This window comes from Pyrgilauda ruficollis, unplaced genomic scaffold, assembly GCF_017590135.1.
Source record: "Pyrgilauda ruficollis isolate IOZ18807 unplaced genomic scaffold, ASM1759013v1 scaffold32, whole genome shotgun sequence".
NCBI classification, from domain to species: domain Eukaryota; kingdom Metazoa; phylum Chordata; class Aves; order Passeriformes; family Passeridae; genus Pyrgilauda; species Pyrgilauda ruficollis.
The window spans coordinates 2,087,032-2,197,307 of record NW_024524600.1 but is presented as its reverse complement, the minus strand read 5'-3'; the positions used below and the strand labels follow the sequence as shown (position 1 = coordinate 2,197,307).

Below are 110,276 nucleotides of genomic sequence, written 5' to 3'. Positions count from 1 at the left end.
CAGCATTTGCAGCAGCTCAGAATTATAAACAGCAAATGTGCATCAGGAGAATATTAATAAAAATGCACTGTCATACTTGGCTTCAGGAGAATTTGAGAAGATCTTCAGAACTAATTTATTTCTTGGAATGGGCTATACTTTCTCTCATTTAATGTTTGGCTTGAGGATATTTATGAAATTAAGAAATGTATTTTAAACAAAACATGCCACCACTTTTTTTCCAAAATCAAATGTAACTATGAGATGCCTACCTAGCAATCAGCTTAAGCTGAATGTAGCTAAAATAAAAATAATTCCCACACTCCATCTCTGCTACTTCACATTTCATGGCAAAAAACTACCTTGGCCTTCTCTGCTCAATAAATTGGATGTTTTCTTTAGCTAAGGACTCTCTTTAGCTTTTTTATACATACATGTAAGCGTTCCACATTTTTAGAGTCTTTCTAAGATGCAGCTTCCATGCACATCACAAAAAATCTTGTGCATACTTTCACTTTTTCATGATTGGAAGGGATTTACAGGGCTTTTATGCAAGATATCTATACAGCTGCTCTAGACTAGCCTTAGGTGTAGCTTCTTCTTCAGAAGAACCCCTTCAGCTTCCTGAGATTTGAGACAAGATCTTTAAGTGAGACATGAACTTTCCTCCATAGTTTGTCTAGTGAGCTGAAAATAGTATAACCTCAGATGAAATATTTGCAGGTTCCTAGAAGCCTTTGCAAAATAATCTCATCATCAGCTGACATCTACTTGAGTAGAATTTACTTGTAAACTGGAATGAAGCATGTCTTATAAAAATTAAGAGAACAATATGAACTGTAGGCAAACTCTCTCCTTGAAGCAGTATTTCCATTTTTGAAAAGTCGCTCACGAGCTTTCATATTTCCAACTGCAACCTTTGGTACTTAAGTCCATAATGAAGGTCTCAGACCCCTTATAAACTCTATACAAGCAGCTATATAAAACCCAGAAGCCTTTGCAAAATAATCTCATCATCAGCTGACATCTACTTGAGTAGAATTTACTTGTAAACTGGAATGAAGCATGTCTTATAAAAATTAAGAGAACAATATGAACTGTAGGCAAACTCTCTCCTTGAAGCAGTATTTCCATTTTTGAAAAGTCGCTCACGAGCTTTCATATTTCCAACTGCAACCTTTGGTACTTAAGTCCATAATGAAGATCTCAGACCCCTTACAAACTCAAGCAGCTATATAAAACCTGTACTGTATCTCCCTCCCCAAAGACTGCTTAACCCACTCAATGCATAACGATACAACTTGAGTGGGTGAGTCAAACCTCACAGATTGTTCACACAAATATTACACACTCCTACACCTTCTTTGCAGTGGGGGGAAAAATAGCTGAACAAGATCACTTCTCCCAGATTTCTCCCATTTTCTGCAAGTCAACTGAGATTAGTTTATATGCCTGTTGAGGACTCTCCATGTGTGGAGACACAAGGCTTGACTCTATTTCAGAAGGTTGATTTATTATCTTATGATATATATTATATTAAAATACTACATTAAAACTATACTAAAAGAACAGAGAGGAAAAGATCATCAGAAGGCTTGAAAGAACAAGAATAGAATAGAATGCATAACAAAATCCTGTGACTGCTCACAGCCTCAACACAAGTGGCTGTGATTGGTCATCAAGTAAAAACAATCCACATAAACTAATGAAAGATGCACCTGTTGCACTCCACAGCAGCAGATAGTTATTGTTTACATTTCTTTCCTGAGGCCCTGAACTCCTCAGGAAGGGAAAATCCTAAAAAATGATTTTTCACAAAATATCCTAGGTACATATGCCTAAGAAAATTTTCCTGATGATAAAAGAAAACTTAGAAACCCTTTTTGTGAGCATTCACACTCAGATTTTAAAAGAAAAAAACCACTTTAATATACTGTAACCTTGAGAGTTCTCACATCATCTTTAGAGTTTGGCAGTGAAGCCTTTCATAGAATACAATGAAAACACAGAGACAACTGTCACCCCAAGCTTGAACACAGCTCTGTAAGAACCTGGCACTGGCGTAGTTCTCAGTCACTGCAGTTCTTTCTTGTGTTGATCACTCTTTTCCCTTCCTGGTACAACACTGACGAACTAAATCAGAAAGGAAGCCAAGAACCTTTTTCAAGTAAAAATTTAGCATTTTCTTTCTCTTAGCATTCACTTGCATTAGAACTGTTCCAGATCTGCTTTCATTATATATTAAAAGATCATCAGTTGCTTGTCACAAAAGACACGTATGCCTCAGCTATTGTTAATCTATGTCCCAGAGTTCAGAGACCGTGCCATTGTCTGACAAATTTTGTATACTGCTCAATGACAGGAAGAGCACCGAAATATTTTACAAATATGTGTCACTGTCTCAGTAAAGGAACTTGAACTGCTGCTTTATTTGAAAAGCTGTATGATGTCCTAAGTAAGCCATTCCCAGCACCTTTTCACACTTCCCTACCTTTGCAATCAGGCATGTAGCTTCCTAGTTCAGGACATGTTTCTTCACAGTACAGCAAAAAAATACAACTGCTGTCAAAAGAGGACAGTGTATCTCTCAGCTCCTTGATAACTTTCCTATGGGAAGGTAGTAACTAGCCCTTAGATAAGGGTGGGAATCCACAAATTTTGATTGAATGTAAATGCAGATTTAAGTAAGGCATCTGAGTCTAGAGACGCTTTCAGTAAGCTACAAGCAGCTTTACCAAAAACAGCCCAGAAGCAAGGAGGTGGGAAGGAAATGCTGACTATAATCTCTCATAGCTGCCCATAAAGGTCCAAGATTCCCATGTGTCTCATTAGCTATAGGTATAGACAAGTGCCACAGGGGGTGATAGCAAGAAGCTTGCAGGTCTGCTGCACTGCTCTGCTTCCTGTACAGTTAGTTATTTGGAAGGTACATTAATTCCAGCATGTGTTTTGCCTCTGTAAGCTCAGCACAAGTTCTTATTTTTCCCCCTGCCATCAGACAACTTCTTCATGTCTATAAAGTGCCAGTGCTCCTGGCATTCAGCAGCTTAGTTCACTTCTTCCAGCAGTATGATGGCTTTTCATGGAGCTTTATCAGGTAACTTAGAGCCATTACTTTGATTCCCCTATAGTATGTGAATAGCAAATGCTGTACTGTCATATAAGACGCTGTGTTTCCTTGACCTTGTTTTGCTTGACTAACTCACAAAGTGAATTTCTCCGTAAGAATCACTACACACCTGCTATTGCTTCTTTCTCTAGATTTTCTTCTATTTTTTGCATCCAACAATTCATTCCTACTCGAAATGGAATATCCTACCCAAAGTGGATTCCCACTGGCTATTAGGACCAGGCAGGCATACTGCAAGTACAGTAAATGCAGATCTCAGTTCTGAATATGTAGTACATAAGTGTGTTAAGCATTATTTTAAATTCTCGTGTCTTCATTAGCCTATCAGCCTGAAATACTAAGTGATGGCACAGAATCATTTCAGCTCAGACTATTTTTCTTGAAAGCATAAAAGAAGAGATGACATAAATGTAGCTCTTTCAAAACTCTGGGGACTGTCAAGTTACCCTGCAGAAGTATGGTAATAATTCTGAGGCATCCATGACTGTCTGTGAATATCAAACAGCAAAGTCTATAGGCACCATAATTCAGGTGTATATTTGCTACAAGCATCCTAGAGAGGGACCTGAACATGCATCTCAGAATTATCCATAGGAAACAAACTTTGATTGATGTACTAGATAGGGCTCAGCAGACGTTACCTCAGCCCCTGTACCAAGATATCACTGAACACTCTTCCTGCCCAGCTCTGCTATGATCATGCAGTGTTTCCCCCCTTTGTTTGCTCTTAGTAAGCACTGCTGTTCACACAAGTGGAACAGACACACAAGAAGTAAGCAGGCAGCTTGATGAGTTAACAGCAAGGTTTTCCTCCTGTACAGCTCAAGCATACTCTTGGCCCCATAGCCATGAGAACAGACACTTCCTATATGGGTTATTACTAAGTTAACTCTTTGTGGGTGCTTCTATTTCTGAGGCAGCTTCCTTCTATCTGACCTGGTGGTATTAAAGCACAGGTTGCTATACCCTCTCACTTTGGGTCAGGGGATTTACCTAAGTTCCATTTCTTGGGATCGTGTCCGTGCCAGTGTTCCATAATCTATCCTACTTTCTCCTTAATGTTATTATAGTTTGAATTACTATCAAAATGTTCACCTACCAATGATAAATAAATCATTAGGTTTCCAATCAACAGATCACATATTTTTAGGGAGTGGGGGCTCTAATGTAATATAATAAAAAAATTGCTACAAACTTTCCAAGCCTTACAGGTATGCTCTATCTTTGAGGAAATATCCTATCATGATTAAAACTTCAGGAGCTATCACTCTTACTGTTTTGTATACACCAAGCTTTTCTCTGTAAAGATCAGGTTATATGAGTTGAATGCTTCTGGAGAATCTACATTCCTTCTGAACTTAAAAAGTTCTAATCATTATCTATAAGCCTTTTTGACTTTTGGACCCAATTAAGTGTCCAACACACTAAATGTTAGATGGAGACTATCTGAAGTTTAAACTCCAGTCTTCCCCAGAATAGTATAATAGGAATCAATATTGTAAGCATCCAAAATTGAAATAACATACACACTGTAGTGTTTGTGGTAGTGTAGTTCCTTGCTATGGTCCACCCTGGATGCTGAGAGGGTCAGAACTGCCCCCCATAAATTAAACCTCCACCTAGCAGGGAATGCATACTTTGATCCTGTCGAACTCTGACCCAGGAATTTTAGACTAAACAATCTTCATCAGCTGGCTGACCAACTACGCCCTGGTTAACCTCCCAGTGGTTAAAGCTTTATCTTTACATAGTTCTGCAATCTTGCCCTCTGGGGAATGGCTATCCTCCCTTTCCCCTGTTGTTTTCTGTGACTCAGTTTGTTTCTATGGCTGAAAAGCTAATCCAGATTGCAAATGTTATATTCACTCCACCATCTGCTACCCAAATATTAGAGATATGTAAAGTTTTACTCAGCAGTCTCATTTCCAGTCTCTCAAGTTCCCCTTGAAGCTTCTAGGCACTACTGGTGTGAGAACAGCACTCTCTGCATTCCATGAATGTGAATATCAGCCCTTTGGGATGCAGCACCATCTAGTGAGGCAAACTAGCTCAGAACTTCATAGGGACTTGAAACGGATGCCACCAGCAATACTTACAGTGGCACAGGCCACTTTTCCCAAGAGGCCAGTGTTTTATTAGTCATCTGGAATCCATTACAGGGAGTTCTTTGGTTAGCATGGCAAAGCACAGGCAAAATCTGAATGTTGCAGTTGCTGCTCTCCAAGCCAAGTTCTCATATTTCATTTGTTCTGTAAAATTTGTCTCTGAACACAGTGATTTCTAAATCTCTGCTTTGCCATGTCTTTTCACTGCAGACCTCATTTTCTACCTCCTTCACAGACACCTGGGGAACCCACTCCCTCTTGTACTTTGTTTAACTTTGCTCCCACCTAAATGCATAGGCATTGTCACTAGATCTTTCCATAATCTCACAATACCTGTTGGATAATGGATCCACACAACTCCCAGCAGGTAACAATACTAAATCAATGTGTAAAATGAGTCAGACACGTTAGTCATAAATTAATCATATTTTTGCATCTTCCCAATTTTCCAAGGATGAATAGTATTTAAATGATTCCCATGTCATTTCTTTGACTTTGCTAATGCAGTATTTTCTGATTCCAGTGATTCAGCGTGCTGATGCTGTGTGTCTCCAGCTGCTGGAAGGATAGTTATTTTGCTGTCATCTGTGAATGCACTTTTCAAGTGTTTCTTCGCTTTACCCATCTCTATTGATCCTTTTCCTTGATTCACTGTCGAGAAACTGCCTCCAAAGGCCCTGGTTGCCAGGACACTCTGCTCACTTACCATATTTCTCTCACTTTCATGTTTTCAGTTCAGCTGTCCCTTATGCTCATCGTGATGGTGAACATGACAACAAAATCAGTTTCCTTCCCATCCCTCCCAAACCTCTTTACCACAGCGTCTGTAAAAACCACACATGTTGCTATAAGCACCTCCTATAACATAAATACGGGCTGGTAGTTTCCTAGTTTGCCACCTTTTCTGTTTGTTTGTTTGTTTTAAAAGACATAACCATTTAGAGGATAAGCACACTTTTATCTTTTATGCATAGCATAAAAGACTGTCGCTTGTGCAGTAGGCACAGCGACACAACCCGTAGGTGCCGAGTGCCACCCCGGCGAGGCAGGCTGTGGAAAAGCCGCCCCGTGCGGTACCTCCCGCCTTGTCCCGGCCGGCCCCGCGGGGCCGCGTTGCCCGGAGACAGCGACGCGTCCGCGCCCGGGCCGAGCCGGGCCGGGCCGAGCCGGGCATGGCGCAGCCCGCCGGGCCGCCGCCCCCCGCCGCCGGGCCGCAGGCTCCGCACGCCGCTTTCTTCGGACCCGTGGCGCGGGGCAACCCGGTGGTGGACAGCTTCGAGACCGAGCTGCGGCGCGTCCTGAGCTCCCTGCGGCGGCTGCGAGGCGCGGGGGAGGCCAAGCCGCCGCAGCACGACCTGCACCGCCACGGGTAGGGCTGCGCCGCCGCCCCTGAGTCCCGCATCGCCGCCCGCTCCGGGGGCCACTCGCCCTTCCCTCTGCCCCTGCCTCAGCTCCCTTTCTCGGCCGCACTCCTCCTCCTTCCCTCCGTTCCTTCCGCCGCCCCGCCGCTCCCGGGCTGCCTTTCCCGGCCCGCCGGGCGCCCCTGCTCGGCTCCCTCCTCACGGGAGTGCGGGCTGCGCTGGGAGTCAGCGTCCGCTGCACTGGGAGATAGCCAGGAGTTTGCTCGCCAGACAAACTTCCCCAGCAGTGTGCCAAAGCACCGGCAATCCGTTTCCTTTTATTTTTTTTTTCGTTGTAACGAAAACCCCTTGCAAATCTGAACACCGTGGTGTTTTTTTTTTTTTTTTTTTTTTTTTTTTTTTTTCCTCAGGGCTTCCTACAAGTCAGTGCTTTAGGGAAAAAGCACAAGGGGCTGTGGAAGTTGGCAGCACCATTGTTGGTTCTGTCAGAGCTGCCTGAGCTTCCTGGTGGGAAAATCCCTTGACAGAGCTGCAGGGACTGGCAGCCCACCAGCGAGTGCGGCTGCTTGCTTGTGAGGGTGAGCGCTTGTGGGCACGTACGTGCCTTCAAAAGTAGGGCTACACGAGGATAACAGCGCACAGCTCTTTTTGTGCATATGTCTCTGTCTACGTTGGTGTATTTTTATACACATAGATGCAGGCAGAGCATATGGCAAGTATAATAGTGCATATTTGTTTGCTCGCATACATGCATATCTGTGGGTATGCATAAGTCGAGATTTTGTAATGCAGTTAAGATAGAGCAACTGGAATCAGTGTATGATTCATAGTGCATGCATATGTCTTTTACAGACTGTGCATTTCTCATGTAGCTCTCCCTGCTGCATTTAGGCACATTGTGATACAAGAGCTCAACTACTTATTTTGAGGTAAATAGTTGATTTTCTGTTGTTGTTATCTGAATGCTACTCTGTTCTAAGTTTACAGGTCTTTAACATAAGCCCCACAAGTTTCCCAAGGTATCAAAAGTTCCTTCAAAAACAGCATAAGAGTTAGGTTGCAGGGTGGTTACCTTATCGCTTATGTGCAGCTTCTACCCTTGCATATTTCACTCAGCAGTTTCCTAGAAATAGTCCACAAATTACCCTACTCTGAAGTAGGTGTATACATTTTCAGAAGTTACTCAGATTCTGCAGCTTGGCCTTTGTCTGAGCTAGAGATCTTTCCTGTTCTAAGCTATCTGGCTTCCTGATTTTTTTATGGGGCATGCTCATCATCAGGTCTAGGTCTAGGTGGATCATATGGATATCAGTGTCCATGTTTTTGTCTCTAGTCTCTTTTTATATTGTCTCTTTTTATATTGTTTCAGCAGCTGATTTCAGTAGTTTGCTATTTTGGAGCCTTTTTGTAGTTTCAGACCTTTTTATTTCAGCTTTAGCTGATAGGTATTATTGTATTGAAAGCTATTCTCTCCAGGTCCACTTAGAAGAAGTAACACTACCAAAATTGCCAACAGTGGTTCTTCTATGTGTGCTTTGTATCTTCTGGTCAGGAGGTGGCCATGATGTATCTAAGCTGTTTGCAATATAGTGCTAAGTTACCAGTTTTTGTGAACAGTGTCTCCAAGCCTTTTTTGCTTTACCTCTCAAAACTAAGTAAGTTCTGTCTTATTCAAACTGGTATTTTGTAGATGTGACCCATGACCGTGCATACCTTGGTTGGCATGAGGGCATTTTCACATCTGAAGAAATCTGAAGTGTTCATCATGGAGATGAGAACTGACTCTGTACAGGCCTTGATCTCAGAAGACTCTGGTGGTAATGAGCCCTACCAAAATTCCAGGGCATTAGCAATATGGAGTAACATGAAGCTCCCAGTAGCTGTGCATCCTCAGGCATTCTTCATTTGTATAGGGACAGCACAGAGGTAGAAGACTGGAATTGTCATTATTAGCATATGTTCAGGCAGTCAAGGCTTTATTTATTTGTGATTGTGAAATTTCAGGGTTTTTTCTCACTACTGCTTCATTGTTTGATAACTCAAAATTGGAGCATGTGCTGCTTGCAGAACCAGCTGTAGTCTGGCTGGTCCTAAGAATTTATGAAGGTAATGGCTATTACAGATGCTTTCCTATATGCTCTAAAGACTTCTTGCTATGCCATTTTTCAGTCTATCTTTTGTGGCATGGATTGAGATCAAAGTGTTCTTGTTCTTCGAGCAGCAAGAAAACCAGCTTCCATGTGGCAAGTATTTTCAGTCTAGAAAAATAAAATTAACTGCTTCATTCCTCCAATTCTTTCAATCTTTGGTGTTTATAGGTCACGAGAAAGGCCATAATTTAGGCATTTAAATGTTCTAATGTAGGAAACAAAAATTACTGAGGACTTCCCTTTTATCACAAATATTTTCAGTGGGAAATAGCAATCAAAAGTAATTTTTCCTCAGCTAAACAAGAAGTTGTTTTGCTCCATTTCTCTTGGCAGCAGGGCCATCAAAGCTTTGCCTTGAACTATAGATTTTATCTCATGTTGTGCGGCTTAGCCACCCTTATTTAATAAGATGGCTTTTGATCACTATCAGAGAATTCTTTATACTTTTAGTAAAGATTCTAGCCACGTGGGTCTTATCCTGTGCACACTATTATGGGTTGACCTTAGGGAATTTTTTTCTATTATGGATGGCAATAAAGAAATTTCACCTCTGAGCTTCAACAGTCCACCACTTTTTTTTAAGAATTCACTTACTTAACTTGTTACTCTGGTGTCCTAAAGGCTGTTTAAAGGAAAGGCTGAGGAGCTCTTTGGGAAGTGTCTCACTCTCCTCTTTTGTCTGTGTCAAAGAAACATTCCTGTGTCATGAACTCACTTGTAGTTAGTCATGGCATTGTAGCAGATTCACTTTACCTTAACTTTTCCACTGAAGCTGAAGTCTGGTCAGGTTCATCAGTACTTTGCTAAACTAGTTTTTTACAGATTTATTACTTGTTTATTATATTATGTGGGAATCTCTTGTGTTAACATGAACGTTTGAGAGCTTCATCCAGAGTCATTCTTGATATCTCTTTTCCCTCTTTTTCCCCTCTTTCCCTTTTCCCGCTAATATCCATCAAATCTTTTGGTCTCTGAAATTTTCCTAAATTCTTCTTTTAATAGTCCAAGGGAACTTTGCTCAGCTGCCTAACAGATTCCTTTGCTTTGGAGTCTCTTTGCAGATACTAACTGGAATATTTTTCTCAGTATAAGAACTCAGTACCCACCCAGGCTGTTAGTTGTTATGGATGGACCAGGAGGGACTCATTCCCATCCATTTGGAAAGTACCCTTCATTTCACTGGGCTATGGTTTCCTTAAAAAAATTCTCCTTAAAATGCCTTAGAACATTTTATTCTGGTTGTTGCTTTTGGCCTAGTTTGTGCTGTTACTGCATTTTTCCTTTAGGATACAACTCTAGGATGCCCTACTTATTTCCTTGCTGCTTACTTTCAAGAACTGAGAATTGTGCTGAGATGATACTTTTAGAAAAAAAAAAAAAAAGGATTATGACTGTTGCATTTCTTAATTGTAAAGATAACTTTGGCAGATTTCTCATAAAGCCATCTGTTTCACCTAGAAATGTGAAAGTGGCTCACAGCTTTCTGTGTGGAAAAAATATTGTTTATTGTGCTTTTTTGTTTTAATGGAAGTGTTCTTATAAGCTGAAATGAAGAGTTATATAAGAGACTGTGAGAATGCATTCCAGGTGCTTGAATGTCAGAGAACAGTTTAAGAAAGTGTCTTGTGTTCTAATCTACCATCCCAGCCTTAAGAGAAGTTGAAAAGTTCCAGCCACCTCACAGCAGTAAGCATGTGGTTTATGCATGACAATTCAGCTAGAAGGATAGTTTTCAGATGTTAATTTCTTTATATGTTAATTTGTATTTTTTCAGTTGTTTTCTTTCCTCATAAATTGCTACCTATAAAAAATTTGGCTGTAGTAGTACCACAAGGCACTCTGCTGACATTTCTGTACAAGTGGTTTGTTAAGAGAATAAATTTGAGAGATGCCTGGTACTGTGAACACTGTCCATACTGGTAGTGATTTGCTAATGGGATACTTTTATGAAAAAGTCCCAGTGCTTATTGGCAGTCTGTCTGATCACTTATTGTTTTCCAGCTAGAATGTAGTTTTCTTAAAGAAGTGTAGTGTGGGGAAGTTGTACACATGAGGGCATGAGGCCATCAAACCATGGCTGGTAGGGACTGTAGTACTGGCATGATGTAGTCAGCGTCTGTAGCAGAGAGAAACTGCTTAGAATCATTACCATTTCTGGGAAGCTTGCTGGTTCAGCAAAATAGGCAATTTGTTACACAAATACATCTTGATGACAGCTGTGGCTAGAATAATAGACAGAGGCAACAGAAGAGGATCACAATTATTGCCATAAAATCCTCTCTGTTTTAATGAGTGTGTCATTTGGTTCTCTCTGAAACCTACCCCTTACAATTTAAAATTCCTGAACATTTCTTCTTTCATGACTCATGGTGTAGCTCTGTATACCATGAGCTTTCTATACCATAGCTCTATATACTCTGTAGCTTTATGGTTTATTCCATGGCTACCAGCTTGCAAGGTTGCAGCCACCTGACCATACATTGTTATTTTGGGATTTTTTTTCCTGCTCATACCACTTTCCAGTCCAATAATTGCTGTGAACTGTAATTCACTGAGTCTAAGATATCAAATTGTTTCTTCCAAGAGAACTTTTCAAATACTAGCTGAAGGGTGGGACAGATTTTCTGCTTGTGACTGTGCTTGAACAACACAAGGGGATTATTACTAGGACATTTTAATAAGAATTTACATGGGAGAAAAGTCATCCTATTTAAAATGCATGATAACAACTAGAGACAGAAATGAAACCCAGAAATGTCCTTGTCTGCCTGTTAAATCTGGTTTTAATGATCACTTCTTTTGAAATATACAGAAGTTCAAATAGATTTGGAAGAAAGGAGTTTTCAAAATTTGAAGCTTTCCTGATTTGTTTACTTGTTATGACAGGTTTACTGCCAGTTTAATCTGAAACCTTTTCTCCTATATCTATTTATTTTTTTTTAGAGCAAACACTTTGTTTGACATTTGGATCAAATATAAGCCACGACTACCGGAGTGGTATTACAATGAAAGACTTGTGGAAGTTGGTGATACCCTTGCTCAGATCAAAGTAAGTAATTTGAAATCAGAAAAGGTTCAGTCATAGCCTTTGTTTCATTATGTTTCTATGCTACTTTAATTTTTAATCATATTTTACTGAAAGCTATTTAGAAAGTAGCAAAAACTTTTACAAAATAATTCCAGCGACAGTTTGTTTGTATTTCTTGCTTTCTATTGTAAAATTGCCCTGATTTTTGATATATTTTCTATATCTGTATTTTCTATGTGTCCATTGGCTTTTAGACTCCCCAAAATCTTTCTTTTTTGTTTGATGTTTCAATATGATAGTGTACAATATATGACTGTGCCTTTAATGCTGTTAAAGTACAAATTGACAATGATAGAGCAGTTCCACTGACTCAATGTTCAGTTAACCAAACATGAATAAAAAGAATTGTCAGGAGACGAACAGAGAAGAAGAACCAGAGTGCAATTACATATTGTACGACTATATGTATCAGTGATGCTGCATCTTGAATTATGTGTGTATTTCTGGTCTCCCCAAAAAGGGTAGATCACAACTAACAGGGATTCAGGAGCTAGATTGTTTGAGACAGAGTATTTGAGAGGTTTCACTATATGATAACTCTGTTTTTATGCTTTTACTTAGTCATATGTTACTGACTACTGTTGGAGATGGGATGCCATGCTAGTAACTGTTATCTGACTCAATAAGGCAAATGTATTTCTATATACTATTTGTTCTTTGTGTTTGCTGTGGAAAAAATCCAAGGGTGAGTCATTTACAAGCTCAGTGATATTTGTGTCAGAAGGTCATGTCATAAAATCTGGGGCTTTCAAGGGTAGTTGCTAAACAACTCAGAAGCAGCTCAGAGATGTATAGTTAGAAATCCAGTTCTGTACCTTCTACTTATTTTTTAACATAATGGGAATAAAAGAAAATAAATAAAAAGAAGAAGGCATAACTGGAAATGTATCAAGGTGGTTTGAGGGGCCATCTTTTTGAGACACACATCCAGTGAAACTGTTCTTTCACTCTTATGTCCTTTGCTTACGGAATGCAGCAAGGAGAGATGTTCTTTGTGCTGTTAATGGAGAGTGTTTTTTTGTGGCTGCCTGGTGAGCTTTTCCACAGGCCATGGCAAAGGCAGGAGTATCATGCAGATGTTATGAAGTCTTCTATATCCTTCATTGCATGTGCTCTGAAGAATTCCACAAAAGTGGCCTGCTCCTGAGTAAGAAACAGCCAGCTGAAGCTGAGTTTCAGCAGCACTCAGCACTCACTGGGAGGCAGAAGAAGGAGTATAGAAGAGTCCATAACTGTGGAGCCATTACAATTGAAGGTGCAGGGTCATGGTGTAGGTTTAGACATAAAGAAATTCTTAAGGAAGCTTGAACAGCAGAAATTGTTAATAGCATTGCCTAGACAATTCTGTTCATGTTATCTTCATGTTTGTGTATTCCTGAGGTTCTCATAGCTTCCGGGCCCTAGGAATTGCTTGAAACATTACATGAAGCTTTTAGTGCTTGGGAACTGCTGCTCTCACAGAGTACTCAGTAAGGTTATTTCAAAAGTATCAAATACTGCTCTCTGTACTCTGAATTGTCTTCCCAAAGCAGCAGTCCAATATAGTTTGTTCCTTATGTTCAAGGTGCTTAATGACCTAACCGTAGATTGCCTGAAAATAATCCACGTTTCTGCGTAACGACTTCTGCTTGCAACTTCAATCTTCTGGTGTAATATATTTTTCTACAGTAAAGTTATCGGTGTTGTTGAAGAAGTTGTTTTGCTGGCCAGCCTAATACTTTCAATTTTTTTGGAACTCACACTTTTAAGTGCATTTCTTTAACTTAATTTTAGAATGAAAACCTAATTTTCATTCAATTTCTTTCCCCTGAAAATAAATAAATAGAAACGACAGGGGATGGATGTTGCAAATTTCAAATACATTACAGGAGGGATGAATGTGGTGTAAAACCAAGGTCTGTGATAGGTAGAGTAAAGCCTATTCCATAAGTACTCCTTTTGACTCCTAGTTGAAAACTGGTGTTGAATATTTTAAATTTTAATCTGCACATCACATAATACTTAATGACGTGTAGTCCTTAAAAAATAATTATTGCATGTTAATAGTCAGTGGGTAGGCACCTGCTTAGCTTTCTGTCCTCCTGCTATATTTTTCTAATGCCTTTAGATTCCTTCCTATAATACATCTGCTATGTGTTTTTTAGGACACACCTAAATTCATTAAGTCATATATTTGGAAATTATTCTATTAGTCATCATATGATCAGCACTGACTTGTTTTCTCCCTGCCTCCCATTCTGCCTGTATCTGCCTGTTGTCTTTGGTCACATACAAGTATTTAAAATGGTTTAGGAGAGAAGTTACCTTTTTGTTATGTGTCAATAACTATCTTAATGGTATTCTGATCCGTGGCTTTGGATTCTAAGTGTTATCACAGCCTCAGTGTATGTATGTAAGTGACTGACTGCCTGTAGCTGTCCCTGGAAAGTCAAAATTTCTATGAATGGCTGCTGCTTTCACACAGCAAATAGGACAATAGGGCCATGTGAGTTAGACTCCTCAGATGATAAAAAATTTAAGGTGTTACTGTGGTGGAAAGAATTTATATTGAAAAAAAGAAGGGTATACAAGGAAATAAGAATTTTGTGTGATTAAATATTAAAGGATCATTTTTACCAGTAGTTTGTTACTTTTTCCTCAATAATTTATTTAGTGTGAGTGCTGGACTTAGTGAAATTGGTAGAGAAACCTAAATGTAATCTTGCTGAAGGAAGTGGTGGTGATGATTCAGTGAATGTCACTTCCAGATCTGAGTCAGTGCTGAACCATAGAGTCAGCATGATTTTAGAGTGGTTCGACGTGCTGCTGGGGAGCTCTGTTTGGAACGACACATAAAGCTCAACATCCTCTTTGCTAACAGTTCTTAAAGACCCAGTGGCAGTTTCTGGTCTATTAATGCTGATTTCTTGGCCATATGTAAATTCTAGTTTTCATTTGTTCCAATCTTTTAAAATTCATCTTACTTTTTATTTAAAGAAAGAAAAAGCTTTGACAACATGGAAACAAGGAAGAGAGAAGTGATTATATCTATATATTGCTTATAAAGTTCTACATTATGAAGTACTTTTTTCCTGAATTGTAGTATCATTGTCATTACTGTTGTAAAACTGTAGAGTATTCCAGCAACTCTTTAAGTTTATTACATTAGCCCAGGACCCTGCTTTATAATTGTTCTCTGATATGTCGTATTTATGATTAGAATAAACAAAACTCACCAAAACTGACGAAGCACAAGCCATTCTTTTAAGTATTTCAGCCTTTCCTATGTTGAGTGTTCACACTACATGCTGGATATTTGTATGAAGCTGTAGTGCTTTACTTCCTGTTGCTCCTTCATGTTGATACATTTTTCATAAAGATAATAAAAAAACACATTTTATAGAAATAGAAATGAAATATACAAACTATAAAAAGAACATATGATTTTTTTTTTTCCAGGAATATAAGTTGGCAGTTCTACAGTGTTATGAAAGATACCTTCAGCAGTTCGTTTCTCTAAACCTTGATGATGTCATGGATGATGTGCAGCACTTTAAATCTGCCTTTTTTCCAAATGGCGTTAGAGACAAAAATGCAGCACTTACGGTAGGTTGTGGGTTTTTAAAATTTTTCTGGTCAAAGACATTCACAGATTCAAAGTAAGTAGCCCATTTCATCTTCCACAAATGTACTTCATATTAATTGTATATTAAAATTAACTAATCTTTAATAATTTGTTGATATAAATTGCATTGCGATTTAATGATCGTTTGTATGCTATAAACATCTAGAGTTGGTGTAGATTTTTAATAGGATATAAATGCCTAATGCTTTTGTGGCAGAAGCCAACCACCATCAACTTTGTGTTAAAACAGCAGTTTTCTCTGAATGTGGTGTTCTGTAACTACTTACAGCTGTTTTTGCTCTGAAATAGTTGCTGTTGTCCACTGTCAGAATCAGGATGTGGACAAAATTTGATAAATGTCCTGCAGTTTTGGAAATTTCTGTATTGTATGATCTAAGAACCAGGCAGAATGCAAGTCAATTAAAACATTCTCCTGTATTTTGTACCATACGTGTGCAAAATACTACTTGTAATAAAAGGTCATGACAGTTAGAAAAGCAGTGTTATGTTTTTTACAGCTTATTTGCTCACTATGAACAAAAAGGGCAGAATGCTGAATAATTTTCTAAGTGCTTTAAGCTCTAGGAAGCTGAGTGACCTTAAGAATGTGTTGGAATCCTTTTGTCTTAATTGCTTATCAAGGTAGGGACTTACAGTATACCTTTTGTTATTTGTGGAAGAAAGTGTTTCAGCTGATATAGGGGGAATGCTAAAAACATGTTATATTTTACTTTAAGCATTTCTTTGCTGAGAAGCTCTCCTTTTGTACACAGTGGGTATTTTGAATTAACTAATGCAAGTTACTCTGTGATCAAGAGCAGCAAACAGAAATGGTAGGCAGCACCTGTGTATTGAGCTAATCAAATTCACATCCTCGAGTCAGAGTTAGAGTGTAAATAGGTGTTTAGTGAAGAGAAGAAAGCAGACAGTTTGCTTAAAAGCTAGAAGCAGATATCATTATAGAAGAGATACTTTGTATTATTATTTTTCTTTTTAAAATGTGGTTCAACTTCCTAGAAAGAATATGATCAAAGACTATGTTAACACATTTTAAAAAATGTTTTGTAAATAGATTTGAAGTTCCAGAGATGCTCTCCTCTGCTTTCTGTATGTCTGCCTAGACTTTGAACCAGTCCTACTGGTAAATGTTATGGCAACTCTATACTAAAATGCCTGTTTTCTAAGTTAATGTTTACAGACCGAGATATCCTTAAATTTTCAGATACGAAATTTAGTTTGGCAGTTATCCCTACAATTGGAAATGGAAAATGATAATGTGTCAAATGATTACATCTTAAGGCTTTAAATGTAATTTTTTTGCCATGTTCCCACAGTTAGCGCTTTTTTTTTTTTTTTTAATATATAATATAACACTAAGAAATGGCATTTCAGGACTAGAAACTTCCAGCTTCAGTGAATCAACTGCACAAAATAATATAATTTCAAATGTTACCGTGTTAGGAGGCTTTTGAGATAATAATAGGTACTGTCTGGTCATGTCCCACTTAGCCCATTTTTTTCACATTGTTCAGCTGATGCTGTAGTCCAGGTTTTTTTTTTGAAAAGGGGATTGCAGATCTAAGAGTAGAAAATTATTGTCTGCCATTAGATCTTTGTGTTTTTGAAAGTACTTTGGAGGGAAGAGTTGATAATAGAACCATTCTAAAAATACTATATGGCACTTAAGGATTTTGATCTATGTATAAGATTTCAGGGTGCTGCTTGTAAATGCTTGTATTAGGGAAAAATTGAGAAAAGAGTAGAACTTGTGCAAACTAGATACACAGCAAATGATTTATCAAGATTTTAATTTCAGGAACAAAACCAGTCTATTTTTTGCTTTGAAAGGCAATGTTATTTAGTCAAAAATAAACAGACTAGTATGAATCTCACAGAATTGGAATATTGAATATTCTGAATCGGAAGGGCTGTATGAGGATCATCAAGTCCAACTGTTGAGTGAATGGTCCATAATTGAACTCACAGTCTTGGCATTGTTAACACCATGCCCTGACCAACTGAGCTACTATGGTCAATTGTTGCAATATAAATTGAGGAGATAAGAGGTTCTTAATTTCATTTTGAAAAATGTACTTTCTCTGAGCTATGATTGGTCAAAATTGTTATCCTTTTGTTTTCCTGGGACTGCTGTTGCCCTCAGTCCCTACTTTTGAGATGTGTTTTTTGATTGTATGTTTCTATGGGAGAAGAATTAAAATTAAAATACACTCACCTGCCATTCTTATATCCCACTGCCTGTGTGTGGTACAGGTCTCTGTACCAATCCTAGCCAATAATCTACTCTAATTAGAAGGAGGCAGTAATTCAGATTTTCCATAGTTCCTGAGCATTTTTCTGCAATTTCAGACAATAGATTTTGTGCCTCATTACACATTTGACTGGTAAAAGAAATCTTCCTAATACTTGCTCCATTTGAGCTTATTGGGATAATAGCACCCTTCAATGACAGTTGACATTGTGATGCCTCCTGCTGCCACAGGTGTCTCTTTCTGAACATTCATACAGACAGAAGAATAGGCTTTTTTTTTGTCTCCCAGAACCTCAGCGTCTTTTATACTTTTATACTGGTTTTTGAAAATTTTATGATGTTGCTTGAGTCAAGTACATTTTTGACAGGTTTTTATTTCTAAATCATTTTGATGCTCTTGGAAACTCTACTTGCTTTCAATTTGCATCATGTCACTTGTCATACTTAATGTAATATTGGTGGTGCCTGCCAGGACAGATGGACTAAAAGAGTCATGTAAGGTAAGGTCTGTGAGGAGAGGTAGTATTTTGTTTTAAAGAGCCTGGCATTTGGCGATGAAAGTAAGATTTATCTCTCTAGCAGCTACTGAGTAAAAAATGGATTCAGTAAATTCTTTAAATTTCGTTCTTATGAAATCTCATGATTATACTGCTTCACTCTGTAGGTATTTTTGAGACTAATATTGCAGAAGATTTGAATGGCTTCATCGTCTCTAAATTAGAAGTACAGAAAAATCATTAGTTTTTAATTCGTTTAATGAAAAGTCATTAAATTGTTCTTCTCTGGAAGTAACAACCCAAATAATAAGAAAAAGATTGAGTTGCTTAGCATAACAAATTTCATGTGGAATTATAGAACTTACCTGTTTGTTTATTTGAATTTATTTTTGCAGCTACTATCCATATTTACACCATATGCAGACATTTGATGGTGATGGGTCATTCTGCTAAGGTACGGCAAAATAAATAGGAAGGGTTGTAAAATTTCCAGAAGTTTAGAAAATGCACCTTTTGGGTTTGCATATCAATATACCCTGACTTTTCAATTTCACTGGCATTGCCAATAGTAGTACTTTTATCAAAAGGAAATAAGATGTCTGTGTTTCAAAGTGGTTGATTTCTAAGCTTTTATGCCTTCCTGAGTCTGCTCCTTCCTCAGCTGTGGAATGGGGCCCAGAGTAAGCGCCTGATAGACATTGAGATGCCATTTGTTACGCTGTTTCAGAGGATTCCAAGTACTTTGTTTTGGACATCTGTGTTCAAGAATTGGTCTTTTCCTTCTGAAAATGTGGAAATGTGCTGACACCTGGTGGCGAGGGTTTTAGTTGTGAATACTTGATAAAAATAACCTAGCCTTTCCCCCACACCTTTTCTTATTTCTGAATGTAGTTTTTGTTTGTCTTAGCTTTACTTTTTTCTCCTAAAACTTGAGCAGAATTTGAATCAGCATTAATACAATATATTTTCTTATGTGTTGTTTTATGAATCTTTCAATGAGCAGGAAAGATTTTTTGTCTTTGAATATCTATTAAAAACAGAAGTGATTTAGCACCTCCTTTAGCATACTCAGGTTTCCACTATACAGGAAACAGAGGGAATTGATTGTAGGTATTTCCAATTATTGAAATCCAGACTAAAAGAAAATTTGTATATTGGCTTAATTTAGGACAAAGATTGTGCACATTATGTACCTCAGGGAACAGCTGACCCAAAGAAAATAGTAAGAGGAAGATACAGATATTGTTCATTTAATCAAGAAGGACTAATTGTTAAAATTAGACTGCTGCAATGACTATGTTGCCCGGCAAGTTAGGAGCCAGGAGTTCCATGGGTATATATTAATCTAAGCACAGGTTTTCACTGCAAAAGACAGACTCCATTGCATCCCAGATAAGCTTGCTGATCCTGTTGAAAAATGATCACTATAGCTGCCAGAAAAGGGAGGGCTAACTCTCAAGATAAGAGTAGGTGATAGAGAAGGGTGGGATCTTTGTCTGGTGGCAGGATTGTAGTGAACTGGAGTGGTAAAGGTAGCTTGGAGGCTAAAATAGTGCTTGACCACAGTTTAAGATGAAAAAACCCAATAATATGCAGGGGAATGTTTTTAGTCAATAAAATATGTTAAAAATGAATACAATTTCTACAATTTGTAGTGTTTTTTTTTCCCCGTGTCTTTCATTTTGTCCTGCCAGGTGAGGATAAGTCTTTGTATCTGTCCTTTAGTAATAGGAAGTATATTTATGTAGGTTAAGATGCATTAATTTTGAAATTAGATCTCTTCAATACAGGTCCTGGAATACTTACTGTGGGCCAGTATATGTATGGAGTCATCCATTCCACTCTTATCTGTGCATTATTTGACGTGGAGAGCCACCTTATATACGGCAGTTTCTCAGTGTTATTTTGATTGTCAAGCCGGCATTCATGGAGAGGTATCCTGATTTACCTTACATAGCATTTCAGATGCAATCAAATAGGAAATATTTATTTAAATATTCCTACTTATTATCAGATCATATGTATTCAGAGTTCTGTCCATATTCCAAAATTTTACTGGAAAGTGGAGATGTGTTCCCACATGTAAATGCATAATCAACTCAAATGCAATAGCACTTTGTATGTACTCACAGTCACAAACTTCTGGCATTAAACACTGGCCAGGTCCCATGCATATGTACAAAAGGTATTTTGCAAAGGTTTTGTTTTCCTTTTAAATTGTTCAGGACCTGACTTTCATTGCAGCTCTTTGCAGTTGTATAAAGTCAGGAATGATTTCATTCTAAAATTAGGTATCAACATACAGAATATGAACACAGAGTATTTGTAAATATATTTTTTAATTCTTTGGACAGGTATTTGCTCGCCGTGGTTTGATTAAAATTGATGAACTGAAGCAATTAGAAGATATCAGTTCTTCTCTGGAACGTACAGAGACAGAAAAGATTTTTAGAGAGGCCACTGTAAAGGTATCATTCTGCAAGTCATTATGAAAAGGTAGTTACGATCTCTGTGAACAGAACATGTAACATAGATGACGACTTACTTTTTTCTTTGTGTCAGATGTCAGTAATGATTTTCAGGAGAGCAGTGTATGAATCCAGAAGAAAGTCAAACAATGTTCGACGTGAGTCAAAAGTTAACCCGAGAAAAGCAGTAAATGTAAGTCTGACATTTCATATAATCCTTCTCTTCCTTTCCTCTTGTCATGTGATGAAACCATGATATGAGTCTTCTAAATACACGTGGTACTATACACAAGCAGAAAGTTTTATCTTTGCAATTTAATAAGTAACAGAATTTATTAATAAAACTCAGAACAAGTTTGGAAGTAGGGAAGATGTAATAATTATTACTTTAGAAAATTATCAGGAGAGATCTGCATGGATCTAAACTACATGGCCTTAATACTCTCCCACATAATTTCTATTGTACTATTTTTGAAGTAAAATACCATGCAGCAGTGTGTCTAGTTGCTGTGAATTGATTAGTCTACCTAAGTGCTGTACCCGCTTAGCATGACGCTTTGCTATGCTTTTGGAGCATGACATTAATAACAGCAGTATTTTATTTTCTGTTTTGAACATGTTCTTGCTTTCTGATGGAGAAATGTTTTGAAAAAAATCTTGCTTTGTTGCAAGTAGGTTTAGATATCACAAAGCTTAGATTTACTTTTTCTTACTTAGCTGTCATGGCCTCGCACTGCTACTGAGCGGCTGCTGGTGGCGATGTTTGATGGTGCTGCAGCTCAGTTCCTCGCCATCCTGGAAGCACTGTCTGATCGTAGCAGGAATCTATTGCCCCCTCATCCTCCTGTTTCTGAAGAAATGCACATTCGTGATGTCACTTCTGAGCTTTTTTCTGCAGGCCTAGAAATCCTCTCAGGTAACAGCTTAAAGAAGCAAAAACAGTTGGTGAGGAGCCTGGACCTTCATTTTATTTTGGTGTTTTTCTATTTAAAAAAAAAAAGAACGTGCCTGAAAGTGTGTATTTGATTTATAGCAATAGCACCTGTAAGAGCAGGTAGTCTTTCTTATATTCACGTAATAGAAAATAAAAATCTGAGTTGATCTCCATGGTCTGTTATAATCAGTAAAAATCTACAGCAGTTTATGCATTTATTTTCTAAGTAAATTGCAGTCACTTTGTAGGGGCCTTTACAGGCTTCACTGTCCTATATATTTATGGCCAAAACAGTGTTGTTAACACAGTGTTTTCTCTACTGCTGAGCAGTTCCTGCACAGCCTGAGAGAAGCTAGATAGGGGTGGGCAGCCAGGCAGGGTCAAAATAACATGGTGTTTAACGTATTCTATTTTTTAAAAAAATTCCATTCAAAGTTAGGTGAAAACACTTGAGGAAAAACACTGGACTTGATGGTTCCTTGTGGTAATTTTGGGGTCCCCAGCATGAAGGAGGAATGACTGAATCTGACTCCATGTTCCTAGAAGGCAAATGATTGATATGATATGATATATTATTCTATATGATATGATGTATAATATTATTGATATGATATTACACCATATTACATTATATTGTATGATATATTATATGATATAGTATTGTATCATATTATAATTTAGGATAATTATGATATGATATAATATGGTATTACAATATCATATCATTATAGAGAAAGGATACAGACAGAGGCTACAAAGAATGATAATGAAAACCAGTGACTCCTTCCAGAGTCCTGACTCAGTCATTAAGTAAAAGCAATTCACATGAAGCCAATCAAAGAACCACCTGTTGGATAAACAATCTCCAGACCACATTCCAATGCAGCAAAACACAGGAGCAGCAAAATAAGATAATTATTGTTTTCATTTTTCTCTGAGGCTTCTCAGCTTCCCAGGAGAAGAAATCCTGGTGAAGGGATTTTTCATAAAATATGATAGTGACAGTTCCTTCCATACTTTTTTTTGCTGGGCTCTGGACTGAATATAGTCCTGGGTATAGAAGTATTTTGTCAGTAAAAGGATGTATAGAGACTAAGTACACTTCAGAATGATATTTTTCTTGGTATGCTTACTGGCTAATTAGAATGTAACAAGTCTAATAGATAATAAATTGACTTAATAAGTTGTCTATGTTGAAGGTGGAGAGAGCAATGGCACCAATCACTTTGGTATAATTAATCCATCATCTACTCTTCTGCAGTTGATGCTAACAGGTAAGCTAGCTTGGAATTTCAAAGGATTTTTTTACCCAGTGATATGAATACTCAGTGGGCAGAATTAATTTTCATGTTAGTAACATTTCTAGACATAAAGAGTCTGCAAAATTGTGTCCTCTTGGAGTGGTTCTGTGCAGGGCCAGGAGCTGGATTTTGGTGATCAAGCTTGTGGTTCCCTTCCGATTCACGACAGTGACTGTGGCATATTGTTAGGACTGCAGAAGACTGCTGAATATATTAGCTAAAACACTTGCTGAGAGTTCCAAAGACCAGGAAGTCTATTTTCTGCTTTACTGTGGTCTGGATAAACTTGAAAAGTGAGAAAATAAGCTCCCTCTGTGTATATGAACATTTCCTGACGCAGTAATGAGAAACTGTCTTGAAAGAAATAGTATGTGTTTCTATGCAATTTTTAAACCAAATTTTGGATAATAAGGGTCTTTACAGGGTGATAAGGCCTTCCTGCAACAGCAAGGACTAGATCCTTGGTGTTCTCTACACAGGTATTTAACATTAATAATTGTAGAGCCTCTTTTGAATGTAACAGGACACTGTGATAAAGTTAAGTGGCCATGGTGGTATTTGTTAAAAGTTTGGACTTGATGATCTTGGAGATTTTTTCAAACATTTATGATTCTGTGGTTGCAGATCCATCATTAAAGCAGCCTGTAAGCACAGACATTACTGTGAAAAAATAAAGCTATTGTTTCTTGTAAAGTTATTAAAACATCCTTCGAGATTATGCTGACTACTCAAAAATGTGTGGAGATTTATCTTCATATTTATCAATACCCAAATGATGAAAATAAATGAAATTAAACTTTCAATAAATTTCTGAATAGATATATATAAAACAGAGAAAATATTTTTTTCATCACTGCAGGAGAAAAAGGGGTGTCTGGAGAGGCTGCTGTGAAATTTGTAAAATTAGCTTTCAGCTATGAAGAGTGGAACGTGTTTTATTCTGCTTTTGAATTTGTTGATAATTTTCTTCAGGTAATCTGAATATGATTGAGTTGTTATTTATTTAATCTTTTCCTATGACAGTAAGGAATATTCAAAATACATATTTTAAAGACAAATTTCTATGGTTGTTTTAATCTCAATTAGGCTCAAGATGACCCAGCATGGAAGAAAGCTGAAATAGAACTCAAACTTCTTACGTTGATGCAACCTATAGTATTCCCAGGAAAATTTGAACGTAGTTTTTCTATTCGTGATGGTGGTAATAGCAAAGAAGGCAGCACACGTCAAGGTTCTGAAAAGACACAGACAATTAGAAGTGAGTGTTATTCAGTTGTAGCTGTGTTTGAATTTCAAATATTTTTGCAGCAAGAGGTTTTGTTAATTATTTAAAAACTATGTAATATGGTTCATGCAGTAGTCTATGACAAAAGGTAGTAATTGAGAAAATGCCACCTATTTTTTCCAGTTTTCTTTTGTCAAAATATGACTTTATACTATTTCCCTTAAGTGGGAAATGCATGATATATATTAAACATGCATCAAGTTATAAGCAAAGATGCAAAATGATTGAATGTTTTCAGACAGGTTTTCAGGGGAAAAGTGAAACAGATCTTCGAGAGTTTCATCTGTTCTTATACCTAATTTATGCAAAATTTCTTTACATAGACGTAAGAAAAACTTGTTAGAGCAACTGCAGTTTAATTCTATGACAATCAAAAGCCTCGATATGTATTGAAAACTTTCTCTTTCCTAGAAATGGAAATGCTCACTTTTCACAGAAGTGAATAAACTTGGAATTATCTGTCCCCTCTGAATTTAATGTTTCTTAGACCATGTTATCTGCTGGCTTATATTAGTAAATCAGTTGACTCAAATATTTTTCAAACTTAGGTTTTAAATGAGATATAATATCTTGCCTTTCCTTTCCCCCCCTTTTTTTATAAATGCTGAATGTAGAGGAATCCTTAAAGGCTGGAGATCCTTTTCATGATCTTATGATTTTGGCAACAACAGCATTTTCCTGTGTCTCCACATTTGAGCAGGTAATAGCAGAATTTGAGACATTTCTTCTCAATGTATCACTTAATCTGTGATGAATACCTATAATTGAAGACCAAAGGAATCAGTTGCATGACTAACAAACTTCAAGAATATAGAAAGTGAAAAAATGCACTTATGAATGTTATCAGCTTGTGATTTAAAAAATGATTTATTTTTAAAAAATGCTCTGTAATCAGTTACTTTAAAAATGCTTGTTAGACATTAAATCTATTTGGAAGACCATAGGGCTGATTGCATGTTTCAGCTCATGAAGCAGAGATGGAATTTCTCTGAATGTTAGATTTAGGTGGGCAAATATGCTCAGCTGTGGAAAACACTTCTGCAATATTTATAGAAACGGGGGAAGCTACCCTAAGGAATGATAACGCATTTTTAACAGCACCATGTCTGCAATTTAAGGTAAATTCTCACTGCAAAAACCTGAAACAAGCAGCAGCAACAACAAAACCAATGAGAGTGGGACTCTGTGCTAAAATCTCCACTGTAGAAATAATCTCATTGTATATCTGATGATTTATTCCCTGAGTAACCACTTTTACTTGCTCAAACTGAGATTTCTCCTTAATCTGCTACTGAGAGGGGAAGAAATTATAGTGCAACGTTGCCACTACTAGCACTTACATTAAAATAGTTTGTGATCCAAAAGACTAATTACAATTTTTCCTTAGAAAAAACCTGTTCTGATAACATGGCATGTATCTTAACTGCAAAATTTATTTTAGATATAATTTGAATATTGCCACAATTTGGATGTAACTGGAGCACACACATTTTTAGCTTTGGTATAGTATATTTAGCCAAAGAATCTTGCCTATGAGGTACCCCACAGATACCTTTAGATAGCATGATTTGTCAGTTTTTAATGTGACCTCTGTATGGAGGCAGTTACCTGGATTTAAACCCTACTGGTTCTTCTACACTTTCCTGCAAATCTTCTTGATCTTCTGTCCAGAGAAGAAAAACAAATTTGCCCCTGATTAACAGAGCATTCACTGATGGCGAAGTTACATGATATATAGCTGAGGCAATCTAGCAGCTTGCTGCCACCAAACCAGTGGCAAAAATTATTTAGATTTATGTTTTTTCCATTTTTTTCTCCCCCAAGTTTCATTATCAATATCCCATAAATCTTATGCTCAAACATATGTGGGAATATAAATAGTGTGGATAGATCAGGTTTCACTGCACCTGAGATACTAGTTCAACTCTGCTATAACTGGTGATAAAGAGTGTACTGATCCTTACTCACTGTTCAGAATGTGTTTAACACATAGATGGACTCTATTGCCTTTTCAAATATGTTAATTAGGAGGTTAACTGACTAGAGTTTTGAATGTGTTAATTATTCTCTTTGCAAGATGCAGATAGGGTTTCTTCTGCAAATATTTAAATATTTTAACAAAAATAAAGTTTCTCCCAAATCTGTTGATTTCATCCTTATAGTTAATTTGCTCTCTCATGTAATTTTCATCTCACTGATTTCCTTGTCTGTGTTACTTTTGAGAGCTTGTCAATTAAAAAAAAGAAATAAACTCCCCAAACCTCTAAACCCACTTATATTGTTGAGAGAAGAAAAGCTTGGTACCAGAAATTATTTTTAAAAAATTTCTAAAGCTTTCAAAATGTTGTCATCCCTTATTAGAAAGTGACATATTTTATTTACTTGTGTTGAAAATTATTGAGACTGTTTATGTACTGGGTTGTTTGTGTGTTTATATGCCTACCCATTTCCACAATTATATTGTTTTTTCTTTCCAGAATGTCCATCCTGACAAAGAAATACTTGTTGGTGTAGTAATGTGTTTGTGGCAGAAGTGTAAAAAGGAACTTCAGCAAATCCAAATGAGTGGAAGTCACTGCTTAGAATATATCCACAAACACCAAGCTTACCAAGTACTTCTTCATTATAATGTATTTCTCTTAATGTGGGTGCAGTCTGTTATAGTAAAGGCAGTGAAATACTGCTATCTAGTCTAAGTACTGTTTCTTATGGTAAAGTGCAGATAAATCTACTTCAAAAATATGAATTATGTGTACACTTTAAAGACACCGTGCTCACATATGCCAGTACCAAAATATTCTCTTAGTCTTTTTGCAGTAAAGTAACCCACTGTCTGCCAGGGGGCCACAGTGATAAGAAGCTAAATTTGTGAAAACATTTGGACAGGATGTAAAAAGAAGAATTTGAGATGTTGTGGGAGAAAATATCAATGTATTTCAAGAAAGTTCCCTAAATCAGTTGAATGAAATGGCAAAAACCTTACAACTTAAGACAAGGGAGATGGGAATTAATGGTAGAATAGTCTTCAGCACATGGATAGAGTCACAGCCTTACCTTGAATTTGTCCTGTGGGTGAGAGGCTCTTAGTGAAATGGGCTCTCTGGGCTGCCACTTGGTGCTAACCAGGCAGTTTCTGGAGGAGATAACTTTGTGACCCTATACAGTAAAATGTTTGGAGGTTCCCCAGAAGGTTATTTTCCTCTGTATGCACAACAGTAGTGTTTGGGTCTCTTTTATTCTAAGTGGGAAGGCACGGAGATAAATGAGAGGCATGTAATAAAATCTTCTGGAAGGCTTACTGCACTAGAGCGGGGTATAAAAATTATGGCTGTAGAACATTCATAAAACTTTCCAAAAGGAATGTCAGGAATAATAATGTTCTAAAATAAAAAAAAGTCTGGTGTCTGGAGGAACAGGAGATATGGAGCAGTATAAATTCAGCATCTTAGTCTGGTGACATTTAAAAAAAAAGAAGCCAGATCCAGGAAAGGAGTTGTGTGCATGCTTGTGAATATTTTTAGACAACTTTGAGTGCAAAACCCTGTCTACCTCTTTAATACATAAAGGTCATCTAAAGATTTGATTTATCTCTGTCTTGATTATTTTTCTCCCCCATTTCCTAATTTTTAGTGGGTTCATGTACTCTGGATAATGAATGAAATAATTAAGAAGAGCAACATAGCAGACACTAATGTAATGTTTGCGGAGATAACTTTATGTCTAGCTGCAATACTGGAAAATGTAGCTGATTCTGCAAGTGAATCTAAGGACAGAGAAGGTAAAGCTTTCAAGAAAACTCATTTTTCTTTCAAGAATGACTTTTAAGATTGGAACTTTTGTGAGCTGAAAACTGACTAACATGCATATTCAAAAAATACTGTAAAGAGATTGTTGAGAGTAGAAGAACAGTGTTTTTAGCACAACATTTCACCCATTATTGGAGCTAACAAAACCTGTTTTTCCAAGGATTTATGATTTCTTCCTTACATTTCCAGTTCTACCAAAGTAATCCTGTTTTGAATTACATCTCTTATTACTCACTTTTCTCACAGGTCTTGTACATGTCTCTTAGCCCCTTCAGAGTAGCCTCAGATCACTGATATTTTCTCTGAGTATGGGCAAGGCAAAAGGCAGTACGTGCTGTGGCTCATTTGGAGATTTCAAATGCTGGTTGATTAGTTGCAGGCCAAACAAAAGGGGAAAATATTTAGGTCATACTGAAGCTTTTGCATTTATTGAGTCATCAGTTTGGTTTTCTTCTCTACATATTCTTGACTTTTGAATAGTAATTAAATTGTTTTTGAAGTTGAACTTGGCTGACATTATTGGGATATGCTATCACAATCGCATTAAACAAATTTCCTTCCAAAACCTGACTAATGCTGTAAAATATTAATATTTAGACATACTTTAAAAGCTCTCTGTTGTGTATTTTGGAATATGAATCATAATTCTCATAAATGTTTTACAGTAACTAGAGAGTAAATGTTAAGGATCTTATTAGACCATATCTAGAAACAGAAAGAAATTATAATAGTTTTGCACTTTTGAAAATAAAAAAATCTTGGGAAATTAGGATTTGTTGTTGAGGTAGAGTAGGTATTGGTTTTGGTGGTGTTATGAAAATTATAAGGTTCTCAGGAAGACTAAATGAGAGCCTCATTGTAGCATTCCTTCTTTTTCATTCAGTTTAAATATGTCTTTTTTGAGGAAAAAAAAAGCTGAATTTGAGTCATTGGTCAAAACAGGCTGACAGGCAAGCACATGCTTGTGTTGAAAAGAACCTATTTACTGAATGAATACTGAGTGAATATATATTCTCTTTTTTATGAGGAAGAGGCAGTGAACAAGCAAAAACAAGCATGCAAAAGTGGCACAAGGAGTGACTAGAAGGTTGTTCCTCTGAAAGCACAAAAAAAATTATTTCAGCAAAGAAATGAAATTAGAGGGTTTAACCAAGAACTAAAAAATTGTTTTCTCTTGTTTTGAAGAGGGAAACATAGGTTTGGGTGCATTCTTCATAAATGAAAGTAATTTAAACAATCAAACCAAACTTTTAAAAGGATAATACTGCTTCAAGAAATATTAAAATTAAATAGTATTTATCATAATAATATTGCCTCTTATTCTTAAAAATTGTTCTATAAGTGAAATTGACTGTGAGTTAGGTAATAATACTAGGTTGGAATTGATATGAATGCTACAAAAATACAAGGAACTCCAGAATGAGTCCTAGTTTCATTAGCTTGGATATGATGTGGCTATGAAATATGTGGTACCTTTAAAATACAACATTATTGGCTCGTAATACCGTGCATTAGTGTAACTGTCTAAGCCCTGGAAAGCTCTTCACAAAACAATATCATTACCTCTCATAGTCAAACACTGAAGAACAGAATTATTGCCAGACCCCGAAATTAGAATTAGAGCTGATTAAATGGTACTAAAATTTTCTGGATTTATTTGATTTTCACTTCTGCTTTTTTTTTTTTTTCTTTAAAAAAGGAGGAAGTGCTTCTCTTTTGCAAGATGAAAGCTATGATATGCCTGAAATACTGATGGTAATGTCCAGTTTATCTTCATTGATACATTGATTTTTAATAGAATAGGAGTACTTCTGCTTGAAGCTTTTTATACGATTTTGGTATAGTTATGTATTTAGTTTTACAAAGATGAAATATTTCACTCAATCCTACTAGTGCAGAGGAAAAAAAGCAAAAGATATTTTTTCAAATTAAATGAAATTTGAAAATTTTCCCTGTGTCTTTTTTATCAATCCTTTTCCTGGAAGGGATTGTATTTGAAAGTTTTTTTACAGCATGAGCATAGTGATTTCCACTGTATACCTTTTTATGGTAGTCTGTAGTACCAGCCTTAAATGGTTTAATATCACATTTTATTAAGATGGTGGGAACTTTAGTCCTTGCTTAATTTAGGAAAATATTTTGGGTTGTATTTTTACTTCCTTCTTTTTGTAAGGATCATGTGGAATAGATGAAACATCCTGAGTGTCCTTGCTTTGTTCAGCACTTTTGCAGAATTTTCCAGTCAAATGACTTACTAAGGACAAATGATATGTGTTAGCCTGAGGATTTAGGAGTGTTGTCAGTCATGTGTCTTAATGCTTACACACATGGACAGGATTCAGTTCAGTGCCAGTCTACTTAAAAGTGATGTTTCCTGAAAAAACTGTTTTCTTAGTAGTGTTTTTGAAACTATTGAAAAACTGCAAATACTATGTTTTCAATTTAATTCTTTAACTTCAATTTCATTCTGCTATAAGCTAACTCTGAGTAATTTCTTTTTTTTTTGAGCTGAAGAAAAATCAGTCCTACTTGAAATTCAAAATATTGACATTAGTATATTAAAGTATGGGAAGCAGTATCTATGTAAAGATTATCTGACAGTTTTAAACTTCAACAACTAAAAAGAAAAACATGTTACTTTTGATCATCTATATTATAGTTTTTTAAGGAAATATGTTTATATGGGTTTTCATTTCAGAAAACACCTACAGAACAATTACAAATTGCTTATGAAATTCTTGAAAAAGCAATAGATGACATGAACACATCTCGGTTAATGACCCTTTTGCCAGATGGAAAGTCGATATTTGACAGCTGCTGTACAAAGGTAAAGTTTACGAAAAGCTACACTGCAATAAAATCTATCAGTAATATATTATATTTTGATGACACAAACCTCATATTTTCTTCATACTTAGAAATCTTAGCACTATCAAATGTACCTCATCTTCCTGGCCCATGTAAGAAGAGAATAGAAAAAATATATCTCTGTGTATTAGTGTTGTGATTTAACCCCAGCTGGCAACTGAGCCCCTCACAGCTGCTCACCCAGTCCCTCTCGGTGTCCTGGGGGAAAGCCAGAAAACTCATGGGTTGAGATAAGGCCAATTTAATGGAGAAAGCAAAAGCTGTGCACACAGGCAAAGCAAAACAAGGAATTAATTCACCACTTCCCACGGGCAGGCAGGCGTTCAGCCAGCTCCAGGAGTCCCCATCACATGTAGCTTGGGTGACTGGGAGGACAAATGCTATCACTTGAACACCTGCCCCTTCCTCCCTCCCCGAGGTTCATGTACTGACTGTGGTGTTGTAGGGGCTGGAACATCCCTTTGGTCAGTGGGATCACCTGCCCTGGTTGTGCCTCCTCCCAACTTCTTGTCCCTCTCTCCCTTCTTATCGCAGCCTTGATGCTGTGTGAGCATTGCTCATCAGTAATGAAGGCATCCCTGACATTATCAACATTATTTGCAGCACAAATCCAAACCTCTGCTCCATACCAGCTACTATGAAGAAAACTAACTCTGCCTAAGCCAAAGCCAGCACAAGTTGAAAGGGCATTTTTGTCTTTCAATAATAAACTATGAACTCCTTTGGCCTTCTTCAACATTTTCTTTTGAAATAATGATAGTATATTAATTTCTTATATAAAATAATAGCAGAAATCCTTTTTTATATTTATTGCTTGCAAGTGTTTGTTATTAAAATCAATTTTTGTTCTTGATATGAGTTCAGATTTTCTAAATATTTTCATTCTATATCAATATGATATTTGTTGTATGGATTGGTAACACAGTAAAAGATAGTTTTTACAGTTTTGTCTTTACTATTGATCCAGCTTTCTATTGATTCTCAGATTTTATCTAGTTCTCTTTGTCCATTATCTGTGCTCTCTCTTTCTGGTCACTTTCCTTTCCATGCTTTCTTGATTGACAGCATGTGACACAAATATGACAAATTTCATTGTTTGTCAGTTTACTGAAATAATATCAATAAAAATACAGTAAACTAAGTAGTGGAAGTTTGTATTTGCTTAATTGCCACTTCCTATTTATTAGGTGGACTCAAATTATCTGAATTTGAATTCTGTTTTGGGATGTGGTGATGATAAAACTGGAACAGATAATGGTTTTGTAACAGATTTACACTTGGAGCTCATTCAGGCCCAACATCGAGTAGCTGTGAAAATTCTTAAAATTACACAAGGTAGGTTTCAATAAAATTAAATAATCTTCTTAACTTGATTAGAATATGTTTTGCTAATATATTCTATAGTACTAAGAAATAAAGGAGTATCTGCTTTCTGGAGAGGAGCTGATGTTCGGCAGTTTGTATACCAAGTATAGATAGAAATAATGTACTGAATTTGCAGAATTTAGATTTACATTATACTAGTCTGCAACTTCGACTCAACCAATGGGAGTTAAACTAATGGATTTCATTCCTAGACAGTTGGTTGTTGTATTTTAGTTATAATATTTTAGTTACGTATTTTAGTTATTATATTAACTTTTACAATACCAGTAAAGAAAAATGTTCTGCAGATTTTTTTCCTGTCATGCAAATTTTCTCTCTAGAGAATGACTTGAATATTTTATTCAGTGCTCTTTGTAATTAGAACTTCTCCTGTGAAGTTGTCTCTGTATGTCAGCAGATACTCCATTCTTGCCAAATGGCTTCTGAAAAAAACTCAGCTTGTTCTCTCATTCTTAGTGTTGTTTTGGTTTTTTTAAATTAAAGCCTAGTATTAGTTTGACACTGCAGAGCTACACTGTGCCCTGCTCACTATGATCAAACAAAACCTCTCTTTTTCTGTGGTGTTAATAGAACTACAAAAGATGTTAGGCAGGAGGGTGGAATATTTTTAGTGGCATGATCTGTACAAGAAATTCTACTTGAACCAAATAAAGAATGTGAGATAGAGCAGAGCTTTACTATAAGACTACATATTAACCTCTCACTCAAATTTTTGCAATAGCACTATCAAATAACTCAGTATTTCTTTCCCACACAGGTGCCCAAGTTGTTGACAGAAGTCCTAAGTCTAGTAAGTCTCATGAGAAGATTATTGAAGATTTCCAATATTTATCAGGTAAGACATTACTTAAAATTTTAGAAGTATAATAAATTATTACCACGGTTTTATAAATGTCTTAAAATATCTGTTTTTTAGAGGAACTTATAATGAAAAAAATTAAAAGGAATAAGCTATCCAGAGCAATCTTTTTGATGCAAAAGGCTGCACAGAAGTTCCCTGAAGATTTAAGTACTACTTCCCAAAGGCAGCTACTGGAGGTAATAAGAAAAACCTTATGATAGAACTTCTTTACCATTAGCACAGTTTTTCATGTTCTGTGTAATTAAGACACATAAAATGCTTCTTATAAAAACAAGGAAAATGGAAGGAACTTGAGAGTCATCGTATGTTTTTAACTTCTATTGTCAGTTTTTTTCTTGAAAAGTTTCAAAGAATAAAGTGATCTCAAAACAAGGAAAGAGCACATCCCCAAATTTTGTGCATACATGCAAATTTCAGGAAACCTGAGAGTGGATAATATCTTTTCTTCTATACTGTATCTCCTGGACTTTGCAGTTATGAACCTAGACCTTGTCAAAATGTCATTCAGGTTTCCTTACTGTAACCTTTGACATTCTTCTTTTTCCCAGATCTGCAAGTCTTAGAATACTTTAGCTGGTGATGATGACATGGGCTTTATTTTATTAATTCTAAAAAATCAGTTTAGATATTGGGATTTTGGAATCTATTGGAATTAAAAGCAGAGTCTTCCTGGGTTCATTTCAGTCTCTTGAAATCAATTAGAGTATTTCCATTGACATTTGTGCCAGCATCTGTCCATGAAAATTGCCTGCTCATCAACAGGACTTGAAATTTCTTTATAGTCTGTACAACAGATAACAAAATCTGCAATTTTCACTATATAATATATAAAAGTGTATTTTAGTGTTACTAGAAGTTGTTTTTCTTTTAAGTGCCACAAATTTGGAAGCATGATAAGTAATACATATATTTATTACATCAGAAGAATGCAAGAACTGATCTCTAATATATTTGTAAAATATGTGTTATTTATGAAAATCATATAAAATGTTGTGATATGGTATGCAAATGGTAACTGTAGTCACCAGTGAATACTTACAAGCATTTCCCAAGAAGTATCTGGTTATCCCAAACAAACATTTACCAAGCTCTTACACTGACCTTCACTACCTTTTGCTTCTGTGCACTTTTCACCAAGAAAGATGTAGATAAAAAATATAATATATCTGCACATCATTGGCAGAAAACATCAGAATTCATTTTGTCTGGACAAACTTGGCATGATCTCTTCTGATATTTGTTTTATCATGAACTATTTATTTATATGCTCAAATAGTTTTCCTGCTTGAGGTGGATGGTGCTCACTTAATAAGCAGCATATACATACTTTTATTTTCATTCTTTTGCTTTTTTTTTGTATTGTAGAGTTTTATATAGAATTGCATCTTCAGGTCTTTTCTCCTGTAATCAGCACAATATGCTACAAATCTGTTTTTGCTTGTAGCAAAATAAGAAGCAGTTTATTTTATTTTGAGAAGCTTACAAATAACCATTTCTCATGCAGTAAACAACTGAGTAGATATGGAAGCTTCTGAGTCATATGTGTTTAGTCAATGGCATCAAGCTGCTTAACGAGCTGCTGTGCATTTTTTTTTTTTATTTCTTTTGCAGTTGTTTAATTCTTGCTTCCTGTCCTATATGTCTTGTTGGACATCCAAGTTTTTACAGAATTGGATACACTGGTAGTTCTCAATGGCCAGTTGTTATATTGAATTTATGTGATTAAGTTAATATCATGGTATAAGTCTGTGACAGAGGCAGGGATAAAATGTATTTTATCACAGGTCAACATTCATTTGGGGTTTTTATGGTGACATTTGGCTTCCTCAACTGCAAGATTATTCTTGCTCATCTTGCAACGCTGCCACATTTATTATCTTCCAAATTCTGCAATTCCTGAAGTACAGGTCATGCAGTACCACTCTCAGTTACAACACCATCTTTATTCAGCCTGGGAGCATTTTCACCCTTGCACTAATCAGAAATATATCCTCAGACAAGAATGAGTCCCTGATACTTTTAATTAAAAATTGTGTCATAGGACTGCTTACAATGGAGAAGTATAGTTTTAAAGGAAGCAATAAAGCTTCAAACTGCTGATTGCAAAAGTTGAATGGTTGTGTGATGTAAAGAGTCACTCTATATCTTGTTCTTTATCTTATAGCCTTCCTGTAATGTGTCCCACTAGTGCGGATGCAACCCTAATCTAAAGGGTAGAGTGGTAGGGTTGTGAAAATGATTAGCTATGCAAAAGGGTCTATTAAATCTTAGCTCCCTGTTTCACTCATTTAACCATAAACCTGAAATATTTTCAGAATTTTTGGACATGAGATTCCAGGCTTACTCAGTCTGTGATCTGACCCACTACGGTGTAATCTTCTAAATGTATGAGGACAGAAAAAGAAACTGTTAAGGTGCAAGATTATAGGATTGTCACTGAATTACCAATAACTTGGAATTTATTTTTCATTTTATCTTTCAGACTCAGCTCAGCCTAAATCCTTGGTCCAGTGTAGGGTACTAAAAGGTGTCAAATAAAATGTCTAGTTGTAGGAATATGTCATTTCTTGTCTCTACACAAAATGTAATCCTTGTTCATGTCTGTGAGTTGGCCTTTTTGGCTTTGATATGCACTGGACAGCTGCCACAAGTAAAGATGCAGAAGTACTAAGTTCTTAATATTAGATTTCCAAGTTAAGTTTCTCTTGAACTGGCAGTGACATCAAGGTGAAGAAACCTAACAATTTGCTATTCAATCACGTAAGAAAAAAGTGTAGCTTTGATCTCCAGCCAAATGGCCACATAATCACTGTATTCAGGATGTCCCCACATCTTTGACACCTGACTGTCAGTCAGCTTTCAACTGTCTACAGTTAACCAAGGGAAAAATGGCTTAGCCCTACTTTTTCTGGACCCACATTCTCCTCCTTTTCTTTATTTGTAGACTTTATTTTTTCCCTCTGTTTCTGAAGTACAAAAAATTCAGTCCCACTGCTTCTACAGCTCCTCTAGAAATTCCACAGATTAGGTTTCCAGCTCTCTCGCAAATATGAGTTGGTATCTTTTTTGTTTCTTGTTGGAGTTAACCACTGGCTGACACTGATTGCTAATCAACATTATATGTGATCACTCTCTTTTCCTATAGGTTCTTTCAAAATTGGATATGCTTCTTTCATAGGTAGCCGTGCATTCTCTAATTATGAAATTAATCTGCATATATTAGCTTACACAAAGTACCATTCATCCTCATTTAGGATGTAGGATAAGATGAAAAGCTACTGAAAGTTTTCTACATAGCTGTGAAATTTTCTATGACAATTTGAAAACAATGTATAAAATTTAAATCTGTCTGATTGTTATATTTTAATAGTTTTCTCTTTTGTTTTCATTTCAATCATAGGAAGCACTAACTTTAATTGAGCAAGTTGAAGCTGAACAAAGTGCATTGTATCACAGTCTCAAAGAAGCTATGAGCAGCAAGAAAAAAAGCAGGACTCCTCCTCCTCCTCTGTTACTTTCTAGATCACATTGCTCCATGACATTTAAACCAGCCCCGTTTGATTCAGACATTCAGGTAATGTTTTTCATGATGACTGCATAAGAAATAGCTAAACCATACACAAGAGGAAAAGTTGTTTCAACAGTGCTATACCAACACATTTTTCTTTTTTCCTGAGAGGATTATGTTCTTCTGACTTAATTAAGCATCCCTTTTTTTTTCCTTCTGTGAGTCAGTTTTCCTCTGTGACTCACTGTTTTGATGTTCACATTTGCATGAGATTTTCTTAATCTCGTGCATCATGTCCCTTGGTGCTTCTGTTGTCTAATACTTACTTATTCCACTAATCAAAAGCAAATTTTCTTGCTTAGGGGTTGACATACTCGTAGTGACCCTCTGAAGAGAGACAAGACTGTTGCATCATGTGATGCAAAAAAGTACCATACTGACGTCGCTGTTAAGTGTTGAAGTGACACAGTTCAGGTGGAAATAATCCACTTTTTGTTGAACATTTAGAGTCACAGGAGTATGTGGATCCTAGGGGGTATTAGGAGAGGTCTCTTGTCCAACCTTTTGCTCGAAGTAGGGTTGGCTGTGAGACTAAAGCACTTTGCTCAGAGCTTTATGCAGTCAGTTCTGGTTCTGAAAACTTCCAAGAATGGAGACAGCTTCTCTGGAAAGTGTATTCTAAAAGGATAACATGTTCATAGAAAACTTTTTCTTATGTACAGTTGGAATCTCCCTTGCTTCAATTTAGATCTGTTGTTTTTCCTTCTCCTACTATGCACTACTGTGGAAGGTAAATGGCATCTACTGTCTCCCTTCCTTTGCTAGTCAAATAGTTGTATCACAGAGAGGCCAGTCACGGTGGTCAGCCCTGATTTGCCCTTGGTAAATCCCTTCTTACTGTTCTAAATCACCTTATTCTCCTGCGCTTGTCCAGAAAGGATTCAAACAGGCTGAAGCATGAAAAATTCACTAGCTGCAGTTTTCTTGAGAGAGAAATTTTCATAGTGATTTTGCAAGCTTCTTCAAAATAATAATGTGTATATACCCAGTAGAAGCTCAAATCTTACTAATTAGTGGTAAGAATATTTCTGTGAACAGATGTTTCATAACCTGCGGTTTTATTGCGGTTTTATTGCAGTTTTATCAGTAAATTTCAAACAGTTTAATTAGGGAAAAGTTTATAAATTTTGTCTTTACTGAATCTAAAATAAAATTTTAAAAAACCCAATCTTTAAACTTTGGTGGCTTATTTGTTTTAGTGTGTGTTCCAACTCAATTTTGCTACATGAGAGTGAATGCAGCATCTTGGGCCACTAGATGGCGAAGTGTGATTAGTATTATTATTTGAGTCCCGATAGTCTAGAAGATATTTTTTTCTGAAGTTAACACATAGCTGCTGAGCAGACAGGAAAGGTATTTTTTTAATGTAGAAGTTATTAACTGAATACTTTAGATTTTGTTAGTTTCTTAGGATAAATGTGTGCCTCGTATTTAATTAGACATATATGGTTTTGTACTAGGAGTCAAAATACCTGTGAGACTTTCAGATCTTAAGGCTCATTTGCTGAAAATAGTCTCCTCCATTTCAATAACACCTTGTGAAAAGCAGTCCATAGGGAAACAGCAACAAATGTCATAATTTAGACTTCTGTAAGGCCTTTGATACAGTCCCACATGACATGCTGATCTCCAGATTGAAGAGTCATGGGTTTGATGGATAATCATCATTCAGTGGATAAGGAATTGGCTGGCTGGACACAGCCAGAGTTGTAGTCCAAGGCTCTATGTCCAGATAGAGGATGGTGATGAGTGGGGTCCCTCAGAGCTCGCTCTTGGGACTGATGCTCTTCAGTACCTTCACTGCTGACAGACAGTGAAAGTGAGTGCAGCCTCAGCAGGGTTGATGGCACAACAGAAGGAAGGGATGTCATACCTGCATTTCTTTTGCCTGTTTTTAAGGATCTGTCCTCAAGTAGTTTGCTAAATTGGAACCCAGTGCCAACTTTAGAAGAATACGATGGCAGGGATAAGAATGAATGAAGGATGAATAATGGATCTAAGTGACTTTAAATCTATGACCTGTAGAGTTTGTGCTTTGGGATAGCTTTGAGGAATAGGGTAACTCAAGGTGGGGTTAGGATAATGGAGAATCATCTGTTTTTATTGCCACTAGTAGTACATCTAGTTTTCCAGCTAAATAAATTAATTGATGTTTTTAGTGCAGTTAGGCTATACTTTTTTATAACTAAGCCGAGTTTTTTTGCAGAGACTGTTTTCACAAAATTTGTACATTCTACATTAGGCAAAAATTGGAAATAATACTGTGCATCAACTAATTTTGTTCTCATTTTCTTCAAAGGTTTCATGGTACTGTATTTTGGGCTGTGTAGCAGGAGGAAGTAATACCAAAGTAAGGTTAAATAACAATAAACTTCAAAATTCAGGAGAACAGGTAAGACAGAGGTAAAACTTGTTTAGTTAATTCTCTCTTCCTGTTAAAAAAAATCCAACTCTCTAAATCTCTAACCGACACATTTTTTTAAATCATGTAACTGGCTAAGCCTTTGACAAACTCTTCTATCTTTAGACCAAAAATCTTCCAGGAATCTTTTTTGAATAAGAAAATAAATTACTAAAAAGCTTCAAGATTTAAACAAATCTGTATCTTGTTATAGTTGGTTTTTTGAGTGATATCTAAGAAATTCAAAAGTAAAAGGAAGTATATGAAGTATTTCTAGAGTGTGCTCCAGACACTACTCTTTCCAGGAATTAAAAAAAAAAAAGAAATTCTAAACAGTTAAAAATTCATTATTCTTCTTAACTGTGTAACTTCTATCAGCTATTTCTTCTAAACAAGACATTGCCTTACTTATTGCTGGCAGCATGATAATATAACTTTTTCAATAGCCTTCACATTCAGACACAGTTTATTTCTAGGTTCATGCTCTTTCCCTTTCATTCTGTGAACATGTGGTGAATCATCCCACACATCTTTAACTACTTGTCACTGATCATGTTGACTGTGTTGGTACTTCTACATTATTTGTTCACTACAATTTGACCTTTAATTGTTTTGATTTTTGTTTGATTGTTTGTTTTGTTGGTTTGGTTTTGCATTTTTAGGTAGGTTTTTTTCTTTCCTTTGGATCCCAATCTGGTGTTTCGGCACAGACTGAGAAGGTTCTGGTTTTCATTCACTCATGCCTGCTATTGCATTGTCCTCCTGTATGACAACAATGAACCATCCAAATACTGTGCATTTTGTAATTTAAGAAAGAAGAAGAAAACTTCAGCATGTCCACATCAGTTTCTGTAATCTGAACTTCACTGATCACCTCAGTGGTCATTTATGTATCTGGAAATCTTTATTAAGAGTTCTGTTCTTTGCAGGGCAGGTCTCTTGTGCTTTGTGACAGAAGAATGATGTCAACCTCTTTTGCCTGATGTTTCAGGCTTTCCTGGCTTTGTAAGCGAGCTCTATGCTAACACTGATAGACTTGTGTTTGGTGATGGAGAGGGAATCTGTACCCTTCGTTCCCCTGGCTCCTCTCCTTAAAGGAAAGTGTATGAAAAGAGAAGGTGTGTGTAGGTACTGCCAGTAGAGGCTTTCATGTTATTCCTGATACTCTGATCATCAAATCCACAAACACAAGCTTCCTGTGATGTTTAGTGAGTTAGTTTCAATATTCCATCCCCTATCGGGATTAATTGTTTGACAGGTGACTTTCACCCTACTGCCTGCTGTTTTTTCTGTGAATTTGCTGCAGTCCATCCAAGCCACTGACCATCTTAGCTCTGACAGGCACTGGAGACACACAGACCTGAGGTTACCCGTACACCTCTGCAATGGAACTCCTGTTTGCTTTAGGATATGCTGATCTGCGGGCAAAGTCTCTATCTGCTGACTTCAATAAAAAAGTTTAGAGTTCTTGGGGACAGAATGATAAGTTGACAGGATCTATCAACTTATCATAAAGGGCTGTTGCAGACTGTTGTACACTTATTTCTGGTCTGCTGGTTCAGGGTTCAGCCCCAGCATCCTAAAGGAATTTCTGTTGTTCAGAGGTCTCCTTATGAAGGACAGACTGTTTGAATAAGAGCATTGTGTTGATGCTGCATTATGATGATCTCGATTCTCATATTATCCTTCCATCACTGGCACTTGTTTCTTGTTTTAAGACCTTTGAAGATTTGAAATCTTCCTTGTGTAAGTCAGCTTGGTCACAGAGAGGAAGGTGGAAAATCCTCTTAGGAGTGAGCCATGATGTTAAAGTGCAGGTATACAATTACTTGAAGGAAAAATTAAGATCTTGAAAGTTTGTTGTTTGCTTCACAGACTCTGAAGTGCTGTTAATGGTGCTGAAAAGAGCCAGAGATATCTCTGCCTATATCTGATAGAAGAAGGTGGCATGTATGAAGGAGAGCAATATGGTCTTTGTCTGGAAGCACAGCTCAGGGACAGAGCATTTTAGCTTAGTGACTGGAAGCATGGACAATCACTGTGTGAATGTTCAAATGGACACAAGTGTCTTAGAAAAACATCAGATTCTGGTACTTAACTGTTCTCTTATGTTATGTGCCCTGTGTACACATCAGCATTCCAGAGAAGACATCCTTTTTCTCACCTATCATTTCATTGTTTTCTCATAGTTTTCAAGAATTTAATACCAGAATCTAGTACGTTACATGCTATTAATCTGGATTGTACTTTGATTGTATCCAAGACCATTAAATAGTTTGTTTAATAATTAAAGTTTAGAATTTGATATTTGTTTTTGGTATGTACAGTGAGTCTTAACTAGAAAAATATTTTTATTGGTAGATACCAGCGGATGGGAAAATTCTCTTAGAAGTACAAGGGTTAGATGCCAATGAGAAATACATATTTGCCGTGGCAGCATATTCTTCAGATGGAAAACTTATTGGGGATGCCATTGGGCAAATGACTAAGCCAATCCTTGCCTATCCATCCCTTTCTGCTACTACTGTTCGAGCATATCTAACTCAGGTAGGGTTGGAATATGATAATGAACACATACTTTCATTTGGTTGTAATTATTTGTTTTCAGTGGTTGTTCTAAAACTGCATTTGGTAACAGCCTGAGACCTCCTTGCCGAAAGCTTGGTAAGCACAAATCACAATTTTAACATAAAAATGGTATATCTAACTAAGTTCATTCTTAATTCAAAATCATTGAAAATGTCAGGTTAAGTGGAAAGGACTCAGATAGTTTTCTTACCCATCTCTGTTTTACAGTCTGCATTTAACTTTTTTTTTTTTTTTTTTAATAATTTGAGGTTTTTATTTTTGTGGTTGAGACTAAGTACTAGAAATCCTTTTGTTAGTCATTATGGAATAAAAAATGTTGTTGAACTTAGCAGATATCAAAGCCATTTTCATATTGAAATTAGTTTCGTAGTATCATGTGAAAGACCACAAAGGTTGTCAGATGATTATATTTTTGTGTTCTTACAAAAGGATATTTAAAACAGATTGTGACACAGAGAAAAGTGAAATTGTCTAGCCCTATGGATAGATCATGGGGAAGAGTTAGAAACTTTCCCAAAATATTCCAGTGTAAGATGTATCCCCGTGAATTTATGCCTACTTATTTGGCTTAGTTTACATCCTGTTATTCAGAGCAGAAGGGCATTCTGCAGTATTAGCAAAAGAACAGCGAGCCTAGTTGAATTTATATGCCTTCAAGAACTGCAGCAAAATGCCTGTAAAATTTTCCACACTGGGCTGTTAGAGCACTGGTCAGCAGTCCAGGAACCCCTTTGCTTTCTCTGATGCTAAATCCGAACCACACTAATATTAGCAGAATCTGATTATTGCTGCATGTATTTTATTCAACTGTGTTGGGATATTCTTAGAAAAATTGTAAATGAACATGTTATGGGGAGTTTTGAAACCTTATATATCCTGTAATTTTGTCTGGCGTGGTTGTTCCATGAGCATGTCAAATCACTGTTTGTTTGTTTTGTAGGTAGCCTATCAGACGGGCAACTTTAAATTAGCCAGAGCAGCATTTTCACCAATGTGGGATTACTTTGTTTCAGATTCTTCTGCACTCCCTCCCAATGCAGCTGTAATGTCTGCAAGTAGTAATTTGACTATATCTGAAAAAAGGTAATTGGTGAAACAAATTAAAATAGTAATTAATTATCTAGAATTATTTTTTAATTATAGATGTGCACATTTTATTTAGAAGAGTTCCAAGTTGTGGAATTTTGTTCAGTCTTGTGATATGAAAAACGTTCTGAAAAAAAGGTTTATAATTAGCAGAGGATTTTTGTTATTTATGACACTGCTAACATTTACACACCGAATTCTTTGTAATGGCTGTTTTCTTAAGATAACTGTGAAACATTTCCACAGTGGGTACTAGTTTTGTGTGGTGCATTTTCATATACAAAATGTATCATATGCACTGGGTGCTTGACTTTGCAATTTATAGAGCAATAGATCTCACAAATTGTGAACATTTTGTCAAGAACACCAACCAAACAGGTAAATTCTTGCTAATTTTGTTTTGGAGTAGCTATGTAATGTGCCAATAATCATTGCATATGCTAAAGGTCTTTAGAAATATTTAAGATTAATTATTTTATGAAAAAAATTCATAATTATAGAAGTTTTTCATCGCCCAGCTAGAAATACTGTGCTTACATTTACTGAAATTCAATATATCCAGGTTTAGAAATATATCAAAACTGAATTTATTCCCAGATAAAAGAGTTTTCAATGAAATAACAGACATGAAATATTATAAGAAAAATAATTTTATATGTAAGTGATTTATGATTTGATAATGAATTAACATCCAATATAACTGAATAGAAATAATCAACTTCAGTGTCTGCCCTTCAAGTGCCACCACATGCCTGATAGCAGGCAAACAAATGCACCAAGGGTCTCAATGTTACATGCCATAGTAATAGCAGCACTTGGGATTTACAGCCTGTGGATTGCATTGATGCTGTCAGAAAATCACTATACATACTATTTCATGACTATTTCATGATTTTAATCTACCCCTGGCCAGTGAACAAAGCAGGAATAGTCATTGTGCTGTTTTCTGCATTTGTTTTGTCATTACTGTTTTTTCTTAAGCAATTTTTTTTAACACATCCATCTCTAGAGGTAACATTGTAATGAGTCTATTTTCAGATAAATCAGGTGAAGACAGAAAATGTTAAGCAGCTGTGCAAAGAAGTTCTGGGGATTTTACTTTTCTGACAGTTACGGCCAAGCCCCCGCCCCCCACCTTTTTTTTTTCCCGATTAACATGGTAGATTCTCACTGCTGCGGTATCAGGCAGCTTCAGGTTTACTGAGCAGTAGGTAAGAAATTGGACTCACTAAAGGGACAGCAGAGGGAGCCTGAAGGAAAGGAAAACTGTGTTTCCAGCCAGAGGCCTTGGTGGTGGTATCTTGGCAATTTCAAATGAGTGAATGTGTCTATTTGATCTTCCTTCTCGAGTTTCAGTCTCTTTCAGGAAATACAATCGAGGAGAAGAAGGAATTTGTTTATTGTACTTCAAAATAATAGGATTTTTCCTGTAACAAAAATATTCAAAAAATACAGCAAGTACAAATGCTCCTCTGTCTCCAGGGAAGGGAAAAAAACCAACCAAAAATTTCTTGACAGAAAAGCAGACAAAAGAGAAGAGATTCTTTTGAGACTTGTAATACAAGACATAAGTGTTGAAAAGGGGTCTGTTAGTAATACTTAGTAATGGACTTCACAACTGAGTGCATCATTGTCAGAATACAGAAGAACAATGTATAAAAGGAGACAGTGAAAACAAAGCTGTAGCATCTGAAGTTTTCAAAGACAGTTCAAAATTAGTTACATTGGATTACATGATGCAAATAAGGAAAAGTTGTCTTAGATTAGTAGAAAGTGGATAGCAATTTCAAAAGCAGTCATATTTTTATTTATTTAGTTTTTAATTTAGATTTTAAGCAAATTTTTCGGTTTTCTATGTGACTCTTATTTCTAGAAGAAGTTATAGTAATCCATTTTGTCCATAATTTTAAAACTAAAGACTTCATTTTATTATAATGCAGTGTCAGGCATGCAAGATCTGAATCATAACTAACATGATTTTGCTGTTCTTTTGCTTTTGTATTTTGTAGGTTACATTTTGAAGCTGTATCTCAGACTTCTCCTATTACCTTGCACCTCTTTTTGCGGAATATATTTGCTGTTTCTGATATTAGTGTCATGGAAGGAGCACTCTTCTGTGATTCCATCTGTTCCAATGAGATACTTTATAAAGAGCAAGTATGTGTGATTTAAAATAATATACTGGATTTTATTTTACTTTTTCATCACCTTTATTTCATCATTGCAAGATAGACGTGGCAATCAACTAATTCTATTTACAGAATACTCCATTTTCTGTGGGTTACATGGCCTTTCTTTCTGAAGTATTTCAGAAGCTGTTGGTTATTTACATCCTGCTGGAATGATGGTTTCTGAGTCAGTTATTTTCTAATCCAAAGCCCACTGAGGAAGGATTTTTCTTGACTTCAGTGGTGGTAGACTATAATATAAGAAAGAAGTATAATAATTGTTATTTTTGTCCCCTTAAGATCTACCTTGAATTTTTAATTTTCAATATTTATGCTATCTAATACATGTATTTTAATTAAGATGTGACTTCTAACAGGACTTCTTGGTTTTAATATAGTAATATTTCATTTCAGAGTTTTTTATAATATAATGGTATGTTGATGACAAAAAAGACCCTTTCTTTTTTATTTGGATAGTCAAGCTTTGCCTCCTATTTTATTGCATTCCTATTCTATTCCTTTCTTTGCTGAAGTACTTGTAAAAAATGTGAGCAGTTGATTACTCCGTGACTTTACAAGATTAATTCTCACTTGCGAGGACTGCAGCAGATAACTTGAAGGGAAGGGAAGGATTTATCCTTCCCTTACCGACTCTGAAAAGCTAGCATGTGAAATTTCCACTCCACATAGTTTGAGGTTATTAATCAGCCACGATTTGTATATCATATGGGCAAACTCAGAGGGCACAATTAGAACAAGAGCAATCATTTCCTTTAGTACCAGGAATAATGTGTTTTGTAATATACTTCTAAGAGGTGTAAATTTAAATTCCTTCTTAAACTTTCATCTTATTTGCTGCTTATCCTGCTTTTTAAACGGCAGTAACATCTGTCTTCTTCCACTCTCAAATGATTTAAACAACAGAATAAATATTTAAATCAAAATGTGTTTTTCTTTTACAGGTAGCTAGATTAGCAGAATGTGAAAGAATGACTGTGGCAATTGAACTTAGCAACTGGTTGAACGATCCAAGTTACGCCCTGCAGTCTGTTGTACAATGTTATGGTCTCCTCGCCCCACTTATTTATCACAAGATTTTTTTAGTGCCGGTAGTTCAGGTGAGAGCATTTTAAGATAAAGCAGCTGTCAGGTCCTGCATTTATAGTTATTCAAATTAAACTTATAATAGGCAGTACAGTTGGAGAGCTAAATATCTAGGCTCTGACTTCTTAATAGCTGAGGAAAGAAAAGCCTTTTGGAGTTTTATACATCCCCAATGCATTGAAGTTCAGTGTAAGCTGCACACATTCTGCACTCAGATATGGTGAAGTAACTGCAGAGTATCGATTGTTTCTTTAGGGTGATTGTTGGTATTTCAAACTGTAGCAGAAATTACTATGTAATTTCTACTTGAATGTTATTTGCAGATGGCAACTTTGAGGAAAGAAAAGCAGCATTTGCCTGTGGTTTTTTTTGTTTGGTTGTTGGTTTGTTGTTTTTTTTATTTTTTTTTTAATTCAGACTGTTTGCTTCGTATACAGTTTTGTTTTCTTCTTAAAGAAAAGAAAGCTATTCAGTGTTTTGACAATGCAGTCTTTAGTTTTCAGGCATGTGCTCCTTTCCAGAAGCAAGCACCTTCTCTTCAAAAACAGAGTACACTTTATGGAGCAGCAGATGTAGTTTTTAGATTCAGCAAGCATACAGTAGAAACATGCAAATGTTTTTCCTGTAGTTAGGTAGCCTTTTTAGGTAGCAGCAATAAGAGTATATTTGCACTGTGAGAAAGGATGAGGTGACTGCACTGCAGGTGAGGCACAGACCAGCAGCATCTGAATATGGCAGACAGAACAGGGTGCTGGTAAGAGGATCCAGAACAGCCCAGGGAACGTGAGGTTATTGGGCTGGCCCAGGGTCCATCCAGGAGAAAAAGCCAGGAGGTGCAGGAATTGAAGCCAGAGGCTGGAGACAAGGCTACAGCCCAGGTCCAAGGTCCGTCCAGGAGAAAGAACTGAAGAGCAGCACAGTAGTACCACAGCTCAAGCAGGGGCTGAAGGCTTGTGCCTGAGCTTGATTGCCACTCTTGGGCTCCTGGGTAGAGGGTATGAGGAGAGGTCTCAAGTGAGGATACTCAGGGAAGGACAGCTGGGACATTTAGGGCCCTGAGAAGTTTTCAGGAGTGATTAGGGAAAAAAAAATCATTTTCTTGCTTAAGATGCCATTGGCTGTGGTGTCCTGCTAAAGGTACAGCTAGCCACTGGAAATGGCTCCTATTTCAGATTTCTTAGTTAAAGTGAAAAATAATTTAGCCACATGCTCTTTTTATTTCTGATGGACAAAAATGGGGAAAAAAGTATTTTTCTTTACAGCATACTGGAAATACATTTTTTTCATTTGAAATTCTTGCCATCTCAATATATTTTTAAACAGTCTTCCAGTAGATAACATAATCTCACTGAATGAAACATTCCTGGATTTCATGTTAGTTAAATCAGCAAAAATATCCATCATGTATCTATATATTAATATCTGGGATTTTATGTGAACATATCATTTATCCCAAAGGGCTGGTGTTGAAATCTTGACATTGTTCAATTAAATGGAAATTTAATTATTGGTATTTGTACAGGTAATGTTTTATCCTGTGCATTAGATTTCAAAGTATTTTTAAAGTTCACCATGAAATACAATGGGCTCTACAGAGGTACAAACTTGTAAGTATGCTCCAGACTATAATTTTGGTTTAACCCTTGTATTTACAGATCCTCATTAAATGCTTGGCTGTTCTCCAAGAAATTCCAAGTGCTGCTTTGCAAAGGAGAGAGGAAGGATGTTATGAGAGTATTCAGCATATGATAGCTTGTGCTTCATATCATACAGCAAAGGTATGGTGTATGTTTTTGTGGTTACAGCTTAATTTGAGATACAGCTCTTGTCATTTTGAGGGAAAAAAAAGAGATTTAGTAAGCTGGCCTTCAGAATGATATCTTAGAGAGCTAGCATTCTTAAACAGTAAAGGCATACATATATTTATTAGTATTATGAATCAGTGCATTTTTATAACAATGACATTTTGACTTTTTACTGTTTATTCAGAAAATAGTCTATTAGTCCATGTCATCAGATCTAAATTTATATGATTGTGTGCAATTTTACATTTAAGGTAGCACTATTTCAGTGAGACATACATGTAATATATAAGTTTAAAAGTTTATTTATTGCAAATAATCCATATTTGTAGTTTTAATCAGATTAACATATCTGTTTTAGTTGCTAATTAGATACAAGAGACTTTATACTGTTTAGTCTTGCATGCTGGCAAAAATAAAAACACCTTGACTTTCAACCATAATATGTATCTGTAGATGACATTTGTGATTCAGATACTCAATCTATTTAGTGAGATAAGGAGAAACAGGTACTGGATTTTTTCCCCTCATGTATAGGGACATGCTGCAGTTAATTACTTGCTACTATAAATGTGCAATACTGAAAAAGCCAGCTTTCCTCTGGCTTTGGGTGCACCTCAACTAAGAGCTCGTACTGAAGCTGAGCTGTGGCTAAGGATTTGAGGGGTTGCCCTGTGTTGGTTCTTTATAGGAGCAGAATCTCCGTGCTAACCTCACAAGATAGATCAGAACCAAATAACCCTGAAAATGCTCTGCAAGGCCAGTATGGCTGTGAGGCCAGGAGCCAAGGGCAATGCCATGGCTGGCAGAGCAGCACTGGTACTGAGGTTCAGCCAGGCATGCACATTATCAGGCAAATTTGTTGTGATGAGGCAGGTCAGATTTGAAGCTGGGAAGTCAGTCCACAGGTGAGGATAAGGCCTGGTGAGGTGGCTAGGGTCAGACAGAACCCAGCAGGCTGGTCCATCATGATGGGAACAGTCTGAGGTCATGCTCAGAAGTTGGTCCGTGGGCCAGGTGCCCAGTCTAGTGGATCCATTGCCACACCCAGGCATGACTTGCACCAGGCTGGAGACCAACATTCCTGCCAAATAGGAGCCAGCGGGGACTGTAGGCTTAGACTTGAGTTGAGAGGCCCCACAGGCATGGGCCCCAGGTGAATGCTATCAGGGCCAATAAAGCCTATTAGAAGCCTTGAAACCTTGATTAAGTGTTTGTTTGTTGTTGGATTCCTCAGCTAATTGACTACCACTTATATTGCTGATTTTTCTCCCTTAGAGATAGCATTTCAACAGGATAGCATGCAGAATAGCAAAGAGAATGAGTGAATTGAAAATGCTTCTCATTAAAGCATGATATATATTTTTCTTTTGACTTACAGTCAGGGCATGTACTGTGTTTATCCTGAGGTAATTTGTACACTTACTTAGGATCACAAAGGCAAAGATCCTCATGTGAAGTTAGCTTGAGCATAGCAGAAGCACTTGCGCCTTTTGAGCTCTATCTAAAGAAGATAAAGCCATCGAAAAACATTCACTACACTGTTAATTTATAAATTTTGCAATTTAAAAATAAATTTCACCAGTCATTTCACTAATACAGTTGGGATTTTAAAATGTGTGCTTGATACCAGAGAGGCAAATGAGGATCATTTAGTTACCCTTTTTGTTCTTTGATAGCAGTACTGCCTGAGAAGAGGGAGAGTGTCAATCACAGCAATAGATACTTCTGGGTAAATCTTTCTATTCTCTGAGGGATAGGCTAAGCAGAATAGAACACATGGATAATATCTGCAATTCCAATTATTTTACATGTCTACAGTCCTGGGTTTTTTGTTAAAAGAAACTCGAATATTGAATAATTAATTTATATTTATAATATTCATGCATTTTGACAATTACAACTAGACAGTAATGAAATATTACATATTATGTAAACAAAAATTGTATAACAGATTATTCTTTTATAGGTACTACATTCATGGAAAGAGTATGAACTTTCAGCAATTATCATTAACTATGGGAAAAAATTGTTGATCTTACCAGGAGTTTCACCTGGCCAGTCAGGAGATGTGAAAACTGAAAAAACACACACTGGCAAAGAGGTAAAGGTAGGTGCTCTGTTTTTTACTTTTTCTTTTCTCTAAATTCTGTATTTATTATTTTGAAGAGTAGATTTATTAATTTTTTTGTTCTTAAATCATAGAATGGTTTGGGTTGGAAGGGACCTCAAAGATCATCTAGCTCCAACCCCCAGCCTTGGGCAGGGACACCTTCTACTAGACTGGGTTGCTCAGTGCTTCATCCAGCCCAGTCTTGAACACCTCCAGAGAATGGGAGTCCCCATGCTTGACAAAATATGCTGTGCTAAAAAAATCACGAACACAATTCCTATTTCATCAGAAAAGAAAAATAATACAATTTTTGATGAAATTATAAGATGTAGATTTAGAATACTTGTGATCTAAGCTAAATTCCACTATTGACAAGCTGGTTTTAGTTAAGTTAAAACTAAGCTTTCATAACAAAGTATTCAATATTTCAGAGACGTTCCTCAAGGGCATCCCATTTAGCTGCAATGGCAAAAGCAGCAGAAAATCTAAATAGTCTTGAATCAAGTCTCTTCAAACTGACAGAACCAGGTGGGTGGACTGTTGAAAGACATCTTACCACGTCTATGGAATTTTCTATGGTTTGTTTGTAAAAAACTACATTTACTGAAGTACTTTTATTTCTTATATCTTCCATGATGACTTAACCAAAGCAATAATGATCTTGGTAATGATCACCTGGCAGTGATGTGTGTATTCATATTTTTTGTAATTTCCACTGGAACACTCATTTCTTCTTTCAAAGGAATATTCCTTTGTGAATGGCTCTGCAAATATTTATGTTCTTCCAATCTGTTTAAATTGGATTCCCTGTCATTTAGGCTTGCTTTATCTTCTTTAATCAGAAAATGCAGTGGCAAAGACCACTGTCCATTTATAGCGTGTCTTAATACCCTGCCAATGCTGGTAGTAATGACCCCTGCAGGAAATTTTAGTGGAGAAAACTCTCCCTGAAGAAAGTTAACAGAAATTGTCCTTTTTGGGAGGGAATTGCATGCATACTAGTATTTAACTAAGTATTTTAACTCGGGAATGAATAAACATATGTTAAAATATCTTGGAGTCTGGATCAAGCACAATAATTTTATGGCTAATAATCCTGCCAAAGTTAGAAGAATTAACAAGTAAGAATTATAAAGAAAATTTGGTTAGAATTTAATCTCAGAGACACCACTGATTTGTACTCCTTGGAGCCTGGATAGAATGTAGAGTAGTATAGGTTAGAAGGTATTTATTCCAACCCCCTTCTCAAAACAGGTACAATTAGATTAGCTTGCTCTGAGGCTTGTCCAGATTTTTAAAAAAGCTGCTTTCTGGAGAAAGAGATTTCATAACCTTTATGGGCAACCTGTTCTGATATTTAACCACTCTTATGGTTAGAGAGGTTTTCTTTATATGTGTTTGGAATTTTCTGATTTCCGGCTTGTTTCAATTGCCTATTGTGCCATCAGTGAGAAGAGTCTGTCTCCACATTCTCTATTCCTCCTGTTAGGTAAGTGGAGATTCCTCTTAGATTTCTCTTCCTAAGACTGAATATTCCCAGTTCCCTCAGCCTCTTCATGCACTATAGCTCCTTGTCATCTTGGCTGTCCTTCCCTCAACTTTGCTGTGTTGGTGTCTTGTACTACAGTGCCCAAACCCAGGCACAGTAACCTAGATGTGGTTTCACAAGTGCTGAATAGAGGGGAATAGTCATGTCCCCTCACCTGCTGGCCATGCTGTTTCTAGTATAGCCCAGAATGCAGCTGCAAGACCACACCACTCATGTTCCAGTTATCATCTATCACCTCTGTACATGCATTTGTTCAGAAGAGAAAGCATTCTTGTGAAAAATAGGATAAGGGGTGATGGAAAAATTCCATTAATCTGTGAAATAATCCTTCAGTTTTGCTCACATTGATGCCTACCTTCCTGCAGAACAAGTCACATAAGGAAAAAATTCTGCAAGTTAATAGAAAGTCATGTTAGTTACTTAATAGAAAGTTAAATTAATGGATGGTTAGAAAAAAACCCCACATTTTCAATAGCTGGCAAATAATTGATCACTAAAGTCTGCTCTGCTTTTGAAATAGCCTATTTGTCAATAGTTTCAGGATACAAATTGAGAAGAAGCCTTTTGGTGTGGCCATGCAAAGCTTACAGCTGTCCTTACAAATATGTATTAATGGTTTAGGACAATGTGCACACCTGTAGGGCATCCTGTTAATAATGTTTTGGAAAAAGCCTTGTCATAGGAAATCCTTATAATTGGATCAACACTTAGCATTCCACTGATGATAGTCTCCAAGAAAAATGGAAAAGAGCTGAATCTGCTTCTTTCAAAAGAAGAGAAAACAAAAATATTTCGCACACGATACAATTTAAATTCTGAAATTTCACCTATTTTCCCATTAAAAAAATGTTGGGACATATTTTTCTTTGTGAAAATGCTTATTTGGAGCAACATATTTTTGAACTTGTCAAATGGGAGAGAGTACTAAGAAAGGATGTCATAAAAAGGAATTTTTAAAAAGTCTGCTTTTCCTGCTGGCTGTCCTACTTAGTTGGACATTATTTACATTCAACAGACCTAAACTGATTGCTCTCACTGGAGGTTGTAGCTATTGATCCACAATTACAACTGGTTCCAGAGTGCATTTTTGATCTTGCTTTTTTCAGGGATTTGTTGCATTGATGTTTTTCAACCACAGGGCTTGTCTAAGCACAAAATTTGTAGATTGTTTTTCTTTATTAGAGAGAAATAACAAGCAGTACGTGTAACATTGTTTTGGTGCTCGTCAGCTGGTGATGTTTAATCAGCTGTTGTGTTTAACTGCCAGAAGCTTGAATCCAAGTTATTGTCCTATATATTCTGTATAATGTTCATATCTGTGTATTCCATATAAAGTATATTATTTATAGAATATAACTGAATAACATCTATTTTTGTTAATATTTAGCTTAAGAAAAAAGAATCCTCTACCTACTTACATTGTACGTACACAGAATATGAATGTAAGCATTAGTCAATAAAAGTATCATGGGATCTGTTCTTTCTGTATAGCCTTAAATACATTTTTGACATGTCCTTTCTGCACATTCTTCTCCACATATGATTTTCATGGCTCTTTAAGACCTCTGATGAACTCCAGACATCCTCTCTCATGACAGTGAGAGATTTAAAAGCAGACTCTGTGCTGGAGAAGGATTTTTTTGTTAGTTATAAGTGGAGCTTATTGCATATTCTCACTGCTTTTCATAATGGATTTCATTTGGTTATTGATGCAGGTCCTGGAAAACAGCTTACAGGAAAGGAATCTCCTTTGCTCCTCTACCCTGTAATTTCATGTTGGACATCAGAGAGTGCTTATCGAGAAGGTAGGGTACTTGGTGTTTATATTAATTGTAAGGGCTCCTTTACTTCAGAAAGTTGCCAGTAAAGCAATCTCATTCCTGCTTGGAATAAGCTCTTGAGAATGTTACCTTCATTTGGTTCTCCAGTATACAAAATCAAGTAAAACATAGCTTATAAAAAATTCTTGGTATAAACACATTGAGAAGTGAATGCAACCAATTATTTGGGGTATTGTCGTGGATTGACTCTGGCACAGTGCCAGTGCCCCCATGAAAAGTGTATTTCCAAAATGGTTACTGTGAGATGTGACCTGGGAACATAACACGTTTGACCATAACTTTTGCAGAACCTCACTTCCTGGTCAAACCATGACAGGTGTTCATGCTAAGTATATAAAATATTAATATTTTAAATTGAATCATGTTTGTTCTCTAATAACCTTAGAAACAAGTAAATTTAAAAGATGTGCCAAGTTTTCAAAGATTCTCTTTGTATGGAATGTTCTTTTAAAATTGAGATACCCCATTTCCACATTAAATTATTTCACTGAAAGAGGAATTCACAGAAATCTGTCTCTATATTGTTTGTAATTCTAAAAGTATATTAAATAGAGTGAGCTTATGATTCTGTATGCCAAATCAAAAGAAGTATTTAGCAACTGCCATTGTGTATCCCTGATTTTAGTGTCACTATGAGTACACAATATGACATAAATAAGTGCTTTGAGGCATATGTAGCTGTACTTCTGGCTGGATTCAGAATTCTGTTAGAGCATAAACCCCTGTGTTATTTGTTACCTTATTGCAGTGCTTAAATTCAGAGGCCAAAGACGTTTCCTTGAGTTCTTCGTTCAACTTTTGCGCAGAGTCCTGAATGAAGAGAAGTTTGAGTGTGTTCTGGAGTGGGCAGAGAGTGTGGAAAATAACTTGAAAAGGTAGAGCTCTGTTACAGTAGTAGTGTAACACCTAATTAGCCTACTTAGGCTCATGAGAGTCACAGTTACAAAAGAAACTCTTAAGTTTTACCCTTCAGAAGACCCATCAGGAGTAATTTCCGTGACTCCTAGAACACAGAGGATTACGCAGCTATTATTGTGGGATGGTGACATAGTTTGGGGAGGTATGATGAGTTAAATCCAAAGCAAACTGATCAGGGCCTACTATAGTGTCAAAAAAATTCTGTGGGGAAAAGATAAATGGAGCCAAAGTGTAGACACTTACCTGAGAAGATCCCATTTTTAAAAAAGCACATCAGTATTTCTAAAATGTGAAAGGCAAATAATCAAATCTAAAATATGAAAGGCAAATAATCAGTGAAAATGAGATATATATTTTAGGGAACAGGAATTGTGGTTACAAGAGACCAAAACAATAGGACGTGAAGAAATTATTTGCAAAATCTGTAATATAATTTGGATAATGAAGAAAACTATTTTATTTTACTAGGCATTAGGAAGGTGATTTAGTTGTTACTCATAAATCCAGACTTCTATAATAAACCTTGAAAATTAACACTTCCTATTTTCTTAAGAGGATAAAGAAAAGAAAGTCTTTTGAATTTAAAACTGCAAATGAAATAGGAATTGCTTGATGTGCTCTATATGTTCCCAAAGATAATCTTTTACTATGAAAGGAGTTTAACATGATGATGATTACAATGATGGTTTAAAAAATATTTTTTATCAGGAGGAATGACACCTTCCTCGGTGCTGATGGAATTTCAACACAAGTAAAATCTCTCACTCTGGGAGAAAGCACAAGTGCTGCAGGAGTTCAGAAAGTGAGTTCTATTTTTAAGGAGTTGTATATTTTTACTGGGTAGCAATACCATAAGAACAAAATAAATTAAAAAAAATCATCTCGTGAAAATCTCATCTAGAGACATCCACAGTTCCTAAAATTTGGGATACAAACTCTAGTTCTCAGCTGACCTCTGCACTTCTGAAACCAGGAAGAAAAGTTGGCATGGGATTCATCTGAAAGACCAACAATTGTGGGAATTTGAGATGAGTCAGAATAAGGAATTCCGAAATCAGAAGAAACTTGCCTTTCCTTACTCCCTTTAAAAGAACATGGTGGTAATAGGAAATGTCTTGGGTATCATCACATTCAGAAAAGGAGATCAGCTCACGCCTTTTTGTGCAATACATACTTAGACTTTTTTGTGAGTAATTGTTCGTGGTTGACTCCTCGTGCAGATGTTTTAATTGCACAATAAAGGATTTTTGTTCAGAATTAATTTAAAATAAATTTTTATCTTACTGGAAGATACAAATAATCTCAATGGATTTGTATTACTTTGGAGGAAGAGTTTTCTCCCTCATAATCCTCTAGTAATGTCGAAATACTGCTAGCATCTGAGATAGATTTTTAGATAGATAGAGAGGATAAGGGTTTTTCTGTCTCCATTTTTGCATTACAAAGTTTTACTGTTTCTAATATTAGGACAAGAATTGTCATTATTTCTGTGATGAAAACACTGGTATATAAAAGAAAATGTTTTAGAGACCTGGCTGGCTTTTTTGTGTCAGGCATTTGACATGTACTTTGCAGAAAAATTGTGACATTTTCAGGAATTTTTTAGGTATTTCTTTTGCAGTGTTATTTTGATAACCATTTCCAGGATTTATTTTTTTATGTTCTGTTCCTACATAAACCAAACTGCTCTATACCTCAAGTAATTGGTAATGTAGGTATAAGTAATTATTTGAAGTATATTTAAGATTTTGATGCAAGATTTTTATTTTAAAGGGAAAGAATACCCCACCTTCAAAGCAACCAAAGGCATCACCTTCAAATAAACCAACAAAAAATGCTGTGCCTAAGACAGGACCTCTCAGAGAATATTTTATGAAAAATCCAGATGTAATGAATTCTCCAGAAACACAAAAGTAAGCAGTTGTCAGGCTCATATACAGAAAAAAATATTTTGACTGAAATTTAGTTTACAATTAAGTGTGTATTTTATTTTTTTTATTGTATCAAAAAGACTAAGTTATGCACATTCCTCTCTGCACATTTTTCTGATGCAATTTAGTATAAAATTGGTTTCCACTCAAGGAAACAAAATCTGTTGCATTTCTGTTTAATAGCTGTTAACGATTTCAAGTCTTTGTATTAACAATCAAAGATTGTATTTCAGTTGTGTTAGCTTCAGCATGTTGATTCATCAAGGTGGAAAAGCTTGGGTAATCTGTGTATTATAGTGCTTTTCAAACTGTGTTGGGGAGTTTATCTGTTACAAAGCTAATAAAATATTTACTATTAAATATATTTATTATTAAATAAATAATTTAATAGTAGTAGTAGTTTCAGAATGATTTTTGTGGTCCTTGTGCTAGACTTTTTGGACTATCTGTTCTGTACCTTCCAGAAAACTGGTTTTTGATTAAAAAAAAATCACCTCTTCTTTTGGCAGATATTTGTTTATATTTGGTTAACTTGCCAATAACATTACCTTCTGACCTAAAAGAATGTGTAGTGTTCATAACTTGGTCCTTTGGTCACTTACAATTTCAGTAATTAGCAAACAGAAAACTATAAATATTTGCATATAAGCAATCATGTAACTGATTCTGGAAGTGTTTTAAATAACCTAAAAAAAGTTTCCATATAATCTAAATCTTCACCTAAACCATCCAAAAATGTTATTATTCCTCCTTGCCAGAAGAAACCCTACCTTGCTTAAAATGATTTTCATGGCTTTCAGCAGAAGAGGGGATGTTAAACCTGTCTTGGGTTTTTATCAGCTACTGTTTTGTGTCTTACATAACAGTAATGCTGTATAGCATAATCAAAATTGTATGTGGTATACTATTCTGCCCACATTTTAAAGGTGAAAAACAGGCAGAAAAATAATTTAGATTAATAAAGGAATCAGTTTACAGTTAATTTTTAAAAAATGAGATTTGGTTTGAATATGGCATTATATGTTTGTGAAGTAATACAGAATTTTTTCATCTCTCAGGGAAACCTTAAAAAATTTTGGCTGGAAATTAAAGGCAGGAATCCGGATTTGAAATACTGCGTTCTCTTCATACTGGATGTGCTTAACTACCAAAGCAAAGCAATAAAAAAAAAATCCAGATTTATAGTATAATAGAAGACCCTCCTGAATTGACTTGGAAGCACATTATATTTGCTATAATAATCTGTACAAATCAGGGACAAATAACTTCAAAATTATCTAACCTCTTTAAAGTACTAAGACAATTATCTTATAGAAGCTGGTAAAATATGAACTAGGATTTATTGTGTGTTAAGTACACTTAAAGAGGGAAAGCACTGTTGCTTTTCTTGACTAAAGCAAAAGTATTTTATTTAGAAATATGTCATGCGCTTATGTGCTTATGCATATGAATCTGGAGATATGCAATGGAATATTGGCGTATCTTTACCAGGACTTTTTTTTCTAGAGCTTCAAGAAAACAGATTTTCATTTTTTGCTACTTCATATGTTTTTGTTTAGGAAAATCAGGGATAAGTTGACGAAATTAGCTCATCAAACGTTAGTGATGCTGCTGAGTAAATACGTAACTCGGAGTCAGTTCTGTCAATTGTGTCTTGAAGAGATGCCCTGGAAGTCTCAGATGAATATCTATCTGGCAGTTGCACACTACCACCTATTTAAAAAGATCCTGGAAGAGCAATATAACATTGGAATTAGTGCTTCACAGCATCTGGACAGGTACATCTTACTGCACAATCAGTGCTTGCTATTAATAGAGATAATTGTGTTATTGCTGTTAATGCAGACAGATCTGAATTACAATATATTCATAGGAACAGTTCAGCTTTTAAATAGAAATTACTTTTTACTATGTAAAAAGTTTTGCTTTCCATCCTGTGGACATCAGGCACAGTTTTGGTTGCTGACTTCGTTGGTGAGATGAAAGCTTTGAAATATACTACACCAAGTTACTTTTTGGTTCCTTATAACATTTGGCTATCATTCATTATTTTTTATTCCTAAAGCTGCTGGAAAGTAATCACTTCTGAGACACTGAATTTTGTGTATGTACATAAAAAATCTTTTTCATACTGTACATGGGGGTTTTTTTGTGTTTTCTTCTCTTTCTCCCATTCTGCAGTTACAATATTTTGGATCCTGAGATATTCTCATTAAACAATTCTGGCACTGTACTGGCAAGGGAGGCTGCAGATGATAACTTAGGAAAACCAACAGCTCCTCTCCTTACAAAGTCAGAAGAGACTGAAACCCAAACCTGTAAGAATTTTTATTGGTGCACAACTGAAATCAGTTGCAACTTAACTTTTTGTTTTTCTTGGTTTCTGTCTGTCTTGACCTCCATCATTAGTTGTCCACCTCACCTTTGGAAAAACAGTCAGTCCTGCCAAGTTAATAGAAGACATTTCTAGGTTTCAATTGTCCTCCATTTTTTTTTTGGCATACCTAGTATAACAGAAGTGATACTGAATAGTAAGTGATGTGGCATATCTAATCATTCTGAGCATTGTTTATTAATAAATATGTTACATTTTATCAATTAGGTATTCTTTATCCTATAATTTATTAGTAAGTTTGTAAGTTTAAAAAAGAATAATGATACTAGCTTTAATTTGCAGATACCACACTACCTACACATATTAAATTGATAATATTCTCAATTATTCTGCATGCATTGATAATTTCTTTCAGTTTCTGAGGTTTGTAATTGGTTGGTAGTTTTCTTTACATTTCCTAGCAGGTCAAAATTTTCCTGGGTTTTTCTGCAAGTAGTTTTTAAAATTATAGACTGAAGCTTATTATTATCTTTCAATTTTTAAGTAGAATTTAATTTTCCTTCTCTACTGCTTTCTCCCCAGTGTTTCCCTGTGTCAGATGCTACCTCAGGAACAATTTATTTTCTACCACTTTTATTTAATTTCTCTGTCTTTCACATTTAACATTTATTATTATTCTAGCTGTTTTTAGTCTATGAGGTTTCAACAGGAGCCAAAAGGCTCCTATCTCTGGGTAATTGTGAAATGCAGGACTTTCATTTCCTCAGATGCAAGTGGTAGTGTACAAGTCAGCACAAAGTCTGCATAGGCACCAGAAATTCAACAAGTCGTCACAGGCCTGGTCTTTTCAATAGCTCTACAGCCATGGCTGTAAATATCAAACCCGATAAAAGTCCTCTTTACTATCTCCTAGCATTTGCAACAGTTATGATTAAAAGAATTACGTAAAATGTGTAGTTTGCCAGAGAGTTCAAGTATTATATAGCTTGGAATTAGCTTCTGCCTGAAACCTGTAGTTCAGATATTACCATATTCCACTACCATGAACATTTGCCTTTCCCCTTGGAGGATATTTGATAGTGAATTAAATAATGGAGGAATTCTACACATACCACAGAATTTATCAGAAATCCTTCTTTCTTCCTAACATCTCTTTTAAGAGGTTTCTGTTTAAGAAAATTCTTGCAAGCTTGCCAAGAGATTTCTTGTCATGGTGATTTCTTCCTAGAACTTAAATGAGGATTGTGTTTTGACTTTGAGACTGAAAGCTATTTGTGAGCCATTATTATTTTGCTCAAACTTGTTTTCATCCCAATTCCTAAGTAAAAGCATCTTGTATTTGAAATATCATAACCTTACAAACATGATAACCTTAACATTGGCATTTCCTAACATTTAAGTATTTAGCTGCCACAGGAAAAACGTAGCTGACTGTTTTTTTCTTTTTTTTTGAGAACTTAAACTCAATTTTAACGAGTTTAGTGAAAAGTGAACTTTTCATTTTCAGTTACAAGTAAATCTCCTAAAACCAGGAATAAACAGAGTCGAGGTCCTCGAAGTCGAACAGCAAAGACTGAAAAACAGGACCAGTTTCCATCAAATACCCTTTTACTGAAGCATTTTACAAGCATCTTCTTGCATTTGAAAAGAGCAATGGTAACATGTGGTTGGTTTCTTATTACACTATATATTTCTAAGCATTAGTAATTAATGCATTAAGCATGTCTTGCAATACTTACTACTTTTTACATGAAAAGACCTCAGAAAATTGAAAAAAAATCACTGTTTAAAAGTAATGTTTTTTCATCTTCTGAAGAATATCCAAGTACAATGTATGAAATGCCAGCCATATCACCTATCATAATCTATATTTCTATCAAACATTCAATAATTTATGTAGTTGTTCTATTTTTCATTCCACCTTTGTAATTTTCCTTCTCATGTTTGTTGAATTTTTCTGAAAATACTTGCAGATTTAACTTTCTCTTTACAGGTCTTAGTGAATCTCACACTAGAAACAGGAGAACGAGTGGTTGAAGGGAAATGCAGACTAACTACTCTTCCAATAAAACCTTCTAAACCCAAGTAAAAGCACACATATGGTGGTGTGAATTAATTTTTATTTCTTATTCTCACACCAAAACCTACAATTAAATTCAGTCCTAAATTAGTCCTTCTATGAAAAGGTAAAAATTAAGGTTCTGTAGTGCCTAGACTGTAATTCTGAAAGATTACTTATGCCTAAGTTTTGCAATAAAAGAATGAAGCTTTTAATTTCTGCCTTTCCAAGGTACATTTATATTTTGAATGGTATACACAGGTTCTTGCTCACCGTGGTGGCCACTGGACTTTGCTTCAAAATGCTTGTCGAGAGCTTTGGAACTATACTCAAGAATGTCAATTGATTGCTAGCCAGTCACATTCCCATGTGGATGCATTTCCCATCACCTCTGATTTTCTTTGCAATACCATCTGGTTGCCATTTTATTTTGCATCAGACATGATCATTGATATGATAATTGACCTGCAAGCAAGCAGTTCTCTTAAGGTAAAAATTATTTTATTAAGGCAACTCTTGATTATCGCATTTTCTCTGGAGAGAGTTTTCTCTTTCTTGCATTATATTCTGGTTATCTTCAAGTTTTTTGTCTAACAAGTTTTTTAGATGATTACAGTACTTTCTGATCTCTGTAATTGATTTGTCCTGAAAGCACATTTGAAAATAACAGGTATAATAATGTTTTTTCACTGTAGATTGTGGATCCCGAAGGAGACTTTTGCATTCCCAGTTGTTTGGGAGGTATTGTGGATGAGAATGGTGGTTCTAGTCTTCATCCCCAGCCTCCCATGGATGATGTGAACGTGGTTGACCTGAGATGGATATGTAATCTGTTTCTTAAAACAATAGAATTGTTGTATCAAATGAAGAAATGGGAAGCACTGGTGCACATAGCTGTACAATTTAACATATTTACACAGTAAGTTACACCAGGTTTAATAAAAACTGAAGAAGTTAACATTATATAGTTTAATATACCATTATATTGCTTAATTACTACACTTTGTTTTTTTTTCTAGTGAGAGGTTCACAGAACAAGTGAGTCCACTGCTGGTGTATGCTCAGAGGCAGCTGCTGGAGAGGATACAGCAGTTCGGTGGCTCGGACAGCCATGAATCTCATTTCACAAAATATCTGTCTGATGATGCACAAAAGGTGAAACGCAGATTTCTTTTTGGGGCACTGACTCTTAATGTGAGCTAAATATGGAGAAGCACATTCACTGATTAGCTTAATATGCTTTCTTATGTGTTCCCAAATAGTCAATTATAACAAATTAATGAACATAATTGACTGAAGTGCATGAAAAGGCTTGTATGACATGATTCCAAGAGCAGCAGGTAATCCAGAGGACATTTCTTCCATGCACAACATACCCATTCTATATAATAAGCCTAAATCTAATTTCATGTTATTTCTTGATTTCTTGATTCTTAACTCTTTTAACCTTAAAATATTTATTTGGATATTGCTTTGTTTCTGCATTGGAACACTGCTCCAAAAGTTAATAAAATTGAGTTAAACCAAACACTGACAATGCGGATAAAAAAACTTCTAAAAACTTGATTATCACCAAAAGGACCCCTAAGCAAGTTCCTCTCATTAAAAGCCATGGCTCTATATATTTACTTAACAGTGCCACTTGGAAATTTTTCATTGAATTATCTATTAGAAATTAGAGTTTTCCATTTTTTAAATGTAAAGTTTATTTCTAAGAAGTTTTGCTGAAGTCTCTCACTGTGGATATTTTTAGGATGTTTCTATCAGTAAAGTTAAGAGAGGACTTGAAGGAGAGGAGGGTGACGTGGGATTTGGAGTATCAAAGAGGTTTGTTCTGAACATGAACATGGGGTTGCCACAGCACAGCTGTGCCCAGGGCATGCAGGGACTCTGAAGGCATCCATGGCTCACAAGGGCAGCTGAGGAGCTCTGTGTTCTCCATTTCCTGCTGACTCTCTCTGGCCCGGCCATTCAAACATGGTCTTTGTGTATAGAAGGGCACCATAGCAAACCCCTTCACAGTGCTGATAACTGAGCTGTGGAAAGTAATCATAGTTTTGAAAGACAGCTTACAGATTAAAGACTAGGGTTAGCTAATAGTAATAAGGATTTCAGGTAAGAAATTTGGAGTTTATGGTTACATTTGATAAATAAATACCATTCAGAGAATTCTAGAACTAGTTCTGTTGGTCCTTCTGCTTTTGAAGAGGTCTAACTACATTAGCAAAATAAAAAGTCATTTGTGGATCAGTCCTTTATAGAAGTCTGGAAGTTTGCTTCTCTGCCAGAGTTAGGCTGCTATTGCTACTTGCTTTAGAGCTATTTTGTACCTCTGTATTTAGCATTCCATTGTGTTTCCCAGGCAACATGTCCTTTAGCCATGCTTAGTGACAGGTTCTGTGCAAGCATGCATTCATCTGGAGAAAAAAAGGTGGAATATTTGCAGAACATCAAGGAGTTGCTAATGATTATGGCAAATACCAAGTGAGAGACGAGTTTAGTGCAGTAACTTTGAAACACTTATATCCAATATTTAGGTGTGAATGTTTCACCTCTTACTGACAGGAGTGCTAGTTATGGGCCACTGGTGTCTTTCTTAATTAGTCCTCTTTTTACTTTGTCATATGACTGAGTATATAGATATTTAACTGTAAGAACCAAATGTTAATTTTTCTTAATATTATTCAGTTATTATTAAACATCCTGCTTTTTAGATGAGATGCAGAAACTACATAGGGTACAAATTACAGCTGCCTGTTGCTCGTTCTGCCAGTGAAGGGGTTTTTCATGGATGCTTTTTCAATCTTCCAACGAATAATGATTCCACAGGTCAGAGCACAAATCAGTGTTGTGTGTTCTCTTTTCTCCCAGAGTTTTGTCTTTGTATCATACTGATTTTTTTTTTAAATTTTGTTTCCTTTCCTTATCATAGTCTTCCACTTCTCCTACAATTTTTCTTTTATTATAAACTGAGCTTTGTCTTCAAATTAGTGTTCTTGATATTTTTGATGGATTGTAATGTTGTCAAGATCTTTCAAAATATATTCAGACTATGTCTGAAATCAGAGAAAAGCAGGTGCCAGATAACCTACAGCCTATGAGGCAGCATGTTGGTCTTGGTCCAGTTTTCTTTTGTTATTTTTGGATATCCAGCCATATACCCATAGGCTAATGTGAATCAGCATTGTTATTGACAGAATTAATATTCCTGTTGGTTAATAATTTGCTTTAATTCATAAAGCAACAGGGAAAAAGGGGGAATATTTTAATATACTTTAGTTTTGAAGTTATGAAAATGTTCAAATATGTTTTACAGGGTGATTTACTGAAAATATTTATTTACATATTGCAATATTTTTCTCCATAATTACTGATTCCTTTTAGATCACAATCAAGCAAAAGCCCTAGTTTGTGTGCCTCTTGATGTGAATGATACACTGAAATGTTTTAAAGAAACTCTAGAAAAATCTAAATATGAAAGCAGAGCACTGAGACACAGCAGGAAACTACTTTCATTATTCCTTGCACACACACAAGGTAAGTGATTCATTGAAGTGTTTCACCCTTAATAAAGTGTATATGCAGTTAAAATAGCAAAGAGTGAAAGGAACAAGTTTTTCTATATTCAAGTTTTAGTTACTGACAATTAGAAAAAATATAGAATATGAAGTTAAATTCGAAGTTCTATAAGCACAAGCTCCAAGCCTTATTTCCTATGATTGTCTAAGAGTTGAATGATAATTTGTTTTTCATGCAGCTGTGTCACTTGTCTGTCTGCAGCCATACCTCTGTCAGAGGACTGCCTGGCAGATCTTCCCAAATTTGTTTTACCTAACAGAGCACATACCCTTTGGTTGCACTGACCATTGAATTATGTCCAATGAGTGTAATGAGGAGACACACAGAGCATAGAAAACCAAATGGAAATAGGGTACACAGGAATTTTATATTTGTTTGATTAACATGGTTTTGAAATATTTGGGGTGCTAGAAATAGTATAATACTTTTCCAAACTGATCATATAAATCACTTTTCTAATCTAGAAAATACTGGAAGAGCAATCAGCAGTCATATCTCTTCAAGCAGAAAGCTGAAATTTAATGTAGTAGATGAAGTGATATTTCTACCGACACCATGTGACCTTTCTCAAGAAAAATACAATTTCTCCAGTGCGGTTGAAAGTAGACCAATACCAAAGTCACACCTTTCAGTAATTATATCTTCCTATGAACAAACTATAGGTAATTTTTTTCATCAATTTCTGCTTACAGATAAGAAGTAACAACATTCTGCCTATCTGTGTATGTATGTTTATTCCGTTGTTATTTTTCCTCTGTCAGGCAGCTGTAACTGTCTGAAGGCTGGTTTCCAGGGATGTTCGACCTTCTTCCTCTTGATTGAGGAAATCTGCATTAAATCCTAGTTGGTTCATAATTGCTATGGTTATCTCATTTTATGAAAAAGAATTACTTCAGTGGTGTTATGCTGATTAATCCCCAATTCAGAATTTGATATAATGTTTAGCAGATTCATTTTAATTCCATGACAGTTTTTTTTCCTAGCAAACAAGCTTTAGATTCTGTGCATTTGGATATCTGACCTAGTTACTTGGCTTGCATCTTACATTCTGGTATGGCTTTACTCATATAGTCCCAGCTCCTCACTACTTACCTGATTTTGCTGTATGGCTAAACAGGTCAAGTGTAGTAGCTCTAAGTGGTTTTATTTGCAGCACAGGTTACAAAAATGTCTCTGTGAGAGTGCTACTGGGCTGTATGCAGGCAGAGTTGTTTAGCAGGGCCAATGATCTGCTTTCCAGTTTATCTTGTGAACAGGAAGAAATTTGAGAGTCTGACAAAACAAAAATACAAACGATTATGTAAACAGGTCCATATATCTTATTTTTGCTTTCAAAGTTAGTTGTAATAAGAAATGGTACATTTGAAGGTAAAATATACAAGACCAATAAATTAAAAAAAATATTTGTGCATTGAATTACATGTGAATTCATGTCTACTCATGCCAAACTTGTTCAAGGTTTAGTAACTGGTTTAATGATATGACAATGTGTTTTTTTTTTCATTGATTAAAAATAAATTATAGGAATCCTTGAAATGAGTAACCAGAGAGACCTCAAGGTACAGGCTCTACATGAACTTGGAAATCTTCACTTTTATATTGGAAATAAAAGGTACATAGTTACTGGATTAAAAATGAGCAGAGTTTCATTTTTTTAAATTGTCAGTCCTATACCTCTCAACTGTCTTGTAAGTTCTTGTGCTGTCCACTAGTCCATATAACTTCTTTCATCTAATTTATTATTAACTGTATTTTGAGAGGGCTTTTTCCTATACATTGTTTATTTTTCTTCGCTACCTAATTGCCAGTAAGCAAATTAATGATACGTTTTTGTGTTTTAAAGAAGTAATGTCTATGGCTTGAGGATTTAATTTGAGTCCAAATAAGCCTCTTGACCAGGAATGATATCTCTTTTTTTGTGTTGTAGAAACTGTATTTCAGTTTTTGACCCAATCAGAGTTAGTTAAATCTCAAGTAATAAAGAAAAAGTGAAGCAGGTCTTATCTTCCACTTTGGAAAATGTCAGCAATGTGATGGTATTTTTTGTTACAGAGCTGCTTTTAAATACTGGTGTCAATCCCTTGATGAAACACTCGACATTGCTGATGCTCTTAACACCTGGCAAGAGTTAAGTTTTCCAAAAGATGCTACAGACTGCTTTGCAGTTGGAAGATCAAATGATGTGAGTCAGAAATTTCTTTCTCAGGCTGGAGCTTGGGGATGTTTACATGCAGCAGTCCTAGTGGCTAAGATAGCTCAGTAAGTATCTTACCCATGTATGTATTTCTATAGTATTTTAAACAAATTGCTCATCCAAGATACGAGGCAACTTCAAATTAATTAAAAACCAATAATGAGTCATTATAAAAAGGATTCATCAAAAGCAGAGTAATTTTTCCTTTCAGGGAGAAATTTGCTTCTTTGGAGAATATTGTTTTTTCTCTTTTCTAGAGTGCTCATCTTTGATCATAAATGCAGCTGTATGTTATATGGAGAGATCATTAAAAGAAAACAAAATGATAAAAAGTCATAAGTGCAAGGATTTTACAATCATATTGATTTTCAATCAAAATGTCACATTTCCCAAGTTACTGCACATATTAAATATTAATGTATCTTGAGGTCAGATTTATGGCCTAAAGTACTAGTTTTCTGGTGAATTCGAACTAAATGAAATTTGAATTACTGTATAAAAATCTACCATCAATAAATATTTCCATCCAGTAGTCCTTGACTGCTGGTAAAACACTGTGAATGTATTCTGAGCTGTTCCTCAATGTATGTACAAAATATAAATCTAGAGGTACCCAAAACCGCATTAAATGACCTTAGAAACGCTATAACCATGAAAGGGCAGAGTTTCATCCTTAAGTAAATGACCTTACCTGTGAAGCAGGTCGTATTAATAGCACTGTAAAATATCTATAAGCCAAGGTAGCTTTGCAAGTACTAGCATGGGTATTTCAGGATGAAGTGGCATTGCCACACTTAGAATTAGCACCCAAAAGGAAAAGGAGTGAGTTTAACTTCATTACAAACGACGTCTCTTCTAATTCAGAGCTGTGGTTCGGTCTTGGGTTCAGTTTGGTGAGACCAAGTCCCCAGCTGCTTTTACAGGTGTTTGTGGCACCTGTTTGCTGCACTGGATACTATCCCTTTTCTGCTAAATATGTCCATTCCAAATCCTGGCAGGATTTGGAGGGAGCTGTCCTCCTGGCTTCTCTCTCAGGTGGTTCTTTTGTTTAGACCTGACTTGGACAGTTAAACAGCTTTCTCTTGAGTTGCTCTTTCTACAGCAACTTGGTCATAGGATGTAGAAGGCAGATTAAAGGATTTTAATATTGAAGTAAAGATTTCTAGGATTGTTAATCATAGGACTATCCTGCTACCAGGATGGTTTAAGGCTCTGGTGAGGTACTGTGTGGGAATCATTGCATTTAGCTAGATACCTGCCATGTTAAACTCCATGTGTTAGTTATCTTAGGCTTCCTTTTTGGAAAGAAATACTTTAAAGTGTGAGTTGCCTAATCTGCTTTATCTTTTTAGTTTTCTATGAGATGGGGTTTGCCCTTAGATTGCCTGTGTTTCTCCTGTAAGTTTGAAGATAATCTAGACAACTCCCTTTGTCTAGGTATGTCTTCAGTCAAAAATGTCTTTGCATGGTGTGGCTGAGCACCTATTTAAAAGCAGGCAGTTGTTTTCCAGTAGGAAAAACATCTAGATTGTGTTAGTATTATTATCACATTAGACTAAAATCCCAAGGATTTGAATAATTTATATTGATAGGTACATTCATATTTCTTATTATTTGTTGTGCTTTAGGTATATAACAACATCAAAGATGAGTTTAAGAACAAAATACTGCTATTTTTCTGCAACACTTTTTAAGGTAAGAATGCAATTTCAGTTCATATTTATGAAGTTAACAAATTGCTTCTAAAATGACCCTCTGTTAAAATAATTCTTTTTTTGTTTTGGTTGTAAAGGAAAAATGGAAATCAGAGGTAGTTGACAATTTATGCATATTAGATACAATGTTTTTATTCTTTGTTTTTTAACATTATTTCTGTATTATAGCCTAAAAATTATCACTTCAATAGGAGGCTAGAGTGTCTCAGAGAAAAAATACTGAAAAGGGAAGATGACTAAAACATTTGATAGTCAAATATATTTTTATTCTCTGCTCAGGAAGAGCTGGATGGCATCAACAACAGCAGAGTGCTGTCTTTTAGATCTGTAGAGTCTTCACAGATTGTCTTAAATTTTCAACCAAGAGCACAGACTCTTTAGAAAAAAAGAAATTTTTGAATATTTTTTAGCACTGAAAAATAGTAGTTTGTAATACTAAAATCTGAACTCTATAATAAGTTTGCTCTAAAACCAGAGGATATTAAAAATGATCCCGTTTCACTCACAAAGAAAATAAGATCATTAAAATTAAGTTTGCAGACTTTCAGAAAATAAGACCTATAGAGGAAAAAAACAACGTTTCAGTTTGCTTTTAAATGGAAGTTAAGATGTCAGTGTCAAAAGTAGCACAGGAAAAAGAACTGCAAGTATTCTGCCAGTTATACTCTACTGGGATCAATGATTACTCATCCCAGTGCAGCTTCAGGAAGTTATCTGGCTTCTTCCAAAACCAAGCAATGACACCGTCTGATATCTCGTGTCATGATTGTGACTCTGAGACCTGTCCTAGGCCACACTGGAAAACTTGTTAAGTTCACCAAAGGGAGAACAAGTTGAAGAAACAAAGGTAAAGGAAAATTTTGACTTGTTTCTAGCTCTGTAATTGCTGAACAATTACAAAGCTGAACAATGGTGATTCCTCCTTTTGACAGAAACGGTAGCAAGCATTTTGTTCCAGTTGTATAACAGTAGAAATAATTGTGACTTGACTGAAGTGAGTCTGATATTAATTGGGATAGAAGCAGCTTGCAGGGTGATTGTCTTGAAAAATATAATCAATTACTGTCACTACACTGCAAGAAGTTCAAGCCATAATTTGTTCCTTGAATTGGAAAGCTTTTATAACCTTGTTTAAATTCCACCTCTGGTGTAGGCTTTAGGCTTGTTAATATCTCCGAGCTGAGTGTAAATGCATATTTCTCTAGCACATCATTGCTAATTATACCAAGATAAACACAATTGGGAAGGAATATGCAACATCAGATACAATGTTAGCATTCTTCCCTTTGTAAGAGAGAACATTTAAATTATTTCCTTGAATTTCATATTAGTTTTTAGTTATATGATTTAGGCTGTGCTAGCTGACCTAGTTAAAGGTGTAGCTAGAGTGGCCATATATAGTCAGCAACTCTCCCAGAAATTATTAAATTTCATATTAGCTTTAAATTAAATTATTTAAGCTGCACTAGCTGATAAGCTGCACTACCTGACCTAGTTAAAGGTGGAACTAGCTTTTAACTGGCCCTAAAGTCAGCAGCTCTCCCAGAAACAATGGGAGGCACACTGTCCTTAGACTATTTACAGCTTGTTTATTTCTCCATCAACTTCACACATAAAATATATTCTCTAAAAATGTATTCAATATTGTGGCTGGAAACAGCTGAATAATTAAGGCATTGATGGAGTTGTGCTTATGAAGTAATTTATGAGTTGGAGTTTATGGTGTCTCACTAATACCTGTACACCTTTTCACAAATAATTCATTGTTATTACTTTCAGACCCTGTTTAGAGCTTCCCTTCCACATCCAGCATCTGACTATGACTTTGCACAATATGAAACAAATATTCTTATTCCTGGTATTGACCTGTTCTCTGATCGCTACAGAGCTGATATCTCTACTGTAGTTGCAAGTCTGAATTTCATTATGTTTGAACTACATTGTGCAAAACAAAATTTAATAGTAAGTATTGTTTTTATGATCTGGAAATTATTTTTAAGACACCTAGTCTTACTTTCTTGTGTGGGTGTACTTACAAGATAACCTCAGAACTTGTAGCAAAATATCCCTATGGCTAAGCTATGTGGCACTTAAAACAAGGTATAGCTTGCTGCATACAAGTTTTAGAAAACAGAGGAAAATTTTGTATTCTGGAAGATGACAATGCATGCTTCATTTAGCTTAGGCATTTTAGAGGAAATTTTTTATTATATGCTACTTAAAATACTCACTACAGAAAAATACTTCAAATGTAGCATGTCCAGATTGCTTTCAGTACTTCAGCTTCCAGTAGATAAAAGTCCCTTCTGACTTTCTCCTTTCATTGTGCTCTTATTTCTCTGTATGAAGTGTTTTTATAACTTCCCTCCTATGCTGGTCATATTCCTATTTCCTCCATTTAATGTCTGACCATTTCCACTTTAATCCAGCTTCCTTCAAAGGTGCAGAGCTGTACATTAGAATAAACAGATTGAATTCATTACTAGTGCTGAAAAAGGTGCAATACTCTCTCTTTTCTAATTTGATCCTGTATGCACCAACAGAATTTCCTGTCAGGGGATTATTTTATACCTCTGTAAATCAAGCATGACAGAAAACTCTCCATCTGAAAAGGTAGATAGATTCTTCCTGCTTTGATGAGTTGAATCCACTTATGACAAGGTCCTGCAAGTGGCAGAGCCACTGCCAGGGAAGAGAAAAGATTGCAGGGCTGGCAGCAAGGAGTAGCAAGGGTTAGGAGGTAGGAATGGAAGAGGAGTTAGACAGAAGGAGGCAAAAAGATGTTATACTTTTTTTTTGTCAGCAAACCATTTATTGGATTGATTTCTTTTGGAACTTCAGGCTAACTGCCATTGTTGCTTTTCCCCATCCTGCATTACTGGAGTTCACTTTGTTATTTGGCTTTGTGTAAGTGTCCTGGCTGTCCTCCAGTAGAAATCCAGGAGCAGACAATTACCTGGAGGCAGAGGCACTTAATTTGACTGCTTGCTTCACATGGCCATGCACATCTTTGATACTTTCTGAACTTTTGCCAGCTGAATATAGATCCAGTTCATGGATCATCGTCAAAGCAATTGCAGTTTTAGCTGAATGAGAGCTTCATTTCCCCTGAATGCTTGTTGTGTGGGAATGTTTTGGATGGTGGGTGCTAAGTTGATTTGACACTTAAATCAAAATACATCAAGATTCAAGTTTTATTAAAAATAAAACTTCAAAGACTAATTTTGTTGAACTACTTCAAATATCAATAGGAAACTGTATGGGTACAATTAAAACATTTGCCTCAAGCATTTGTAATCCAAATTCAGAAGTATTAAGCTACATTATGAAAACTTCAAGTGAATTTGACAAAAATCTAACAATGCTGTTAGCATTTTCTAAGCTCGGGGACATTTTAAAGTGAAGAAAAATGTAAAAACTGAACAGTAATTAAATTTTCAAAGTGCTTTCATTTTCAATAAACACATAAATCTGTTAGGAAAGAATCTCCTTTTTCAGAAATATTGTATAACGATAGATCATAGAATCACAGAATGTTTAGGTTTGGAAGGGATATTTGAAGATCATATAGTTTCAACCTCCCATGCTGAGGGCAGGGATGCCTCCCACTAGAGCAGGTTCCTCAGCACCTCATCCAGCCTGGCCTTGAGCACCTGCATGGCTGGGGCATCCACAAGCTCACAGGTAACCTGCTCCAGTGTCTCACCACCCTCGCGGTAAAGAGCTCCCTCCTCATATCTAACCTAAATTTCCCCTCTTTCACTTTGTACCCATTACTCCTTGTCCTATCACTTCAGTTCCTGATGAAGAGTCCCTCTCCAGCTTCCCTGTAGTCTCCCATCAGATACTGGAAGGATATACAACGTCTCTATAATAGAGACATTTCTCTCTTTAATAGTGCTCCGTTTTAAAATGGTTTTTTTGTTAGTTGTCCCTACAAAAAAATTAAAGTTAAAATGAATGTAAATAAATTTGTCAATAAGTCTCATCACCATCAACTTTATTTTACAAATGGTATAATTTCACTTAGTTGCAGGACTTCATTGTGTTTATTTTAAAATCTTACAGAATTGTATTCTTCTGTTAATTGCATTGAAAAAAATATGGCATCAAAATGCAGACAGTTTTAGAAATCCTTTGTATCAACCTATTTCTGGTAGGTTTACTCTGTAATGATGTGGTAAAATACCCCACCTTGAACACAGAGAATAATTTGGATAAACTTCGCTTCCTACATTGTGAATCACATACAAGGTAGTATCAGGGGTTAGCTTTAGTGAGCTGAAGAACTTTTTAACACCTTAATCTTTTAGAAACAATAAAAGTAGTGATGGTGTGTGATGCTCAAGGCAGTAATTTTATATTATCTATATATTTTTGATATGTAATTGCAATGTGTATTTCTATAATTGTACCCTGTATGATGTTTATAGCTGCATGACCTACTATTTTGCTACAGATTTTACCTCTGTTCACATTATACCAATATATTGTATCTGAGATTTGTAAGGACCCAGCTAAATGTATTGAAGGAAGAATCCTCAAGGTAATCAAATAAGCTTTCTCTTTCTCAAAACACATTGTATTTCAAGTAAGCTTTTCAATTCTTTGTTTAATGTACTGAACTTAATAGTCATATATTTCTACTATGAAAAGTAATGCTTTAAAGTTCAGCTGTTGCTTAGTGTTTCTTTGCACAGCAGATGGTAGGGATACTGTCTAAAGGCAATTATTATTTATATTCTCAAGTTTAGTAGCATGCAGAGTTATTTACACAGTATACTGTTAATTTTCTACATAGGCTGTTGAGTGCTTCCACAAATTCTTTCTACTCTCTATTTAATGAAGAGGAGGTTTTTCTTCTTTGGTCCAGACTTCTCACTTGGTATTTCCTATCGTGTTCCACTTTTCTTTTAAATGTTTTTTCAGTGCACAACATGAATGGCTATTTTTTTCCCCAGATGTTCACTTCTGGATGTGTTCTTACTATCATGGTAGAACAAGGTTCCATGAAATCTAGGAACAGATTTGTCATTTCACTTATGTTCACCTTTTGTTGTTGTTTAAATAATTTGGGAGTTTTGGGGTTTTTTTCAAGGCATCTAATTATGAAGAGTTTCTAAGAGAATTAAGCGTCAAAGTGATATTGGTTTTAGATATTTTCAGGAAATGTTGATATGGGTTAGGTAGAGTAGCTGAGTACTACAAGACTACGATGAGTAAAATCTATGAAACAGATTTTGTTGAGGGGCTGATCTTGGACAGGCAGTCAAAACTCTTACCAGATGAAGCAGCTTCTTTCCCTTTGTCAGGAGGAAGTTTTTAAAGAATTTATTTTTAAAGGTGAAAGACCCATCTTTGAAATTACTCGCTATAATATGTAAAAGATTTCTTTCCATTGAAGATCATTCTTCATCAATGTATTATTCTGGTAGCCAAATCTATTTGAAAATTACCTTTAAATGTATTTGATTTTGAGCAAAAAGAATAATGAATAACATTCAAATCAAAGGCTTTGTTACTTTTTGATAGATTAAAGTACTTACAGATATAGGATTTTTTACGGAGGCCTTTCATGAGCTGTCTTTGCTTATTTTGGGAGAGAAAATTCCATGGAAAATACCAGCAGGATACAGATATACTGAACAAATGCAGGTAAACATCAGAAAAGTATGACATTGAGCTGTAACAATCCATTTTCTTCATGAAACTGCACATACTCCATATCTGCAAGTCGTTACATGTTCCTAAGAAATTCCTAAGTTGCTTTCAATAGATTAATCAAATAGTAGGCTTTGAATGGCATTAAAATCTCTCACTAAACAGCAGGAAATCAATTTTGAAACGTGTGTTTTATACACTGAGTACTGCAGATACTACTGTAGAAAAAACAATGTGTGATTTCATGTGCAGGCATGAAAAGTATGGATAAAGCTGACGTGGGGTCTGGGGCCCTGGGGAGGGTGAGGGCAGCCTCAGGAGATGCTGTGCCATAATGGCTCTTGCTGCCCACAGAGCCTTGAGCTCACATCACCCCAGATCAGTTTCATTTCTCCTCTGTCTGGTCACTAATGTGCTACAAGGGTGGGAAGCTGTTAACAGTTGACCTGGACTCTTGTCTTACTGTGAGCATACCTGTGCAGGCAGATCTGGCTGTTGGGCAAGCCTCCCCCATGACCAGCCTTTCCTTGCCAAAATAACCTAATGATTTAATCCTGGATGAATGTAATCAAGGTCTCCCGTATCTGAGTGGTGCTTTTGGGTAGGTGACATGACAAAAGACTTCTGGACAGAACACCAGGGGAAATTCAGCATAAAAATTTCGTCACCAAAAGGGTTGTCAAGCATTGGACAAACTTCATGTTTGCTTCCTTTACCCAGTGTTATACACAGTGAAGCAGAGCAAATTGAGTTTAATGAGCTGATTTGAAGGGAAATTTCCCTCCTCCTACCTCTATTAACTCATTGGTTTTATACTCATGTTGTAACACATTACTTTTGTTTTTTTCCATTTTACAGCCCTCACAGAAATTTGATTCCTCAAAATCTGTCATGACTGATACAAATTTGAAGGTAAAAAAACCTGAAGAGGTAAACTGTCTTAAGAGAAAATATCTTTGTTATCATTAAAAAACCCAGTAAATAGAAGACACATTCTTCTCAATGCATTACTGTTTCCTAAATTTTCAATTTTATGGCTGATCTCTCAAAGGAAGGGCAACTACCATTTTCACCATTTTTCAGATGGGAGATTTAGTGTGTACAAATCTGTGGCTCTTCTGTGCAAAACACACTAATGGAAGTATTCGGGCTTTGTTGTGATATGGAAGGTCAGGTGCTTATCTTGCTAAAATACTGAGAGTGTCAGGCTTTTAATGTTACAATTTATATCAATCAGAGTTGTCATCATAGATTTTTCCTAATTCAGATGGGGGTTGAAGTCCATTTCTGGGGGGAAAAAAAAATTAAAATGGTGGCTCTATAAACCAGTGTCTAAACAGTAATTTTCTCATTTTATTTAAAATCACCTACTCATCACTAACTTCTTTTGTGTTTTTCAGTTTTAATAATTTCCATTTATTAACCTTCTCACAGATCCATTGAGCTGGTAGGGGTAAATGTTAGCAGAATGTGAAAAAGTTGCACCATTAAAACAATTGGTAAATTACAATCCCTAGCTTTTCCCCTCCACTTTTCTCTCTTGTTTACAGTAAGCTTGTGTGTCTCCTACAACAGTTGGTATTACAGGATGAAAATGAGAATTGTGTTTTGACAGCTTTTGATCTCACTAGTTTCTGATCTATTTTGAAGTTGTGCATTATCTTGAGCTTTTGATTTGAACGCTTCACAGTATATGTGGCGCTGTTACTGGTCTCATGGTCTTGCAAATCTGTGTAGACTTTCAACTTCTAAATTTATTAATCTAAACTGAGACTATTAAACTCATGGTAAAACAAGGATGCTATAATGAACAACAGAGTCTATGAAATGTGCTAGAATGATGATGTGATACAAGAATTTTTTTTCCTTTCTTAACAGCAGACTTTTCTTTGAGATTTTTGAACTACAGATTGACCTACAATGCAGAAAACTAGAACTTGCAGTGATAATAGCTATAACTTCATAGGTGCACCTTCTGCTTGAAAACCAATCTCTGAGGCTCATTCATAATAATTGAGAATATTACTAATATTATTCATGTTAATTGTTGATTTGTATCACTATTAATAGAAACAGAATATGTCTTGAACAAGAAAAATGTAAAATGTGTCATTTCACATAATCCCAATTGTTAACCTTCTTGTAGGTACTGGAAGATACATTTAATTGGAGTCTATCTTTAACAGTGGCGCCACTGTGCAACCAACAAATTATGAATAAATTAACCTTAGCCAAAATGCATCTCATCATTTGTCTTTCTGCCACAATAAATAATATACCTGAAAAAGTTGAAAAAAATTTATATTCTGTTGACAACAACAGCTTGCCAGAGCCAAGCAAAACTACAGCATCGAATCTAAAAGGTAATTATAAGGATGGTGGAAAAGTTTATTTATATTGTTTCAAGCATTTTTTTTTTCACTTTTAACTGCATATGAGTTAATATGTCATATTATGAACAATATTAATTTTAAATGTTGCTGAAAAATTCAGTCATTATTGAAATAAGCAGTAAGACTTGGTAAGGTTCTTTTATTATTATTCTACTACTATTATTATTATTAATTTGTTCCATTATTATTTATTTTGATGTTGAAAGTCCCAGTTGTAAGTAGAGAGAAAAGGACTATGTTCTTCAAATTACTGAGAATGCTTTGGTTCTGCATCTGTTATCTGAAATTTTATCTGCAATGCTTTTGACAGCTGATGCTGATCAGGATTCAAGACAACAGGAACAGAGAGACAGAACAGTGCATCTTGTTGACCGTAAAGATGAATTAAATATGGCCATGCTGAAGGTAATTTTGATTTTTAGTAGAAAAGGATTAAGAAAATCCAGATTGATCCAAAAAATAGTGTTATTGCCTTCAATGTAACAGAGATTATGATGAGAGGATGGTCTGAAAAAGGAGACTAATATTTCTGTTTCTAATTTGACTGTAGTCTTACTAGCTGTACATGAAGGGTTGACTATTTGGTGCAATCATTTTTCATTTTTGGTGCAATCATTTTTCAAATGATGTGAAATATTTCCACAATCAGATCTCAGTATTACTATTTCAGCATAAAGGGTAAAGACAGTGGAATTTCAAGATAAAATCATCTCCTTTCGTAGCGTTCCATCTGTAGAGCATGTCAGAGACTCTTTGATGAGGCAATATGCTATGTAAATAAAAAAACCATTCTCTACCATTCTCATATGTGGAATATTTCAAATTTTTCATGTAGTTCTTTCTGGTACTTTATTTTGAAGAAAACATACCACAGCTTATTAGCTTTGTTTGAAGGGGGTTTGTTTAGTTGGATTTTGTTTTGTTTAATTGTAAACTTTATGCTTATTGGTTTCACATCACAAAAAGACCAAAATGAAGGGCTGACATATTCAGAGGGGCCTTCCTCTTTGGAAGTATCTACTTTTGGCCGTTGTTACAAACAAACAAATACATAAAGTATTTCTGGAGAAGGGAGGATGATTTTGTGTGGCAGTTGGTATAGATTATACACTAGAAACTTGAAAGTTTTATTATAATTTGAAAATAGCAACTTGAAAATAACTAAAATAGAAATGTTCATTTGAATTGAATAAGGGTCATTTAAGAGGCATAATGTATTTCTTACTCTTATTTTTTCTTTAACTATTCTATTCTTTTGGAGGAGTTTTTATGGTTTGGGTTTTTTGTGATTCTTTTTAAGTCGAGCTCTGAATTTTAATCAAAGTAATGTATTGGATGATACAAACCTTTAAATAAATTTTTAATTCTGCTGAAAGCTCCACAATTAAGATTTAATTTAAAATTAGCTTCTTTTTAGATTTTTTTTTTATAGCTTCCTACAGATTTTTTTATCAGAAAGACTGTAAATTATAGTTGAACTTTCAGGATACAAACTGCACACAAGGATATCAAAAGATATCTAATAAAGAATGTAATACTTCTTTTGACATCTTTGATGTTGTTTTTGATGTTGTGTTTATTGTTTAAAATTACTAAGCATAGTGAGAAGTACAGTATAACATTATCAAGTATAGCTATTAGATAAAGAATGGGAAATTAGTGAATAGCATTGCTAAGCCTTAAAACATATTTCAGCATGCATGGCAACAGTACATGCATTGATTGTTAAGGTGTTGCTGATTTAAACACAGTGATTCTGAATACCTAACAAAAGCAGAATTACCACCCCACCCCCATTTATAGAAAAGGCCTATTGCACTTAAGTTGATTTATTTTAGGATGCAGTGATAGCAGGCTATACCGAAAAAAAATATTTCTAAAGAAAATTTTTGTTTCTTTAGTTTTTGAAATCATACAACCCTATGTTCTTTAGGGGATTTTATTGACAGAAGCTGAAGAAAGTCTTAGCTGTCTTATACAGGACATACAGGAAAAATATGATGGGGACATATCTCGGTATTCTGTGGAAGATTTAGAGGCTCTTATTGAGGCCAAACTTGAACTTGGTTCTATTTCTCAGCAAAGGCATCAATCACCTCTCAGGTAAGTAATCCTATGAACAACCTTACCTTGCACAGCATTCACCACCAGTCATTAAAAAAATAATTTCTTTATTACTACATCAATATAGTAAATCTTAGTAGTTATCTGTAACAACTCCATTAGTATATTAACAAATGTGAGATACACAGGCATTTAATTTTTTTATTGTTGCTTTCTTTTGCTTTTTAAAAGATGATCAGTTATAGGGCCAGAGATTCAGTTGGCCCAGAGAATCAGTTGCAATTTTTCTGTGAGATGTTTTTGTGATAGAAGTGTTGTATAAAACCAAAGAAAATTTGCAATCTTCATGGTTTTGGTTAAAGTCTGGATATGTTAGATCATGCAAGTTCTTATCAATTTAAATTGTACAGCAGAACAGTAATTGTATCTCTGAACTACTGAATTCTACTTTGTTCTGGAATACCCTGTGTTTCTGTCCTAAAGGAACATTTCTTCTTGATGTACTTATTGGTTTAAAATTAAAACATCAAAATTATATTTTTTAAATTACAGTGATTAAAAAGCATTGAAGTAAACATTAACAGAATAGATTTCAGCAGCATTATGTTATTAGTCATAGAGTCTAAAATACTGTTGTATTATCTCTATGGCTGAATCATCTCTATGTATCTGTATATGTCTGCCTGATATTTTCTCTAAATTAATGTTCCCAAATTCTGTGATTTTTTTTTTTTGAGATTCTGATTTCTTTTGGAGAATTTAATGAAGTTACTGTTTTAAAATTCTTGGAATATACTGGACGTACAGAAATATATTAACTCTTTGTAGATGTTAAATTCCAAGCATTGTTTTGGTCTTTTACCTAGGAGGATTCGTTTGTTTAGCATACCTGTAATTTTACATTAATTTGTGTAAGAAGGATGTTAGTTTAACAATGCATGATAATTTTATCAGTGTGAATCTCTTTTTATCTCATCTTTTATTAGATGGAAAAAATCTTTAAGTGTACAAATTGCGAACTACAGATGGAGCATCCTCAGGTGTAGCACCATCACCTGGCAGACTAGATTGAGATTTGGTACAATGTAATCAGTATTTGTCATGTTTGTTAGGTCTAATCTAACTAAACACGCCAGAATTGCTACAATAAATCTTATAGCACAGTAAGCATAAAAAAAAAAGAATAAAAATAACCCCTTTCTTTCTTGTTGAAATAGTGGTGAAGATTGCTGATGAAGTGGTAGATGGCTCATCAGGCCAATAGATAAATCAGTCTCAATGGGGTTTTCTTATCCAGTTAAAAAAATTGTTTATTCTGTGACAAAACAAGCCACCTTCCTTCTCTCAGCTGAACACTCTCAAAATCAATGCCTTTTAAATAGCACACTTTCTTTTGCATTGTTATGGTACAGCAGTAAAAATAATTAACAAGGACAGCAGCTTCACGGTGCTGTACAGCCTTACTGTACTGAAAACAGTAACAGTCTGCAGTGTGGTCTTTCCCCCAGGTTTTATGTATGTTATTTTAAAAGAAAGCAGTTTCCAAAAATTCAGATAATAGGACTGTAATAATTTAGCAATAATGTCATTAGGGAAGATGCAAAGTAAGAACTTGTAGGTTATTTGTGGACATTTCTCAACATGAAATATTAATCCATTTCAGTGCTTTTTGAATTAGATTAATTTACTGTAAAATGTCAAGGAGAAATCCACCAGTTGCTGACAGTCACCTCATCGTACTTTTGAGTGTCCTGAATTTTATAAAGTCACTGTGCTGGTGATCAGGGAGCAGAATGCACACTTCTGAAATATCCTGTGTGTAATCTTAGCTTGATACTAGGCTTGGTAGAGTCCTCTCTCAGACATTCTCACCCTGCCAAAGTGATTCCACGATATGCAAGACACTTCAGTGCAGGACCCTTCATTTTGCCATGCCGTTTATATCCTAGAGATAGAAACTAGTTTCTCTCTTGATTTGTAACTTGCCTCAGATTGAAGAAACTTTTTTAGAATATCGAGGATTTCAATGGATGCCAAGCATTGTATAGATCACTTTTTGTGACTCTCAGATTTTTGATGGGTGTTTGTTTAGTGGGTCTTATATATTGATAGTGGTCAGTATCAGGGAAAAAAAAACATTAAAAAAAAAGAAGAGTTTGGGGGTTTTTAACCTATTTTGCAGTTTTATTGCACTGGCATGGAAGCTGTTGATATGTCTGCCTCAGATACAAATGAAACATTTCTTCAGACAGCTGAATGTTTCCTGCCTGCCAGCCTGGAAATCAAACTTTGCATGATATTACAGAAATTCATCTTTTTTTTTTCTCCTTTGGCGAAATGACCTAGTGGTGAAATTGTTATAGTCAGCTGTACTTTCCTGTTTTGATCATCTTGTCACTTTCTGATTCAGCTGATAAAAGGATGTGTATTTTGTCAAGGGAAATATATAGATACATCACTCTTGTTGACAGCAGAAGAGGGTCACAAAAATTTCATCAAGGGAAGCTTCTGCATTACAAGCTTCTGTCTTGCAAAAAAATGTATGCTTCAGAGTAACTTTATGTATAGGACTAATCCCATTGATCTCAAGGAGACTACTTACATGGTGTCTGTCCTATAAATGTGAACTTTTTAATTACCCAAATGTGTGCTTCTCTGCTTATGTGAATAAATTGTGACTTAAGGCATATATGAATCTTTGGGCTTGTGGTCTATATTTTAGTTAAGAAATTTATGTGTAAGCACATAGGTAAAAATAGCCTCATTTTCAATATTGCTGAATGTTGACAAGAGGAGTTAACTCGAGGCAGTGGTGCTGAGGAATTTAGTTTAGTATTTGCTAATAACCTGTATATACTCCTAGGTGCTGTACCTTCTCCAAGGTATTTGAGATGTGAACCATAGCATCTCAAGCAATGTTTGAAGTTAGATTTTGCTTTAATTTTAACTTTGATGCCTTGGTTTCAGGGGACAACTCTTAAAAGAAGCAGCTGGGGTACATCATTGCATTATCCTTTTTTCTGTTTGCTTTTATAAGCAAATTCTGTTTCACCTTTTCTGTTCTGTTGTTAGAGAGAAACTTATCATCCAATACAACATTGATTTATTGTGTTTTCATTCTGTTGAATAAAACTGAGGTAAAGGGATGATGAAGGAGATTCATGAGGATTGAATTGTGAAATGTAAAAGCTGAGATATTAACGGCTTTGGTTCTTGTTGTTACTTTGGGGTCTATTTGTGCTGAATTGGTGTAATCCATCCAGGTCTGCATCACAAAAACAACAAGGAGGATAGAACCAGAAATGACAGGAAGACTTTAACTGCTCTCTTATCTTAACAGGAGGTTATCCATCCTGTGGTTATACATATGTTGACAGATTAATGTGTGTAACTTAGAAGTAGTTCAGCTCGTGTTCAGAATTCTTGGTGCAAGATCTTTGCCTTCACAACCATTAGTCTAGAACATCTCAAAAGCAGTAAATTCACACAGACCCTGAATCTTTCTTGCATTAAAAGATCTTTGCATTGTTCTGGCAGTGTAAAAAGAACTTAAAGGTGTTAATAATTATTTTCTATTTTTTTAATATGCTTCATAACAACCAGTCTTTATGTAAAGAGAGTGCATGTAAAAAACCAGCATAGATAAGATCTTTGGTTATACCTTTCTAACAATTAATCTGATGAAAAACATCTTTTAAGTAGTGAGCTAGGCATACTCTTTGGTAGCTTATAATTATTAGAAAAATGTTTCTGTGATCAGAGAACATGTAGAATTGTAAAAAAATTCCAAACAAACAGCCCCCAAAACCAAACTCAAAAAATGTTTTAGAGAAGATGTGGGAAAGTAAAGATTTACAGAGGAAAATGTGCAATTGGAAACCAATACAAAGAAAAAAAAATAAACCAATCCAAGGAAATATTGATTTTGGCACTTCTCAGAATATTTTGAATAGTGTGTTCTCTGGACAACAATTCCTAGTATGAGAGAGTTCTTCTTCTTTTGCAGATGTCTTCTTATTAAATAATTGTATTCACAAAGTCTGCTGCTGTAGATACACATTTTTGTACATGTAATGAAAATTGAACATTTTCTGAGGATATCTGAGTGCTTATAAAGACTGCAGAAAAAGAAAAACCCAGTAGTTCATATTTTAAGAAACATGACAATATTTTGAGATCTAAGCCCATCATTTTTTGACACATAGGGTTGAATGCGGCACCAACCCTAATGGTGTCTGTATCTTTCAAAGGTGCTGTTCAAAGTGAACTCCAGAAAAGAATTTAGGATATGGGGCAGGGAGTACAATAGATGCAATGTCATGAGATTTCTTACTGATGAGGTTTTGTCTTATCACCTTGGTGGTGTTTACTAAGATCCTGTGAGTATCTGACCATGTGAATTTAACAGGAGGATTAATGCATAGCCTGTAAAAGTTTTAAGGAGAAAGGTATTAACCTTAGTTGTGGATGATATCGAACTCTCCTAATATATCTTGTAATTTTCAGTACATTTACATCTTCTAATTTCTCAGAACTTATCCCTGATGACAGATATGCTGTGGTTGGTCTCGATCTACTGATTTGACTAGATCTACAAGTTGGACTTGACAATCTTAGAGGTCTTTGCCAGGCAAAATGATTCTATGACTCTGTGTGTAACTGAAAATTACAATGGAGTTCTGTTTTGATTGCTCCAACAGAATATGATATATTTGAGCTTATATGCTATTGATCAAATAATAGAATCATTGAGCTCATCAAGTCCAACCATCAACCCAGCATCACCACTGTGACCCCTAATCCACTAAATTGTATCACCCAGATCCAGATGCCTCTTAAACTCCTCCAGGCATGGTGACTCCACCACGAACCTGGGCAACCTATTCCAATGCCTAACCACCCTAACAGTGAAATATTATCAGGTTATGTCTGTTATTGGCAAAATTTATTCTCTTAGTGCTCTTCTGTCACTTTCATAATGCAATGCCTACAAATTCGGAAAATAGTTTGAGTGTAACCATGTTTTACGGAAGAAAAAGTTGGTAACTGGTGATTTACATCTCTGGCATAGTAAAAAATGAAGTTATCTACACTAATAAAATCATAAAGTGGAAAATATAATTAGTATTTTTAAAATAAGATTGCTCTATACCACAGTGTTGCTTTGGCTTTCTCTGCAATTCGACTTCTCCAAGATGCAAAAGTTTTTTGCGTGGATATGGCACATTTCCAAGAAGAAAAGGATGAAAGGGAGTGTTTGGTATGTGTGGGTATTTGTTTTAAACTTATCTTTCTCTGTATATGAATCTTTTTTGTATTACATGTTGAGTGATTTTCATAATATTAGAACATAGCAGTCATTTGTATTATGTGGTAACCATTAACCTGGGGAAAAGATGATCTTTGACATGCTTCAGATACCTGCTTGCTTAAGGTGTGCTCATTGTGTCTATAATAATCATTATAATTTATATGAGGTTAGAAATTACAGTTTTTATTTCTATTACTCTCAAATGGCAGCACTGAAAATCTTCTTTTGTTTAAAACCCCTCAAGCAAAAAGGAAGTGAAAAAAATAGCTATCAGCTGAAAATCGTGTATTATCCAGTTAAGGTGCTTTAGATTTTCTGATTGAAAACTGAATTCTCTTTCAAAGAGCCAGATGGACCATTTCACATCATTGTTGTGTTCCACATGGAGCAAGATTTCAGCTGACTTCTGTTGTCCAATATCAGGGATTCTGACCTCTGCTTTGGAAATCAAGTTGGTCACACGCCACACAGTCACTCTTGAGTGCACAGTGAGTCAAATTGACTCACATGGACAAGCAACCCTGTTTGTGTTGCATATCAGGGGCTCCTGTCTCTCTGCACCTGCTCCTCTCTTTTCTTAGGATGGCCCTGTAGCCAGTAGCTGAGCTATAGATATTTTTTCCTCATTTGTATAGATGCAAATCAGTCATGATGATTTTTTGTATGAGTTAAATGCAAGTGGTGCATTATCCAGTGTTTGCTTGCTGAAACAAATAGTAGAACATGGAGTGTAGAATTTTAGCAATAGAAAGAGTTTTTAAAATATATGAAGATAGCACAAGGAGTTGAGCTGAGAATTCTCACAAACACTTGTACTACTACATTACACTCAACAGAAACATAGAAAACTAGAAATTTCTTTCTAGTCATTATTGAGATACCAGAAATTGATACTGATGTGCTCTAAAATTAGACTTTCATGTGGCTCAGAAATTTGTGTAATCTTCCTGTTTGAGGGGAATATAATCAAAACTCTTAGAATTATTCTTCATAATAAATATAGTATATAGATATATTTATGGAGTCTCACATAAAAAGTGGTTTAATATTCAATGCTAAAAATTATTTTATATCTATTAAAATTAAAAAAAATAAATTGCCTCATCTTATTACAAATATATGTATCTAACCTTCAGATAAACTTCTGTTTAAAATGTTACTATTATTTGTAATATATTTGTAATAATTTAATTTATTTTAGACTGGTGCTGCCCTGTTGCCTCGTTTGTGGTAAAGTATGTTACTCAGACAGTAACATTTTTCTTGCTTTTGGGACTTAATAGGACTCCACCATGGAAGTTGTTTCACTCCCTCCCCAAGTAACAGCCCAAGGGCACGTGAATGTACATTTGTGGCTGAGGTGTCGAGCAATGTTAGTGACTGCACTTGTGACACAGATACATGGTGTTGGTGACATGAAAGGTACTACACTTTCTTGCTTTAGATTTTGGGGTTATAATGGGCAAATGAGCCTATACAGACACAATTCTTATTCATAGTTAAAAAATACTGACATTAAGTCTGGGGCTGTATTGTCACTGAACAATTATTTTATTACATTCATCCAATCCAATAAGGAAAATATATTTATGAGCACATTCTTTCCTAGAACATGAAATCAGAAAGTATTATATTAATTTTCATTTAATAGTCATTACCTTTTGATAACTGTAATAAAAATTTCAAATGTTCTAGTGTAATTAAGAAAGTATGGTCATTTTAAAAAGTGCTGTTGCTGAGTGCTTCTGATTTTAAAAGCCTCAAAATATTTTTAGTTTTCTTTATCTCCAATAAATGAAATATCCCTACATAGCTCCTAAAAATGTTCCAGGTTATTTTTTAAGGATTTAAGAGAGATATTGCAAAATACATTTTTTGAAGTTTGGTTATGAATAAAATGGTTTTTATTCCTTGGTTCTGTGAACAACTCTGACACTCACTTAAGTACCAAAATCAGTCTAAGTCTGTTGCCAAACTCTTACTTAATTATTTCTGGATAATTTCTCTGCAGGCTGTTTACTATTTTGCAATTTTAACTGAAATCAGATTTTTGGATAAGTAGAACAGATCTCAAATACCTTAATATTTATGTTGGTGGCTTGCATTAAAAGCATGCATTTGGATGAATTTACATCTAGAAACTGTTTAGAAGCTCTTTAGAAACGAAGTGATTTTTCTTTCTTTTAAAAGTAAATTTGACACAAAATTGTTGACATGGTGCACATGCATATGGAATAATGTAATGTTTTCTGTAACTTCTTAGTGTAGAAATACTTAAGAAAGGTAGAACACACAATGAAGTATTTTCTATTGTATTTTTGCTCTTCATATGTTCTCTCCTTTTAGGAAATGATGTAGCTGAGCGCAGAAGTGTGATAAAAGAAGTAATATTAGAGGCAGAAGCCTTTGGTGATGTTGAGACTCAGGCTGAAATGATGCTGCAAGCTGCTATTCTTGACCTGCAAGAAAAATGTCCCGTGGCAGACATTAAACTTCTTTTGCAGGTTTGAACACAAAGGAAAAACTGTTCACTTTTCTTTGATGAATTTTTTGTGTAGTCAGAACAGCTGATGGCAGCATTAAATAAGTTTGAAATAGTGCCTCTAAAATTGATTTTTTTTCACTTTGTGTGCTTTGTCCTCATAAATAGACAGGAATATAGTAACTACTTTGGTTTATGTTGTCTGTGTCCAAACAGAGTATCATCGGTTTACTCCAAGAGGATACATTTATTTCCCTGCCAGCTTCTTTGACTCTTGTGAAAAGCATGCTTCTGCTGGCAGACATACTGTCACGGCAAATAGTAGAGGACTCAGAACATTGCTCTTCTGCAGTGGAACCATTCAACTTGCTTGTTTTGGCACACGAGTTTACCATTAAAGCAGTGAGTACATGTCGGTGCATTTCCAAATCCTTCCAACAGCCTGAATTATTCATCTTGGAAGCTATTTTATCAGTTATTAAGTGATCAGTTGAGTTTTAAATACATTGGAATAGTGTAAAGAAGTCTTTAATTTTACCAAACTCTTTATCCATACTCATTATGCATGTTCACATATGAAGTCTGGTGTTTTCACAGAATTTAAAAATATTGAATAGTTGCAAAATACGCATCCAGATGTTAAAAAATAAATAGGTAGTTTGACTTTTGAGGAGATGCAGAACACTCACTTTCCCATTTGCAATGAGGGACGTGTTCAAACTCAACACCTCAGGAAGAATGCAGATCTCATTAAATTCCTAACTCTTAAGCATCCAAGAACTTAGCTTTGTGTCTTAGAATAATTTGAATCAGGACAATCTATTTAAAGTAGCATGATATTTTAGGTTGATGGATTGTTACAATTGGTATGAAGAAATAATTTCCACGTAAAAATTTAAATTTGTAATTAAAAAAATAAATCTAAAGACATGAACTTTGTGAGAGAACTAAACCATTTACCTATTTGGGATCCAAAAATAGGCATTTTTATCTGAACTTGGTACAGGTTACAGAGGAAAGTTTTTAGATCAAACTCTTTCCTCATATTTTCTAAAATGGAAGTCTAATCCACCAAAATATTTATTTCCCTAAGCAGTAAAGAATCATATGAATCACTTCAGACTCAAACTTCCAACTGTGAGACTTGCTAACCTTCAAGTGACTTGACACTTTACAATGTCTCCCCATTGTCTTATCTCCATGAATGAAAGGTTTGACTGGCCCCTACATGCTAATTTCTTTTTCTTTTCTGGCCTTTGCTGGATGTCAGATTTCTTTGTAGAAATGACAGTTTCTTTCCAGGGCTTTGGTTACTTGTGAGATCTATTTCTAAAAGACTGATTTTAGTGAGTTTTCTTTTAAAAACCAAAGTCTAACGTTACTAAGTTCAATCAAGAATTCATTAAAATTGTTTGCATCACAAGACTCTTCTGCAAGACAAGTACACACTAAAGTAAAGGAATTCAGGAATATTGAATCCTTTTCTAGTGCTCTTTTCAAGAGATTTCAGTTTCGCAATACCTAACTTACTTTCTCAAACTGCTATTTAATTTGCTGTCTGCAACTTGATTTTACTGAGCATGCTCTTTTCATAGATTTTTGATTGTGGTGAACCCATTGAAAGGCAAGGAGAAGACAGCACATTGACTTGCCTGGTCTTACCCATGAAGAATATCTACCTGCCACATATTAACTTGCTAGCCCTAGTCAAAATGAAAATTGGTAAGAAAAACACAACTCATTATTGTTTTTAAATTTTAGTAAATTTTCACTCCTATTTTATGAATGGGTTGATTGGTGTAGCTTGGGCTTCTTTTGTGTGGCCTAGGTAAACCTCAATGGCATGATAGTGAACACTATTATAGCTTTGTATTTACATCCATCAGTCACTTGAATTTTTGAGAATTGGATAGTAACAGTAAATATGTAGCAGCATTTCTTCTCAGGAATTAGCTTATTTTTGCATAAATTGGCTGTCTGCAAAATAATTTACAAATAACTGTTTTATTTTTTTCTTCAGGATACACATTAGCTGAAAAATTAGCTTCTACAGCTGCAAGACGTCCCTTGCAATGGCTACATGCTCTCAGGCATTTAGAATCAGCATTGAATCTTTGCAGAGCAGCTGCAACAAAAAAAATAGATATGGAAGCTGAAATTCTTTTTCAGATAGGTAAATAAACCCCTGTTTGTACATCCCAAGTGCCATCCTAGGAAATGTTATGCATGGTGTCTCTGAAAATGGAGGCATTTTACTGTAAAACTAGAATAAGTTTGGACATTTCTCAGTGTCTCTAGATGCAGATCTTTCTCCTGTGTTTAGTACCACACCACAGGAGTTCAGGATGCATTATTCTACAAATAATTTCAAAACTGAATTAGAACTACTTTCATCTGTATGTTATCAGGGATCCAAGGGTGTGGCCAACAAGATTAAGAACATTATGTTATGCACCAGGAAGTGTTGGTTTATGAGGACCCCAGCCTGAAAAACATTGAAGACTTTGTAATGTATCTCTTAAAATGCCATTTTTTGGAGTTAACACTATAAAAGAAAATGTGACAGTGTAAATAATCTCCTGTTACTGCAGAGGCTGAGAACTCCAAGTTGTGCAGTATTGAACGTGCTTGCAATCAGGATGCAGCACAACATGCAAATCCCATCGGTGAAAAAAGTTGACTCATTTTGGTCTTTCAGCTGTTCTTGAGCAAAAACAGTGCTATTCATTATTTCTACTGCCAGACAAAAAGCATGTTCACATAAGAACCTCGTGCTTCACTTTCGCAGAAAGGTACTGCCATCACAGAAGATGCTGCCAACAGACTCTTCTGTTACAGCAAGCTGGCTGCGTTTGTCCTGTGGGATGTGCCCAGCACAACACGAGCCTGGGGGCCACTCTGTGTGTGCAGCTCAGCACAGAACAGGCCTGTGCCTGCTCATTACCTCCTCACATACAGTGCTCTGCTAGCTGGGATCAGGAAATGTTAGGGGTCATTATGATTCCCAAGTTCGGTTATTTCAGCTACTCTGTGAAGAGAATTGTTATACAAGCATTGTGCATTACCTTTTAAACAAACTGGAAAAGATCTTGCTTAACAGGAGGAGAATATATCATGTATTGTGTTGTTTAACTTTTCTGGAGGGAAAAAGATTGGGTGGGTCTTACAGAAGAAAAATTATTAACATCTTGAAAAAATCTACTTTCTGTATTTCTTTCTAAGGTAAGGTAGAACGCCAGATAACTGAAAGAGGCAATAGCAAGTCATCTCAAGCTGTTGAAACCCTGTTGGAAGCTATTAAGCTCAGCCAGCAACATGGTCAAAAATATGAGTAAGAATCTAGCTATATAACTTTGAAAAGAATTTAAATCATACATGAATATAATTTTTAAACAGTTTTTTGAGATTTAGTCTGGGACTCCTGTTATGGAATATCTTTTTTGTTTTATTTCAATAGAGAAGAGCTAGTGGATATTTATTCTCTTATTTAAAATAAATGATAAGAACATTTAAAAGCATTTTTTAATGGTACACAAAAATTACAGCTTTCTGTTCTATTTCCAAATTTGTGCCCTATCTGTCAACACTGAGAACAGAGCTATCAATTAAACAGGAGGTTTATTCATATTTCAGAATATGAGCTGTGGTCTGCCCCCTTCCAGATAACAGAAATCCAGCTTGAAAAGGTTACCAGCCAGAAATAGTCAGAAGAGCAGAGGCAGAAGGAGCGTAGGAAATGTGTTTGTAACAGATATCAGGACAGTGACTTTGGCATTAGTTATCAGCCTAGAAGATGCCTGAAGAGCTGAGCCAAGACAGCCAATAAATTCTGTCAAGCAGCTCTGATACATTGGACTTTAGTTTTTTGTTTCTTGACCAGTCTAAATGAATAATGTGCCACATCTAGTTAGAGACAGTGTAAAGGCAGCAATTTACCTTGCTTGTTTGGGTATTCTGTTACTTAAGTTAATGAACCAGAACTCTGAATGTAGAAGTAGTAGCATGGTAATAAACCTCAGCTAGCAGCCAGCATGATGGAAGATGGTGCAGAAATGGACTGTGGTGAAGTTTTGCAAGTTTAATTTGCTACACTCTCATTTAATTTGCTACCATCTTTCTAAAAGAATGTACAGCGACATCAATGGACCATGGCTTTCTTGTTTTAGAGAACTTAACATCCTGGTCACATTTATACAAGCCCTGTGATATCTGTGGTATTATTTAATTAAAGTTGTTTCTTGATGTCTCACATCCTTTTTTCTTAGCAAGACTAGAAATTTAACTAAATTGTTGCCAACCAAGTGTAGAATTTGCCATCTTTTCAGCTAGTTTGCTCAGTCTTTAACTGTGCAGTACTCTGACTTTTGTATTTTGCTTTACACAAATTGTACTAAAGCTGGGATTTATTGTACCATATAAACAACCAGCTCTGTGCAATATGTGTCTGCCCAGAATAGTAATGATGTGAGCAGGAGTTTGTTGCTATGCTTGGGGAGGTTAATTCATAAGTGAGATTGGAAGAAATCTGCAGAGCCAGGGGGAATCTGCATAAGAAGACAGTTATAAACCTATTGGGAACAGAAATGTTGGAGAAATTCTCCAGGTATAGTGATTTTCAGCAGGTTGAGGGGAATAATTCTGCCTCTCTGCTCTGATATGATGAAATCCCTCCTGGAGTACTGCACCTAGCTCTGGAGTTCTCAGCACAGGAGAGACATCAGCCTGTTGGAGTGGGTCCAGCAGAGTCCCACAAAAATTATGAGAGGCTGGAAAACCTCTCCTGTGAGAAAAGGCTGAGAGAATTGGAATTTTTCAGCCTGGAGAAGAAAAGGTTTCAGGGAGACATTTTGGCAGCCTTTCAGTACTTAAATGGGGCTTATAGGATGGAGATAGTTTCTAATAGTGCTTGGAGTGAGTAATGTTTTTAAACCAAAAGAGGGTAGATTCAGACTAGATATTAGGAAGAAATTTTTTACAATGGTGATTCACTGGAATAGGTTGCCAGGAGAGGTGATAAATGCCCTGTACCTCAAAACATTCAAGATAAGGTTGAAGGGTGCTCTGAGCAACCTGATATGGTTGAAGGTGTCCCTGCTGCTTGCAGGGGAGTGGGACTAGATGACCTTTAAAGGCCCCTTCCAACCCAAACTATTCTATGATTCTACTATTTTTGCTTAGTTTACAATACTACTGTAAAAATCACTGAAAAGAGAAGGAGAGTGGGAATAGGTGAGCACAATACTACTGTAAAAATCACTGAAAAGAGATGGAGAGTGGGAATAGGTGAAGATGTTCTGGTACAGAACTCAAAACTAAGAAGGTTAGTATATGAGCCCAGTTAGGAAACATAAGGCTGGTTTGGTCACTGTTGGTATCTTTGCTGGTTCTTGGGAGAGTTTGACTGGGGACACAATTTGATTGATATCTAAATTCAGCTACCTATGTTTCAGGGAAACCAGGGCAACGGATAAATGCCTTAACTTGAGCAAGGAAGACAAACAGTACAAGAAGGTCACTTCCCTTGCAGAATTAGGGTTTCCTTACTAAAAATTAGCAATTTATTTATGGAATATTTGTTTCAAATAATGAAAGCTATATTTGATGTACTGTTAAATGAAGATGTTATTTGTTAAGCACACCACAGTGATGTGTGACTTTAAAACAGGAACCCATGGATTTCTGAATTCCTGAATTTATGAAAGAAGTTGCACTTAAAGTAGATTATGGGGGCTGGATGAATGATTTATTTGGTGAGGTATCTAGCTAGTCCTATGCAGGAGACAGATTTTATCACTGTAATGCTTATTTTGATAGTTAAGCTGATTATTATGTGTGCTGTTTCTTACAGGTTAATCAGATGGTCGTACCTTGAAATAGCACTATTATATTTATATTTTGCTGAAAATATTGAGGATGAATCAGAAACGGATAATTCAGTGCCTTCCAAATCAAGTGTATGTTTTCTATCTTTTGGACAGCTGCCCCTTCAAAACAGGAAATATGTATTGTGCCGTATTATTATTTGCAGTGACTTATACATCATACTGATACTAAAAATCCTTCTAGAAAAATCACATAAAGAAATCATATAATAGAATTTGATCTTGTTTGATGTTATCTCTCACATTTATTGCATTGAATGATAATATTTAAAATATTTTTCTATATAAAATAGGAAGAAACAGAACCAGCAGTGTTTTCATTTCCCATTATGTACAAATTAATTTATACCTTGGAAAATGTACTTAAAATTCAAACCTGTTTTTTTAAATGCTAACTTTATCAAATCTCAAATTTTCTTACAAATATGAATGACAACATGAGAAATAGAAGTGTCTTTAACCACATGAAAGTTCCTGTGAGCCATAGATGGAAAGCAAAATGTGTAACATAAGAGAAAAGAGGTAATTAAGATTCTAAAAAAGGGACTATGATAGCAACACTGTATACAGTAGTGACCACAGTATAAGCTGCTCTGAAAAAACTTTTTCCAGGAGCAGCCAATTAGTATGCTCTGGATTTTTTTTTTAATTTTTAGCAATTAATGCATGCATTTACATTCAATGCCAATTTTTACAACTTACAGATAAAACAATTACTTTATAAATTGGAGGACTTTCTTCTATGTTTAGAATGTATTTTACTTTAATATATTTGGAATCCTGATTCTGGTATATAATTTTTAGACCTCTTCTGTAGCTCGTTCCTCTGAGGAGGCTATGAAATCAGAAGTCTACAAAGCACAAGCCTGGGTTGCAATAAGAGCAGCTTCACAGGTTGGTGCAATATTTTGAAGAGACAATATTTTATTTTTTTTACATTTCATCTTATTCTACTTACACAAGCAAATAAGGCTATGCAAACAAGAGTGTTAAGGTTTCCTGAAGTTTCTGGCATAGTTCTTGTTTAATAAAATTAAAATGGACACTGAATAATACATTTAATCTTTCTTGGACAGATATGACTGTGTTTGCCTTAACTTTGATTCAGTGCAAATAAAATGGCACACGACCTGATATGTGTGCACATGTATTTGACATGTGGACAGACATCAGTGGCATCCAGATGAGGATATCTGGTTTGAAATCACTATGTAGTAATTAAGCTGTCAGCAGTGATTATTTATTTTGATAGAATGTGTACCTTATCAGAAAGAAATAGAATATTTTCTTAACTTTTAAAAATATAGTATGTTGAATAATTAATTTTTTGTCATCTTCCTACTCTAAGATATTGAAATCTATATGAACTTTGTAGTGAATAAGTCCTGAATAAAATAAATGTTATTTTTAGGTCAGTGAAGCTGTGCTTGCTTCTCAGCTGTTAATTGGAATGAAGAGTGTTAAAGAACAGAACATGAAGGATGAAGTGCAACAAAAAATCCCAGAATTTGCTTCTATGGATCTTTGTTCTTCCTACAGAGATTTCATATCTGGTATTCCTTTATACCTAGTAATATCAGAAAATTAAATAAAGAATGAGCTATATATGCCATGTAATATAGTAATACATTGAATATCTAGTTTGAATTTATGAAAAACTATATACCAGTTTTGTAAAGTAAAAGCAAAAAGTCTCATCATGCATAGCAATGCAAAATATTGATTAGAGACTTCATAGATCATTAAATATCAGCCTGTGCATGTGTTCAATATGTTAAGAAAATTTCATTGTTTGCATACTGTGGCTCAGAAAGAGTGCACATACTGCCATAATTTTGGAAAAGCAGATGGTCCTTTATTACAGACATATAAAGTAGATATTGGCCTCCCTATCAGTCATCACTGCTGGTTTTTTTTTCCTCCAAACATTGACTTATAACTGATGTTTTTCCCTAGGTGTATTAGCTTTCCCTTGGAGAGTTTCAGTTTTGCTCTTGATTTTGCAGAGAGATGTTGGAGTTGAATAGCTTCTCTCCCAGCATCATCCCCCAAAAAACCCAACCCAACCAACGAAATAAAAACAAAATCACAAACAACAAAACTCACCAAAACTGACAAACTGCAACTCTTGCAAAGTTTTCTGCCTGTGTACTGTATTCTAAAAGTCAAAGTCAGTAGAAGAAAATTTTCACTGTCTTTCCAGTCCAATGGATTATTATGTAGATATGCTTCCACTAGCTTGGTAGAACTTTTCCTGGTTTATTTCTAAATTATGCATTTATTTTTCAGCTAAAGGAGTTGATGAAATGGAAGTTTTTGATCTAAAAAAAACCTCAGCAGTGAAACTAGGAATGCTGAGATAATGACTGCTAGATGTTATGTAAACACTAAGGCAAAATATTCATGTTTATTTTTAAACAGGGAACCATTAATTTAGTGATAAAATTTTGGTTCAGTGACTTAATTTCAATTATCCCAAGTGACTGACAAAGACTGAATTGCTCTGCCTGATAGGTGCTGGCAAAGCTGAGCCACGTCTGCATACTGTACAGTGTTTAAACATATGTGTTTTGATTGGTTTATGAAAACAAGTGTTGTATGCTAAGACTTTCCATCTGATTGTTTTGTACTAGCTCCATTTGCTTATAATTACAGATAATTTCTTTCTTTTAGCAAATGCAACAGGTGTTTCTCCAGATAGTTCTGTTAGCCAATACCAAGAAGAATAGAAAATGTAGAAAAGCAATAGTAGGCCAAAATACAAAAATGTAAATTCAAATGTAAATTCTCAGCATAGCACACGAAATATCTTCTGTAAAACTCTTGGTAAAAAACATATTTAAGTTATCATATGTAAGAAAATATGGCCATTTTGACATTGACAGTGAAATGTCAGGAATAATAGAGACATTCAGATTTTATAGAAGCACTCATAATTATTGTCTGGAAGTTTACTGTTAGGAATCACTCTAACAATGTTTGTTTGATTTGGAGTGAGAAACAGAGCTCAAGAATTTTGCTTTTGAAAGAGCCATGTACTAATACAGTGAAAACCAGTATTGAATGTAAGCACTGATGCAGTGATATCTGTACTGCTAATTTTTTCCTCTTTTTGCATAACTTTTAGGCAGCGCAAAAGAAAATATTATCTTTTGTTTTATTTCATAGTTAAGAGCGTATTTCATTGAAAATGAGCTTAATATCTAAAATGGATGAAGGATTAAAACTAACTATGAATACTTCAGAGTACCTAACTCTTCTGATTTTGGGTCAACATAACTGAGAAGTTCAGCTGTCTCAGTTATGATTGATGACTCCTCGTGTTGTTTCCATTTAGTAAATAACTAGTGTAGAAATAATGGTTGCATATTCATATTCAGAGAGAGAGAATGCACCTTGCTCTCGACTCCTTTTGAATTTCTTGCAAGGATTAGTAAGATTCCTGCCCATGATCTGAGAAACAATCTTCAACTAATTTTAAGGCTATTTACTATTTCAACTCTTATTAAAAAATAGTAAAAATATTTTTTGTTGTATGAAAAATATAAGCAGTTTCACAAGTTATACTTCTAGTTACAGATTAATCAGTTCCAACACAATGCAGAAATAGCTTTTGAATTCCAACCACTTCATGTGAGCTCTTGAACTCTTATTGGATTGCAGATGGATACAATGTTGTCTCTGAAACTCCCGAAGTATCCTCTCCTGAAAACAAGGAAATCACAGAAGACCAGAGTCAAAGTGAAGTAGCAGAAAGTCTTGTCACCAAGGCCAGCCAGAAGAAAGATACAATAACATGGGTTCTCATGATTCGCTACCACAATCATATGAAAAGAATTTATAACACAAACTTATTTGGTATGCATTTTTAATTCCTTCTAAAAAACTGCTATAGGTGAGATACTGTTCTTTGGGACAAACAGTGTCAGATTTAAAGGCTGTCATCTAAAAAAGCCTAATTTTTAGTTACTTTGAATTATATAAATGCAAAAAAAAAAAAAAAAAAAGGAAATCCAGATTTATGTCAGTTTACACATGCTGCAAGTGAATATATTTCTACCTTTCTTCATAGTTGTTCATAAGCCTCCACAATACAAGGAGGGCCTCCCTCAAAACTTGTCATTAATTGTTATTGTCAATTGTTATTACTTAATTGTTATTACTATATCTGAAGTATTTCTAAAAAATTGATAATCTATATTTATTTTTAGTTCTATAAAAATCAAGCTTAAGTCACATCATAAATAAATCTTCAATTTGGGGTTCTGTTTTGGAGACCTGAGTGTAGGGTGAATTGGAAGGCTGAGCATTATTACATGTGTTTTGACTGAAACCCCAGATGTGATTTGCAAGCTTGGGTTATTTCACTGCAAATAGAACATGGTAATAGATAGGACCTTTCAAACAGACTAATAATCCCTTAATTGCAAGGCCTTAATACTGTGCACCTACATGTGATGGCCAGCTTTTCGATTTACAAGTGCTGACACAACAGGTGAGAACATTGTGCGTGTAGGTGTTGTTTAGAGAGAAACCTAGCAACTCTGAAAATAACAATTCCAGAGAGGGCTGGGTTTTCTCCCTGCAGCATCAAATGAAAGTATTCTGGCTCACCACTGAACTGTAAGGAAGGTATCTAGAATTAGGTGTCAAAACGTGCAATCTCAGCTTTAGTTACCTGTTGGGGAGCCTAGGGGGAAACTCAGCTGATCAGCCCCTAGCTGTCCAAACTCGGGTCTTAAGAGCTCTTAAAGCTTATTTTGACTGTGTTGAATAAATATGTGTTTATTCTAGTGGGTGCTTAGGCCTCTAGAGAACATACTGATGCTTACACTTCAAATTTAAGTACCTACACCTCAAAATTACACCTCCCATTTGATGCTACTTTATAATGTCTGGAGAGAGTTTGTTTCATTATCTGATCACTGGTGAAAAATTACAAATAGCATAAGCTAGTAATATTTAAGGGCAATCAGTATAATTGTTGGAAATGCATTTATGTGATATTGAATCTATTTACATATTTTATGATGCTTTCAAAATTTATGAGTATAGCGTATATGTAGTAATTTGACATTTTAATGGCAAATAATGATGTATTTTTTAAAATCTCTTTAAAAACTGCCCCTAACCCAGGACCTGGATCACTTTCTGCAAGAGATGGACACCTTGGTTTGATTTCTGACACAGGAATTGTTCTACGCATAGCAGAAATGCATTCCTTCTTTGAAAAGAATTTGTTTGAATATTCATTCTGTTGTCTTGAGAATCTTCCAGAAGAACTACGTGATGCAGAAATGCCACTCAGTATTGCAACTGATTCTTCAGAGGTACTTGTATTCTTTCTGATGTTTCAAAAATATTATACTGGTATTTAATTCAGATTCTTGGTAATTACAATATTGGTAATATTTCTGGAGCACTATAGAAGAATGAAATTATATGCAGAGGATCAGTAGAAAACCAAAATCCTGTGCATGCAGTGAATTATATAGTTAACAAATGCAGATATCCTTTTGTTATTCATTCCTTCAAAAGTAATCTCCATCCCATAGCCAGTGTATTTAGACCCTAGAAGATTAAGTAGAATGATATTTAAAAAGGTGTTTTTATGGGTTAATAAAGTTGGCTGTTAGTAAGGGCTGAGATTTTAAATCTTGTAGAACTTCATCTTTCATACCAAAAATGTCCTGATGTTAGTTTTGTAATATGTATGTACAAGTCTCTATATTTAATTTAGTCTATAATAAAAACATGACTTTCAAGAAATATGTACGTTATATTTTCTCAAAATTTTTTTAAGGTTTTGTGTGCCAATTTTTTCACTAATTATCAGCTGGCTAGAAAATAAACCTTTTTAGTTCTCTGGCTCATGAGCAACCTATTTGAGCTTTCAAATGTAGGCAGCTCAGAATACATTACTCAGATAAATTTTGAATTAGAATTCTGGACTCTACAGTGACCATAGCACATGTTTTGAAAATTGAATGAAATTTGTCTTTGAAGATCCACTGTAAAAATAATTGTGTTCAAAGTTTCTCAGTCTCACTTCTCACATTAATAATTACCCTAATACTAAAAATTAAAATGAAAGCTCAGTCTTTGTGGCTTATTTTTTAGTTATTATATTCAGTATTACATGGAGACAGGGGAGCCTTGAGGAAGGAGAACTTGGTATGTTACAAAAATGAATAAAAATACTTCTGTGAAAGTAGCTTGTCTAGAGTTGGTGAACTTTCTGCAGTGTTGGACAGCATATCATTACTCATTTCCCAACAAAGAGCTGACTGTGCCACTGAATAAATTGTAAATATATGGTATGTGACATTTATAACAGCCATCATATATCAAAAATTATTTTCCTCTGTCTGCTCTTTTTTTGACATAATTAGTATTATAGTATCCTAGAATAATAAGCTTCAGAGCTCACTGTCATGTTCATGACGGGTGCAAGCTGCATAATCATGTGTTAACTTCACTGTTGTAGACAGCTAACAAGCATAAAGCTCTTACTTTTTTAATTCTAAGATTCATTGATTTTTATCACAACATTTTTAGAAGCTTTAACTATCCAGAAGGCTAGAGACGTTATTTTAAAAATGTAACTGTAATTGATTACTTTGAGTTTTAACAGTACAAGTAGACATACTTTTGGAAAGAATGAGTTTTATGTACGAAGTTGTTTCACTTATACCTATCTCTGTAACCTATTTTTGACTCTTGAAAGTCTGCTGACCAAAGAATCCAAATTACATTAGGTCTGTAATTAAAATTCTGGGCCCTGTTACATTCTTCATGCTTGTTTTTTGTTCTGCTCCATGATAGTAAGTAGGTCTGGAAATACTTGACTAAGACCGTTTGTTTTCAGGATTTTGAGAAAGTTGAATAGACAAGTATTTATGTATGTTATTCAGCAACCTACCAGTTTGACAACAGCAGTTGTAATGTCCTTCAAAAAGATTCAATATGAATAGAAACCCAAAGGATGCAGTTCAGTGAAAAAAACCCCATAACAAACATTTTAGAAAGAGATATATAGCATAAAATGGAATTTTAAGAGCTCTGGTTCAGGGGCACAGAATAAATTAGGTCCCATGTCCATATATGTATTTTCTCCTAGTTTTGTTCGCAGTCCATGCTAGCAGGACAGTGAATCATTACTGAATTAGAAGAGGGCTGTAGTGGGTGGGTCCTCCATGCACAGCTCATGGCTTACCATGGGTTATGGCCACTGAAGGCACATCCATGTGCTCCAATTTATGACTTCCACACACCTGGATTCATTGTTACCTTCACTTCTACTAAAGTTTCATGTGGGATGGTAACAGGCTTAATGGCGTAAAATCAGATTATTGTGAAAAATCCATCTTTTGCTCACTTGGATTTACTGCCCTGTAGTTGTCATGTGCTGAATTTTCTGTAGAGAAAGTAGGTAAAATTCTCAATTTTTTTAGCAATGAACATTCAAAATTTGAAAAAAACTCACTCTCCACAGAGCTGTTTTCAGTCTTCACATTTTGGAACCAATGATGGAGGCATTAGGACTTTTTCAAATAGCCTCCACATTCCCTGAAAATGTGACTGTTTGACCCGTGTTCTTTGCAGATCTGTGTAATACTTTAAAAAATAGAGATGGTGTGTTACTGTTCAGCCTTTAAATCTAATATTTCACAATTTTAAGAAAAGGTTTTGTTCATGCATGAATGTTGGCTGACAGTGTTCCTGCATTAATTCCCTGGTGAATGACAGCCAACAGTAGCTATTTGATGAATGCCCTGCTAATGTTCCATATGTATTTTATAAAATGCAACAAATCCTCACAAATTAAGTGATTGAATTTTCAGCAGGTGTCACCCTTTGTTAGTCACACAGCTGAGAAAACAGGTAAACATAAATAAGGCATTATTCTAACATTCAGAATCCTATTTTAATTATCAATATGTGTACTTGACAAATTATGTTTTAATCATTAAATTTTGTATTATCAGTATGCCAAATAATAGATTTGAACTGAACCCATAATGCCATAATGTTTTTAAGTCAAAGGCAAAAATCATTGTGACTGTGGGTGTCTCTAAGACAGCCTACAGATTCTTTGTATTACCTTTAGAAATGTGTAAGCATTGAAAGACTTAACTTGGTAAAAAGGACACTTTTAAAAACTACCCATTTATCTAAATAAACATATATTTATGCTGGAATGAAAGTCATACCAATTCCAGTAGACACTAGATTATAACAGATTTTTCCTGTTTCACTACAGAAAATATAGTTTAAACTTAACATTTATTTAAATGATATAATTTAAATATTATTAAATATAATGATTTACTAAAAACTTAAAATTTATTTTATGTTTCAGATGTCTCTTGATGTTTCTGAAACTGCATCAGAAGTGTCACATGTGAGAGTAGCTTCTCCAGCTTCTGTCACCGCAGAAGACATTGAGAAGACAGAGAGTAGGGCAGCATGTGCTCCAGATAAGGAAATTAACATTCAGTGGTATATTCCTTCTATGGCAAAGCCATCAAAGGATACAGAAACTAAGGTATAACTAGAGCAAAGCAGTTCCTTAGGTAGTGGAGCAAATTATGTCTCATTTCCAATGAATATTTGTGTTATGAGTTACCAGCTTTTTAACAGAATTATGGTGATAGGAAGAATTTATTTACTCTGCTGCAAACCTGCTTTTTAAAAAAACAGAATGCCCTGGCAGTTTTTTGTTGGCAGGCCAAAAAAACACCTTTTTTTTCCCCATATAGAGCTTTCAGGCTGTACTGTATTTATGCCTGTTGTAAATCCCTGATGTCTTCAAGACCTCCACTCTAAGTTTGGGTAGACCTGACTGATACATTTGAGTATTAGTTTGGTGGGAGACTCTTGGAAAAGCAAAGATACACATATGCAGGGAAAATGGGATTTTGTAAGCCTCATTTTCCTAAAAGATCAGACTGAGCAGTGAAAGATAAAAGAGATGAGAAGGTTGCAAGAATGTGAGAAACTATGACATGGAATTTGTTTTATCTTTACACAAGGGAACAATGTGAAGGTAAAATTTCTGTTACAGCAATAAAAATCCATGATCTTAAACTTTCTGGCATTGCAGATCTGTTTCTAAATTTCTATTCGACCCATTTATCTTTATTAGGAAATTGATAGAAGCACCATGAAATTAATGTAAATAATGTACCTTTTAATGTGCTTCTGCAGGTTACTTTAGCATGGCCATACAGATCAGTAGAGGACCAGAGAGAACTCTTAAAACCAAATAATGCATGAATGCCATATATTTCACATTTTTTGACGTATAGTCAAAATATTCAGCTACCATTAGGAAGCATATTTTCAATTGCACTAAATACTTGCAGTGAAAGATGAGAACATTTTACTTAATTTTCTTATAATGGTGTGGTGAGTTATGCACACTTCATGGATTTAAACCTAGCATGATGACAGCCATGCATATGATTGACCAGGATCAGGACAATGCTGGGATTTTGATGGTGACATTGTGTGGTATACCTAATTTTCAAACCCATAGTAACAATATCCAGTTAAATTAATTAAATTAATCTAAAACCTATAAAAAGTGAGTGTAGTACAAATTCATATGAAGTCACACTCCTCTCTTTTTTGAAGGTCAGTTATCTAAGGCTTCATCAGTACACTGTATTTGATATTTGTTGTACTCTTGTATCACAGAAATAGCTCAGGTCTGCTGCATTACAGTTCACCCATCCCATCTCTTTTACAGGTTTTGTTGCTTTATGCTTATAATACAAACCCTATCAAGATTAGTGACATCACTTCAGCGTCTATGTTTTCAGGCCGCTTGTGGATTCCACTGGCTAGGTAAATAATCACTGACTCTGTCCTGTTATTTCATGCTGTATTAAAGATCAATCAGCCATTTAGGATGAGGGAAAATAAAGTACAAAATATCAAAGAGCTGTAAATCTTTAAAAGCATTCATTTTTGCTTTTCAAAGATTTTTCACTGTAAAAACTGTAAGATGTCGTACATGTGTTAAATCCATCTAAACAGTTGCTTTTTCAATGCATTCATTAGCATTTTAGTTATGATTCTTAAAGAACCAAGTAACATATGCTAATTATATTACACTGGCATAGCAATGTAGCAGATCTAAAAAGCACTCCCAGCAGTTATTCATTCCCATTCTCTCAGTGGATCATCTATTTTCTCCATCCTATATTACAACTCTGAGAAAGGAGTTTTTCCTCAGTTGTAGCACTGGACTCTGCCCTTAATTTTGCATCCTATGGCATTTTTCATTATTTCTTTCTTGTCTTTCATCTAGTCTTAAAATTTTTGGAACTGCTTAGTGGGTAGAAGGGAAGACATAATGGGCAGCCTCTGCCACCCTGGTTGGATGGAAAAGCCGTCTCTTAGAGAGGCATTCCTAAAATAATACCTCCCATTTTTAATGTAAAAAGCTAATGCATTCTATATCTCCACTTTATTAAATGGAAAACTTATTTTTGTAAAATTATGAGATCAGTCTTGAAATGAAAGAAAATGTAGAATCTAGTCAATATGTAATAAAAGCTAGGTCAGCTTAATTAAAACCTGGAAGCAGCAAATATTGTTGTTTTACAGCAGTAATAATGAAAAACTTTGTCTTCTTTTAGACTTATTTCTGTAAGGGAGAAATTGTCTGATCTGAAGGAGCAAGTTGAAATATTGATGCACAGTTCTAAGAGATTTTCAACTTCAGTGCGTACAAGTATTCGTGAGAAAAATGAAACTTTGAAAATAAGTCCTTCATATAAACCCAAAAGAAGTGATGCAAAAGTGCATCTTGGTGATAAAATAGAAGTAAGTGAGAAAAGCTTGGCTCTTATATATGTTTGACTTGATTGAAGATGCCTGTTTTGGGGAAATAAATGATGGCCAACTTGGAAGGCAGACATAAGGGCGGTGTTAAGCTTCCCTCACCTCTAAAGAAAAGTTGAAATACTTTTGCTCTTTATTTAGTATTTAACTTTTCCTTATATATTGCTTGTCACTTTAGAAAAAAAACCCAAGCATTTTCAACCTTCTACTTGAAAATAAAGGCTGCCTCTTCAGGTACATAGATTTGGAAACTGATACGTAATTTATAGTAATCTACATCTGAAAATCCTTGGCAGTGTGCTAAATTAGCATGGTGATCAACCCAAAAGAGCTTTTTAAACACAGTTCCTTCAATGTAAAATGGGCAGTGGTGGTTTCTGAAATAAGAACCTGCTAATAACATTATTGAGAGATGACTAAAATTGGCACAGAGTTTATTTTAATTTTCTCTATGCCATCCTCTTTTCTTTTCATGAGCAAGGTTGAATATGGTCCACAAGCCAATACTTTCCCCACATACACACACACAAAAGGTAATTTCAGAATTTTCCATGTGCTCTGTTTGAGATAATGTCATTGGAATGGAATGTTGCCACAGCATAAGTGCTGCTTGATAAATGCCAAGGCAAAATAGACGTTTATTTTCAAACTGGGAGACATTTATCATGTGACAGGATTCTCTTTATATCTATTATGTGAAATGATTAATGATGTAGAGGCTGTCATTTTGTCTGATGGATGCTGTGAAACAGTGACAATTGTGCACTGTGCCATTATTACGAGGCTGTATTTTGACCAGCTTGGAGAACAGATGATATTTTGGCCAATCACTGTGTTCAGGAGGGTAGACAGAGCTGTCTTTTAGTGGGGGTTTCTAATTACCTGAAGGTGTTTGCTCAAAATTTCATTAATATGTGTCAGTAATTGGTAAAAAAATGTTTAGAATACTAATAAGATTAACATGCCATGCATTATACATGTATAAATATCATCTTGCCAGGGTGTTTGTTTATCATATCTTCAGTAAACACATAGCAAAAGTATGCTCAGTCACTGGATTTAAAACATGAACCAGGAGCAATTTTGTCTCAGTAGAAACTGCAAGATTTGGCCATTTTGTTTGTACAGGAAACACTACTATTTGTGTTGCAGAAAATTTATATTCATCAGCTAAGGTTTACTTTGCTGTGAATTCAATTAGAATAACCTAAACCTTGAATATTCTGAAAAATTTTGTAAGGCTGAGCCATCTGTTAGCTTATCGGAGGCGACTGATAGTACAGCATATGTTTGTAGTACATAGATGATACAATTTTTTTCTTGTTTTATACCATTAGGAAATTGCTAAAAGGTATTTATCTGAAGTCAAAGCACTGCTGTCTGTTGTTCCAGCCCCATACGCTCCATTAACTGAGGTATGTTGTTCTCATTAAGAGTAAGAATCTGTTTTCTAAAATAAAACAATTTTTCAATTAAACTGAAACATGGATTTTACCACTAAGCATCTTCCCATTTTTTCCCTTATTTTGTTTTGGTTTTATTTTATCATCTTTACAAATAAAATACAAATGTGCATGATTACAAACTGTGAATATCTTCACTGTTCATTAGAATCAACTTTTCATACACATAAAAATGTAATAAAAGGGGATTTTTGCTCACAATAGTTAATACAGATTATCCACCCCTCTCTGGTCATTGTTTACACAGACTCCAGTGAATTTTCATGATGGAATCACCAAATGTAATTTCTTTCCAGTCTTCCATTTTTGCAGTTATTCAGGCTTGATTATTCCATTTTCTTTAGCTTTCTCTGCCTTGCCCATGACATGTTTTGAGAGATAGCATGCCATTTTTTTGTCCATGCTGATGGACAAAGCATCTTATTCAGGCTGTTACCCAGTGCAGTCAGTATCCCAGAGGAGACTCTGGGAACTGGCCCTTGGTGGGGAGCAGTGCTGTTCAGTGTTCTCAGCCACCTTGGGGACATCAGGGAAGGACCACAGCTGCCAGGGCTCAAGGGACTCCATGTGAAATTCTGCAATCCACTGTAACATATCACTCCCTCACCTGATCCTCAAATATCTCATCAGTAATTGCTCACAGTGGAATGATAATGGAAAAGGCATCCACTGGCACCAGTCAGAGAACTCTTCCTAGCAGAACAGAATGTGACTTTTACCTGAGAACAGCTGGGTAGTGCCTGTTATAGCAGAGAGAGTCTGTCCTGTGTGTCCTGCAGCCCGGTCCCTGAGAGTACACCCTTCCCTTTGCTACACATTGCACCATTCTTGCCACCCCTCGTTATCCATCCTGAAGTTCTCTCTCAAATGACTCCCAGGCCTTCATATCGCACAATCTGGCTTTATCAATGCATCAGAACACACCCACATCTCTTCTGCAAAGCTGTACTTTTCTGAGTCCCACTGAAGTATCTTCCATGGTAGGAAGATTTGATAGATTCCTAGGGAAAGATAGAGAGAAACTTTCACAGAATCATGGAAAAATTCTGAAACTGTTTAAATTCTTGTGAATTCCTTTCACCTTGCCTGCTTCTATTTGCGGATCTACGACGGAAGTGAGGGAGCAGATTTAGTGGTGTTCTTCTATTAAGAGTATGATGTTTACTGCACTGTTTTATTCTCTCTACATTCCACAACCAGGTGGAACATCACAGAACTTGTAATCATGAAGTTTCAAATACAAACTTCAAACTAAGATGCTTTGAGATATGGTAGTTTTGGTTGAGCAGCTGAAGCCTAATCCTTCGAGATGCTGAGTATCTTTGTTCTTCTCTGAAGCCAACAGAACTTGTAGGGTGCTTAGCACTTCCTTATGTATAGCATATTTCAAAGTAGCATTTCCAAATTTTCATATAAGCTGTATGTGTGCAATACTTTGTCTCAGCCAGAGACAGAAACCTCAGGGAGGGACTATGTCCACCACAGAATACATTCCCTTTATTTTCAAGCATGCAGGAGAAGGCTGCAGATACATTTCTTATATGTACTTTTTCACCATTTTCCCACCAAACACTTTTCTGTTGCTCATCTTCTGGTGAATTAATTGGGCAAAGTCAGTTGTAATTTGTAGTCTTTTTCTCATTGTCTGAGCTGTCACTCTTGTCGTGTTGCCACTTTCTCTTCTTTGTTTTTTCTCTCTGTGTGTCTTGCAGTGCTTTTGATTCAGCCCTGAATTATATTTATAAATGGAAAAAGTGCATTTTCATTGAATTATTAATGTAAAATGATTTGACTCTTCATGTTTTAAGAATAAAAAATTATCAGCCTACTTCTTTTTAATGCTGTTTAATGAGTAGCTATGTCCTTGAGGGAGATAGAGTATAGTGTTTGGAAGCTCCAATCTTAAATGTTAAAAGTAAATTTTTAAATAAAATAATTGCATTAAAAATTAACCTCCCTATGTAACTTATTCCAGTCATCTCTGTCTTCAATTGTTTTTTGTTGATACTTAAATCAGTTAAATAGTTCTCCGTGTTCAATGGACACTCAAACCAGTTTATGACTGCCCTCTATTTCACCTTTTACTGTTAGCTCAATTCCTTCAATTTTTCGTCTTAGGAAAAGCCTTCCAAATCACTAGCCATACTTGCCACTCTTCATTTTACCTACAGATGACCATGATAAACTTTGTGAGCAAGTCTGTTCATAAAGGTTTCCTCCCTTGAATCCTTTTTACTAATTTCCTGCAAGAGATGTAATTAATCACAAATTTATACCCAGGCAATAAATATTTCTAACTTACTCATTGGTTATAGTTCAGAAATCTGGCTTTATATGAAACTATTGGTATGTATATGTATGTGTATTGGTATATACATGTATAAATATATATATATATATATCTGTGTATTGGTATATATGTACTTTTTGGTACCTCTAACCTTAATAAAGTTACTAATTTAGTATTTTTTATTATTTTTTTTCAGATCCCATTTGATGTTACTTTGCAATCAATAACAAATTTGAAAGATATGTTTGATCTCGCAAATGGATGTATAATAACTGATGGAAGTCTTTTCAATTGGATCATTTCTCTGCTTCACTAAATGCTATTTTGCAATAACTTAATCAGCTACTAGCTGAATGTTACAGACTTAGACTTAAGTTCTAGTGTTAATGTAAGAACTTCATTTAATCACACCAGGATTTGGCTCCTGTTATGTTTTATAATTTTCACTTTTAGGTTATTTCCAATTATTTCAGCATTAGTCATTTTTAAAATAAAAATAATTTCTTAGGAATTTAATATTTTGTAAGTAGTTTCTTTATAAGAGGATGCTCTAGCTATTCAAAAATTTTTTATTGCTTAGAAAAGCTGAATAGGTTTGTAGCCTTCTAGTTCCTCTAGTTCTTCTAATGCTAACAGATATTAATTTTTCCCCTTGAAGTTTTTTTCTTATCAGCAATTTTTAAATTGCTTTTGCAGTTATCAAAAGTTGGTATTATTTCTGAAGTTGTGAATTTTTGGGGAGGCTAAAACAATCACTGAGTTTGTTCTTTTATTCATCTGTTTGGAAACTAGCATTTCAGGTCGTTGAGGGTGCAAGTGATCATTCAGATGTCTTCATAATTTTAAAGCTTTTTTCAAAAAAACCAAACAAAACCCCCCGACAAATAAACAACTCCACCCCCGCAACAAGGCATTACAAATAATAAAATGGTACAATACAGAATATTTCTTATATAATTCTAAAATGCTAAGGGAACCTTTCTGAATGTTGCTGTTAATATTATTTTAAAGTACTCAAGAAATACAAATGAGTCCTGACAACAAGCACCTGAGGCAATATGCTCAAGCACATTCTCCATCTTAATGGGTGGAGCATCTGAAATTGAGATGGAGAATTTGACATGAACAAGTGAATTAGCAGACCAGCGAGGGTTTTGCTCACATCCCAAAGCCAGGCACTCCTTTGTTACTTGTATTGATTTGTTTGCAACAAACAGCAAAAAACCCCAGGACATTTGGGCAGGAATCCTGTGAGACATGTCCTATAAGTAGTTATGGTTTTTAATTTCCAGGAAAATTCAGCATTAATGGTTACCATTCCTGGGCTCATTTCCTGTGAAAAATGCCAATCCCTTTCACTTCCCTTCCCTGTACTGTAGCCCAGTGATAAAACAATAAACTTTTTTGAGCTATTTGGAAATTGCAGATTTACCTTGGCTTGTGCTTTTCAGAAAAATGTTACCTGGTTGAGTTTCTTTTAGGGAGGAAGAGGGAGAGAGAGGTAAAATTCTGAATAATGGGTATCCTAGATGTGATCAGTGCAGGAAGAAAGGGAATAAAGTTCTCTCCTATTTCTCTTCATTCCTATAAAAGAAAGAAGACTGGATGAATTTCTGTTATGTGCAGCTGTTTAAAAGTTGTGCTGTTTTTTATTTTGTGGAATGCTCTAGGTAGTAGGAAAATTAGGAGGATAATGATACAATGATGAAAAGAAAGGAAAAAGTAATTGACAGGGCAGTTATTTTTGCAAGACAATTTTAAAACTGAGTTAGTATGATTATTTAACTCGACTGCCTAACAGCCAGTTTGGAGGAGACACTCAGCATTATTCTTTCATTAAAAGAATTTATTATTCTGCAGTTGTTCAAAAAGCAGGAAAGATAAAAATTTACATTACTCATTTTTCTTTTACAAGGAACAAGTAGGATATTGCAGCTTTTAAACAACAAACAAACAAACAGGGTGTTCTGTCTTTTGTTGTGCATTGTAAAAACTAAAAACCTATCTTTTTTTATTTGGGGTCACCTTGAGGATTATCATAGGACTTTTATGCAGCTTAATTAATATTTGTAAAACATGCTATAGGCATCAGATGAAAATGGAAGTGAAGTTCTATTACAGACAAGGCATTTTTTCAGTGCTGCCTGTCTGGACCTTGTTATATTTCCTATGCTTGAAAGAGAAATATTAAATAAAAGCCTTTACCTATTCATTTAAAATACATTACTATACTTATTTTCCTGTAATACATATTTTCTAAGATTTTTGTTTTAAAGAAAAATATTATCCTTTAACACAGCACAGTGAAATAATAACATTAAAATGTTGACCTCACTGTATCCATAGCAGCAGATTTTATTCTCACAAACACAAAGTATTCAATGCAGGTTTAAGAAGAAAAATTGGAAAAACATTTTTCTTTTAGCATATAATTAAACTCTTTAGTTAAAATCTGCTTGTATAGAGGGAAGTTCATAGCTGAATGTCTCCAGTAATCACACAGAAAAGAAGTATAAAAGCAATTGTAAAGCAAATTGTTTCTTGGTTATGTATTGCAGTAGTTGGGTGGGGTTTTTGTCCTTACCAGTAAATGGAGACTAAATATGTGAAACCAGAATGGAGACTTCAATATGTGAAACCAGAATAGATTTGTGTCAGCACCATGCTGACTTAGATTTGCATAGAATACTTGTCTGTGTCACTGTCTCCAAAATTAAAAAGGAAGAGGAGGAAGGAGGATTTCACTTTGTAAGGGAAGACCTCCCTGCTATGGGAAGTTCTTCTCTATGATTTGCCCCATACAACAATGCCAAAGAGCTACTTACCATACTGACAGCTTTGAACCCCTGGCATGTTTGCCAATTCTTTTCAAATTTTAACTGAAATATTTCTCCATTCTACACCTGTGGAAGGAATGGATAATGCTTCCCTATCTGACAAATCGTGGGATGGGGCAAGGAAAAAGAGAGAGAGAGAAAGAGAGAGATAGAGGGAGAGCACACTGTGGGGAGAAATTGAAAGATTCTGAAAAGAATGACATTTTATCTTCAGTGCATGCCCTTGGATGAGGAACAAGAAAGACCTATGCAAAACTAAAGAATAGTAAAAAGAGGTGTTTGGGGTTTTTAAATTATTTCAGTATTTTCCATTATGTGAACTGAATGAAGCAAAAATGTTGAGAAAAAAACCAGCTTCTGGTCCTGTAATGACAAATTGGATCATCAAGAACATGCTGGAGCTCAAATGCAATTTGAACAGGGAGCTTAACAGTGAAAGGTCTGAATGGATTTTGGAATATTTCAGTTTTCAAATACTGTTTCAATATAGTTTTAAGTTATGTTGGTGCCTTGAAAGATGTTCTATATTCAAGGCATTCACAGGATTTCTCATGCCTACAAATACAGAGTAACTTGAAATTATTTCTGGTTAAATTAAGTTTGTGATGTGGAAATCAGTAATTTCACACAGATTTATCCAATTGTATGTGACTGGTTTTTAAATTCCACTACAGCTCCAATTCACAATAATTTTTTGTTGTCCAAAGTATATATCCATTTTCTGGATTACATCAATCTAACAAAATAATCCTAGTAATTACCCTCACTATGCCTCAGTTTCTTTATCTGAAGATAACAGTAATCCCCTCATCAGTGAGGGATTTTACACTTTCTGCATCAACATTTGGAAAATACTTTCAGATCCTTGAATGAAAGAGGAAGGCTGTTTATGTTATTATTCAGTTGTGACACACTGTAATGGAACAGTCATTTGTTTCCAGTCCATTTCAGTGAAATCCAAGAAGGAAGATTCTTTAAAAAAAATAATGATGGA

At 35.4% G+C, this 110,276-nt stretch overlaps 1 protein-coding gene across 1 annotated transcript; it reads left to right on the top strand.

The window, feature by feature from the left end:
• The first annotated feature begins 6,371 nt into the window (after positions 1–6,371).
• CFAP54 (cilia and flagella associated protein 54) lies at positions 6,372–106,761 on the top strand. The gene is made up of 68 exons (XM_041474258.1): positions 6,372–6,583; positions 11,669–11,774; positions 15,252–15,398; positions 18,542–18,637; positions 19,974–20,117; positions 20,538–20,651; positions 20,746–20,844; positions 21,369–21,567; positions 22,785–22,859; positions 23,746–23,858; positions 23,973–24,144; positions 24,786–24,871; positions 26,649–26,783; positions 27,802–27,949; positions 29,677–29,732; positions 30,676–30,804; positions 32,033–32,180; positions 32,989–33,066; positions 33,148–33,269; positions 36,494–36,667; positions 38,961–39,053; positions 41,424–41,609; positions 42,592–42,734; positions 44,747–44,894; positions 45,868–46,023; positions 47,665–47,787; positions 49,781–49,915; positions 50,356–50,452; positions 53,189–53,278; positions 54,063–54,189; positions 54,941–55,034; positions 56,006–56,145; positions 57,723–57,941; positions 58,345–58,481; positions 60,006–60,154; positions 60,819–61,046; positions 61,253–61,476; positions 61,577–61,712; positions 63,272–63,386; positions 63,942–64,094; positions 64,601–64,798; positions 65,661–65,748; positions 66,189–66,395; positions 67,959–68,025; positions 69,825–70,007; positions 72,505–72,591; positions 73,578–73,700; positions 74,565–74,618; positions 75,853–76,069; positions 76,410–76,504; positions 78,033–78,202; positions 83,321–83,423; positions 84,758–84,896; positions 85,821–85,978; positions 86,173–86,358; positions 87,552–87,678; positions 87,977–88,129; positions 89,179–89,287; positions 91,805–91,892; positions 92,643–92,732; positions 93,250–93,391; positions 95,496–95,696; positions 96,975–97,168; positions 100,201–100,386; positions 101,593–101,690; positions 102,488–102,674; positions 104,030–104,107; positions 106,642–106,761. Exons 1-68 carry the CDS (start codon positions 6,387–6,389, stop codon positions 106,759–106,761), a joined length of 9,279 nt encoding a protein of 3,092 aa, XP_041330192.1. The 5' UTR covers positions 6,372–6,386.
• Positions 106,762–110,276: the final 3,515 nt, after the last annotated feature.

Excerpts from the sequence above, each read along its gene's own strand:
- CFAP54 (XM_041474258.1), top strand. The coding sequence starts at position 6,387 with ATGGCGCAGCCCGCCGGGCCGCCGCCCCCCGCCGCCGGGCCGCAGGCT. Across the intron at positions 54,190-54,940 it reads GTGGAAAATAACTTGAAAAG|GAGGAATGACACCTTCCTCG; the intron begins GTAGAGCTCTGT and ends ATTTTTTATCAG. Across the intron at positions 102,675-104,029 it reads ATCTTGGTGATAAAATAGAA|GAAATTGCTAAAAGGTATTT; the intron begins GTAAGTGAGAAA and ends TTATACCATTAG.